Source organism: Euprymna scolopes, chromosome 25 (genome assembly GCF_053919585.1).
Source record: "Euprymna scolopes isolate OS-2025 chromosome 25, ASM5391958v1, whole genome shotgun sequence".
NCBI classification, from domain to species: Eukaryota; Metazoa; Mollusca; class Cephalopoda; order Sepiida; family Sepiolidae; genus Euprymna; species Euprymna scolopes.
This window is the reverse complement of record NC_136506.1, coordinates 69,234,966-69,374,848: the sequence shown is the minus strand read 5'-3', so window position 1 is coordinate 69,374,848 and position 139,883 is coordinate 69,234,966. Positions and strand designations below refer to the sequence as shown.

The 139,883-nt window shown below is 35.4% G+C and overlaps 1 long non-coding RNA gene, 1 other non-coding gene and 1 pseudogene across 3 annotated transcripts; 2 read left to right on the top strand and 1 right to left on the bottom strand.

Moving 5' to 3' along the window:
- The first annotated feature begins 25,857 nt into the window (after window positions 1–25,857).
- On the top strand, window positions 25,858–25,974 carry LOC145247737 (5S ribosomal RNA; annotated as a pseudogene).
- Window positions 25,975–32,424: 6,450 nt separating this feature from the next.
- On the bottom strand, window positions 32,425–103,769 carry LOC145247261 (uncharacterized). Of its 2 annotated transcripts, none has more exons than XR_013863226.1 (4): window positions 103,666–103,769; window positions 47,804–47,893; window positions 41,804–41,918; window positions 32,425–32,533 (listed from the first exon to the last, which is right to left on the bottom strand). It is a non-coding gene; the product is annotated as an uncharacterized LOC145247261 (long non-coding RNA). The 2 variants fall into 2 exon arrangements; XR_013863225.1 differs by lacking the exon at window positions 103,666–103,769 and adding an exon at window positions 71,313–71,557.
- Window positions 103,770–111,489: 7,720 nt separating this feature from the next.
- Trnar-acg (transfer RNA arginine (anticodon ACG)) lies at window positions 111,490–111,562 on the top strand. The gene has a single exon. It is a non-coding gene; the product is annotated as a tRNA-Arg (tRNA).
- Window positions 111,563–139,883: the final 28,321 nt, after the last annotated feature.

The following is a 139,883-nucleotide window of genomic DNA, read 5'->3' as shown; positions in this document are numbered from 1 at the left end:
AACACAATAACATTCTAAGATCAAGTGGGGGTGTTGAAAGTCGAATAACTCATGTTTATTATCTCCCTTTATAAATATCCCACAGTCCTTTGCTTGTGTTCAATAAAATTTCTTCTCTCTATCCGTGCACATGTGTTGTAAATTTGCTCCCTGGAGTTTCTGTTTATATCTTAATCCCTTCCACTCACAATGCGACTTGCAAGAAGTTTACCTTTTAAGTGTCTGTATTTACTGGAGATAGAGTAGCAGACTTTAAGTAATTTCAGTATGGTGCCTACGCGTTTTCTAGCACGGGTGTTGTTGATGTCGAGAGTCGAGGCAGGCATGTTGTGTCACAGGTGTTTCTGGAAGTACTCTGAATTTCTGTTCATCAATTTTTTGAAGTGATGAAGAGAGCAAATCTAAGCGAAAACAAAGAAAGAAAAAGAGATAGCAATTAAAGCCACTTGCCTTTTAGCATTCGTTCAAATCACATCGATGTAAAAATTCGAAGATGAAAAAAGTCAAAAGGAAAGAAGAAAGAGTAAGCTGAACGAATAAGGAAAGAAAAGAAGTAGATCCTTCATCTTGCATATCGATTTATAATCTACCATAGCTAGCTGCACTCAGAATATCTCGGCGACAGGAAGTGTGTGTGTTCATATCATAAGAACAGTAGTTTGAACTAAAATTGTTTAAAGGAAATTTTAAGTCTTCATTCAATGTGATAAGTTTTCACAACGATAATAAAGTTTATGTCTGTCACATACAAAATCATGACAGGTGTTTGTACATCTCCTGGGAAAGAGTTTACTCGAACACGTGTTGAAACTTTAGAAATTGAAGGTTAAACAGATTTGATTTTTGGAGGGCAAATCTTTATATACAAGCCTTCTCGAACGTTCCAGCCTGTTTACTGTATTTATATGCGAGGGAGCATAACATAGTTCCTTTTCTTTTATGTGTGCGGTGGTCGCATCACAGTGTTGTGTTCCTATGCATTCTTCATATGCATAAGTGTATCAAAGTGGTGATTATTGTGAAATCAGGCACTTGTTCCGGCTGGGCATAGCAGTTGCTGCATCATCTTAATCAATTGTTTTAAAAGTTGGAAACATGTATAACTGTTGTAGACCCGTGCTAGGGTCACAAATGAAAGAAACCACAAGTTGTGTAAAGTGTATAAAATATAATATGTATTTATCATAAAGAATACATGAGCCACTAAAGTGGTATGAGAGGAAAGTGTTCATAGCATGCAGTTAAACATGGTATGAATGGTCCTCTTTAGTCTCTGAAACCAGTGGTATTCATAGGACTCGTTGATTTCACTTAGTACTCAAATAGGGGTGATTTGTACTCCCCTCCCGAGATTTTCATTCCCCTGGGATCATCGTATAGCTCTTTTTCCTGGGGTTGATCTCTATCGCGTCGGTCATTTTCCTTTTCCTGGAGAACCAGCATTGTCTGGCTGCTTGTGGTGTTACACATTTTATACAAGGGGTCCTAGGATTTTGTCTATCCTGATAATTTTGTGAAGGGTTCTTGGTTGGTAATTGCTGGCGGGTGGGTCCTTTATTTTTAAAGCGTATTTTTTTTAATGTGCACGATACCTGCTTTCCCTATGTTTCGGGAATCTTGCTTTATTGCAACGAACCGCTAACAATCTTCAGCCAGTTTCTGAAGTGTCAAATCAGATTCTAATTCCAATTTATTTAAAACACGACGTCTTATATCGGCGTCTTTTGTGCTATCAAACCTTGTGTGAATATTAAGCACTTGAAATTGTCCGCCGTTAATGACGACAATTTGAAATCGTTACAGTGCTTATTAACTGTAGACGCAAATGTCGTATAGTCCTGACTCTCCTTACGTGTAAGATTCATGCATTTCCATCTTTTATGAAAAAGGCTTTTTTGGACAGTATAACTCCATTAATAGTTTGACTGTCTCGTCAAACGACAATTCGTTGATTTTTCTTGGTAAAATATAGTCCACGAATTTGTTATGTTCGAATGTACTTTACTTCCGTAGCAATAAACGAACCTTCTTTTGATCTGTCCATGCACTATAATCAATTTTAAAAAGGTCTTAAAATCTTCTGAAATATGCTTCAAACGTTAGGTCTTCCACAGGAGCATAGTGAAATGTATTAATAGCTGACCAGATCGCATTTTGGGAAAAAGCCGTGCTGGTTTCTTCTCCGTTGTCCTTATTCAATAAAACTTGTGTTATCACATCCATTTTTTATCTGACTGCTTTTATTGCTCTAAGTATAATTTTTTCAATTCCAATATTTATTCAATTCATTTCCTTCCTATCTCTTTCCTGTTTTTCCTCCAAGAATTCCATTAAATCTAACTGCTTTTTCCAATATTTGTTCGTTCATTTTGTGAAAAAAAGGATTAATGATTGCTCGAGAAGAGAAGGATCGGCGTGCACTTACCTTGAATACTAACCAAGAAGAATTGTTGTTGTTATTCACCCTTTTAAAGTTTTATTTTGTGCTCCGGATCACGTGATAGTTAATCATCTGATCCTTCCATTATATAAGAGGGGAGATTCCCTTGTCTTGTCTCTCTTTTTTTTCTTCACCACAAACTGATTCAGTTGCCGGCGATTGAAAGTAAATCTTTTCCACTTTCGTCTGGCGAAGATACTACAAGACGATTATGTCGCGGAAGGGGGCAATTCTTTCGCAATCTAAGGTAAGTGCATTGCTCCCTTCTTGATCTGAGCGGTCATTTGATTCTTTGCTGGAAATTAATTTTTTCACAATTTCTTTCTTTTCTCTTCCTCGTTTTTCATCGAGATATTTTATTAAATTTAACTGTTTCTATTCGTTTTGTTTCTGTATTGCCAATTGCTCTTCTCTGAACCTTTTTTCAAGTTCTAATTGTTGACTTTATTGGAATTTCGCCATTTCCAAAATTTGTTTTGCAAACTCGTCAATTTTGATTTTTTTTGGGACAATATGGAATTACTTAATATGACAAAACAACCCAATTCGTTGATTTACTTTTCCTATAGTACCAACTCTATATTAAAAAAAAACTTTACAAAATTCGTACCTGGGTATTCAACGAATATTTCTTTCATATATTTATTTCCTCGTATGGCAATTTTTCTGAGAAAATAATTCAGCGTTTGCATTCGTATAGAAAGCAGTAGATTTCGTTTATTAGTTTTCAATTTTCGTAACGTGTAAGTACTGGGTTCAATTCCTTGTTCATCCTACACCTTTTCTTTTCCTCTTTTTTCCTTAAAAAGAAAAGTTACTTATCTGTGAAACAGAGTTTATAACATTTATTTAATATTGGCTACTCTTTTCGATTTCTGTGCGAAAAAGAATGTCTTTTTCTCGTTAACACTGTTTATCGTGCTTTGTGAAATCGTTTGTTTTCTTCTTCGACATGCAGTCCCATCGACCAGTGAAAAGTTTATTTTAATCGCATTAAAATCCGACGTCTTTTTTAATTTGTGCAAATACTCGCTTTAGTCAATAAAATAAACATTATCATTTACTTTTGCAGGAGTTTTTTTTTTAATGCCTTTTAACCATAAGACGTATTAGCAAGACATGCTTTTTAGAACGACAATGTTTGTAAAATCCTTTTTTTTTTCAGCAAGAATTGGTGTTCTTTTTTCAAAGTATTCTTTGGTTGTGGATTTTTACGCTCGACTGTTGATTTTGTTTTTCCCAATGTAGACAAGTAGTTTTTCCCGTTCTTCACCGAACTTTTGAAAAATAAATACGTTTCGAATTTCCCCCGAGTGTAAAAAAAAATTATTTCGAATATCCGCGTGTGTTCTTTTTTCTTGAATCCTTTTGGTTGTCAAATGCTGTCTTCCAATGCTTGTTTTCTTTTTTTAGATTGAATTCGTTGCCCGAATATTCGTCATTCGGTTGTTGTTAGTAATTATTATAGATTGATCCGGGAAGTTCTTGAATCGTCCTCGTCAGCCAGTTGTTGTAGACCCGTTCTAGGGTCACAAATGAAAGAAACCACAAGTGGTGTAAAGTGTATAAAATATAATATATATTTATCATAAAGAATTCAGGAGCCACTAAAGTGGTATGAGAGGAACGTGTTCGTAGCATGCGGTTAAACATGGTATGAATGTCTCCATTTAGTCTCTGAAACCAGTGGTATTCATAGGACTGGTTGATTCCACTTAGTTCTCAAATAGGAGTGATTTGTACTCCACAACAATAAGTAGTCCCACGGAAGTGTACCCCACGATAATTGTTTTGATTGGATGACAGGTCAATCAATCACTCTACGTAGAAAAATTTGCTTAAAAAGCAAACAGTCCATCAAAGTACAACTGTTCAACACCAATGATGAGAATTGTAATACAAATAATAACAAAGTATTCGATCCGTATTATTTAGATTCTTCGAACTACTGTTCTCATCTTGAGTGTTATTTTCATAGCATAAGAACCCGCGGAGTAACGGATAAAATACCTAGTAAAATCCAGTTGTAAGTGACACTCTTCTAGGGATTGAAGGTTCAATCTTTAGTGCGAGCGATACATTTCTAGTTGCTGAAGACTTTTACTCAGTCATAAATGACGGAATAATATTACTTCCGTAGATTAAATAAGGAGTTCTAGTCGAAATTCCGTGAAGATTAATGAATTCAACAGAAATATTCCCGAATTCGACAAGATAAACGTGTAGAATGTTGGAGGTTACATCGGCCAAAATATCATGAGAATAACACTCAAGATGAAAACAATAGCCGAACAATCTAAATAATACAAAGTATCAATCATCATCTAAAAAATTCAAAATCATTATATCAAATTGGTACGGATAAAAACAATGAAAATAACTTGTATCATTAAAAAAAAATCATCTCGCAATTTGAACTCTTTGAAATCTAACGTTGAAAAAAAAACAAACAAACAAAAAATAAAAAAACAAAACATTTTTTCACGATTCACTAGTAACAACCATTTTGAAAATACATTTGAAAAAGGTCGGAGGTTACATCGGCTAAAACGAGAACAGTACGCCGAACAATCCAAATGATACAAACTTTACAAGAAATTTAGAGTTATCTCTCTTGTATCAATAAACCTTTTATGATGTGTTATCATGATTTCCTTATCCATAGGAGGAGATAACTCTAAAATAGTTGTAAAGTTGTTTCCCTTTAACTTATTCCTGATTGTTTCCAGCGTGTTCGAAATGGAAGTAAGACTTACAAAAAAAAAAAAAAAAAAAAAAAAAAAGAAAGAAAGAAAAAAAAGTTTGATATGATTACTTCTAAGGCACTTATGTACATGGATCATTAAATCTAAGGGAGATAACCAGCATAGACATAGCAAAAATAAGCATATTTTGCAAGATATAATTTTGGACGCTGATATCAGTAGAACAGTAGAACAGTAACACTAGAACAATGAAAAAAATGTTAAATAAAAAAAAAAGAGAAAAATATATGATTACACTAATACTATGCCTGCAAGCGCCGAGTGAAGTTGAAGTTAGTCGTGAAAATTTCAACAAAAAGAAAATAAGTGAAACAACATGTTACAACGAAACGATGTTAATTAATCAACAACAAAAATTAAATAAACTTGTTAATTAATGGAAATGAAAAATCGGGTTTGTATTACTGTACACGTAGATTCGAAAAAGTTGTCAAAAAACAAATATATAACAAATAAATGTTATCAAAAGCAAGATAAGTTACTTTTCTACCAAACTGGATATATTTTTCGTGTTTTTATTCAATGTAACATGTTTATTCAGCTCGAAAAACATACAGTGTTTACACCGATGTATTGGAAAATTCAAGATGGCGTCTGATTCTCTCTTTAACACGGTAAGTGTGGGAAAAAGATGTTATAAATAAAAAACTGGATAAAATACTGTTAAAAACTCGCTCAATATATGTTACCGTGACATAGGTTGACATATATTCGGCGGGTTTTTAATAGTATTTTGCATAGTTTTTTTTATTTATAACACCTTTTTCCATACTTACGGTGTTAAAGAGGGTGTGAGACGCCATCTTGAATTTTCGAATACACCGGTAAACACTGTATGTTTTTCGAGCTGAATAAATATGTTACATTGAATAAAAACACAAAAAAATATCCAGTTTGGTAGAAAAGTAATTTATCTTGCCTTTGATAACATTTATTTGTTATATATTTGTTTTTTGACAACTTTTTCGAATCTATGTGTACAGTAATACAAACCCGAAAAATCATATCACGTATTGCTCCCTGATGACAATAATTATATGGGGGAATACTTCTTTCTTACCATCGTTTCAAACAAGTTTATTTAATTCTTGTTGTAGATTAATTAACATTGTTCCTTTCCAACAGTTTACTTTTGTTTTGTGTTAATTAATAAGTTTATTTTGTTGCTTAACATTGTTAAAGTTTGTTTATTAACTTCGCTAACTTGTTTCCTTTTCGTAAACTGCTTCAACAATTTCCGGAACTCGGCTACAGTAATCCTGTAATCATTTTTTTTTTCATTTAACATTCTTTCATTGTTCTACTGATTGTTTCAACGTCCTAAATTATATCTCGTAAAATATGCTTTTTTTTTTTTTTTGCTATGTCTTATGCTGGTTATCTCCCTTAGATTTAATGATCCGTTGACATAAGTGGCACTTCTAAGAAAACGCATATCAAACTTCTTCTTTTTTGTTGTTGTAAATATAAACATCCCATTAAAAAACTGGGCGCTGTTTTACAATCGGTCACTATACAGAGGGAGACAACTCTCGTTTACTAAGAAATTCGTTTATTTTTTTTTCATCTCATAATTTAGGACGTTCAATGCAAGGATATTTTTGTTTTTTAAATCAAAACATTTAAAAAAAAAAAAAAACTGTAACGAATTTGATAACGTTAATGATACAAAATATAGTCTGTAAGGGACTATTAAGTGAAAACCAACAAACCCACGATATTTTCATTAGACGAAAGCATTTCAAAAAGAAATCGGCAACTTTTTTTACTTAATTAAAAAATAAATGTTATTGTACCTATTTACAATGCCTCACCACGGGACAGAGTTAGACACCAGGGTCGTTTTTTAACGTGGAGAAAAGGTGCAAAAATAAAAATTGTCTCAGTCGTGAAGGACTGTTCCTCTACCGAAAGAGAACAAGAAATGGAAGTGCAGCATGCAGCAATGCAGCAATGCAGCGATCGTCTGAAGAACATATACTAAGTATATAAATGTTATAGTAAGGTTATTAAGAAATTAGTCTAAAAAAAAAAAAAAAATACCAAGAATGAAATTCTTTAATAAAACGAGGATGAAACTTTTAAAGTTGCGGCGACTTTTTTTCTACTGTAACAAAGTTTATAGTATTAATAACAACAAAATTTAGTTTTTAACAAAAAAACAAAACAAAAATGAAATGTCACGATAGTTGTAAGCTGCAACAACTTTGTTTTCTACATTTTTTACGACTTAATAAGAGATTAAATGCGACGATAGGAAATTATATATTTTTTCAAGCAAAACATTTTAATAAAACAAAGATGAAAATACGGACCCCCCCCCCAAAAAAAACAACAAAAACAGCTGCAGGTTTTTTTTTTTTTTTTTTTTTTTTTTTAAACTGAACAAAACTTATAATATCAATAACACCAACATCTAGTTTTCAACATAAATAATAAATAGCAGTTTTCGTTTAATAAAAATTACAGTTCCTCTACAACTATCGTGATATTTTCAGTTTTTGAAATGTTAAAAGCTATTGTTGGTGTTATTGATATTATAAATTTTGTTACAGTAAAAAAAAAAAAAAAAAAAAAAAAGTCGCCGCAGCTTTAAAAGATTCATTCTTTTATTATAAAAGATTTTCATTCTTTGTATTTTTTAAAGGTTAAAGATTAATTGTTTTTAAAAAACCTTACCATAACATTTACTTTTTTATTAGAAGAGAAGAAAAAAAGTTGCCGATCTTCTTTTTTTTAAAAAAATGTTTCCATCTAATGAAAATATCGTGGGTTCGTTGGTTTTCCCTTAATAGTTGTGTAAAAACTGCATTTTGTATTATTAATGTTATCAATTTTGTTGCATTAAAAAAAAATCGTCGCAGCTTTTTTTTTTATGTTTTGATTAAATAAAAATATCGCGTCCTAAATTATGAGATGAAAAAATTGAACAAATCTCTTAGTAAACAAGAGTTGTCTCCCCCTGCACAGTGACAAAGTGTAAAACAGTTTCAATGATTGTTGTGTATATTTAATATATTACTTAAAAAAGACTTCATTTATAGAAATGTAAAAAATACAAATTTTCATTATTGTTATTTTTATTATTTTCTTTTTATTGTTTCGTGTGCGAAGTGCGTAACCATGTAGGCACCGCCAAAACTGGGGGTGGGTGGGTGGGTCAGTACTTTTTGACGGACCGTCTTTTTAAAAATCTACCAAAAATCAGGTAATTATCCGATCAATACGAAATTTTCAGCGATTATTAGGAGAAGAATGAACTTTATAACTGTACTTATTTTTCATAAACGATATTTATATATATATATTTTTTTGCTTACAAAACCCCCCCTTGTTTTGAAGTGGGAACAAATATGCTTAAAATAATCATCTGAAACTGAAATCAACATATTGTGTTGTTGTAAGGGACAGAATTATAGATTAAAAAAAAAAAATGTTTGCATACCTTATTTTGACGTCTGAATATCAGAACTTCGATTGTGTTTAATTATCCCGCTTTTGAGTTTTGAAGTGTGAAATTCGGTGAATATGTTAAGTAAAATAATTAATTTAAGTTAAGCAAAACAAAAAATTTTTTTTTTTAATATTTATACGAAAAAAGCTATTTTAAATGTTTTGATAAATAAATTAACAATTTTTTTTTTAGCGAGCCGAATAATGCATGACCATTATTAAACAGGGCATGCTTTGAATAATCGATACCAAAAAAAAAAAAAAAAATTCGATAAATATTGTGCCCTTTGTGTTAAAAATAGCATCATTTTTTTCGATCCCGCTTGAAAACGTTTGCCGCCTTTCGACTACGGTGGACCAAACGCGTTGAAATAATTTTTTTTTATTCTGCTTTAAATTGCCCCCCCCCATTTTGGGGAGCTTGGCCCCCACACACATACACATTAAAAACCAAACGCATACAAATGGTCACCCATCTGGTACTGGCCAGCCTCAGCTTAATAATACATTGAAATTTTCGTCACTGAAAAATAAGTTTTTTTGGCCTGTTTGGTCTTCCATAGTTTGCTTTTTATCAAACGAAAACGTAAACAGAGTCGATCTGAACTCTACGTCAACGCGAAATATCTGGTTACCTATATGAATAAGTGGAATTATTTGAAATTCAGGTACTTATATTATAATATTTTTGCATATTCTCTTAGAAAATCATCCTAAATCTTAGTTAGACAATAAATAAATTAATTAATTATTTCAAAAACCCTTTTTTTTTTTTAAAATATTTAAGTACGTTTTTTGTGCAAGACAAAAAATGTCAATTGTTAACTTTTTGGGAAAATTTAACATTTAAAATTTAATTAAAAATAGTAGAAAAAGTTTTACATTATTCTGTTTTCTATATGATAAAATTCAGGGTTTTATCTTTCTGGAAAAAAAAGTTACTCAGAAATAATGGATTTTAATAAATGTAATTTCGTTTTAAAAAACAACAACAACTTGATTTTGCGGTCATTTTTGGCGGTGCCTATAGACGTGTTTTGTTTAGAAATTATTTTGTTTTGACACTTTTCGTGTCATGAAGCAATTAAAAAAATGGTGATTATTAAGATAGAGTCGACACATCGATTTTTTTAAAATATGTCGTTTTAAGCAAAAACATTACTACTGTTTTTTTTTTAGTTTTAACAATAAAAAATAATAGACTTTTACTTTTTTTATATTTCTTTAAATAAAGTTTTTTTTAAAACACTTTATATTCTATATTTCTTTAAATAATGTTTTTTAAAATTTTAACAATAAAAATAATGAACTTTTTAAATATTTCTTTAAATAAAGTTGCTTTAGTTTTAACAATAAAATATAATAAACTTTTATCCTTATATATATATTACATTTATATTCATATTTATATTTATTATTTATTTATTATCTCTATATAGATAAAATGAACTCATTTTTCCCCTCCGAGTTTGACCTTAATAGGATTGAAAATTTAGACATTTTATGCAGATGTGCATCACGATATCTGAGGTGTGTTATAGGCATATTACCTATCCACTACCTCGCTGATCGGAGCTTCCTATATTTTATCTGGTGAGAGTCCACTGCCAAAACCGGTTACGATCAATGGAAGTAGTAAAGTCTTCTCTCTCTAATAAATTCATACATCCACCGACACCCATTTACACCGTCCGTGACCATTCACAGGAGACAATTACGAACGAATATCGGTTAAAGTTTTTATAAAAACTGGACTGTAATTTAGGTGAAATGCACCACACTTACTTTTACGTTGGTTAAAAATAACACCAAAAACAAACCAAAAAAGTTTACATTTTCTTTCATTAAAATAAAAATTCAATTCTGTTTCATTTTGTGTCCTTTGGCAATTTTAACATCGTTTCTTTAGATTTTTTCATTATATTTTTTCGGGGTTTTATATGTAACTTTTCTCTGTTTTTCATTTTCCCCACCTTTCCATTATTCAAATTTATTTCTTCTCTCTTTCCGTTTTTCATCTTCTTTCGCCAACTTTAAGATAGTTTCTTTTTAATTTTTATTTATTTTTTTTTCTTTCCTCTGTTTCTGTTTACACGATCTTTCCATTTTTTGATTTATTTCTTCTCTCTTTCCGACTTTCCTCTTCCTTCGGCAAGTTTAACATCGTTTCGTCCTTTGTAAAACAGCCTGATTTAAACATATCATCAATCATTTCCGTTACATTTCGCTTTGTTTCATGCCTTTCTCTCTATTTTCATCGTTTATTTATTTAGTTATTTATTTTCCTTTTTTCAGGATTTTCCTTAGAGGCGGCACTAGGAACCCATTTCTTTTTTCCAGTCTTCATTTTTCTAGTTCGTTTATTTTGGTTGGAAACGGCCGTCTCACGTTCGTATAAAACAACATATTTTCTTGATAGATTTCAGGGTGCTACAACCGTGGTGATGGGGAGTCTTCCATTACACCAAACCGAGCCACAGCAACACGTGCCAGGTACAGCTAGTTAGATAATAAAAACGTTGCAGTTTTTCTCCTCATACTGTAGGCTTACAACAACAGATGGCACACACATTAACTCATTATAATAAAACCCTAGATTTATACCATCATAATCGCATACATCTACAGAGGAAGTAGTTTCCAATTTTCCCCTGTTCACTGAGTCCTCCCACCGTTCCTTCCCCACACTAAGTAATTTTGCACACAGAATACTTATATTATTACCCTTTGTAACTGATCTGTAAACTCATAGATATTCCTTTAAACAAAAAATACTAACGTCTTCCCAGACATGTTCTTTCCTTTCTGATTGGCCGATTCGGAACATTCTCCTATTGTTGCAGGTGGTAGGATCTATTTTCTGCCACTTTTCATGAAGTTTAACCTCTAATTCATTTTTTTATGAACATTTGTGCATTCTTACTCTTGTCACTAGATGGGACCACAAAGTTTCAATGGGATTAAGGTCTGGGGATTGAGGGGGCTACTTGATCACTATAATCTCTTTTTTCTTAAACCAAGCCATTGAGACTTTTGACGTATGGCATGAGACATTGTCTTGTTAGAAGATTACATCACTTGGAATGTTATTATTAAGTATTTTAGTCAAAGAGGTTTGGTAAACCTGCTCCAGCATGTTAACACTGCCCTCACATGTGTACAACAGTCCAGTGATGTAGTCCCAAACCATTACACTTCCTCCTCAAAATTTAACAGTTGGAATAACACAAGATGAAATGCCTCTCCTTCCCTACAGCAAACATAAACCATTCCAGAGGTGCCAAAAATCTGATGAAAAAAATTGAGAATTTTTTTTACAATTTTTTAATAGATATTATCGATGTATATTCACAAAAAAAATTTCAAGTGTTCATTTAAAAGTTTAGGAAATAGAAGCTGTTAACTTACCTCCAAATTATTTTCGTCAAACCAAACAATTTTGGCCCAATCATCAAGTGTTTAATTTTCATGTTTTTTCTTTTTCAAATTCCAGTTATTTTTCTTGTTGGCCTGAGACAAATATGCCATCTTCCTTGCTTTGCATCCTTTTAATCCCACTTCTAATAACCTTCTTATCACTGTTCGAGCAGATATGTTTTTGTTTGCATCCTCTCTAAGTTCAGCAACACGTTCTGAATAACGTTTTTTCCTATTTGCAAGGGACTCTTTTTCAAAGATCTCTCTTCCCTAGCAGATGCAGATTTTTTTTCGGCCTTACCCTTTTCTGTTTTTGAAAGACTTTATTTTCTTGTGCCTTTTAATCGTTGTTTGAACTCCTTTCATTGAATATTCCATCTTTCTGGCAATTTCTACCTGAGAATATCCTTCACCAGATAAAACAACAATTTGTGCCCTTTTAATTTCTGAAAGCTTCTTCCTTGAAGACATTTTCAATAAAATATACTATTATAACACTAGTAGGAATTAAACATTACCTGAAAAATAAGAAACAACTTTTAGTATGGCAATGAATCATTTTGAATATTGGAATGAATTTAGTATGAAACTCAGCTAAAACTCTTAAAAAAAAGCTTTAAATCTACTGTTAAATATTTTACATTTGCTCTCAACTGTTCACTGTACAATTCTTAATTTTTAAAGGCGTTGGATTAAACTGTTATCTAAGTTTTTTTTTATAGGTGTTCCATAATTTTGACCTGTATGGCTGTATATACGAATATGTTTCATTACTTGTATATTTGATTTCTCTAGTATCCACGTAATGTGCAAGAAATTCTCACTTTAATTATTTTGTGTGAGTATATATATATATATATATATATATATATATATATATATATATATATATATATATAATAAACTCCGCGGATTAAGGACTATCCATTTATTTAGTGTTTCCTTTTTAAAATTAAATATGTTTTTAACTCTTTTTCAAAGTGTTTTTTAACATGTTTCATTAACTACTTGTTCTTATATATATATATATATATATATATATATATATATATATATATATATATATATATATATAAATTCTGGTTCGTTGACTGTCACGGCTCTTGTGGGCTGCGACGTTGTTTGGCTGTGGAATTTATTATATATAATCTCTCACATTCTGAAAATCCTATCATTAATTGCTCGATAGGTTAGCATTGCTGGATGGCATCGTCCTTTAGAATTGAAACTCCTACTTGTGAGACATCATGCTTGAGGTTATTAGCTGGTTCAATGACTGCGTCCCTTGTCGAGACGAAGTAGATCCATTTCACAGTCGGATTTCAGTGCGTTTTGCTTGATCTGTGTTAGTTAATAGAATTTCTTGTGTGCGGGGCGTTTGCTCAGTTGGCAGAGTGCTTGCCTCACATGCAAGAAACTTGAGTTTCGAATCCTGAGTTCAGATGTGTCTAACTGACGAGCCTAATGAGGGTGAAACTCGAGTCCTGGACTTCAGGTTCATTGACTGTCATGGCTCTTGTGGGCTGCGATGTTGTTTGGCTGTGGAATTTATTATATATATATATATATATATATATATATATATATATATATATATATATATATATATATATATATATATAACGGTTAAATACAAACCAAAAAGCATAATTAATTTAAAAAAATGAAAAATGAAAATAAAGGTTAGCTAACCAGGTTTCGTTCCTCATTTATCAAAGCTAAATCGAGGAAAATACGATTAAAACAAAACAAAAAAAAAGTCATGAATATGGTGGGGGTAGGAAAAAACCCCAGAAATAAACGGGGGAAAAATTACATAGAGACTAAATTAAGTCCTAGAAGATTTTCTCTTTGCTTGCAAAGAGAAGGTCTCAAAGACTTAATAAAAAGAGTCTATAAAAATTTCAAATGATAGAAAAAGTGCGACTTACTAAGGATCGTAAATATGTCAGCACTGAAATTCGTGGCACACGCATGGTTATTTATAAGATGGTTGCAAATCGCAGAACCATACGTATTACTCATAAATAAATAATAGAATTATTATGGTGGGGGGGGGGAGGAAGAACATCCTTGCGAATAGACGGCAACGTAGGCCTAGTTGAAAAAACAACACGAGGATTCGATGCAAAATAACACCGTTGTACAGACAAAGAAATTTGCTCAGCAAATCGGTCACTGATGTTACCTAGCCAAGATAGACGGAGGTACACAGGACATCTATTAGCTATAATTTTTTGGGTTTATGAAAATTGGAAACTTTCTTATTGATAGCAGTTTCAACAATATCCAAGGGGTAACCATTATTAGAAAGGGTTTTAGTGGTAAATCTGAGTTTGTCATCCAAATTAACTTCAGAACAAATCATCAAGGCCCTATGTGCTAAAGTTTTGATTAAATTATATTTTTGATTTATAGGGCAAAAAGAGTCCCAACGCGTATAGAGACCCGTAAAAGTTGGTTTACGATAAATAGATGTAAGAAAACATGAGGATGTCTTGGACACAAAGACATCCAAAGACGGAAGAGTAGAATTCGTTTCCTTGTCTACCGTAAACTTAAGGGCTGGATGAACGTTATTAAGGGACACAAAAAAAGCATCCGCATTCGTCTCGTTGTCAAATAAGCAGAAAGTGTCATCAACATAACGAAAATAAATGTCTGCTTTGCATAAACCAGACAATATACCCTCTTCATGAAAACCCACAAAGATATTAGCCAACGCTGATCCTGATGGGGAACCCATGGCCACACCATCCATCTCTCTGTACATAATATCGTTGAAACTGAATTCTACCGACATGGTGGCGAATTTCATCAATTCTACAAAAACATTTTCTGGTATTGGGGGAGTCGGAAGTTTACTCCGATATAAAGCGTCAGCACAAATATTAATAGTCTATAACAATGGGATACAAGTAAAAAGACTGGAAATATCGAAGGAAGACATAAATTTGTCTGAATGAGTATAATTTTGTATAAAGTTAGCAAAGTTAAAAGAATCTTTAATACAATATGAACTATAAAGTTCCAAAACAGGTTCTAAAATAATTGTCAACTATTTTGCTAGCTTATGTTGACAAGACCCTATCATAAATCATAAATAATATGGGTCTCAACGGTACCCCCTCTTTATGGGTCTTAGGCAAACCATACAAACGAGGGTGAATAGAACCAGTAGGACGAATTAAATCAGAAATGAAAGTGGGAATAACACCACTTTTGACCCATTTGACAGGTTGTTTTTGGAACTTGGTCTCGATAGAAACAGTAGAATCATGAGTATCTACCGAACCCAATTAAACAAATTTAGAGGTGTTCCCCAAAATAGTCAACATTTTATTGACATAATCCTGATGATCCCTAATGACAACGCCAGAACCTTTATCGGGTTTTGTGATGACTAAAGATTTATTTTGATTATACGATGATGTTCACTTCGCCATTTTGCTTCACAAAACGAAATGGATGTGGCTGCATAAGAATGTGCGACGTCATTAAGTTTCGCCTTAATATCACTGACCATAGAGTCGGAAACAGAAGAAAGTCTTTTTAATTGAGACAAAAAAAAATCCCTTCAAATTCAGCATATATCTCTTCACGCTTTGGGGGTATGGGAGGAATGCAGACGTCCAAGCCATGCGAAAGAATATTAAGTTCAAGCTCAGACAACTGCGCAGAAGAGATATTTAAGACATTATGAGTAACAATAGGGTTCGTCGAGCAACCATATTTTTTGAAGATCAAATGTTGCAAATTCTTTTGATTTTTTAACAATAACCTAGAAAGGCTACGTTCTTGAATTATTGCAACATATCGAGAAAATCTAATTTTGTCAAAAAACGACAAACTGCCAATCGAATCTTTCCAAATTTCATGATATTTCTTGTTTAAACGTGCCAGATTATAAGAAAGCTTAGACAAAAAATTAGGGATAAAATCACTTTCAATTTTTTGTCCATGATGTAACTTAGCTCGCTCTATTTTAAATGAAATAAAAGCGGGACAAACTTTGTTGCTCAAGCACGAATTTAAGGTCTGATTTGCCTGGGAAGTCCTGATTTTATTTTTAATTTTTATTAATGCATTTTATCTATTGATTAAATCAGGTGCGTACCTGGTCTTAAATTATTTGAAAATTTTCCGGGGGAGGGGGTACAGAATTTTATAACGGCTAAATACAGACCAAAAAGAATAATGAATTTAAAAAATAAAAAATGAAAATAAAGGTTAGCTAACCAGGTTTTGTTCCTCACTTATCAAAGCTAAATCGAGGAAAATACGATTAAAAAAAAAAAAAAGTCATGAATATGGCGAGGGTAGGACCCCCACCAGAAATAAACGGGAGAAAAATTACATAGAGACTAAATTAAGTCCTAGAAGATTTTCTCTTTGCTTGCAAAGAGAAGGTCTCAATGACTTAATAAAAAGAGTCTGTAAAATTTTCAAATGATAGAAAAAGTGCGACTTACTAAGGATCGTAAACATGTCAGCACGGAAATTCGTGTCACACGCATGGTTATTTATAAGATGGTCGCAAATCGCAGAACCATACGTATTACTCAGAACATCCAAGGATGAAAAATTTGCATAACGAATCTTTGATGGTACATGCTGTTTCAAACGAAAATCTAATCTTCGCGATGTTCACCCAACATAGTGCGTACTGCAACTACATTTAAATAAATAAATAAAAGAATTATTATGGTGGGGGGAAGAACATCTTTGCGAATAGACGACAACATAGGCCTAGTTGAAAAAATAACACGCGGGTTCGATGCAAAATAACACCGTTGCACAGACAAAGAAATTTGGGTTTATGAAAATTGGAAACTTTCTTATTGATAGTAGTCTCAACAATATCCAAGGGGTAACCATTATTACAAATTATATAAGATGTTTTAAAGATTTGACACTGCATGAAGCTATGAACTGTGGCAAGATATATGAAGCTTCCATAGACCACATGAAACAACTAACTGAACTAGACAAAGGGAAAAGACAAGAAATAGATACAGTTAGATACAAGCATCAGTATCCAATTTCTGAAAGGTTATGCTAACACAGGAGCAGAAGCAATGCAATTCTCTTACCAAATGTTTTAACAGCATATAAGGGTTCTATGCAACACGAATCAATCAAAATACAGTGTTCACACAAAGGAGAATGGAAGACACTTAAGTTCTTTGTTGTAACAACAGAAGGACATTGTATCATAGGACTACATTTGATCAAATACCTAAAACTAGTAATCGTACAATCCAGGAAACCCCAGTCTCAATCAGCACAGGATCTCTTAAATATGTACCCAGATCGTTTTGACAGTATATGTAATTTTGAGGGTGAATATTATATCGTCATGAAACCAGACAACAACCCTGTTATACATGCACCTAGAAAATGTTTTATACATATAAGGGATGAAATCCAGACTGTATTGGACAGTATGGTGAAACAAGGCATTATACGCGGAGTAACCGAGCCTACAAAATGAGTCAGCAGCTTAGTTTATATGTGTAAAAACAAAAGAAAACTCCGCCTGTTTTTAGATCGAAAATATTTAAATTAGGTCATTATGTGATGCTATTACAAAACCCCCACAATGAAAGAACTTGTACATAAGCTCTCTGGTACCAAATATTTCTCAAAATTGGATTCCAAAACTGGTTACTTATCCATCAAACTCGATGCAGGCTCACAACAGTTGACTACATTCAACTCTCCTTTTGGGAGATTCTGCTTCTGGTGTATGCCTTTTGGTCTGGTGATGTCTAAGAATGTACTTATTCAGAAAGTAGACATGATCCCGGAGAAGTGCCCTGGCAATCTAAGGCTGATTAATGATGTCATCGTTTTGGGAAAAACCTAAGGAGAGCATAATAAGCACCTGCATAATTTAATGAAGATTGCACAGGAAAAAAAATCAATCAATGAGAATGAGAAGCGGATTCAATTTTATGGTGCAATCTACAATCAAAATGGTATGCACCCTGATCCCAGTAAAGTGAAAAAAATAAAAATATTACTCAGTCGATTGAACACGACTGATCTGCGGAGAATGCTGGGAATCATTACATATATGGCACCCTTCGCATGCACCTGTCAGATCTCACGGTAGCATTGAGAGATCTTTAAAAATAAAAAATGGAGTACCAGTGGACAGAAAATCACCAAAGAATCCTCTAGGAAATCAAGGATTTGATTTGCAAGGAAATATTACTGTTATACCTTGAACCTCAAAATAAACTATCATCCAAGTCAATGCATCAATAGAGGATTTGGCACAGCTCTCCTCTAAGAAGGAAAACACATCGAAATTTTTAACAGAAACTGAACAACATTATGCCAACATTATGCTAACATAGAACGAAAACTCTTTGCAATTGATTTTGAGTGTGAACACTTTCGAACACACACACACACACACACACACACACACACACACACACACACACACACACATATATATATAGAAGTGCATTCCAGGTGGAAAGTGATTATAGCCTCTGGAAATGATCAACTTAAAAAATCTAGTTGCAGCTCTGCCTCTCCTCCAACGCATGCTGTTATGCTTGCAAAGGGTATGATATGACGATGGTATATCACCCTGGAAAAGATATGGCATTAATGGATAGATTCTCAAGACTACCCAATACGAAAGCTAAAAAACTTGGACCTGAGAATGAATTTTGTTCAGTTTTCAATCCAAAACTAGCTCAGTTATGCCAAGCATTTTTGGTTAATGAAATCAATATAACTCGAAGAAAAATTTATTTCCTAAGCTAACAATATTATCATTGAATTAAGAATATTTTTCACAATAAATAAATAAATAATATTATTGCAAAAAATATTTCATGTTATTTTAATAACTTGTGCGCATGAAAATTTAAAACATGAACGTGTAGACATCAGCAAAATAATTTTTCCATAATCTTGAAAAAAAAAAAATGAAGTCCTTGGACTCTACAAAAAATAATTGGTAAATTTTTACCTGGTTTCCACCTTAAAATGACGACTGTTGAAAGTTTTGAAAACGAATATTGCATTTAAATTTCCACAAATAAGTAGTTTTCCGGATATTAAGCAATATCTTTTGTGCGTAGTTTCTCGGGGTTGCATTTGTGAGAAAATAAAAATAAAAATAAAAAAAGAAGATTGCTTACTTGGTGGCGCCGGCCTCGAGGGCGGAATTCTAATCTGAGTGGTTGAGAGGACGAGTCTTTTATAGACTTGAAGGAGTAGGGGGAGGCACAATTCTTCTGTTATAAAAGAATTGTGTCTCTGACTAGTACCAGTTCTGTTAATGACTTACTGGTGAACGGTTGGCACAACTTAGTTACTCGCTGCTCGCCGTACTACAATACTTGTTACTCGACCCAGTAGGGGGGGGGTCGCATAGGGCATCCTTTGCAACCCCTCGGAGCTTACGCTATCACCGGGTAATCTACTTTACCCTCTAAATAGATTTTTTTCCCACATCTTGCAAAGGCTTTGCTGCTTACTCTTTCGTCGGTTAACTACTGTCATGAACGTCACGAAAGAGCAGCTCCTACGCAGAAGGGACTCATTGACTCAGAAGATTCAGGGACGACTGAAGATGTGTCGTGATGGAGTTAGGCCATCGGCGTACTCATTCTTAAGGACGGAGATTCGACAATTCATTGTCGAGTTAGAGACTTGTATCACACAGCTGGAGTTAGGCTCCTTTGATGAGAGTACACCTGCCGAGATTGAGGGTGCTTGGCTGCCTCAACTGAAGGATTATTATGAAGACTTGGGCGATTTGGATCAAGCATACCGACAGCCAGAGCCCAGCCCTTACTCGGAATCTGCCTTTGAGTTCTCAAGGGCTTCTGCAACTACCGGGAGAGGTTCTTCCTTCACGTATACAGATCACAGGGCCTACATTTAGCGGACATGAAATGGAGTCCGACCGCATGAGTTTCAGAAACTTCTTGACTAGGTTTGAGAACTGCATGATCGGCATGGCCAATGATGCCGAGAAGTTGAACTTCTTGAAGTGTTCACTCTCAGACAGAGCCTTGAGGCTGGTAAATCACCTGAGTTGCACTGACACCAATTACCAGCAAGCCATGGCTATACTGAAGAGGGAGTATCTGGACCTGGATGAAATCATTGACCAAATATTCCAGGATATTTTGGACTATGTACCAAAGAAAGGTGGAGCCCTTTTTGAGCTGGGGGACTTCGTTTCCAGGACGGCATTGCTGTTGGAAGAGCTGGGGAATTCCTTTTCATGTGACTTTTCTGTGGACGATTCTGGCGGAGCCAGACTGATGGCTAAGATTCTATTTAGGAAATTTCCTCTCGAACTGAAAGGGGAGATAATAGCGCTAGCAAATAGACGGGTGCCGCCTTTGTCCTCCATATTGAGACTAACTGGAGAAGCAATAGAGAGATTGCAGATTAAGGGCGGTGTCTCCACTGCAGTTACATCGACAGTAAGACAGAATACGTCTCAAAAGTTTGGTAGGGGGAACGCTATTACTCCTTCTTTTCATGTGGATGTGAACAATGCAACTTCAACCGGGTATTCCCACACGTTGCCACCCATTCTCTCAGTTACATTCTCTTGTGGACCAAAGACAGTGTCAGTGAATTGCCTACTGGACACGGGTAGCGGGCGGACATATCTGGCGGCAGATGTACTGAGAACTTTGTGCCCAATCGAAACCCTTGGTGTCAATTGTCAGCTGAGATTGTCTACCTTTCTAGGTGAGTGTCTGCGTGGGTTCACAGAGGTAGTCCTGGGAGTTGACTTGGGTTCTGGAAGGACTGTGACATCTCCTGTCTTGGTAGCCGATGATATGGACTTGTCGGTTCGAGTGGCCAACCTGGAATCTCTATTGCGTGTCTTTCAGGATGCGAAATATGCTTTGGCCGGCCAGTTTGAGACCGGAAGGGATTTAATACCGATCAAGGGAATAATTGGGTTAGACCTGATTGAACACCTGGACTCATTGAAGCTGATCCCGTGTTTGAGTGGATGGGCCTTTGCAACTCCGCCTGGATTGGTCCCGTTCGGAGCAGTGGACTCTTTTTTCGTGGAAGATAAGCCCCTCTCTGAGGTTACTCACCTCTCGTTTAATTCGGTGATGGAACATACCCCCCAGGTCGATGCATCACATTTATGTTTTGTCCTTGAAACACAATCAACATACCTGGATCCCATGGCGGAGTGCTTTCCTGATAGTATGGTACAAAGAGGACGAACAAATGTTTACGTTGGAATCTCTGGGGCTTCCCAGTCAGGAGGACTTTTCTGATTACGATAAAGTGCAGATAAAGCGATTTGAGGAAACGGTAGAGCTTCGGGATGGAAGCTATTATGTGGAGCTCCCCTGGCATCACGATAGATTAGCCAGAGTCCCCTCTAATCATGCAACTTCCTTGCATGTTTTAGACCGGGTGGCAGCAAACTTGACTAAAAGAAAAATATATGATGAATATTTGGAGGTGTTTCGTCAGCAACAGGAGGACGGTATAATTGAAGAGATTTTTGTCTCCCCTCAGGAGTTCGACAAATATGTGTGGATACCACATAGACCAGTTTTCAAGTCGGACCCTACGGCAACTACCAGGATCAGACCAGTGTTCAACTGTAGTTTGAAGACAGGAGATGGATTATCGCTGAACGAAGCAGCATATTCTGGCGTTAACTTAACAGGGGACATCTTAAAGTTGTTGCTGGCCTTTAGAGCCAACAATTATGTGCTACTAGCAGACATTCGCCGAGCCTTCCTAATGATTCGGCTTAAGCTGGAGGCGGATAGGAACCGGTTTTGCTTTTTTCTTAAACAAGGAGATTGTTTGCGCTGCTTCCGCTATACCACCTTGATATTCGGATTTACCTCAAGCCCATTTGTGTTGGGGTGCATCTTAAAATTGCATGCGGCAAAATACCCTCAGGATGCTTGCCGCAGAATGATGGAGGACCGGTTTTATGTGGATAACCTTGTGGCATCCGTGGCAGACGCGAGTGAGCTTACTACATTGTATTCCCTTGTTAGAGAGCATTTGCTGGAAGGGGGCTTTATTATCCAGTCATGCAACTCAAACAGTCAGGCGCTCCGCACTAGGATGAAGGAGGATGGTACTCTAAGTATCCATGAAGAGGAGTGGGAGAGAGTACTGGGCTACCGATACTCCCCACATTCGGAGGAGTTGTATGTCGCTCCGGTAAAGTGCAATCCTGACGTGACAACTAAGAGAGGTGTTCTTTCAGAGTCAGCTAAGGTCTTCGATCCGTTGTCCCTATGTCTCCCGGTTACTATCCACAGTAGAGTGCTAATCAGGTCCATGTGGAAGAATGGTGCAGATTGGGATGATCCACTCCAGCCAGCAATCGAGCGATTGGAGAGAACTAGCCAGGGACCTTTCAGGGTTGAGTGATTTCCGTTTTTTGCGCAAGGCGCTTATGGCAGGGCTGCCTGGAGATATGTACGTGTTTTGCGATGCGTCCAAGGAAGCATATGGGTTTGCCGTGTATATCGTGCAAAATGGTCGGTCATCCTTATTATTTGCGAAAGCTAAGGTGGCACCTATGAAGGACAAGACTTTGCCTGTGTTGGAACTAATGGCCGTCTTCCTCGCCTTCAAGTGTCTCCCCACAATCCTGGACAATTGTGAAGGATTTGTTCCCGAGAATTTGTGTATAGCCACGGATGCACTGGTGGTCTTGTCCTGGATTTTATCTCAAAACATGGCTAGCAAAAATGTTTTTGCAAAAAATAGACTTAAAGACATTCTGCAGATGAAAGTGAAGTTGGAGTCTCGCTATGGCTTGAAGACTCTCTTCAGATACGTTGATAGTACACACAACCCGGCGGATTTGTTAACAAGAGGATTAACATTGAGAAAGTTCCAATCTAAGATGGAATTTTGGTGTTCAGGCCCTTCCTGGCTAGGCGAAGGAATATCTCAATGGCCAGGACAGGATATGCCCTATTTGAGTGAGATATGCCAGCAAATGACCCGCAGTTCAGCGAATTGTTCTTTGATCCATGATCAAGAGTACACTTCCGCCATAACTTTTCAGAGGTTTTCCTCATTCTCTGGTTTACTGACTGTTACGGCTTTGGTGTTTAAGTTCCTAGCCATCCGATTTAATCGACAATGGGACTACAACTCTAAGGCAGCGATGTACCTTATGAAGACAGTGCAACGGCAAGAATTTCCCATGGAAGTGGAGTACCTAAAGGAGCCGAGTGGAAAACCCATGCCAGTTAGGGTTCGTGCTCTGGATCTTTTTCTGGACCCTGACAGTTTGATTCGATCTCGGGGAAGAATCAACCAATCTTCCCACTTTGGTTATGAAGTTAAAAACCCCATTCTGATAGGGAAACATCATCCTGTTACCAGACTCATCATTTTAGATTGTCATGAAAGGTGTTGCCACCTTGGAACTGGGTCAACTCTAGCGGAGTTGAGGCGAAGCGGTTATTGGGTCCCGCAGGGTCGACAAGCTGTGAATAAGGTACTGGCTGTTTGTGCCAGATGTAAACGTTATAATTCAACGCCAGTGACGCCGAATGCTGCTGCTGCCCTGCCGTCGCACCGTACCGATTTCAGAGTCCCCTATCAACACACTGGGATTGATTTTACTGGCCATCTTTGGGTGAGTGACGGGAAACGAGATACGAAAATGTACTTGCTCCTGTTCACTTGCTTGAATATCAGAGCAATGCGCATTGAAGTAGTTCCCGACATGAGCGTACCTTCTTTCTTCCAGGCACTGGTTCGATTTACTAACCGATATGGCGTTCCCGAAACCCTTCATAGTGACAACGCGAAAACGTTTATCGGAAGTGGAAAGATTTTCGACCGTCTCTCTCTTTTTACGGATTATCAAAGAAAATATGGTCCTTGTAAGTTAAAACTTAAAACCATTCCCTTGTTCTCTCCTTGGTATGGAGGAACATGGGAGCGATGTATCAAGACCATGAAAAACTGCCTATTTAAGATTCTTGGCAGGGGTAGATTGGATTACTTTACCCTTCTGACAGTGTTATCGGATATTCAGAGGTCTGTTAATAACCGGCCTCTTATTTACCAGGTGTCAGCCGACAGAAGTGCTACTCCAATTACCCCTAATATGTTCGTTAAGACCAATCAGAGTCCCGGGCTATTGATACGACTTGATAGAGAGGATAGAACAATCTTGTTGCCTCCCAGCAGGGAGAGGCTAATTCAAACCTTGGAACTTAGGGACCAATGTCTGACAGATTTCCACAAACTATGGTATGAGGAGTACCTGCTAGAGCTGGGAAGGAAGATTCCTGGTCGATCCCGACTCAGTACAAGAACCCGCCTCCAGAAGGATGATGATGTGCTGATTAAGAGTCCTTTGAAACCCAGACCGTTTTGGGTCTTAGGAACTATTACTGAACTGATTCCAGGCCATGATGGTGTCGTTAGAGCAGCACGTGTTCAAAAAGGGGAGGGCTTGGAGGAAGTACATTCCCTGAAACATCTGTACCCCTTAGAGCTTTCTAGGACTCCTGAAGGACCTCCTGTTGCGGAGGGAGGGGAGACGTTGGGTTCACCCCTAGTGTTGAGGAGCAGGTCTGGTTGTGCCCCCTGTGCAGCTCTCCGCAGCAGAATCAGAATATGATCGGGTGTGACTCGTGCGACGATTGGTACCATTTCCGATGTGTCGGTATCGACTAAGAACCTCCCAACAGGCAAAAGTGGTATTGCCCAGAATGCACGCCCCTGAAAAAACGACGGGGTAGACCTAGCCTGCTGCCTGCTTGATTGATATCTGGACTGATCGACTACTGCTATATTGTACTAACAGTTGTTTTTTGATTAAGTATTTTGGTGGTCTGTCATTTTGATGTAACTTTTTTCTTTTTCTTTTCTCTCTTCTACCTTTCGTTTTTTTTTTTCTTGTTTTTGTCGGGAGTGTGTGAGAAAATAAAAATAAAAATAAAAATAAAAAAAGAAGATTGCTTACTTGGTGGCGCCGGCCTCGAGGGCGGAATTCTAATCTGAGTGGTTGAGAGGACGAGTCTTTTATAGACTTGAAGGAGTAGGGGGAGGCACAATTCTTCTGTTATAAAAGAATTGTGTCTCTGACTAGTACCAGTTCTGTTAATGACTTACTGGTGAACGGTTGGCACAACTTAGTTACTCGCTGCTCGCCGTACTACAATACTTGTTACTCGACCCAGTAGGGGGGGGGGTCGCATAGGGCATCCTTTGCAACCCCTCAGAGCTTACGCTATCACCGGGTAATCTACTTTACCCTCTAAATAGTTTTTTTTCCCACACATTTGCACGCTTGCACATACCAAGATGGCCACCAGCAATATCATAAGAAATGACATTTCTTAATATCTGGAAAACTACTTATTTGTGGAAATTTAAATGCGATATTCGTTTTCACCACATCCGAAAACTTATAAAGGCTGTGAAATATTATTCTCACACGTTTTAACTCCAAGACAGTGGCAAAAAATAAGACCAAGTACAACAACGGTCTACTTTAAAATTCAATACAAATTTTATTTGTTCCTCGTTGCAAAAAAGAATGCCCGTTTTGCCTCTGAAATAAAGTTGGTACCAACCTCGAAAGACTATTGTCTTTTATCTTCAACATGAACTGGATACAGGTTCATCTATCTTCGAAGATCGGTGATTACAATCGTTTGAAGAGGTTGGTAATATGCCTTCTTTTCGACCACAATCATCATCAAGAAGTTCATGGAATAAAGTTCGTAAATTGAATTATTAACAGGTCTTTAGTTCTGACCTATATACGGCATAATCACGTTGACACACCGGTTCTCGTCAGATCACCTAAGTTAAGCAACGTTGAGCCGAGTTATTACCAGATGGGTGACCATCTGGGGATTCTAGGTGCTGTATCTGCTCTCTGTTTATCTCGGTAATTTGTTTCCAGTTGTCCTGTACATACACTTCACTTGCCACTGGTATTTAACAATGTCGACCCAGGAGAGGTATGGTTGGGGATTGCGCACCTCTTGCCACAAAAATTTCATGTGTAGGCACTCCTTCGTGGGTCTGTCAAAGACTGAAGGAGCCTGTTTTTTAGTTCTGACCTTAAAAGAAAGTCTCTGCTTGAAATATAATAACTTAGCCAAAGCGTTGGCTAAATATAATTTTCAAGGAAACCAGAATAAAAGGCAGCACTTCTACATGTTAATGACATCAGGCGTCCGAGATGAGTTATCGACCCCTGTTCTTTGAATGCCCTCTATCGGCCATTCTGTGAACTTCAAGTATAAACAAGTGTCCCCGACAACGCAAAAATATATAATAACGAAATAAAGAACAAGAAAATATATCAAAACCAAAACATTTATTGTATAAAAAATGTATCAAAATATAATTTTAAAGTTTTAATAGTATTTCTTTTCATGAGTGATTTATAACTAAAAATAAAAAAATATGTGAAAAAATATGAAATATTTATAGATCGTTTTTAAGATTTTTTTTTACAGTATAAAAATATATCAAAATATAATTTTAGTTTGTTAATGTAGCTAAATATAATTTAAAAAACATGGAACATTTATAGAACGAAGCGAGCATTTCTTGCTTTTGGAGGCGAATTAAGCTATTTTTTGTACAAACTAGGGTTTAAAAATTTTTTTTTTTATTTCAATTTAATATCTTAGGACTTTACTTGACTAATTATCTTTGAAATCGACCCAGAAAACTAATATTTATCTTTTAAAGGATTTTTACAATGAATTTATTTAATTTCAAAATTTAGCTAAATTTTTCGGAAACCAACAAAAAAATTTATGATAAATCAGCTTTCAAAACCATGCCCCACCCCCTATATATATATACCGCCATTTTTGCCCATACCTAATAAAAATAAAAGTATGAGTTATTGACCCTGTTCTAGGCTTACAAGCGCCCTCTATCGGCCGTTCTTGAAACTAAAATACACATACTCGCCTCATGTCATTGATATGCAGAAGTGCCTAAAAGGCGCCAACTGCCTTATATGCGGTAAGTGAATTCCATAGATATTTTCACCATGGCTGCTTTCTGGAACTGAAATGGAATGCATGCAAAAAAAAACAAAAACAAAAACAAAAAAAAAACCCGCCAAAGTGAATCGCTCCGCAGTAAAATAATCGACCAATTTGATTGGTCTAAAACAAAGACAGTGGGAGGCATTCTGTAATTGTAGAGGTCGTCATTTTAAAGGAAAAAGTATAAGGTGAAAACCAGATAAAAATTTACCAGATAAGCAAAAGAGAATGATTGACGATTAAATTGGAGAAGTACAAATTGACAACATTGTAAAAAAAAAAAAAAAAATAATCATCTCATCTGACGTTACCTAAATTTTATTTTTTTTTTTTTAGATAATTAACAACCTCGTTAGTTTCACAATTCACTGTCAATCATGTAGGTGTATTAAAAAAATCTACTATTTTAAGACTTTACTAATTATGTTTGAATTAGTTCCAGAAATTTAATATTTACCTTTCAGGGGATTTTTACAATTAATCTATTTAAATTTCAAATTTGTCTGATTGTTTTTTTAGCTGTTGTGATAACATTTTTCATTATAACTTTATTTTCCGCTTGTAAAAAAAAGAAAAAAAATTATCTAGAGATTAACTTTAGGCATTTATCTTTCAAACACAATCATAATGTAATCGAAAACTTATAAAATTATAAGTGGGTTTTTATAACCATAGTCCATTTAATCTAACACCATTTTTGCACGTATCTAGTTAGTATATTCCACTGATTGAAAGTTATTGGAAAAAAAAACAAAAACAAAAATAAAAAAACTGTGGTGATTGCTGAATATCGGAGCAAACTACTTTACTGTGAAATTAGAACATAGGAAAGTGTTATATTGTCATCTATACATTTTATAGACACTCTTTTATGAAATACGTGCCATCGTATATAAACTTTGATGACCGTGGTTTTTTGTAATCAAACAACAACTTGTTAAATCAACAAAGTTTTATTTATTTTACAGATGATAATCTGACAGGTGAGAGTTCGGGTCAGTATGAGGTGGAGGTGTGTGGCTGGTTGGTCAGAACGGCAGAAGTGTGTCATTGGCTTCTCTCCCTTCTCTCTGTCTGATTGTCTTTATTTTGACTTATTTTTATATTTAAAATTTTGTTGGTTGGAATTACTGTTCAGTTATTTTTTACATTCATCTTCTATTGCGTTATGCTTTGTACTCTTAGATTTTAATTCTTTGATCAGAATGTAAGGTTGCCAGCAATCTGATTTACATATGGTTTTGCCCGGCTCCAATATTTTCCAGTATTGTCTGTCACCTATGCAATAAAAGGACGTATATGACTCATAAATCCCAATCGATTACCTAGTTTTGAAGAAACTCACCAAATCTAAGCTGGATTATAACTCGTATGAAAGCACCCAACTCCTAATACAACTTTCACCATATATGAGTCAAACACATGTTAATATGGAGTACTGCTACCACATCTGGAGAAATTCCCCTCAGAAAACCCTTTGTCATCTTGGCAGAGTTCAAAATTGACTTTGCAATTTTCTTGAGTAAAATCTCTTCTCTGCAGATCCTTTCTTTCTTCTTTCTTTTTTACAAAGGAGTCACCACTTAGCAAAGTCCGGAGGCCACTCGAGGATAAGGGTTTATGAGCGTACAGTAGTCAATTGGACAATATTGTAGTAATCGTTAGTAGTGGATATTTCATACATTGGATTAGTTAAGGGGATGGCTCATCAAGAACTTGTTTATGTTGGACTTGAAGGCGACCATATTGTAGTCAATTGGAAAGCAGGAAAACAAAAGAGTTCCACAGGCGTGCGGTTCTAAGAAAGAAGCCTTGTTCATGGAATCTACATTTAGATTTAGGCACAAATAGAGAGTGGGGGAAATTATTGATAGTGGTTTTAGCTAGATGAATGTTTTTTGTGAAAGTCAGGCAAGAGAGAAACCGTAGATTGGAACTCAGGCAAGAACTTGCCGTGAAAATAACGATAAAACAGAGACAGGCTCGCAATGTTTCTTCAGAGTTGCAGGGCAGAGAAAAGGACATCCCTCACTAGGCTACAAAGTCTATTTTGAATTCTGTCAAGGCAGAATAAGCTGCTTCTAGCAGCTCCAGTCCAGATATAGCAGTAGTACTCTATCCTTGGACGTGCTTGGCTCTTATACAGGTAGAGAATTACATCAGCAGTGAAATATCTATTGAAGCAGTAGAATGATCCCCCCATTTTCCCAGCAGCCTTGGCAACGGATTTGATGTATGTGTTCCATTTCAGATCAGGATTAAAAGCCAGATCCAGAAGCTTATCAAAACATGGAGCCTCCTAAAGACAAGAGCCATTCATTTCAAGGGATGCCAGACTGGGATCAGAGCGTTTATGATGTAAAGATAGAAGCTTGGTTTTAGATGTATTAAAATTAACCAGCCATCTTTTTTCCCGGTTGCACCACGTGATCAAGATCATAGGAGAGAGAATTAGAGAGAACTTGGTCGTTTATGGTCTTTAAAGTGTTGCCATAGATGGTAGTGTTCTCAGCATAAATGTCTACTAATTATCTTAGGATGTGATTTGGGAGATCATTGATGTAGATCAGGAAGAGAGTTGGGTCCACTATTTCTGATTTCTGCTCATCAACCACTACTCTTATGAACCTATCAGAGAGAAATGATTTAATAATTGAAAAAACATTTCCAGCTATACCATAGCGGGAGATCTTGTGAAGTAGACCTTTATGCCATCCCTTATCAAAGGCCTTTGATACGTCAAGAGCAATTGCCCTAGAAAGGAAGCCTCCATCGAGAGATTCACTAATCCTATGAGATATAACTGTTAGCATATCTATCTACTGTAGATCTAGCAGAACGGAAACCATGTTGCATGTCATTGAGGAGGCTATTTTTGCTGAGGTGGTCGATCACTTCTTTATTTAACATTCGAACAACTTACTCATGATGCACAGGGAACTGATTGGTCTATACTGAGAGGGAGATGACTGATCACCTGAAATTTTAAATACAGGACATAATAATGGGACATACTGATGCGGTTTTGCAGGATCTTGAGAAGTTGTGAAGCATATCTTCTTAAAACAATGCTTAAACAGCTTTGTAAGTATGGGCGCTAGTTCTGGTTGAAGAATTTTTAGTACTATAATTGGAATGCCCCACAGACGTGAATGTTAGCCGAAGGATGAGCAGACAGGATGCGGTCAATTTCCTCAGATATGCTCTTAAAGGTAGTAAATCCACTATTGTGGGGGCGATAGAGGGCAAGTATAAATGCAGTGGTGTGAGCAAGTGCAAACCAGAAACCCATATAGGGCAATTTAGGGTCTTCTCTGGAGATATCCCTATCACATGGAAAGTCATCTTTAATGTAGGCACATATTCCATGCCCATGGCGATCTTGGGGGTCAAATTTGGATGTTAATTTAGAATATCCTTTAATCATGAACTCATCTAGAGATATAGTCGTTCCAGTGCCAGTTTTGCTTAGAAATAATAGGTCAGGTGTAGTATCCTGTAATTCGGTTTCAACCTCTGGAAGATTAGATGTTGGGGAAGGAGAAATGGTAGTAGGGTTCTACATTGGAACTTGTATTCTTTCTGGAGACTTTTTATGATATAGCTTTGGGATTTATGGAATAGGTCGACAGACTTGGTTAGAGCAGAGCAGAGAGGGAAAGTAAGACAGAAAAAGAAGTGAAGAAATATTTCTTTTAATATATGATAAGGTAAAACCATAATAATTATCCACTAATATGGCATCGAGAAACCCCACCAGAAGCTACTGCATGATCCAGCATCCATTCACCAAATGGCAATACAGAAGCCCCAGTAATTGCACCTGCTGATAGGACAGCCTCCTTAATGGTTAAAGCAATGTTATCAGCAGATAACATCAGCTCAGTAAAACGTTTACCTTCAGCACCCTTATTAGTAACATGGCTACAAGGATAGAAACTGAAACAGAAAATTTTTCACATCTCAGGCGACCGCTTACACAAAAATACTGTCGAACTAAAATACACATTTTTCTTTTCCCTTTATCAGAAAAATCACTCATTCTAAACAGGAATTGAGGGACAAATTAGGAGAAACGAGAGTCACGGGAGCTGCCGACAACGCATCCACAGTGCATTGTCTACTATCCATATTTCTTATAGAAAAGATGTTACTAGTCTTTATTACTATTTCAATGTTAAGTTATCGACTGAGCTTAAATCTCTGCTTCCTCCTTGTAAGATATTCACAACAGGAATTTGGGTAATTATGCGGAATACAGACTGTAGGCGGAAATAATAACGTTTTTATTGAGAAACCCATTTTTAACATGAGGAGCGCAAGGTGTTTTATAACTATCTGTACTTTTGCATAACAATTCAATAAACAAAAAATACCGTAAAAATTGAATTTAACTTTTTTTTTTTTACATGGGGATCACCACTTATCAAGGCTCGTAAGCCACTCGGGTATAAGGGCTATTTTGTGTACAATAATCGATGGGATAATATTGTAGTAATAGTTGGTATTGGAGATTTGATAAAGTGTCTTACTTAAGAGGGCGGTTTATCAGAAATTTGTTCATGTTGGACTTGAAGACGTCCAAGTTGTAGTCAGGTGGGAAAAGAGAATTCCACAGGCGTGCACTTCTCAGAAAAAAGCTATGTTCATGGAATCTATGTTTGGATTTAGGCACAGATAAAGAGTGGGGGAAATTACTGATAGTGGTTTTAGCTAGACGGGTGTTTATCATGAAGGATTGGCGAGGGGGGACCAGAGATTAGAGCTCAGACGAGCACTTGCCATGGAAATAACGATAAAACAAAGACAGACTCGCAACGTCTCTTCTGTGGAAGAGAGGTTGCAGGGAAGAGAAGAGAGCATCCCCCACTAAGCCACGAAGTCTATTTTGTACTTTGTCAAGGCAGGATAGACTGTTTTTTGAAAATCCTATGTAAAAAACAGCACGATCCATGAATTGCATAAGTACCAGAACTCGTCTTCCTACCACAGCTGAAAGCATCTGGCGGAATTTTTATGAACAGAGTTTCTTGCCAAGAACTAAACATCTATGGAACACATTACCACAGACTGCTTTTCTACAGACTTCAACGTGGTCATTTTCAAATAAAATGCTAAGCAATACTTAATATGAAGCATCTTCATAAGTTATCAAACTTTGTTTAATCATTCTCAATCCTCTCAAAATATTCTTCATCATCAAACTAACAATCCATCAAACTGTATTAAGCGTTATCCTCGAGTGGCTTTTTGGTGTTTTATAAGTAAGAATAAGTTTTAAGACGTGAAATACAACAAAGTGCAGCGCGAATGGATGAAAGACATGTTTATTTACTGAAAAAAGACGCAAAACAAAAGATGGACATGAAATAAAGACGGGCACATCCATTCATGACGGGTTGATTTTGTTCCGCATAAACCTGTTGAAAAGAAAAAGAAAATAGCATTAATGAGAAATCCCATATACGAGGGGGCGTTCAACAAGTAATGCTCCTCAATTTCCTCAAAAGTGAAGCATAATAGGCTCCTGTAATTATGGTACTCTTTGCCAGGAAATCTGTCATCACTACTCTGCCTTATTCAAATGCCAATTGTCATGAATCAGTTTCCACAGACCCTGCACTAAACGATATATGAGAGTGCGCTCAAAAAGTAATCTTCGTGACCCACTTCTCAATACAGTAAAGCAACGAAACTTGGCACAGTTATTAGTCTTTCTCTACAGAGAAACCATCCAAATTTATATATTTCTCCCATCGTTTAATGCAGCTATGGAAGCCATTTCTATAGAACATCCCATATTTGTCTTCTAACTATGATGTATTTCTGGAAACCACGGCTGCATCATCTGGGGAACGTTTTTGTTTCAAAAACAACTTCATGAATGGGAAGAGGTTAAAGTCAGAAGGTGAAAGGTCAAAAGAGTAGTGGGTGTGGGGGAAGATTTCATAGCCACACACACGTGTTTTTGATCTGGCAACATGCTTATGGTGGACTAAAGTGTTGTCTTGCAGGAGGAGGATAGCTTTGCTGATCTTGCTCCATCTTCTGATTTTTGATGATTTCTCTTAATTACCTCAAAAGTAAAGCATAATATTCACCTGTAATTGTGGCACCCTTTGCGGAAAATCTGTCATCACTAGGGCTAGGACAACAGCATATTCTCTTCATTGTTTGGACTCTCGAGCGTGTATCCGTTGATATCTTATATGCTTTTATATAGAGTGATGTGGTTCTCGGTTGATTAACTGTGTCTAACTGAGTCGGATATATACTAGAGAGTCAAAACAATGATAAGAATATGCGGTTTCATAGCCTTAGTCATCACTACTTCGTCCTGGTCCCAGAAGACAGTGAGCATCATCTCACCAGCAGAGGGCTGCACCCTTATTTGTTGGTGGTGTGTCCAAGTGCTTCCACTGTATTAACTGGGCTTTGGTTTCTGGATCATAGTGATGGAACCAGGTTTCATTCTGTCTGAATAGTCATTTGAAAAACGTTGACTCATCTTTTTGGCACATCAAATTCATTCTCGAGCATTCGATGTACTCTCACTTCTAGAAAGGTGCTAGCAACCTGGAAATCTATCTGGTAGACACCTTATATAAATGGCAATGAGTGATAGCTTTCACAAATGCTGTACTGATCTTGACTTCTAGAGTTATTTGCCGTTAAGTCACGCTTCCTTCTTCCAAAATGACAGCCTCAACTTAACTTCTACATGTCAGTACAGTCAGGAGGGAATTCCAAAGTTTAGCAGTCCTAGAGAAGAAACTATTAGAGTAGAAGACTTTCTTACATCGAGGGATTTCTACTGTGTAGGGGTGCGATTTTGCTGCTTGTCGGGTTTTTCGGACGTATTAACGTCGGGGGGGGGCACAAGGGCTTGTACTTCATCGGAGCAGCCACCATTAAAATACTTGTAAAACAGGCAGAGGGATGCAACATTTCGGCAATGGGACAGCGGTTGAAGCCTAGCTGATAGTACAGAACCTATTAGGTCGGCGACTCTCTTTTGTTAGCCAGTTATAAGTTATAAGTTATAAGTTACTAGAGACCTCTTTAGGTAATAAGCACTATCACCTAAAAAGGTTTCTAGTTAGTTTTAACTGGCTTATTGAAGCATGGTCATGAATGTATAGTGATATATAAATGCTTATGTAGAACAACTAAAAAGTATCAAATTATTAACGAGTTTACATTTTTTAAAAATATTTAAGGAACGAATGAATAAAAATCCATGAAACTTTGAGAAAATGCTTACAATACTATTCAGCTACTTCACTCCGAAAATAAAAGTATTTAAAGCAGTATTAGCGAAACTATGGCAGAAGACAGGAATATCTGTTGATTTCAGTATGTCAAGTTATTAACGAGGTTAAGAAAAAACACAATATACCCATAACTTGTTTATTGAAATAATTTTAAAACATTAAATGAACTAAGAAAAATGCTTAGAACACAATAACTGCATAGCAATTTCTACGTTGACATAATTAGTAGGGCATATGCGATCCTTTTTTTATGAATGACTTGTAAAAGCTGTTGGTCCACAGAATTAGTCAAATTTGTGATTTCGTCAACAGTTATTCCTCGCGATACCTCATGGAGAGCATCCCACAACTCATCTTTGCTCTTAAATTGGCGTCTACTTGCATAGAGGCGTCGCTTCATGATACTCCAAAGGTTCTCAATTGGGTTCAAATTTGGTGAATTCGCTGGCCACTCCATCTTCCGTAGCCCAAAGAACCCCAGTTGTTGCAAATACTCTTTGCTTTTGTTTGCCGCATGCGAGGGAGCATTATTCTGCATAAAAATAATGGTTCTTCTGAACGTCAACCTTTGCTTCTTCAGCCATGCTTCAAAGTGCTTCTTTTCAGAAAAGCTATGTAAGCATTTGACACAATTTTTACGCCTTCTGGGACTCTCTATGGGCCAACTAAAGTACTTCCGATAATCCCAGCTCAGATCATTATCCAACCACCACCTTGTTGGCGCCTTAAATGCTGATGAGGATGTCATCCATCTAGGACCCATCCCTTGTTCCAGCCATCTAGGCCATCAAGAGAGACATGCATTTCATCCATGAACAAAACTTTGGAAACATCCGTTTGCATGTTGTCCTCTTCCCATTTCAATCGGTTTTGTTTGTGATGTTGCTTTAATGGCGGTTTTGTCACAGGCTTAATAGACTTTGCTATTTCTTTCAGAAGGCGACATCGAGTACTTTTTGAGACATTCTTTAATCCGGTTTGGTTAAAGATTTCTTGACTTGTCTGCCCAGGGTTCTTAACAACTTCACGTTTAATTTGGAGTAGAGAACGGCGTGAAACAACTCTAGATTTACCTTTATCAGCTCTCTTACGTACCTTTGTAGGGTCCTTGACAAAGTTATTCACAGTTTGATGGTACCTTCCTATCATTTTCGATATTTCTAGGGTAGTTTTACATTTTGCTAGCTGTTCTGTAATAGTACTCTTTTCAGAACTACTCAAGCCATCTTTATGACCCATTTTATTGACGAAACAAACTGCCTTGTTAATAATTTGCCACACCTCAAATACTGTGGATTCAGCAATTATGATGGCAATTTGTTTACATTGCGTGGAACAGTACAAAAGTTTTCACAGTATGCGCAGCTCAGCATTGCCAACGTTTCCAAAGCTTTTGATACAAAACTACCCGTAACTTTCTGAAACTGGTAAAAAAATGTTATCTTGTTAATAATTTGACACGCAGTGTATATATATATATATATATATATATATATATATATATATATATATATATATATATATATAAGGTGGAATGATAAATTGTCGCCCTAGAAAAGACAATATAATTCCATTTCTGTTTGACAAAAACCGGTTTGGTCAGTTGTGTACAAACCCCAAGAGTGATAAGAACCTTCTATCATGTCTGAACATGACACACTGTTCAATGAGGGAGATCAGAGATGCACTGCTGTACAACTCCTGGTCTCTACCGATCCAACAGGACCATTGCCAGCACCCTAAAAATGCATCACTGGAATAACAGGGACGTGCTCAGGATTATGAAAGCAAAATTTCCGGCTACAGTTATGGTCTTTGGTGAGGTTTCAAATGAAGGCCATATCATGCCACCTCACATCTTCGAAGTCGGCTTGAAAATCAACACCAAAGTGTATCTAGATATGTTAAAGTGTATGGTGATAGCCTGGTATAATCAAGTAGCTGCTTGCAGACCCTGGGTGTGGCAGCAGGACTCAGCACCGACCCACAAGTCCAAAGAGACTCAGTCTTGGCTTCAAAAGGTGTACTACGACTTTGTACCCTTCTCCCACTGGCCCCTCTGCTCCCCTGATCTAAACAAGCTGGACTGCTTAATTTGGTCATATGTCGAGAACATCACCAACATGACTTCCCGCAACACCAAAGCCAGCCTGATTGCTGCCATTCACTGGTGCTAGTGGAAAAGACATGTTCCCAGTTCTGGACCTGTATCAAGGTGGTTATTGAAACTGAAGCTAGCTACATTTAATAGATTTCAGCGCTACTACATAATCAAGTTACCTAAATTGATTTTTTCAATAAAAGTTTTAAAATAAAGCTGTAGTGTTGTTTTCTTTAGGGCGACGATTTAATCGTTCACCCGGTATTAGTCAGAGACTTTGCTACTTTAACTGTTCTACAGCTACTAAGCAACGAACACTTATCCATTCCTTGAACACGACTAAACCAACGAGGTTTTCTGTTCTGCACACAATCTTCTGAACTTGTCTTTGATACACATTACACATCCATCGTATCATTCGCATATCATTTTTCTTCATGCAACATTTTTTCTGCAGAGCATAGCTGACCACTATTCCCAAACTCGGCACTTAATGAATTAAACAAAATTGACTTTTACATTTTCGAATGAAATGTTGGAATTAATATCCGGAGTTAGCGAACAGACACAGAATTGTTCTTTTCAGTTAAATCCATTATGATAAACACTACTACGAGAGAATTGAAAAGGTTGAATAAAATGGACAAATTTTGATTATTTAAGAAAACGACTCAACAAGTATTTGTTGACATTGAACTTGAAGATGACCATATTGAAGTCTGCGGGGAAGCAATCCTGATGTAATGTGTTCCACGAATAGGAACTTATAGGTCGACTGAAAAAAAAAAAATGAGAATCATGGACGTTGGCAAGGGTACGCGTTCTACCAAATGCCATTGCTGTTTTTGGATTAAATAAAATGTAAAATTGTGGCAGTGGTTTCTTACTATTTGATTTGGCTATGATTTCTTTTGATGTTCAGTCGCCATTGTTTTTTCGAATTGCATAACAGCTGCCAACCGTTCAGCGCCAAGTAAACAATATTGATTTTTGCATTTTGAAATGCAATATTAAGATTAAAGACTGCATTTATTATTCATTTCAATTAGTTCAATCGATCATTTTAGACGGCTCCCATCTACTAGACATAACATCAGACAGCAAATACAAAATATTTATAGTTTTTTGTGGACGTTGTCTAATCTTGTCACAAGGGGTGTTATCGCTCTACAATAGTTACCCACTGTCTACATGCTTTTTTTTTTTTACATAGGCGTCACTACTTATCGAGGTCCGGAGGCCACTCGAGGATAAGGGCTATAGAGTATACAGTAGTCAATGGGATAATATTGTAGTAATCGTTAGTAATGGGAATTTGGTAACTTGGATTACTTAAGGGGGCGGTTCATCAAGAATTTGTTTATGTTGGACTTGAAGACAACAAAGTTGTAGTCAGATTGGGAAGCAGGCAAATGGAAGAGAGTTCCACAGGCGTGTAGTTCTAAGAAAGAAGCTTTATTCATGGAATCTACGTTTTGATTTAGGCACAGATAATGAGTGGGGAAAATTATTGACAGTGGTTTCAGCTAGTCGGGTGTTTTTCGTGAAAGATTGGTTGTGGGGGGGACAGAAGAATAACCCACATATTAAACATGACCCATTACCATACTTATTAAATAAGAAAATTGTATTATACATGAAAGTGTCTGTATTGATTGGTTTCATGCCTGCAAGGTTACTCTTGTATTGTATGCTAACAGTTAATACAAATAATACGTTCGAGATTAAGAAATGAATTCTTTTCAAATGCTCTCTCTCTCTCTCTCTCTCTCTCTCTTTCTCACATTACATAACATCCAACATCCAACATCCAATATATTTATAGTCCTTTGCGGACGGAGTCGATTATTGTCATGAGGATGGTTATCATTCTACAACAGTTACACCACCTTCTACATGCTCCATCACAAAGAATGACCTACATATTAACTATGACCTTTTGACCCACGTATTAAATAAGGAAGTTTTATCATACAGAAACAGTTAATAGAATAAATACACCAACATAAGGTTAAGAAATAAACTATGAATTACAAAAAAATTGCTCTTATTATTCAAGATAGCGTGCTATGCTGGTAAGAGTTACATCTGGTTCCAGACAATCTGAGGCGAATAGTATCTGTAATACTATAACAGTCACACCTTTGTGAACCACCGTATATATGCTTGACAAACGAACATAATTTGTTAAAAAGGATGAAGCTGCTCAAATTTTGATTATCTACTTCTGACTCTACTACTTCAACTGTTCTATATCTACGAACCAAGAACTTTCAACTATTCTTTCAGTGTGACCAAACCAATGAGGTCTTCTGTTCTGCACACATTATACAACATAGCATTCAATATACAAATACAAAATATGTGTACCTAATTACAATGCCTCCCCACGGGACAGAGTTAGACACCAGGGAAAAAAGGTACAAAAATAAAAATTGTCTCAGTCGTGAAGGATTTCTTCTACACTGAAAGAAAACGAGAAATGGAAGTGCCGCATCTGAAGAACAGATACTACACTTTGATCTTGGCTAAATCTGTAGTCCTTTGCGGACGTAGTTTATTATTGTCATGAGTTTTGTTATCACTCACCCACCTTCCACATGCTTCATCACAAAAAATGATCCACACATTAAACATGACCTTTTGACATACGTTTTAAGTAAGGAAGTTGTATTATACACAAAAGGTTAATATAATAAATACACAAGCACAATATTAATAAACAATTATTTTTTTTAATTCTTGTTCTCACATTACACATAACATCAACAAATGCAACATACGATGGGTGTGCAATAAGTAATGCCTTGACCCACTTCCAGTTGTCTGATCTAGCTGAAATTTTGCATGTGCCATGATTTATATCGCTACGTTTATGTGGCAAATTAGAGCTCCGAACTAATGGTGGTTTCTGTTTTACAGGTGTTTGAACTGAGTCAGGTGTGAAATGGAGCCTGTTGAATGTCGAGCAGTGACCAGTTTTTGTATTTGAAAGGACGCACACCACAGGAGACTTTCGATGAAATGAAAGAAACTTATGGTGATAATGCCCCATCATATGACCTTGTAAAACGCTGGCATCGTGAATTCAAACATGGCCGGAAGTCTGTAGAAACAGTTCCCAGACCTGGTCGCCCCCCTTCTGCCATTGATGAGGCATCTGTCCGTTAAGTTGAGGTTGCCATTTTGGAAGATCGGGGCATTCCTATTCGCCAAATAGCTCAAGATGTCAAGATTAGTACAGGGTCTGTGGAAACTATCATTCATGACCATTTGCATATGGATAAGGTGTCTGCCAGATGGATTCCCAAGTTACTCACACCATTCCAGAAGCGAGAACGCGTTGACTGCTCAAGGATGAATTTGGAGATGTGCCAAGAAGATGAGACAAAGTTTTTCAAAAGACTGATTACACAGGATGAAACTTGGATCCCTCACTATGATCCAGAGACCAAAGCCAAGCCAATGCAGTGGAAGCACTTGGAATCACCACCTCCAAAGAAGGCAAGGGTGCAGCTCTCTGATGGCAAGGTCATGCTCACAGTCTTCTAGGACCAGGACGGAGTAGTGATGACAGATTTCCTGGCAAAGGGTACCACAATTACAGGAGCCTATTATGCTTCACTTTTAAGGAAATTAAGGGAAGCTATCAAAATCAAGAGGCGGGACCAGATCAGCAAAGGTACCCTCCTCCTGCAGGACAACGCTACAATTGCAAAGTTAAATACAAGATAAGTTTTCAATGTAAGGAACAAACCACATTTAAACAAAATACATTTAAACAAAATATATTTAAACAAAACACATTTAAACAAAACACATTTAAACAAAATACATTTAAACAAAACACATTTAAATAAAACACATTAAAACAAAATACATTTAAACAAAATACATTTAAACAAAACACATTTAAACAAAATACATTTAAACAAAACACATTTAAACAAAACACATCTAAACAAAACACATTTAAACAAAATACATTTAACCAAAACACATTTAAACAAAATACATTTAAATAAAACACATTTAAACAAAACACATCTAAACAAAACACATTTAAACAAAATACATTTAAACAAAATACATTAAACAAAATACATTTAAACAAAACACATTTAAACAAAACACATTTAAACAAAATACATTTAAACAAAATACATTTAAGCAAAATACATTTAAACAAAACACATTTAAATAAAATACATTTAAACAAAACACATTTAAATAAAATACATTTAAACAAAATACATTTAAACAAAACACATTTAAATAAAATACATTTAAACAAAACACATTTAAATAAAATACATTTAAACAAAACACATTTTAATAAAATACATTTAACCAAAACACATTTAAACAAAATACATTTAACCAACACACATTTAAACAAAATACATTTAAACAAAACACATTTAAATAAAATACATCTAATCAAAATACATTTGAACAAAATACATTTAAACAAGACACATTTAAACTAAATACATTTAAATAAAATACATTTAACCAAAACACATTTAAACAAAATACATTTAAACAAAATACATTTAAACAAAACACATTTAAATAAAATACATTTTAACAAAGCACATTTAAATAAAATACATTTAAACAAAACACATTTAAATAAAATACATTTAACTAAAACACATTTAAACAAAATACATTTAAACAAAACACATTTAAACAAAATACATTTAAACAAAACACATTTAAACAAAACACATTTAAATAAAATACATTTGAACAAAATACATTTAAACAAGACACATTTAAACTAAATACATTTAAATAATTAAATGTATTTTGTTTGAATGTATTTTGTTTAAATGTGTTTTGTGTAAATGTATTTTGTTTAAATATATTTTATTTAAATATGTTTTGTTTAAATGTATTTTGTTTGAACGTAAAATTACACTTGTGGAGACGATCTATATATTTTAAATTTACTGGTATTTTAAAATCAATAAATATTTATTATCTTTTAATTATTACCAGCAATCGAAGGTTTTGCTTTAAACAAAATCAAATAAAAAAGACAATTAAAAGAATCGTTTCGGCATCGGAAAATAGGCACCAATTTTTCCGATACCCCAAAATTTGTCGATTTTTCCGATTCCAGATTCTGATTCCGATTAATTGTCCCAACACTAACACAAACGCAATATTAAGCAATAAACTATTTCCTTTTAATTCTTACTTTCACATTACACATAACATCGACAAACGCAACATATTCGTAGTCCTTTGCGGTCGTAATCTATTATCGTCATGAAGGATGTTACTACTTCCCAAAAGTTACCCACCTTCTACATGCTTCATCACAAAGAATGACCCATATATTAACCATGACCTTTTGGCATACATCCACGCAGTTGCCATTTATGTAGTATCTTTTTAATTCTTCAATCACCTGGTTCACTGAAACGAGAAACAAAAGAAAACCGTCTTAAAATGCGTCCATTTGATTGAACATGCTTCACATCATTTAATGCATAAAGTTATATTGTAGGATATTCAAAGATTGCGATCGATATTAATGGATCTCTGAAATCAATATTTGATTCTGAATAGCTATTGCGTTTTAACCTTGTGTCGCATGTGGAAGTTCATAATCTTGTGCTGCTTGTCCATGTACCAACCCTTTTTAGTGAACTTACTAGACTGAGAAAATGCCGCATGCAGTTTTTTTTTACAAAGAAGTCACTACTTATCAAGGCCCGCAGACCACTCGAGGATAAGGGTTAATGGATATATATGAGTAGTGGAAATTTTATAAATTGGATTACTTAGGGGGATGGTCAATCAAGAACTTGTTTACATTGGACTTGAAGACAATCAGATTGTAGTCAGCTGGAAAGCAGGCAAACGGAAGAGAGTTCCACAGGCGTGCAGTTCTAAGAAAGAAGCTTTGTTCATGGAATCTACGTTTAGGTTTAGTCACAGAGAAAGAGTATGGGAAATTATTTATAGTGATTTTGGCTAGACGAGTATTTTTCATGAAAGTTTGAGGAGTGGGACCATAGATTGGAGCTCAGACGGGCACTTGTCATGAAAATACTGATAAATCAGGGACAGGCACGCAACATCTCTTTTGTGGGAAAGAGGTTGCAGGGAAGAGAAAATGGCATCCCCCACTAAGTTACAAAGTCTATTTTGAACTCTGTCATGCATCGAAAATTAAAAATCAAAACAAAACTTGTTAGAAAATAGAGGAGGTTTATTCTGTTGGATCTTTGTTCAGTTTGATGACGGCGAGGAGGGATAGAGAAAGATCAGTAATCGCTATTTCCCTATATCTCAGTACATTTTCAAATGATATGTTTACACGTGTGTGCTTCCAATTGAACTGCCAACTTCTCTCTCCCTTTGAGCCATGTGACGTCACATCCATTTCTATCAATTCCAAAATCCAAATTTAGCTGACCACGATCTCACCAAGTTGACTCCTACGGAATTTTTAGTTCCTGTCAGTAGAATGAAAGTCATTAGAATAAAATAGTTCCATTTTCTTAAAAGTTCCGGTTTGAATAAAGTATTATTAGAAAGAAACTCAAGCGAAAAACATTTGTGTAAAATAAGTAAATATGAACCAACAGAAAAAGAAAAGAAAAGTGTCTGTTATACTCAACTAACCAAATCATATACTGGCAGATCTACTCGCCCAAGATTTAACATAGCCACTTTTTCTTTCTGTTGGTTCATGTTTAATTATTTTTCACAACTATTTTTCGCTAGAGTTTCTTTCTAATAATACTTTATCAGACTCGGAACTTTTAAGAACATTGAACTATTTAATTCTAATAACTTTCAGAGCTGTAACTTACTAATAGATCAAAGAGATTTTACTTTTCTTTCGTAAGTTTTCAGCATCCAAAATAACATTTTCGTCTATAAAAGACCGATTTTGAGACTCTGACACGAAATGACAATATGGATGTTCGCTTTTAAATTTTAATTAAAAAGAAAATTAATATCCATTTCATTTAACGATTAACACTTTTAATTTCAATGCTAATGAACCGACAGCGGAAAGCAACACACTCCTATAGACATAATATATCTTTGCATATTAAGGTAAACATTTCGTTAGCATTAAAAATATGTTTAGAAAACTAATGCTGAGGTAAAAGCATTGTATTGTTATCTAAAAGTTACCAGTATCTCTACTAAAGGACAATCTATTATGTTTCTGGATGATTTGAGTTAAGGATGCATAATTCAAATTATTTTGACTATTCAAATTATTTGGATAATTCACATTATTTGGATAATTCACATTATTTGGATAATTCAAATTATTCGGATTATTCAAATTATTTGGATTATTCAAATTATTTGGATAATTCACATTATTTTGACTATTCAAATTATTTGGATAATTCACATTATTTGGATAATTCAAATTATTTGGATGATTAAAATTTTTTGATTATTCAAATTATTTGGATTATTCAAATTATTTGGATTATTCAAATTATTCAGTTAATTCAAATAACTTGGATAATTCAAATTATTTGGATAATTCAAATTATTTGGATTATTACAATTTTTGATAATTCAAATTCTTTGGATTATTAAAATTATTTGGAATATTCAAATTATTTGGACTATTCAAATTATTTAGGTAACTCAAATTATTTTGATGATTAAATTTATTTGGATGATTAAAATTATTTGGATGATTAAAATCATTTGGATTATTCAAATTATTTGGATAATTCAAATTATTTGGATTATTCAAATTATATGGATAATTCAAATTATTTGGATTATTCAAATTATATGGATAATTCAAATTATTTGGATGATTAAAATTATTTGGATTGTTCAATTTATTTGGATTATTCAAATTATTTGGATTATTCAAATTATTCTGTTAATTAAAATTATTTGGATACTCCAAATTATTTGGTAGTTCAAATTATTTGGACTATTCTAGTTATTTGGATAATTATAATTATTTGAATTATTCAAATTATTTGTGCTATCAAAATTATTTGGACTATTCCAATTATTTGGAAGATTCAAATTATTTGTATGATTCAAATTATTTGGATGATTAAAATAATTTCGATAATTCAAATTATTTGCACCATTAAAATTATTTGGGTAAGTCAAATTATTTGGATGATAAACATTTTTTGGATGATTAAAATAATTGGGATGATTCAAATTATTTGGATTATTCAAATTATTTGGATTATTCAAATTATTTGGATAATTCAAATTATTTGGATGATTCAAATTATGTGGATAATTAAAATTATTTGAACTATTCAAATTATGTGGATAATTAAAATTATTTCGATTATTCAAATTATTTGAACTGTTCAAATTATTTGGATGATTAAAATTATTTTGATTATTCAAATTATTTTGATAATTCAAATTTTTGGGATCATTAAAATTATTTGGATAATATAAATTATTCGGATGATTAAAATCATGTGGATTATTCAATTTATGTGGATAATTTAAATTATTTGATGATAAAATAATTTGGATCATTCAAAATTTTTTGATAAATCAAATTATTGTGAAAATTCAAATTATTTATATGATTAAAAATATTTTGATAATTCAAATTATTTGGATCATTCAAATTATTTAAATAATTAAAATTATTTGGATTTTTCAACTTATTTGGACTATTCAAATTATTTAAATAATTAAAATTATTTGGATGATTAAAATTATTTGGATGATTAAAATTATTTTGATTATTCAAATTATTTTATAATTCAGATTATTCGGTTGATTCAAATTATTTGGACTATTCAAATTATTTGGATAATTCAAATTATTTGTATGATTAAAATTATTTGAATTATTCAAATTATTTGGATAAGTCAAATTATGTGTATAATTAAAATTATTTGGACTATTCAAATTATGTGGATAATTAAAATTATTTCGATTATTCAAATTATTTGCACTGTTCAAATTATTTGGATGATTAACGTTATTTGGATTATTCAAATTAGTTGGATAATTAAAATTATTTGGATGATTAAAATTATTTAGATAATTCAAACTAGTTGGATGATTAAAATTATTTGGATTATTCAAATTATTTGGATAATTCAAATACTTCGGTTTATTCAAATTATTTGGACTATTCAAAATATTTGGATTATTCACATTATTTGGATAATTCAAATTATTTGAATTATTCAAATTATTTTGATAATTCAAATAATTTGGAATATTCAAATTATTTGGATTATTCAAATTACTGTTCTAATCTTGAGTGTTATTCGCATAACATTCTTCAGCTAATCTTTTTGTTAAACTCAAGCATCTCTCACTCATGTGATTCGCTATTTCGTCACTTTATTAACACAGTCTTCATTTACTGTTCTCCTGGATTTTATAATAATAATAATAATAATAATAATAATAATAATAATAATAATAATAATAATAATAATAATAACAACCCATAAAATAAATTCCTATAATTAAAAACATAATAAGACTGCATTTTCTTTAACAAGTAGATTACTTAGTTGGCCCCTTTGGAATAAATTTTTTTGGCCAGACTTCGTGAAAGTTTATAATAGCAGCACTATAATTATTTTGATTGATATAATAATCCATATCATAGATGATTAGATTATATAAGTATTATTTTCATAAGTCTTCGTTTCCCCTAATGACATCCAAGTAAAAATATGTTCTTATATCTTGAGCAATAACGTTATAGTAAGATCCGATGTGAATGCGTGAAAATAGTGTGTAAACAGAATTGATCACATGAAGTTGGATAAAGGCCAAAATTGAAATTAGATTAGAAGTTAAAAATATATTAGATCAACGTGTTCAAGATCTTTTATTACAGACAGGAAGTCGCCAACGAGACACAGCGGATAAGTCGATAAAATTTTGTCTTGTTTGGGACAATGCTCTCTTCCCTTATAAAGAATGAGTTAGAGGAAGAGTCACGAGGGATTCTGTTATATTAATGTATAAATATATACTGTAAAGAAAACTAAATACTAAAAGGAATTCTTTAATCATAAATAATTTTGTGCCGTCATTAATAATAACGTCTACAACCACTGCTTTTACAAAGAATCTCATCTCTGTCGTCTTTCAGGACGCTTCACCACCATGACTACATGACTTCTCCAGTTCTCTTGATCTCGCATAACATTTTGCAGGTCCAGAACACTTTCCTGTAGCAGGTTGTCAATGTAGGTCATTCTTCTTCTAGCCCCGTTTGGGTGTCAATCTGTTGGTATCCAGAGAACTAGCTTGCTGGTTTCCTCTTTGCTATGTCTGATGCAGTGACCGGCTACTCTCATCCTTCTCTGCTGTACTTTCAGTGATATTGGTGGTAGGTCACCATAAAGCTGTTGGTTTGTTGCGTGGCTCCTCAATTATGCATTAAGGGCCATCCTGAGCATCCGTGAGTAACAGCCATCCAGTCTCTTCTTCAGTGCATTTGTGAGAGTGCATGCCTCAGCACCACAGAGAAGGACTGTTTCTACTGTGGCATGAAAGAGGTACTTTCAACTTTTGAGAGTGTGGATGACCATATATTCCCCAACTTGTGACATGCACTCCATGCCAGTGCTTTTCTCATTTCAAAATCTGTTTTAGTGCTCTCTGACCATGCTCCAAGGTATTTGAAGTTTTCGAAAACCTTGAGGAGAATCCCATCAAGTGCTTTCACTGCAATTGGGTCAACATGATTGAAGGCTTGTATCTCCGTTTTCTTGGCATTGCAGTAAAAACCCACCAATAGCGTTTCCTCTTCCAGTTGGCTTAGGACTTCATGGGTTTGACAAATTTCCTCATTTAGTAATGCTAGGTCATCAGCAAAATCGAGATCAGTAATAACAATTGGTTGAACACGCTTGCTCGTTCATCTGCGCAGACGAAAACCAAGCTCCTCTCCTCTTCCACTGAGTGTCTTTCTTAGAACATAGTCAAGTACTATGGCAAAGAGGTAAAGTGCTAATGTATCTCCTTGTAAGACTCCATTGGGCCGATTTAATAGCAAAGTGCGTGGGGGTGTTCAGGGTGGAATGGAATTGAAGGGATGAGATGAGGAAGAGGATTGTGAGAGAAATTAGCGGAGAAGAGAGTGAGAGTGAGATAGAGATAGATAGATAGATAGATAGAGATAGATAGATAGATAGATAGAGAGAGAGAGAGAGAGAGAGAGAGAGAGAGAGAGAGAGAGAGAGAGAGAATCGGTGTTGGGCAAGTGTTTGAAATAAGAGTGTTATAGGTGGATGGCGTTCGGTATGGAAGGAGACTACGAAAATGAGGGTTTGTATTGGCGTCAAACTCACCTGAATATCGTTTATTGATTGGGCTGCATGTGGTCAGATCAAACATCAAAATCGATACGAACAACAATGACAAAATTGTGTTTTTCATTTCTACAAAATAAAATAAAATAAAACAAAATAAACAAATGAAAAGGGAGATTCGTCTGAATGTACGTAATCTCGATTATTTTTAGATTAAACAGAGTTAAATAACATTCAAATAAAATATAACGAAATATGATGAAATGTTTAGAAGACAATATCATCAGACAAGCCATGAACCGCGTACAAAAAACTCGTCTTTCAAATTTCAATATTTTAGAAGTCACCTTTATTTATAAAAAATCTCTCTCTGTCTGCTCATGCTATCAGATTAGGCTGTCTGAAGATGCTGGCTTCCTGACTTAAAATGCACTAAACATGAATGTAATAGTTTTTTTATCATTTCCTTTGAACAACTCAATCCTGTTCTATAAAACAGAAAACAAGGCAACAATTTTTCTCAATAAACCAACCAAATCAAACACTACCAATAAATATTTGAATAAAAAAAAAAAAACTAGAAGCATAAAGAACTTTATCGAAATGTCTGGATTCGGCATTAAACAACTAAAACAAAAACGTTGACATGTTATAAAACAAAGCAAACATCATGAATAAATATTAAAAGATATAAAGTAGGTGAAGCATAAAGAACTTTACCAAAATTACTTGATTTGGCAGTACATAACCAGAAAATGGTTGATATGACGTAAAACGAAACAATTAAACTCTCTATTTAGCAAATTATATATTTACTAATTTCCTTCTTGACTCTGTACCTTCAAATAATGTCCTATTTATTGTTTATAGCTGTACTAGGAGTATATTATTATTATTATTATTATTATTATTATTATTATTATTATTATTATTATTATTATTATCATTATTATTATTATTATTACAATTACTACTATTATTTAGATAATTCAAATTATTTGGATTATTCTAATTATTTGGACTATTCAAATTATTTGGATTATTCAAATTATTTGGATTATTCAAATTATTGGATTATTCAAATTATTTGGATTATTCAAATTATTTGGACTATTCAAATTATCTAGATAATTCAAATTATTTGGATGATTAAAATAATTTAGATAATTCAAATTATTTGGATTATTCAAATTATTAGGACTATTCAAATTATTTGGATTATTCAAATTATTTGGATTATTCAAATTATTTGGACTATTCAAATTATTTGGATTATTCAAATTATTTGGACTATTCAAATTATTTGGACTATTCAAATTATTTGGATTATTCAAATTATTTGGATTATTCAAATTATTTGAATTATTCAAATTATTTGGATTATTCAAATTATTTGGACTATTCAAATTATCTAGATATTTCAAATTATTTGGATAATTAAAATTATTTGGATGAATCAAATTATTATTATTATTATTATTATTATTATTATTATTATTATTATTATTATTGTTTCTATTATTTCTATTATTACTATTACCATCACCATTATTATTATTATTATTATTATTGTTATTACTACTATTATTATTACTATTATTATTATTATTACTATTATTATTATTGTTATTATTATTATTACTATTATTTTTATTATTATTATTATTATTATTACTATTACTATTATTGTTACTATTACTATTACTATTATTATTACTATTATTATTATTACTTTTATTATTATTATTATTATTATTACTTTTATTATTACTATTATTATTATTGCTATTATTTTTATTATTATTATTATTACTATTACTATTATTATTACTATTACTATTACTATTATTATTACTATTATTATTATTATTACTTTTATTATTACTATTATTATTATTACTATTATTTTTATTATTATTATTATTACTATTACTATTATTATTACTATTACTATTACTATTATTATTACTATTATTATTATTATTATTACTATTATTATTACTATTATTATTATTATTATTACTTTTATTATTACTATTATTATTATTACTATTATAATGTTACTATTATTATTATTACTATTACTATTATTATTATTATTATATTTATTGCAGCAGGGTGTAGTGGACTAGCCCAGAGAGAGTACTGCAAAAGACACAATCGCATGGGACTCCGGATATATTGGGACGTTTGTAAGACGGTTGGGGTGAAGTGTGCTGGAAAATGGTTTGAGGAGGTGCCTGATGAAGTGAGAACAAGTGAGGATGGCAAGGTAGAGGTATAGTGGGACAAAAGTGTCATAACGATCAAGCAATTGGAACATAATCGTCCGGATTTGGTCATCATTGACAAAGTCTAAAAAAACCGGCAGATTGTTGACTTTTCAGTACCCTTGGACAGGAATATGAGAGGGAAGGAGAATAAGAAATGGAGCAATTATACACGGGGTTAAAACACAAATAATCCCGGTTTTAGCTGTTGGTAAACTAGGAGTAGTATCAAGTCGCCTGGTGGGAGAATTGAAAAAACTACAAATCCTCAATGTTTTAGGAAGCCTTCAGACTTCTGCAATTGTAGGTACCACCAACATCCTTAGGAAAAACCCTTGATCTTTGAAGGTTCTGGTTTGAAGCTGGGATTGAGGGAAATCCTCTGGAAATGAATCCCATCCCTTTCCAGAGAGACGTTGATAAACGAAATCAGAATAATAATAATAATAATAATAATAATAATAATAATAATAATAATAATAATAATAATAATTATTATTATTATTATCATTATTATTATTATTATATTCGGTAGAAATGAAAAGGAAATGGAGAGACTGGTAGAACTTGTGGGGACATACTCAAAAGACACTGGGATAGAGTTTGGGATTAGTAAATGCGCGGTGCTGGTGATGAAAAGTGGAGTAAAAGTTCATTCGACTGGAATAGTACTCCCAAATGGAGAAATCCTGAAAGAAATAGAAGATACAGGATATAAGTATTTGGGAGTGTTGGAGGGTGTAGGCATCATGAACAGAGAAATGAAGGAGAAAGTCAGGAAGGAGTATCTTAGAAGAGTGAAACTAATTGCAAAGTCGAAACTGTATGGAGGAAACCTAATGAAAGCAGTGAATGCATGGGCAGTCAGTGTTTTGAGATACAGTGCGGGAATTTTAGAATCGTCTGACAAGGATTTGCATGCCATGGATATCAAAACAAGAAAAGTTTTAGCAATGTTTGGTATATTTCACATTCGAAGTATAACCCTAACCCCCTCTGTTGTCCGAGGTCGCATCCGTCGCTGCATACTTGTGATGTACTTTTGGCCGTGTTCATCGCTCCTGGCTCGAAGGACCATAGATGCAACCCAGCAGGGCTACATTCTTACTTGTCTAGTGGTGGACCCCTCAAGGGTGACCAGACTCTCACCAGTCACTGGAAAATATCTCTCTACTGCTCAGGGTACGTGAAATGTGCATGACCCTAAGTCTGTGTGGCAACATCGTCCACTTCAGCCATCACTCTGGCTTCGTGCTGGATCAAATCTGTCTCCTTCATCATCTGGCATCAGGGCATACCTGAAATAAACTGTATCCTAATTCAGGGGCCCTGTCAGTGGGGCATTAGAATACGTCGACTGCCCCCCTGCAGAGGGTAAAAGTCCCTCAATGGGGGTCCTGGATATGACCTTAAACTATATCCAGTGGTGAGGCCCCAGCTTGTAGGCTTTGGGGAGTGTGGAGCCACCCTTTAGTTACCATTGCTCCCAGGTCCACTCTGACCCGGAGTGGTAGTACCTGTTAGGGTCCCAACTATGAGTTAAATAGAAACCGACGTGAAAACAACAAATATATTCTATTAAAAAATTTTTTTCTTCAAAATCTTTGGATTCGGCATTAAATAACCCGAAAAGGGTTTATATGCCGTAAAACAAAAACAACCAACCAACCTAATTCAGGCCGGCAATCGAGAAACAAAGAAAAAACTCGGGGTCATTTTTATATAAACCAAACAAAATAATTATTTATAAATCCTTTTAGGTATTTAGAGTACACTTGTTTTAAAATCGAATTCTTTGATCTGAGCTTCGTGATGCAGGTTGTATAATTTAAGAAAATGGTTTGAGGAGGTGCCTGATGAAGTGAGAACAAGTGAGGATGGCAAGGTAGAGGTATGGTGGGACAAAAGTGTCATAACGATCAAGCAATTGGAACATAATCGTCCAGATTTGGTCGTTATTGACAAGGTCTCAAAAAACTGGCAGATTGTAGACTTTTCAGCACCCTGGGACAGGAATATGAGAGAGAAGGAGAATGAGAAGTGGAGCAATTATGCTCCATTGGCCTTGGAGATAAGGCGTATACACGGGGTTAAAACACAAATAGTTGGTACACTAGGAGTAGTATCAAATCGACTGGAAGGATAATTAAAAGAACTACAAATCCCCGATGTTTTAGGCGGCCTTCAGACTTCTGCAATTATAGGTACCACCAACATCCTTAGGAAAACCCTTGATTTTTGAAGGTTCTGGTTTGAAGCCGGGATTAAGGGAAATCCTCTGAAATGAATCCCATCCCTTTCCAGAAGGACGTTGATAAACAAAATAATAATAATAATAATAATAATAATAATAATAATAATAATAATTATTATCATTATTATTATTATTATTATGATGATAATGATGATGATGATGATAAGTTATATATATATATATATATATATATATATATATATATATATATATATATATATATATATATATACGAGTGTTTTTCTAAAAGGAATACATCCTATTTTTTAACAAAACAAAAAAAACGAAAAAGCTTTTATATTCGAATGTCTTTGATAAGTATCGATAATCGATAATCGCAAAAAATCGATGAAAAAGAGAATAGACGATTTTGACCAAACTTAACAATTTATACAGCCTAACATCACAAGTGCATTTTAAAAGTTTTATTACCACACAAGCAGAAAGGTTCAGCGTATAAAATGAACAGTAGGTTCTTTGATATAACTGGTGCCCGTTAGAAATGAATTTTACTGTTTAAAGCACAATTGAACCATGATACAAGACATGACTTTTTGATTTAAACTTTAATTCATTATCAGAGCATCAGTAGAAAGGCCTGGAACATGAAATGAACAGTAGGCTCTTGGATATAACAGGGACGCGTTCGAAAAGAATGTGTCTGTTTAGAGCACAATTGAAGCATGATACTTGACTTACATTTTTAAGCCATTATATCTATATCTATACTATTAATAAAATTATAAATGTTTATTTATTTATGTGTGTGGGTGTGCCTATATACCAATAAAACTTTTGAACGGATGCACCGAATTGGAAAATTCTTTTTTTCTCTAAAATGTGTGAATCCCTAGATTCTCCTTATCTATATATGTTTCGTAACGAACAACGCCGAGTCACACACACACACACAAAAAACCGAATTAAGGGTTTTGGGACCGTTGCGTGCAATTGTCGAAAAAGTTACCTGCTCATGTCAACGGAATTTAGCACTGTCTGTATACAGTCGTGGTAACATCTTCCGGCATACGGACAGGACTTGTGGCGCAATGTATAACGCATCTGACTACGGTCCGAATCCTGGCAACTTCGTAATAATTTTAACCATCATTTTATCCAATGTTTATTCATTATCCTTACCCTTAAGGTATTTTTGTTTTTTCAGTGATTTTTTTTTTATGCATATGGGAATTTCCCATACTCCGAGTTCACAAGGTAAGCGTTGATGGTAAGACGATGTTGAGTGTACTTGGCGTTGAGTGTACTCGATTTTGTATTTGACTTGGCGTTGTTTGTGCTGACACGATGCAGCCACTAGTTATGAATAAATATCGAGTTCATATTTTGTTGGAGGAGCCAGTTTATAATCATTTCTTTATCTTGCCACGTCGACTACTTTTTAAGTTTTGAAATATTAAAAAAAAAATTATTCGGGTTAATGAAAGATAATAATTAGAAGCGCCACAAAATTCATGCGTATCATTTTCCCTATTAATATTTAAAGCCAGAAAAGAAAGAAAGAAAAAACTGTAAATTGATTTATGTATAAAGGAGAAAGTTATTGGATGAGATATCGAATGTTAAGTACTTATTTTACATCAGTGATTGGTAACGGGAAAAACCAAATGGTCTGAGTAAATCCACAAAAAAATACATCCAGGGCAGAATCAATATCATTTTTATATGCCAATCAATATAATCAAGTCCTTCCTAATACCCACTACTATTGGGCATTAGCGAATATATATATATATATATATATATATATATATATATATATATATATATATATAAATATTTTATAACATGAATAGATTAGCTAAATTAATCAAGAATAAGAAACTAAATCTAATATTTGCAACATGTCTTCTTAAGATTAAGGGAGGTGGTGTTTGCTCAACACTGCTGGGGAGCTATGATGTAATATACTGTTTTGTTTTTAAATCCCCGAAACAGTGTTTCATGGTAAACAACTGATGATCCCTTAAATTAGATTGGTACTATAGTTAATTCGAGAGAGCAAGTTGATGCAGTGATTGGAGGTTATTAAATGACTTACTGACTAAATAGTTTTCTAACGAATGATAAAAAATCATTTTTTTTTGTATAGTTTTAAAGGTTAAAAACGTCCAAGACTATATATATATATATATATATATATATATATATATATATATATATATATATATATATATATATATACACACACAGGGTGACCCCAAAAAACGGGCCCCAACTCTAATTAGACCCCGTTTCTTAGAGTTTTGTCCGAATGAAATGAAACTTTGGTCATAACTAGTTTATTACATTCAAAATATCACATCAAAACACAAGGGTCTTTGGCCTTTTATCTCCGTTCTACAGCATATGTTCTAGATGGCCTCCATTTAGCTTTTGGTTTTTTTTTTTGGCTCACCCTGTATATATATATATATATATATATATATATATATATATATATATATATAATTGCTATCCTTCTGCCATTTCTTTTGGTTGATGTCAGGCGTCTATATGCACGTTGACGGCTCTTCCATCCAGCTACACTCTTGCATAATCGTTCTGTGAATGGACCAGCAGGAAAAACTTGCTGGTTCTTGTAGAAGGAAAATATTATGCACTTTGAGTGCCGTGTATAACTGCTTGCAGAATCACACACCAGTCCACAGATAGTACAACTATACTATATCATATTTTGGTCTGGGTGTAGCACATGCTCGTATAAAATAATTTTATAAAATTACCAATATATTCTCTACAGTGCAATTGTGAACTAAGTCACCGCAGGAAGGCATGTGAAGTTTCCTCCTGATTCACTAGTTGGGGATGGGTCCCCAACTAGAACAGGAAATCTATCGATTTAATTGAATAATGAACGATTTCACAGATTTCGATGAAAATAAAGATATAGGAGTGTGAAACACCTGGTATCCTTGCTAGTTATCATTAGAAAATATAATTATATTTTCAAGGGTATTCTGGTGGGTTGTTTCCGGGGATCTCATAGAAATTCCTCATGCGATAATCTCAATGCACTTTTGCCAGGCATTCAATGACCCACCTCTCATTTTGAGACACGCCCATGGCAGGGGTTGCTTTCTTAGAGTCTGACACCTCAATATCTGCAACAGAAAGATGAAACTTTCAGGTCATAAATCTGTAAGTTCAGTAATAAAACCAGGAAACTCATGACCATGCATAATGCACTACACCCAAAGGACGATACTGACAGACTCTACGTGAAAAGAAAAGATGGCGGCAGAGGACTGATCTGTATAGAAGACTGTGTGAAAGACACAAAAAAAAGAACTAGAAAAATACATAATGTAAAACACTGAAAGGATAATTATGGCAGCGAGAGACACTGAAAAAAAACAACAACAACAACAAAACAGAGAGACAAACGACAAAAGGAGAAAAGAGAAATGGGAAGAGAAACAACTCCACGGAAGATTCATAAGAATGACAAAAGATGAGAATAACGAAAACACCTGGACATGGATGCGAAAAGGACATATAAACCGAGAAACAGAATCTCTAATAACTGCAGCACAAGATAACTCGATAAGAACCAACCATATCAAAGCAAGGATCGATAAAACACAAGAAAACAGCAAATGCAGACTATGTGGACAGAGAGACGAAACGATAAACCATATAGTAAGTGAATGCAGCAACCTGCCCCAAAAGGAATAAAAAAACAGGCATGACCAAGTGGGGAGGGTAGTGCACTGGGAATTATGCAAACGACTGCATTTTGAATGTACAGACAAATGATACAAGCATAAACCCGCAACAGCACTCAAAACCGAGAACCACAAAATCCTATGGGACATGGACATACAGGCAACAAACCCATCCAAGCAAGAAGGCCAGATGTCGTAATAATGTACAAGAAAGAAAAATCCTGTCAAATCGTAGACTTTGCTGTCCCAGCTGACCACAGGGTGAGTATGAAAGAAAAGGAGAAACGAAGCAAATACACAGAGCTAGCCAGAGAGTTAAAAGGGATTTGGATGATGAAGAAAATCAAAATAATATCTATAATAGTAGGAGCACTAGGAACAATTCCGAAAAACTTCGAAAAAAGAATGGGAGAAATTGGAATCAGAGGAATAACTGCAAAAATACAATTCCTAACGATAATGAAAACGGCTGAAATATTAAGGAAAACCCTTGAATGTGGAGAATAACACTAGACAATATAACAAAGAAGTGTTACAGGGAATGAAGAACGCCGAAGCTGCATATCTACAAGTTCTACACCACCATAATGCATCCCCCCATTGTCTCATCACCATTCCTCCCCAATAGAAAAGTGATACCAAAGAGCCGAGAAGGGCCAAGGAGGATGGAAAGAGCGAGGAGAGAGCGCTGGCCAGACCTCCGCTGGACAAGTGTGAAGAGAACTGGGATCGTGGGGAGGCGTAGTGCCACTCAAATTCCAGTATAAACCAATGGCTACTGCCGGCGAGAAATCAATGGTAAGAGGCTGTTGCGATGACACAAATTTATATGCAAATGTTATCGAAGGAGGTGGAGTGAGCTGGATGTCTGGGGAGACTTGTTGTCACTCAGCTTCCAGAGAACACCACAGGTCTCCAAACCGATCGTTTGTTGACTTGTCTGAAAGCTCCATTTGAGCCAATAATAATAATATGAGCGGGCCAGACAAACTGCTACAGAGACAAAACATGAAGAAGCGTTACATGGAGCCAAGAACATTAAAGCTGCATATCTATAAGTTCACTATCTCCTTCCTATCCCCTCCTATTGCCTTGTCACCGCCCCCCCCCAAAAAAAACAGTGTGATACCAAATAGCTGAGAAGCGTCAAGGAGAGTACTGACTGGGCAAGCGCGAAGAAAACTGGGACCTTGGGGAGGCTTATTGCCACTCAAATTCGAGTGGAGACCAATGGCTGCTACCAGTGAGAAATCAATGATAAGCGGCTGCTGCGATAACGCAAATTCATTTGCAAATTTTATCGAAAGAGGTGGAGAGTATTGGAAACCTGGGGAGGCTTGTTGTCACTCATCTTCCAGGGAACACCACAGGTTGTCAAAGAGAGATCTTTGATGACCTGTGTGAAAGCTACTTGTGATTCAATAATAATACAATTTGCCATCCTCTCTGATACATTCGGATTGAGTAAAAAATAGGAGGCATTACTTTTGGAACGCCCTTGTATATGCCACTAAGTTTACAATTTTGGAAACTCTACTGGAGGCAATCTTTTCAGTCAGTCAACAAAAAAAACTTTTAGCTGGTTAAACTTCATTTTCATTGTTTCGAGACAATTCTGAAAATGAGTTTTAATCCACCAAACTGTATTATATCATAAACTAGCAAGGAGACCCGACATTGCCCGGGATTGAATGATGATCAACAAATGTTTCATACTCCCATATTTTTTTTTTAATTGTCATCAAAATTGGTGAAATCGCTCATTTTCCAATCAAATCGATTGATTTCCTGCTCTAGTTGTGGACCTAATGCGGTGCACCACGAGGAAGCTTCATAAGCCTCTTGCAGTGAATTAGTTCACAATATTATTGTAGTTTACGTTGCACTGTAGAGAACCTACTGTTGATTTTATAAAATTATTTTTCTATATAATGGCTTGAATTAAAGTTTAAAATACGAAAGTCAAATATCATGTTTCAATTGCGCTCTAAATAGAAACATTCATTTCGAACGCACCCCTGTAATATCAAAGACCCTACTATTAATTTTATATGCCTGACCTTACTGCTTGTGTGGTGATAACAGCTTGAATTTGTTTAAAATGAAAAAGTCAATTGTGCTTTAAACAAAAACATTCACTTCGAACGCGCCCCTTTCATATAAAAGAACCTACTGTTGCTTTTATATATGGACTTTTCAGCTTGAGTGGTAATAAAACTTCTCAAATGCACTTGTGATGTTAGGCTGTGTAAGGTGTTAACTGTTGTCCAAATCGCCTGTTTTTTCTTTCATTGGGTCATTTCGAATATCGATTATCGATACTTATTGAAGACATTCCGATACAAAATCCAATAACACAGCCAGGCACATAGAGTACCTTCCTATGAAATTTCATATAAATCAGCCGTTTTCGAGTCTATAGGGAACGAACTCACACACTCATACACACACAAAGTTCTTTTATATAACAGAAGTACATTTCGATTATACATTTGTGAGTATACTGCAAAAGTGAAAATAAAATTTTATTGAAAACTGTTTTTTTTTTCACAATTATTAATTAAAACAGATTAAAACAATAGTTTATGCTGTTTTAACTTCTTAAGCTAATTTTGTTAGTTAACTTTATAGATTTTAAAAAAGGTCTCATGTAATAATCTTTTATAAAGTTTCCTTTTCACAGTGATAGCATTGTTTCTACCCACTAGCAATAGTTAAGCGAACAAAAACGAATTGCTATTATCATCAACAAAAAAGGTAAACCAACACACACATACATACACAATGCCAAGATGTCAAATGCTCACATGCGAATACTGCTTATAGACGCATATGTCCACACATATGAAGATTTTGACTTGTGACTACTAACAAAGTTTCTTTCGTCAAACACTTGTTTGCAGAAATGAACATTTTAATGATTGAAAGTAACTTTTATATTCTTATCTTTTGTATAAAAATGTTTTGTCATATTATTTTGTTTTTCTCCATTTTTCATTTACATAATTCTGTTTTAGGTAACACTACCTGGTGACCCGTTTAGTCTCTTTACTGTTTAATTTATTTTTTAATTTTTAATATATATGCATGCCCATATGTATCCGCCCACGTTCTAACTTCACTAAAACTCGACTATTATACTTCAATTCATATTAAATGTCGGCGTGGTTCTTGGCCACACACAAAGACGCTACCATCGTCCAAAAATGCCTTCTACCAAGGCGAGGGTCCACAATAAATAAATAACTTCAGAGGACGCTGACGAAAAACTTAGAATGAATGAAACCTGAAAAAAAAGAACAACAGAAAACAAACAACAAAAGACATACAAAAAACAAGCAAACAAAAACAAACAATATAAGCTTATCAAAGTACAAAAAAAAGCAAGCATTAATCAGAAGCCATGAGAGATTTGTTAGAAATATATAATTCATACACAATTCCCCCCCCCACCCTATCCGACGTAGACTGGGAGTAACTTAATATTGCACAATGACGTTGACACACCGGTTCTCGCCAGATCACCGAAGTTAAGCAACGTCGAGCCTGGCTAGTACCAGATGGGTGACCATTTGGGAAACGAGGTGCTGTATGTATCGCGAGGTAAAAGACCAGGTTGGGAAACTGGAGCGGTCTATCCTTCTCTCGAAGGTAGAGGGGCCTCTCCTTAGCCCTGGTAGGTAGTGATGGCGTCACGATAAAAAATGCCCTTGATAGACCTTGCGAATCATCAAGTATGCAGCTACGGACAAGATTTGAATTACACTACAAACTCGTGTAGTGAGTCCAATCTTGGCTACGGCAGCATGTTACGTTTTTTGTTTTTTTTAATGTTGTTATAATAATACATAAGAAATAGAACATAAATATAAAGCCATAAAAATAGAAGTTCACACGATATTCCATTAAAATATCTAACTTGTTTTCTAAGAAACAGAAACACATTCTAAATATAGGCTCAAATGCTACATTACGAAAATAACGAAAAAAAAAAAACAAAAAACAAAAACAAAAACAAAAAAACCCTCAAATGGCACCGAAAACTTTGATTATAAGATATCCAACATGGCTTTCATTGAAAAAAAAAATCAAAAAAACAAATACAACATTCATTACGAAAACAGTATAAACTGGTTGGACAGTCAACCCACGCGCGAATGACCACTGAACGATACAATTAAAAATGGCCACAGCTCTACAAAAGATACTTAAAAACATGTTTTTTTTTCTAAAATTATCTTAAACATCAGTGAAACAATGTATCATCTAGATAATTCGAACTAGTGTACTAATCTTTTATGTTATTTTCACAACGAGTTGTGTTTTGGAGAACAAAATTTTGCTTTAACTGCCTGATTAGCCGTAATTTATAATTCATTGAAAAAGTTACACCCCCATCTCTCTCACATACTCTCTATCACACACACTCTCTATCACACACATTCTCTATCTCCTACCTTCCCTCTCAGCTATCTATGCATTTATCTCGGTTTCTCTCACTCAGTTAATATAAAAAAAACCCCTCTCTTTGAATTTGACCCTTTATTTAATCAACGCGGGTAAACCATTCTTGTTCCGTCAGCCATGACTGAGTAGATTCACTAGTTCGATGCAAAGATTCTTGAGTTCGGAGAAAGTAGGAGGTATGAAGTTACATCGGCCGAATAACATCCCTGGGTAGAATGATAGTTTGAATAATTCAAACAATTAATTTTTAAACCCCGTTTTCACTCAAAACAAATACATTTTTAAACCCCGTTTTCACTCAAAACAAATACATTTTTAAACCCCGTTTTCACTCAAAACAAATACATTTTTAAACCCCGTTTTCACTCAAAACAAATACATTTTTAAACCCCGTTTTCACTCAAAACAAATACATTTTTAAACTCCGTTTTCACTCAAAACACCACTTGGAACGTATTTGGGACCGTGTCTATCAGGGGAATGTGAGAAGTTGAGCAACGAAATATCTGTTTACATAACATTTACACTTAAGTAGGTTAGTGCAGCTAGGGAAGTAGGAAACATGGAGGGAATTCCGAAGCCTAGCAGTTCGAGGGAAAACACTGATAGATTAGAAGGCTTTCCAGTATCTAGGGATCTCAACAGTGGAGGGATGGGACTTGAGACTGTCCTTTTGAACTCTAAGTGTGAAAGACTATATGTCTGGTTTGGTTTGGTCTACAAATACCCCATGCTTGGGCAAATTGTGGTTTTGTACAAATATAAAATGCTCTCTGGTGTGAGTACTTTTCTAGTAACAGTAGAGAGAATCCACTTTCTTTGCAGGAACCTTGACAATACCTCAATGTATTTGTTCCAATTCATGTTGCTTGTAAATGTTAGGCTAAAAAGTTTAAAAGATGTGCTCTCAGGTAGATTGCTACTTGTCACGGCACTCACTGGTTGAGAAGGGTTTTTATTTAAGTTGTTAAAGGAAAGAAGCTTAGTCTTAGTCGTAGTGAATGTTACCAACTAATTGCGGCTCCATTCCATTATGATCCTGGATATGACCCTAAACTATATCCAGTGGTGAGGGCCCCAGCTTGTGGGCTTTGGGGAGTGTGGAGCCATCCTTTAATTACCATTGCTCCCAGGTCCACTCCGACCCGGAGTGGTAGTACTTGTTAGGGTTCCAACTATGGGTTAAATAGAAACCGACTTGAAAACAACAAATATATTCTATTAAAAATTTTTTCTTCAAAATCTTTGGATTCGGCATTAAATAACCCGAAACGGGTTGATATGCCGTAAAACAAAAACAACCAACCAACCATTCCATTACACACTGAAGGTCATTTTCTAGACTTCCTGTCATTGGCTTAGATACGTGTACATTCCTTTCCCCCTATGTCTATTATAGAGCGTGGTAAATTATTAATGTTCATCCAAAAAATTGCTAAGCATCAATGAGACTAAACGCTTACGATCATACAAATATTCCAATCAGAAAATACAAGGAATACTACATAGTAACGAGGTAAAAATATCCCCAGAATTTCTAATAAAAAACACGAATTCGAGTTCAGTTTTTGGCGCTAAAACATGATAAAATGAACAATCGGTAAAAAGGCAATTTATAAAGATGGCGGTCATAGAAAAAAAACCTGTTTCGGCATTAAAAGTAGTTTCTTTTTATATTATTAAATGAGGAATCATTTCCATTAAAACTCCATTTAGTATTATGCATCTAAAATTGAGAAAACAAGCTTCAATGTGTTTCCCTTATGTGAAATTCAGAACCCCCCCCAAAAAATGGCCACAAAATTTAACCTGATGCCATGTTTATCTAGCAATGAAACTTGAATTTGAACTCTAATATATAAAAGGCAAAAATCTGTGTGTATGTATGTATGTATGTATGTTTGTTTGTAACGCTAAAACTTTTGACAGACACAACAAAAGTTGACAAATTAGGTATCATATTGCACCTTGATCACCCGCATGACAAATATCGAAATTTCACGTCAAACGGACAATTAGAAGGGGGTGAACTGATCATTTTTCTCCCAGGGGGGCCCCCAAAAAACCTGTCATTTTAACGTTATTCATTACGTGTCACGTGACGTGACGTCAGCTCAGTAAAATGTCGGCTGCGGCTGAGGTACGTTAAACCTGCCTTCGGAGGAGAAATTGATACTATAACACAGTTAAATATTAGTTTTCGACTCGAACCGTTATTACCAACGGAATTATCGCACTCCAAAAATCAAAATCCCAAAATTACACGAAAATTGACGTAGGGAAAATGTTTTTATTTTTGCTTGAAGTTTTTTGCCGGCGAAGATGACTTTGCTCTTTGTAAAACATGCAAACAAAGACTTAGCCATTTTGTTTATACATTCTAACTCTGTTAACTTGAAGGGGGAGGGGTGGGTATCAGTATCAGGCCGCTTATGTAAACGAAAATTAGGTCGCGTGCACATTTTCCAAAGAACACTTTCCCTCTCTCTCTCTCGCCGTCTTTCTCTCTCCCTCTCTCTCTCTCTCGCCGTCTTTCTCTCTCTCTCTCTCTCTCGCCGTCTTTCTCTCTCTCTCGCCGTCTTTCTCTCTCTCTCTCTCACTCTCTTCTATCTCTACACCTTTCCTAACTCTCTCTATCACCATATTTCTCTCTCTCTCACTCTCTTCTCTCTCTCTAGACCCCTTTCTCTTCTCTTTCTCTCTCTCACCCTCTTTATCTACTCTCTCTCTCACCCTCTTTCCCTTCTATCTATATTAGCACTTATCAAGGCCAATAGGCAACTCGAGATTGAGAGTTCAAACGTGCACAGTAGTGAAATTTGGGAAAGAGGATGGAACAACTTTCTCTTCTGCCTCTCTCTCACACTATTTATCTTCTCTCTCTCTTTCGCGCTCTCTCTCTCTCTCACCCTGTTTCTCTTCTCTCTATATTAACACTTATCAAGGCCAATAGGCAAATCGAGGATAGACTCGACGATGAGAGTTCAAACGTGCACAGTATTACAATTTGGAAAAGAGGATGGAACAACTTTCTCTTCTGCCTCTCTCTAACACTCTTTATCTTCTCTCTCTCACCCTGTTTCTCTTCTCTCTATATTAGCACTTATCAAGGCAAATAGGCAACTCGAAGATCAACTCGACTCACCATATTTCTCTCTCTCTCTCACTCTCTTCTCTCTCTCTCTCTAGACCTCTTTCTCTTCTCTTTCTCTCTCTCACCCTCTTTATCTACTCTCTCTCTCACCCTATTTCCCTTCTATCTATATTAGCACTTATCAAGGCCAATAGGCAACTCGAGATTGAGAGTTCAAACGTGCACAGTAGTGAAATTTGGGAAAGAGGATGGAACAACTTTCTCTTCTGCCTCTCTCTCACACTATTTATCTTCTCTCTCTCTCGCTCTCTCTCTCTCACCCTGTTTCTCTTCTCTCTATATTAGCACTTATCAAGGCCAATAGGAAAATCGAGGATAGACTCGACGATGAGAGTTCAAACGTGCACAGTATTACAATTTGGAAAAGAGGATGGAACAACTTTCTCTTCTGCCTCTCTCTAACACTCTTTATCTTCTCTCTCTCTCTCCCCCTGTTTCTCTTCTCTCTATATTAGAACTTATCAAGGCAAATAGGCAACTCGAAGATCAACTCGACTCACCATATTTCTCTCTCTCTCTCACTCTCTTCTCTCTCCCTCTCTCTCTCTCTAGACCTCTTTCTCTTCTCTTTCTCTCTCTCACCCTCTTTATCTACGCTCTCTCTCTCACCCTATTTCCCTTCTATCTATATTAGCACTTATCAAGGCCAATAGGCAACTCGAGATTGAGAGTTCAAACGTGCACAGTAGTGAAATTTGGGAAAGAGGATGGAACAACTTTCTCTTCTGCCTCTCTCTCACACTATTTATCTTCTCTCTCTCTCTCTCGCTCTCTCTCTCTCTCACCCTGTTTCTCTTCTCTCTATATTAGCACTTATCAAGGCCAATAGGAAAATCGAGGATAGACTCGACGATGAGAGTTCAAACGTGCACAGTATTACAATTTGGAAAAGAGGATGGAACAACTTTCTCTTCTGCCTCTCTCTAACACTCTTTATCTTCTCTCTCTCTCTCACCCTGTTTCTCTTCTCTCTATATTAGCACTTATCAAGGCAAATAGGCAACTCGAGGATCAACTCGACTCACCATATTTCTCTCTCTCTCTCTCTCACTCTCTTCTCTCTCTCTCTCTAGACCTCTTTCTCTTCTCTTTCTCTCTCTCACCCTCTTTATCTACTCTCTCTCTCACCCTCTTTCCCTTCTATCTATATTAGCACTTATCAAGGCCAATAGGCAACTCGAGATTGAGAATTCAAACGTGCACAGTAGTGAAATTTGGGAAAGAGGATGGAACAACTTTCTCTTCTGCCCCTCTCTCACACTATTTATCTTCTCTCTCTCTCGCTCTCTCTCTCTCTCACCCTGTTTCTCTTCTCTCTATATTAGCACTTATCAAGGCCAATAGGAAAATCGAGGATATACTCGACGATGAGAGTTCAAACGTGCACAGTATTACAATTTGGAAAAGAGGATGGAACAACTTTCTCTTCTGCCTCTCTCTAACACTCTTTATCTTCTCTCTCTCTCACCCTGTTTCTCTTCTCTCTATATTAGCACTTATCAAGGCAAATAGGCAACTCGAGGATCAACTCGACTCACCATATTTCTCTCTCTCTCACTCTCTTCTCTCTCTCTCTCTCTCTCTAGACCTCTTTCTCTTCTCTTTCTCTCTCTCACCCTCTTTATCTACTCTCTCTCTCACCCTCTTTCCCTTCTATCTATATTAGCACTTATCAAGGCCAAAAGGCAACGAGGATGAGCGTTCAAACGTGCACAGTAGTGAAATTTGGGAAAGAGGATGGAACAACTTTCTCTTCTGCCTCTCTCTCACGAAAGAGGATGGAACAACTTTCTCTTTTGCCTCTCTCTCACACTATTTATCTTCTCTCTCTCTCTACCCCTGTTTCTCTTCTCTCTATATTAGCACTTATCAAGGCCAATAGGCAACTCGATGATAAACTCGACGATGAGAGTTCAAACGTGCACAGTATTCAAATTTGGGAAAGAGGATGGAACAACTTTCTCTTCTGCCTCTCTCTCAAACTCTTTATATTCTCTCTCTCTCACCCTGTTTCTCTTTTCTCTATATTAGCACTTATCAAGGCCAATAGGAAAATCGAGGATAGACTCGACGATGAGAGTTCAAACGTGCACAGTATTACAATTTGGAAAAGAGGATGGAACAACTTTCTCTTCTGCCTCTCTCTAACACTCTTTATCTTCTCTCTCTCTCTCGCCCTGTTTCTCTTCTCTCTATATTAGCACTTATCAAGGCAAATAGGCAACTCGAGGATCAACTCGACTCACCATATTTCTCTCTCTCTCTCACTCTCTTCTCTCTCTCTCTCTCTAGACCTCTTTCTCTTCTCTTTCTCTCTCTCACCCTCTTTATCTACTCTCTCTCTCACCCTCTTTCCCTTCTATCTATATTAGCACTTATCAAGGCCAATAGGCAACTCGAGATTGAGAGCTCAAACGTGCACAGTAGTGAAATTTGGGAAAGAGGATGGAACAACTTTCTCTTCTGCCTCTCTCTCACACTATTTATCTTCTCTCTCTCTCTCGCTCTCTCTCTCTCTCACCCTGTTTCTCTTCTCTCTATATTAGCACTTATCAAGGCCAATAGGAAAATCGAGGATAGACTCGACGATGAGAGTTCAAACGTGCACAGTATTACAATTTGGAAAAGAGGATGGAACAACTTTCTCTTCTGCCTCTCTCTAACACTCTTTATCTTCTCTCTCTCTCTCACCCTGTTTCTCTTCTCTCTATATTAGCACTTATCAAGGCAAATAGGCAACTCGAGGATCAACTCGACTCACCATATTTCTTTCTCTCTCACTCTCTTCTCTCTCTCTCTCTCTCTCTAGACCTCTTTCTCTTCTCTTTCTCTCTCTCACCCTCTTTATCTACTCTCTCTCTCACCCTCTTTCCCTTCTATCTATATTAGCACTTATCAAGGCCAAAAGGCAACGAGGATTAGCGTTCAAACGTGCACAGTAGTGAAATTTGGGAAAGAGGATGGAACAACTTTCTCTTCTGCCTCTCTCTCACGAAAGAGGATGGAACAACTTTCTCTTCTGCCTCTCTCTCACACTCTTTATCTTCTCTCTCTCTCTCTACCCCTGTTTCTCTTCTCTCTATATTAGCACTTATCAAGGCCAATAGGCAACTCGATGATAAACTCGACGATGAGAGTTCAAACGTGCACAGTATTCAAATTTGGGAAAGAGGATGGAACAACTTTCTCTACTGCCTCTCTCTCACACTCTTTATCTTCTCTCTCTCTCGCCCTGTTTCTCTTCTCTCTATATTGGGACTTATCAAGGCCAATAGGCAACTCGAGGATCAACTCGACCATGAGAGTTCAAACGTGCACAGTATTCAAATTTGGGAAAGAGGATGGAACAACTTTCTCTTCGGCCTCTCTCTCACACTCTTTATCTTCTCTCTCTCTCACCCTGTTTCTCTTCTCTCTATATTAGCACTTTTCAAGGCCAATAGGCAACTCGAGGATCAACTCGACGATGAGAGTTCAAACGTGCACAGTATTCAAATTTGGGAAAGAGGATGGAACAACTTTCTCTTCTGCCTCTCTCTCACACTCTTTATCTTCTCTCTCTCATCCTGTTTCTCTTCTCTCTATATTAGCACTTATCAAGGCCAATAGGCAACTCGAGGATCAACTCGACGATGAGAGTTCAAACGTGCACAGTATTCAAATTTGGGAAAGAGGATGGAACAACTTTCTCTACTGCCTCTCTCTCACACTCTTTATCTTCTCTCTCTCCACCCCTGTTTCTCTTCTCTCTATATTAGCACTTATCAAGGCAAATAGGCAACTCGAGGATCAACTCGACGATGAGAGTTCAAACGTGAACAGTAGTCAAATTTGGGAAAGAGGATGGAACAACTTTCTCTTCTGCCTCTCTCTCACACTCTTTATCTTCTCTCTCTCTCTCACCCTGAAAGATTCCTCTCCCCTAAGAATAAAACATATGTTCAATATCTGCTTTTGTTTTTACATTGTTGTTACGGTCCCGGGCAACGCCGGGTAGCCCTGCTAGTTTAATAATATATGCCAATAATAATATGAATTAAGAAGCTGTATATACTCAGCATGGCCGGTCGAAACATATTGCCGGATGGAGGGTTTAGTCACATAATATATAAGATACACCGAATATCCTAAGTTGTTAGGAAAATTGACCACATATTGGATTTAGGAAAGCATACATCTTAGTATACGAAATTCAAACGCGAAGTAACTGTTATAGCTTCAATAAATCGGCTTACTTTCGACTTTAAAAGCAACTGTTGTCAGCTATTTATAAATGAAATGAAATGAAATATATATTAAACTAGCATTTCAGCCCAGCGTTGCCCGGGTGTTTGGATGTGTATGGTGAGCAAAAAAAAAAAAAAAAAAAGTGGTATTAGGAAGGCAGGTTCGAACCCGTACCGCAAAGGAGGAAAAGAACGAGGTAAAACCTAAAGTTTATGCTGTTACGACCACCACCAAACCGGAAGCGACATTTTTTAAAATTAAGGCTAGACAATTTTAAGGAGAGGATAACTTTAAAAAATATCGGCGAAAAAAGTGACCCCCCCTGTAGAAAAGTGCCTAGTTGAAGGGGAAGATATTAATGTTTTTAGCCAATTTTTCGATATTTGTCGTATGAAAGGTCAAACTTTAAATGATATTAATCTTAGTAAAATCTGTCGCCTCTATTGAAAGTTTAAGGCAGACATTCAACAGACATACATACATTGCCCTATCTCGGAATACCCTTTACGTAAAATTTCAAATATTTAGACCAGAAATTGTCTGAGTAATTTGGAAGAGGCCGCAGAGGTCAATTTTAAAAAAAAATTTGACCCCTATTTTGACCCCTTGAAATTTATTGTTTTGGGCTCAAATCAAGTTATTAAGTTAGATCCATGTCCAATGAACCTCTATCTAAAATTTCAAGTGTTTATACCCAAAATTGTCGGAGGAGTTTGGTAGAGTTCTCAAAAGTAAAATCGTTGAACTTTGACCCCTTAATCGCCAAATTTCTGTCCGAAAACCGATCACATCGATTTTCCCAAATCTCAGTACCCTGTATATCAAATTTCGAGTCTGTAGACTAAAAATTGACAGAGTTATTGCGTAGGGAAATGTACACATACACACACACAGACATCCACACACAGACACGTTCACTTTTATACATATATATATATATATATATATATATATATATATATATATATATATATAGATAGATTTAAAATAAATTAAATAAATTGACTTTAAATAATATTTCTCAATGGAACAATTAAAACGATTCTACTACAACAAGCAATTAATAATATCGAACTAGTTATGAAAATAGATTTCAGTTGATGTAATATGCAAATGAGGTTACTCATTTATTGAAGATTTCTTTTGAATAGATAGAATATATAAAAATCATGCTGGAATAAATATTTATAAAGGTCCATTTTAAGTTTGAAAATTAATATATGTAAACGGTATACTTTTGCACATATTAATTAAATTGTGAACAAACAAACAAACAAACAGGAATCCGGCTTTATTATAATAGATAATATTTAGCAAAAACAATAGCATCATTAAAATGACTAAACATATTTTTTCGCATACTTGTCATTGCCACAGTCTTTATAAATAGCCGACAAAAAAAAAAAAAAATGAAAAAATCAGGATGTCTGAGAAAAAGACTGTATATAAGAAACAGAGACATGATCGTTTACAAACAACGTAATACACAAAATCATCTTTTACATAAAATGCAGTTTTCTGTGTATTTGTATGACCAGCTAAAAGTAAATGACCCCCCCCAAAAAAAACAACACAACAGACTACAAAACAAACATCCAAAAGGTTAGTATATTCTTGATCGACGTTACCCTAAATAATTAATATTTAAAATTTAAAAGTAATTATTCATTCTGAACCAGGTTTCGTCAGGCTAATTTCCAGCTATTTCCAATGTTATCTTATATAAACAAGAATTGAATGCCTTACATTATTATTATTTTCAATCTATTAAAACAAGGGAGAGGAATGGGCTGACCAGAAGTGAAAAAGAGATGAGTGAGACGGATATATAAAAACAAGGAAGGGGAGAAGAGAAAGTACAAATTGAAAGATAGAAGTTTTAATCTACACATGTTACATACACTTTTTAACCTGTTCTATTTTGTTTTTGTGGCCCAAGCAACGCCGGGTAGCCCTGTTAGTTTACTATAAATTCGAAACTAAAACGAGAAGACTATTTTAAAATAGTTCATACCAAAATTATACTGGGCGAGTATACGTCATTTTTTAAGGATGGGTTAGTTTCTGTTACGTGTACGAGCAATACCCCCCGTCCCTTACCTACTACGCCCCTTGTTTATTTAACTCTCATCATAGGAAGAAACCCATTTTTTTATATGACGAGTTAATAAAGATAGTCAATTGCTTCCTAGAGTACGCATCGTTTTCATTCCAGAGTATGCAGTCCTATGCAGGTACAAGAGGTTCATGTTTCCAAGTACTTTTTCGCACTTTGAGAATGAGTTAGTTTATTATTAATCGCCTGAGGCTCTTCTACGAGGAAGTGCCGACAGGGCTGTCAAGGAAAATTTTCTCGTCCAGAGTGCTCTTTCTCTAGGGCGCTGGCTTTTGGAATTCCACTTTTCTCTGATTCTGGGTCTAATCTTCCCGCTGTTGGATGACGATTAACGTGATTATATACTAGATTTATAGGAGACATTTTAAGTAGGGAGCTGTGCAGAAATATGCTTGTTCACATTACATTTACATTTATGCATTAGTTCAAACCTTCTGTTCTTCCTCTTTTTTGAATGGGATGTCGTCCAGGCAACAAGTAAGGAAACTTCGCCCTCCTTAATTTGAATGGGACTACCTAACATTGAACATTCTAAGGGCCGTCTATTTTCTTGTTTTATTATAGTTGGACTTCTAAAGCCGCAAACACGATTACTTCTGCAAGAATTTTTCTTTATTATTTAATTCAATAATACAATACATATATCACCATTACCCGAATCTTGTGTGTCTTCTGTACTCGCTTTCTTTCAGTATTATCTAACAACTCGACTAGGGACTTTGTAATCAATAGAGATTAGAGCATTCTTGCAATGATCCGGTCCTTGTTGATTTTGCGGTTGGTGTTTAATTCTATGCAGTTCGAGGGGGTCAACCCTCCCAGGCTAAGGAGATAGTTTATTGCTAATCGCCTGAGCGCCCTAACCGGGGAATGTTGATGGGGCTGCCCAGGCTTGTTTTTTGCAGATCAGAGTGCCCCTCCTCGGGAGCGCTGATTTCTGAATCACACTTTCCGACCACACTGTCTAAGTTCTTGCAGTGAGAAAGAACTAAACAAAATTATCAAACTTCATCAAATGAGAACTGAATAACTTTTTTGCCAAATCATGTTGCTATCAGCCAAGGGGATTTGTCTCTTAGCACCAAAGCCAACAAGGTCAAGTTGAGATGACTTGTTCCTGTTGATTGAGAGGTAATTCTGGACCCGTACAATTCTATGAAATCTACCTTTTCACGTTTTGACATCTCTATTTGAGAAGGGGTTAGTTTATTGCTAATCGTCGGGTAATGCCGACGGTACTGCCGAGACATTTTTTGCAGACCAGAATGATCTTCCCCTAGGGCACTGACTTTTCAAATCCCACTTTCCGACCCTTGTGTCACATCATGCCGTCATGAGAGGGAGATAAATGACTTGAACGAATGTTTTACTTACTTTGTTCCTGTTATAAGCTTGCTAATAATAAATCCGCGTTCGTCTGTTCCTCTACCGATCAAATTGTTTCAAACTCCTAACAGATTTTTTTTTCTTTACTGGAGACGATTTGGTCGTTTGTTTTGTTTCAACAGTAAATCAGGAATACACGAAAACAACTGATAAGAAATCTCCATTTATCTTCATTTATCGTGTTTTTTTTTTGTGGGGGCGAAAGATAACAATAATATTTATGTTCACCACCTCCCAGTTTTTGTTTTTTCGTGACAAATAAGCAAACAATGTCCGAAAAAACAAAACGAAAAACAAAACAACATAAAAAAATATCATAAACAAACAACAAAAAAAAAAAAACAACAAAAAAAAACGACCTCGTAAAATACTTTAAGTGACCCTGATGTATTGATTTGAGATATTTTAACATTGCAAATAAATGTTCTAAAAATAACATTTTCTTACAGAATAAACTGTAAAATAGTCGAGGCGGGTTAGGGTTAGGCTTTTGCGAGAAAAGAGTTCTTTAGTATATATCTATACTCTGGCATTGGCTTGAAAAAAACAATAAAAAAAAACAAAAACAAAACAATTTTCTTCATCTACAATTTTAATAACGTTTAGGTGAAACTACACTATATTAGCGAAATTCGAAAAGCGAAAAAATAAACTAAAATAATGGTATTTACTGACTTTTTGTATCAATTTCAACTAAAGGCAGTGAAATTAATGTTTAAAAGAATATGCAAATTAGCTAGATCTTTTGCTTGTAAATGCAATTCCACGACCCATATATAACAAAGTTGTATTTTCTTTTTAAATAAATAGAAAAAAGGGGTTTAACATGAATATCAATACACACCAAACACAAAATTTATACGAGTATATATATATATATATATATATATATATATATATATATATATATATATATATATATATAAATGAAAATTAATGAAACTTCGGGAGTATAGAAGGGTTATCATTTAGCAAGTACTAACTAAAATCATGAACAGACTTTCTAATTAACTAGCTGTTCAGTCCGGTTTTGTTCGGGCCCTATGTACTGTTCATAAATTCATGTGCATATGTATATATTAAAAAGTTATATTCATGTCTAGGTAACCTACATCCGAAATTTCACGTATAGACACAAAATTGGCTGAATAGTTTGCTAGAAACCTCTTGGCAGCCAAATTTTCAGCCGTAAATCAATTAAAAAGCTTGTCCTATGTTTGAATATACTTTATGTAAACTTTCAAAAGTTTAGAAAACAAAATTGGCCGAGTAATTTGGTAGAGACCGCAGAGGTCAATTAAAAAAACTTTGACCCCTTAACATTTATTGTTTTGGGTTCAAATCAAATTAAAAAGTTTGATCCATGTTTAAGTAACCTACATTTAAAATTTCAAGTATTTAGACCCAAAATTGGCGGAGGAGTTTGGTAGAGTTCTCAAAGGTCAAATCGTTGAACTTTGACCCCTTCACAGCAAAATTTCTGGTGGAAAACTGATTAAAAAGATTTTCACAAATCTCAATACTCCTTATGTTAAATCTCGAATCTGTAGACTGAAAATTGACAGACTAATTTGGCAGGGAAAAGTACGCACACAGACACGCACAGACACAGACAAGTTCACTTGTAAGTATAATCGTATTTATTAAACACCACTACAATAGATACAACATTTTTATAGAGTATTGTACAATTTGAAATAAAAAGAATACATTTCTTCTGTTTGTTTGAATTATATTAGCCAATTTAATATATGGATAATTTATTTGAAAAGTATTATTGCAAGTAAAATGATTCATTGAATTATTAGAGTTTGTCCTTATCCATAAACATGTACGTATACATTTAATACACTGCGATGTAGTTGTGTTTGCAAACGTTAATTTTTAACCATGTCTAGACGATAGTAGAGTGTATGTTCGCCTAGTACAGAAACCAAAATTAATTAGTGCAGGCCAATTTTGTGTTATATATATACATATCCCACCAGCATATTTGTTCCTTAAAGAACTCACTACCAAGCATTGCTTTTATCAACTAAGAGCTAGATCAGGCTGTCTGAAGATATTAGCTTCGTGAGACGAAATACACCTAACATTAATGCTTTTTGTTTTTATACTTTGTTTTGCAAAACTTAATTATGTTCTGCGAAACCAAAAAAAAAAAACCCACCTTTCCCCCTTTACCTTCTCATTTCCCCTTTCTCTTTCTATTTCCCCATTTCCTGACTAGTTTCCTAACTAAAAATGTACCAAACATTGATACTATAACTCTTTTCCCTCTCCCATTGCAAAACTCAGTCATGTTCGCAGGGTAGGGAACAAAAACGATAAAATCAACTATAAAACAAACAAATCAAACACTACAAACTAACAATTAAATATACAAAGAACTTGAAGAATAAAAACATTCTACAAAATAACTGGATGCAACATGAATACTATTTCCAAAATAACTGGATTCGGCATTAAATAATCCGAAAAGGATTGATATGATGTAAAATAAAACAACCAAACTAAACAATCAAATCAACGAACAGAGAGAAATTTGTAATTTCAAGGAAAATAAGAAAGTAACGGGTTTTTGCAAGGAAACTCCAAATACTCACAAATACTACGAGAATCAACAACTAAAATGTCCGTGAAAATTGTGAGCACAACTAAACTTATGAACTTGGATAAATTTTAGCTGGTTGAGTTCCTCGTATATACATATTATTAAAAACCCGTTGAAGTCTACAACTTCAGAGAAATATAAAACGTTTTTAATTAGGAACTACTACAAAAGTTTTCTCCATTGAATACTTTCTGAAATTACTATATTCGTAAATAAAGTGTATGTTTATTTCTGTCACCCCTGATTAAAAATTTAAGACCACTTGCAAATCTTTTTTTAATGATAGATTTTAAACTTCTCCCATTTAAGGTTACTAAAACTACAACCTAAAATGTATGGAAAAACAAGCTACACTCCAAACGTTTAATTCAGCAACAATACACGACGTAATATCCGCGTTAGTATCCTTGTCTCAGTCAGAAACATAGGAAATCTCAGAATTGCTGAAGCACTCCTTATCTCCCAACACAAACCTTCCTGTAATAACGAATTTGAACTGAGCTCTCCCTTCATCCTTTGACCCCTAATAGCAAGAGAACTCATAACAGCGATAGACAAATTATAAAAAAACAAAAATAAAATGTAATACAAAAAAAAAGAAAGACAATAGGCATACACAGTAATATAGGCATAGACTATGAAGTATATAGAAGATGAAAATATCCACTTGAAACATAGAGGTGAGTTAAGGGATGGAATTATGATATGAACATATAACTAGATACAGACCAAAGAGCAAATGAGATGAGATAGAAGGTAGATAGTAAGATACATATAACGAATATACACACATAGAAAAATATATGCGTGCATTTAGGTTTACATATTTGTAGATACCGGAATATATTACTCTTTATGCATTAATAGTCCCAAACACAATTTCACTAAAAGTTTTAACTTAATTTTTAATTAATAAAGTTACGAGATTATGCCAATGAAAGTCAGTGATTTTGGGTGGGATGGAGTTAGAGATGATGAAGATTGTGTAGGTTTTGGGTGGGATGGGAATAAAATAGAGGGGAAATAAAGTAAATAAAAAGAATATTTATATTTAAGAATTAGATTAAAGATCACATATAAAAACAAATAAGTAAAACTAAATAAAATAAATAAGAGAAGAAAACGGTAAAAAAGATATGAGAGTGAATGAGAGATGATAGACATAAGATGAGATAAAGAGAAAAAGAGGATGAAGTGAGTAAGTAGCAAATACGATGAAACAAACGTAAAAAAATATTAATATATAAAAACAAAGTCAGAATATTAGAGCCACAAAATATAAATAAAATACAAGAAATTAAGCCCAGTTAGCTTCCTTATACCCTAATATAAAGGAATAAAATATAAATAATAAAATATATTGTAACACTAAAAAAGAAATATAAATAATAACAAAGTTAAGTACAGTTACCTCACTTACACCATAAATTACCCAAATTTTACTGCGGTACTATGAACAATAATAATAAAGACAATATTGGCTGCGTCGCTACAAATTCAAAAGTATGTATCAGTCAACTAGTTATAAGTCTGTAGTTATTTATAACTAGTTAACTGAAACATACCACTGTATATGTAGCGATACCTAAATGTTTATGTAAAAATAAAAAAAATGTATTCCTTGCTCTACATTGGTATTGAGCACGTTTGTATGAACCTCGTTAAACTCATTGTATGTTTGCACCTTTGAACAATATTAAAATGGAATAATTATCTCTCTCTATCTCTCTCTCTCTCTCTCTCTATATATATATATATATATATATATATGTATATATATATATATATATTTTTTTTTTTTTTTAAATGTTATAAAAAAATAATAATATATATACCGCTCCCCATGTGGGGGTACCAAATTGGTTAAAGGGAAAATTATTCCCAACTCGCATTTAAGTAAAAACGCACTTTCATAAATAATTGAATTCATTCAAAAGATATCGCTAAAACCAAAACAAACAACATCTCTCTCTCTCTCTCTCTTTCTCTCTCTCTCTCTTTCTCTCTCTCTCTCTCTCTCTCTCTCTCTATATATATATATATATATATATATATATATATATATATATGTATGTGTGTGTGATTGTATAAATGTGGAAGTTAAAGGAAGATAATAAAATCAATTCTTTAAGGGGAGACTTATGGGGTGCACATTTATTTAGGGTGCTGAGTAAGTGGGACTCTTTGCTGGAGCTACAAGTGGTTTCTGTGATATAGGAAACACCAAACAACCTTAATAATCTATTTCGCTTCCAATGATAATATCGCTATTTGGGAATTTAACAAGCTATATCAATACGACGGATACACTCTTTCATGGGGCATCCATTGTTTCTGTTGACTGACTAGTGGCCAAATACAAAGCAAAGATCGTTTCTCTTGTCTGGAGATTTGTCTGCAAAGTAGGAAAGACATGTCGAAACATGTCGCGCAAACATGCAAGCAAGTTTCAATAAATTGAAGTGTCTTCTATAGAATGTGTTTATATTGCATAGTTTTCTCGAGGCGTTCTCTTTTCGTAGACATGATGTGACAAGTTTTGTTGGATGAGATTGATAAGATCAGAACATTTTTGTGCCAAAGAACAAAATGTTTCCCATACAAAACGGCCAACAAAAGATTGAGTAGAATTGACACAAAAGAATTTCTTAAAAAATACAGAAGAGCGTACTTGTTTTTTAAAACATATTTTTCTATTTTACTTCCTATAATTAAGAGAGATTTGCATCGAAATTCATTATCACCTGAAAAAATTTGAGAAAGTGACGATGGCTAAGTGATTAACGACATGGACTGACAATCTGAACGTGCCAAGTTCGAATCCAGTTTGTTCCACAGGAACACTTTCACTAAGGATATTAGCAGCCTTCACATCGCAACTCTTGTAAGTACCTAATGTCATTCTGAAAAAGATTCCAAGTAGAAAGACACCACGGAAACCAATGCCATCATCTGATCCATACGAAATTAATGAACACCATAAAAATGCATGAGTTGTGAGAAAGAGGAAATAAAAGTCTGTGTTATTCATTTGTAATTTTGGGATGGTGGTTAAGTAGTTAACGACTGTTCCACGGAAATACTTTCATTTAGGATGTTGCCAACCTCCGCGTGGTCATCCGGTAAGTACCCAATGTCTTTGGTTATCCGGCATATTTCTCGAGGCATTTAATTGATGCATTACTTCCGGCGTTTTCTAGACGGTGATAACTGATTTGTTCCAATAGATATTTTAACGGAAGGAATTTATCACATGTTTAACTACGGAAACATTCTTAGATGAATTATTATTATTATTATTATTATTATTATTATTATTATTATTATTATTATTAGCAGTTCAGGCCGGCTTTGCTTTACTTGGGCCCTATGTACTGTTCATAACTTGCCCTACGTGTGAATACACTTTATGTAAGATTTCAAATGTTTAGACAAAAATTTGTCTGAGTAATTTCGTATAGATCACAGAGGTCAATTTTTAAAAACTTTGACCCCAATTTGACCCCTTAACATTTATTTTTTTGGGCTCAAATCAAAATAAAATGTTTTACCCATGTCCAAGTTACCTACATCTAAAATTTCAAGTGTTTAGGCCCATAATTGGCGGAGGATTTGGTAGAATCTGCAAAGGTCAACTCTTTCAACTTTGACCTTTTGGCAGCCGAATTTTCGCTCCAAAACTGATTAAAATACTTGTCGCGTGTCTGAATACCCGTTATGTATAAATTTCAAATGTTTAGACCGAAAATTGGCGGAGTAGTTTGCTAGACACCGCAAAGGTCAAATCTTTTGAACTTTGACCACTTGGCAGCACAAATTTTCGACCGAAACCGATTAAAAAGCTTGCCCTATCTCTGAATACCGTTTATGTAAAATTTCAAATGTTTAGACCAAAATTGGCTAAGTAATTTGCTAGAAACCGCAGAGGTTATTTTTTTTTAATTTTTGGCTCTAATTATGACTCCTTAACATTTATTTTTTTTGGCTCTAATTAAATTAAAAAGTTTGATCCATGTCCAAGTAACCTACATTTAAAATTTCAAGTGTTTAGACCCAAAATTGACGGATGAGGTTGGTAGAGTTCTATAAGGTCAAGTCGTTGAAATTTGACCCTTTGACAGCCAAATTTCTGGCCGAAAACCGATTAAAAAGAGTTCCCCAAATCTCAATATTCCTTATGCCGAATCTCGAGTCTCTAGACCGAAAATTGAGTTATTAGATAGGGAAATGCACACACACACACACACACACACACACACACACACACACACACACACACACACACACACAGACACAGACACAGACACAGACATTTTCACATTTATAGATATAATACTATGGGTGTCCGGCGTTACCCGGGTGTTTGGAGGTGTGTGTTGAGCAAAAAAAAAAAAAACAAAAACAAAAAAAAAGTGGTAGTAGGAAGACAGGCTCAAACTCGTACCGCGAAGGAGGAAAAGAACGGGGAAAAACCTGACGTCTTTGCTGTTACGACCACCGAAAATCGGAAGTGATGTAGGTTTAAATTAAGGCTAGACAATCGAAAGGAGAGGATGACTTTCGAAAATATCGGCGAAAAAAGCGACCCCTCCCTGTTGAAAAGTGCCCAGTTGAAGGGGAAGATATTAATGTTTTAAGCCAATTTTTCGGTATTTGTCATCTGAAGGGTCATACTTCAAAACGATACTGATTTTGTGAAAATCCGTCGCCTCTGTCGAAAGTTTTAGGCAGACATGCAAACATACATACATAGATTTATATATTTGTAGCTCAAATTTTCGACCCAAACCGATTAAAAAGCTTGTCCTATCTCTGAATACCCTTTATGTAAAGTTTCAAATGCTTACACCAGAAATTGTTTTAGTAATTTGGTAGAGACCGCAGAGGTCAATTTTTTAAAAAAACTTTGACCCCTATTATTACCTCTTAACATTTATTTTTTGGGCTCAAATCAAGTTATTAAGTTAGATCCATGTCCAAGGAACCTATATCTAAAATTTCAAGTGTTTATACCCAAAATTGTCGAAGGAGTTTGGTAGAATTCTCAAAGGTCAAATCGTTGACCTTTGACATCTTAACAGCCAAATTTACTGTTCGAAAACCGATTAACTCGATTTTCCCAAATTTTACTACACTGTATATCAAATTTCGAGTCTGTAGACTGAAAGTTGACGGTGTTATTGTGTAGGGAAATGTACACAGACACACTGACAGACAGACACTTTCACTTTTATATATATATATATATATATATATATATATATATAGATAGATAGATAGATTATTATATCATTATTATTATTATTATTATTATTATTATTATTATTATTATTATTATTATTATTATTATAAGTAGTTTTCTGTAAAAAATATGTTCATCTATTTTTAAGTATGTTACACATAAAAAAGAAAGTTAACTTAATAGTTGCAAAAAATAAATATTTTATATTTATTAAATAAAATAAGAAGTGTTCACATTGTTCCACTTATTTTTATATAAAATGCTTTTCTTTATGAAATACATGAGAACAAAAAAAATAACACCTTATGTATCATAATACACTAGCAGGAGCCGTTGACCGGCGTTGCCCAGTGTAAGCATACCAACACCGCTTGGGAAAAGTTGAAGAAACCGAACAGTGGAAAAAAGCAAAAGAAACAGCCAGCCATTGTTCTCTCCAGAATGTGCTTCTGCCATGGCACACAAAAATCATTTTTTTCCATTGCTTCTAACGTAATAGATGTATTGAGACTAAAGCCGCTTACAGGACTGCCAGCAACCATTGTAAGAAAGTAATAAAGAATGTAAGAGAGTTGTATGCTCAGTCCGTCAAATCCAAAGTAGCTGAGCAGCGGCTTGGTTCCCACCAGCTTTAGCAAATAGCGAACAGAATCCTGAACAAAAGCGTGTGCTCTATCCCAACTATCATCAATGGACCTGAGGTAATCTCGTCAGCATTAGACAAAGCCAAACTTTTTGCTAAGAACTTTGCAACTAATTCTACCCTTTGCGACCAAAGCCGCCAACTCCCAATATTTCCTGGTGTATCAGAAAACACGCTATGTAACATACAAATATTTGTTCGTGATTTTGCCAAGCTAATCAAAAACCTTGATTCCAGTAAAGCAACCGGCCCTGACGGTATTCCAATTATAGTACTAAAAAAACTTCAACCAGAACTAGCGCCCATACTTACAAAACTATTTAAACGTTGTCTTAAGGAGAATTGCTTCCCATCACCCTGAAAAATATCATCAGTATGCCCTGTATTTAAGAATTCAGGTGATCACTCATTTCCCTCTCAGTACAGGCCAGTAAGTCTCCTGTGCGTCATGAGTAAGTTGCTGGAATCTGTGTTAAATAGAGAAGTAATCAGCCATCTCAGCAAAAAATTACCTTCTTAGTGACACACAATACGGTTTCCGTCCTGCTAGATCTACAGCAGATGTGCTTACAGTTATATCTCATAAAATTAGCGAATCGCTCGACGGAGGCAACATTTCTAGGGCAATTGCTCTTGATATATCAAAGGCCTTTGATAGGGTATGGCATAAAGGTTTACTTCACAAGATCTCCAGCTATGATATAGCTAGAAATGTCTTCTCAGCAATTAAATCATTTCTCTCTGATAGGTTCATAAGAGTAGTAGTTGATGGGCAGAAATCAGAAGCTCACAGTATTAATGCTGGAGTCCCCCAACTCTCTTTCTGATTGACATTAATGATCTTCCAAATCACATCCTTACATCATTCGTAGACATTTATGCTGATGAAACTACCATCTATTGTAGCACATCCAAGACTGTAAACGGCCAAGTTCTCTCCGATTCTCTCTCCTCTGATCTTGAGCACGTGGTACAATGGGGAAAAGAGTGGCCGGTTACTTTTAATGCATCTAAAACCAAGCTTCTATCTTTACATACTCAATGTTCTGATCCACATCTGGCATCAATTGAAATGAATGGCTCTCGTCTTGAGGATTCCTCATGTTTTGACAAGCTTCTGGGCTTGACCTTTACTCCTGATCTGAAATAGAACACGTATATTAAATCTGTTGCCAAGGCTGCTGGAAAAATGGTGGGATCCGTCTTTCTATCCAGTAGATATCTCATTGCTAATGCAATTCTCTATCTATATAAGAGCCAGGTACGTCCAAGAATGGAGTACTCTGGCCACATCTGGGCAGGAGCTGCTAGAAAGGACTTATTCTGCATTGATAGAGTTCAAAATAGACTTCGTAGTTTCATAGATGTCTTTTTATCTTCTTTGCAACCTCTGTCTCACAGAAGAGATGTTGCGAGTTTGTTCCTGCTTTATCGTTATTTCGATGGCAAGTGCTTCAATATATGGTCCCCTATCGCCAAACTTTCACAAAACACTTGTCTAGCTGAAAACACTATTAATAATTCCCCCCACTCTTTATCTGTGCCTAAACCTAAACGTAGATTCCAGGAAAAAAGCTTGTTTCTTAGAACTGCACGCCTGTGGAACTGTCTGCCGTTTTCCTGCTTTCCAGCTGACTGCAATCTGATTGTCTTCAAGTCCAACGTAAACAAGTTCTTGATGAGCTGTTCCACTTAAATTAACAAATTTACCGAAATTCCATTACTAACAATTACTAGATTATTCAATTGACTAAAGTACACTCTTAACCCTTATCCTCGAGTGGTCTTTGGGCCTTGATAAGTGGTGATGCCTATGTAAAAACATAGCCCCCCCACTCTCCCGAAAAATAGTTTCCCGTAGACTTAACTATCCTAGCATTAACATATGCACGGACTTGGAGTTTACATTCGTAATACCCTTCGTTTGACTAGAGAAACAAACCTAGAATCGGACGATCAAGCCTTTATGTGCTTTAGACTTAACATGCAACGCAACATTAGCTACTTTTATTTTCTCTACCGCTCTCCCTCGACCCAGGACTGCACCATAATAAACAAAGTCTCTGACAGCATAGACACAGCACTCTCTCTCGACACTAGCGCACAAGTACATGTATTTGGCGACTTTAATATCCACCACAAAAACTGGCTTGGATTCTCTACTTACACAGATGCAGCGGCCAGCACAACACATAGTTTCTCTATATCTCACTCCCTATCACAAATGGTTACGTTTCTAACCTGTTTCCCTGACCAGCAAAAACAATACACATCACTTCTAGATCTGTTTTTGACCACAGTTCCCGATGATTGTATAACGAATGTCGACAGCCCACGTGGAAATGCTGATCATGCAGTATTAATGGTTAAAATAGCCCTAAACTCTAGAGCCAAAATTGAAGAGCCAGTGCTCAAAACAATGAGATATTATAAAAAGGCTGACTGGGAAGCCATCAGAGATCTAATCCGAGATGCCCCATGGGAAAATATTTTTCTCTTCCTGCTGAACATGCGCAAATGAGATCACTGAATGGTTCAAAACTGCAATTGAAGCACATGTCCCCATGCGGAAATTTCATAGCAAGCCCCACTCTCCCCAATGGTTTACTTCAATTTGCTCAACTGCGATTGCTCAAAGACAGCATGCATACCGCAGATTTAACTGACATAAGTCCAGTTCAAACAGACAGAAGTATATAAAAGCTAGAAGTAACGTTAAGAAAGAAATAGCGACAGCTAAGAGAGAATTTACTGAAACCACTAAAAAACGCATTGAAGTACAAAAATTACGAACTTGTGACTTCTAGAAAATCTACAACAGTGTAGTAAATAATGGGCAATCAGCAATTCCCCCACTAACCAACAATCACGAGGTTCTTTGCTCAGCAACCGAGAAGGCTAACATGCTTGCCAGTCGGTTTGCCTCAAACTCCACACTGGACTCTCTCAACCACTCCCTACCTAACTTTCCTATGCGGACAGACGTCACGCTAGACGATCTGAAAATCACCCCTGCTCAGGAGCATGCTATCATAAAAAATATTGACACTTCAAAAGCATGTGGACCCGAGCTCATCCCAGCTGTACTATTAAAAAAGTGCCCAGCCGAAGTAGCTCCAGTTCTTTCCAAACTCTACAACAAATGCCTCAATTAATCTTGCTTTCCGGACTGTTGCTTCTGTGGTACCAGTATTCGAGAATTCTGTCGAAAGAACGGATCCAGTAAATTATCGCCCCATTAGCCTCCTCCCACTTTTTTCCAAAATATGTGAGACCTTAATTAACCATGCTTTAATCCATCACCTTACAGATGCTAAACTTCTGACTGACCAACAATATGGATTTAGACAAGCCCGTTCCACAGCAGAAATCCTAACTTTAATCTTTGAACGTATATACCACTCACTGGACATAGCTGGGGAGGGCAGAGCGGTAGCTCTAGATATATCTAAGGCTTTTGACAGGGTATGGCATGAGGGTCTCCTCAGGAAAATTAAATCATACGGTATCACTAGTAGAATACTAAACATAATTAAATCCTTCTTAGATAAGAGAAAAATCCAGTTTGTCCTCGACGGTCGTACATCTAAACAATATGACATAAATGCGGGAGTGGCCCAAGGGTCTATCCTTGGACCTCTGTTGTTCCTAATATTCATAAATGACCTACCGAAAAAATTGCCTGTGAGAAGGGTATATATGCTGATGACACCATACTCTATAACAGGCACGACAGGAAAACAAATGAACACATATCTAAAGAAATGGCAGAAACACTAGAAGATGACCTACAATCTGTAGTGGAATGGGGGACAAACATGGATGGTCACGTTCAATGCCGCCAAGACTAAACTAGTTTCCTTCAATAGTTACAAGAAACCTTCTCTACCACCAATAGCAATGGCCAACGACTCTTTATCTGAGAGTACATCTTTAAAACTCCTTGGAAACACGAGTCAGAACAATTACATTGAAAGCATTGCCAGGACCGCTGCAAAGAAGGTAGACTCTCTTTACTGTGCTAGAAAACTACTAACACCCGAAAGTATCCTGTACCTCTATAAGGCCACCATTCGCCCATGTATGGAGTATTGCTGTCATATTTGGGCTGGTGCATCTGCTACTAGTCTCTCACTCCTAAACAAGGTTCAAAAGAGAGTCGCCAATCTGATAGGCCCTGAACTGGCATCTAAGCTTCAGCCTCTGCCCCATCGACGAAATATTGCATCCCTCTGCCTGTTCTACAAGTATTTTAATGGAGAATGCTCTGACGAACAACAAGCACTTGTGCCCCCCCCCCGACGTAAAGACCCCCGACAAACCCGACAGGCAGCTAAATCCCACCCACACACAGTAGAGATCCCTAGATGTAAAATATATTTCTACTCCAGTAGTTTCTTCCCCAGAACCACTAGACTTTGGAATTCCATTCCAGGTCGCTGCTTCCCCAACTCTACTGACGTGCAGAAGTTCAAGTGTAACGTGAACAGACATCTTGCTGCCCAAATCCCAACAAAACAAAACAACCCCCTCCAATCAAGGAACCCTGGATGGACGGTATTGAAATTGTTCCCCCCCCCAAGTGCATAAGGTTAAAATGTGGTTCTTCTTTCACGATCTTCCTTGGTAGTTGTCAATGTTTGTTACTTTCAAAGTATATAAGAAAACATACTTAACCATTACGCACCCCCCACACACGTATATATATATATATATATATATATATATATATATATATATATATATATATATATATATATATATAGAGAGAGAGAGAGAGAGAGAGAGAGAGAGAGAGAGCAGTACGTTTTGTTTGTTTTGTGTTATAGCAGCTAGCGAAACTCAATCGAGCCACCCTCTTAAATAAAAAATAACAAAAAGAAAACGGTTATGGTTTAATCTGAGAACGAATGAATGTGGAAAACAATTTCTGTTTGGATTTAGGTTAAAATAACCGTAAGTTAAAAAAAATAAGTGCGCTGAAAGGAATAATGCGTAAAGATATTTTTTAGACAGCGACATATATATATATATATATATATATATATATATATATATATATATATATATAGAGAGAGAGAGAGAGAGAGAGAGCGTATATAAACTAAATGCAAAGTAAACGGTAGCCATTCAGTGAAATGTTTTGTTGGCTTTGTCATGCAGACGCTATGTTGTGTATAATCCATGAGCGTCCAATTTGATTTGAAGCTTTAAAATCTGGAATAAGAGAATGACAGGCATCCAATGAAAAAAGTGGAAATTGCGAAGAAGAAATCATTTTCTGAATCTGCGAAGTCTGGAAGTGAACATTATTTCTATGAGTTTATGATTCAGTTAATAAGGGTGACGAGGCAATACAAGTATAATGTGTGTAATGTTACACGGCGTAGAGTGGAGGTGGTGAGCGCAGTTATGAATTGGAGGTAAAAATAGGTATAAACTTCCTCTAATGATATTGGCGATAGTGATGATTTCTTTCCTAGGATGAACTGTAGGATTTTATTATAAGGCTTAAATCTGTCTATAATTAAGTTGTAAAGTTACATAATGTAGTCGATAACAGTCTAGACACAATACATTTGTCTGTGGCATCTGTTGTTGCAAAACTACGGTAATTTGGTCCAGAGGGGAATTTCTACAATCAAAATAATCTATACAGGATAATAAGTAGGAATTCAGTCCATCATATTGTTGAAGAATTTTAAATGATACTAACCATAAATTCATTCAAGTAAAATGTGTTTTGGAACGTCTTTTTTATGTGACACATTCTTAAAAGTAATTAAACAGTTTTTTATTAAAACATGTATAATTCTTACACTACTACTACTACTACTACTACTACTACTACTACTACTACTACTACTACTAATAATAATAATTCGTCTAAGAATGTCTCCGTAATTAAATATGTAATACATTCTTTCAGTTAAAATATCTGTTGGAACAGTTTTCGTCGGGGACGCCAAATCAGCTAGCACAGCCTAGAAAATGCCGGAAGTAAGGCAACAATTAAATGCCTCTAGAAATATGCCGGATAACCATGTCTTTCTAGAAAAAAGATCTAGCAAGAAATATATCTGGAAACATAAACGCCACCAACGGAATCATTTGATCTCTACAAAATAAATAAACAACATAAAAATGCACCAATTGTTAAAAAAATGAAACAAATGTGTGTGAATTAAAAAAGAAATAATTTTACACCAGACAAAACATATCGCCATTGAAATGTAAGGAGATACAACGCAAGAAGATATAAAATGACTTACATTGTTTTAATCGTGACTAGGAGGAAATATGAAACAAAGTTTGCTTGATAAATATGGAGGAGTATAAGAAGGCTATAGCAATGCAGGGAACAGGCTGTTGGAGTGACGTGACGTATGAACAAAAATTAATAAACGAAAAGTCTTGTAGAGTTGTAGAGTTTTTTTTATCTTCGTATATTAGATCAGTTAAAATACGGTTTGGCGCTGAACAAATTCCAAGAGAGCGTTTTATGATGTTTCATTCTTATTATATGTGGGGAACAACATACTAAGCGTTTACTAAAATCTGATTACCACAAAGGTCCTAAGTATGACGTCATAAAACGATGACAGCCAGCGCACTAAAAATAATCAATATTTCCATATTTCAAAACGGTATTTGTTGGTTACAGAAGAGTTTGCATTTTTTATATTATATATTTATATATAAAAATTTCGGGCCAAGATCACAGTGTAGTACCTGTTCTGATGATACACTTCATTTTTTCTGTTCTCGGTCGGTGGAGGAGAAATTCTTAATGACTAAGATATTTTTTTATTTTTGTTCCTATCCAAACTGCCCATATTTGGGGAGCTGGATTTTCCCCACATTAAAAATCGATCTGGTGTCCAACTCTTACCTCGTGGGGAAGCAAATAAATAGGAACGATTTTTATACAAAGTTTTATAGTAACTACGTGGACATGCGAAGTGAGGTCATGACGTCTTCAATGACGTCATGACATACATGTACATTTCTGAAGATTATAGAATACACAGTGCATTTTAAGACATATCTCATTACTGGATAACCGTGTCAGTTCAATAGTCACTCTTTTCATCACAAGACACTGCTACCTCATTTATATTGTCACAATGCCCTTGACATGCTTCGCATACTCGTGAACAGATAAGTCCGAATCGTTTGCAAGTGCACCGAGATGTACTACAACCGTCAGAATAGTTGCAATTAATTATTTTCAGAAGTGTTTCTGGCACAGAGGAAATATCCATCATCACTGAAACTAGACAGCTGTTCTGCAATTTCCATCCTCATTCAGTAGTGTCTATAGCCTCACCATTGTTCATCCAAAGCATCACTTAGAGGTAACTCCAAAGGGCATGATACTTCGTTACGGAGGAGGTCGGTGGCAGTCGTTCCGGTGTAACAAAGCTTTTGACTGAACGAACTTTTTGGCAGAGAGTAGACTAACCCCATTGCAGACAGATTGTCTTCAGGTTTGCCTTTGAATAATGTCGCCATTGCTTTACACCCAGCATCTTCAATCTCAGCGTTGGAAAACATCTTGGCACAGCTCTTTAAGACAGAGTCTCACTTCAAACCTTGTATAGAGCGATTTTTTCCGATTCCAAAAATCGCGCAAGTTGTATCTGATCTCGTGAATGCATGCAGGAACAGAAGACTGCGGCAGACGTCATATCCAAGCAACTTCTTCATAACCTTAATGGCGTATACTGTTGCAGAACTCTCTTTATCCGAGCAGAAATAAGTTTGTTTTCATCACCGTTTGACGAGTGATGAATTAACATCAATAGATCCGTATCTTCGCTAATGACACTAGTACTGTTGTTGGGTGATATTGATACTGCTGCATTAACAATCTCCATATCTGCAACATTTGTGGTAATATTACATTGGTTAACTTTTAGTATATTTTCCCGACATGTAATATTACAAAAAAAAAAAAAAAAAAAAATAACAAAAAACAAAAAGCAAAACAAAACAAAACAAAAAAAAACAACAACAAACAAAAAGAATAAACCGCTTTCTTAGAATTTGTTCAAGGTAAAGTTCTTTTTCGTATTTTTAATGGTCTATATCTATTTCTTTTCCCAAAACAATCACAAATACACATCAGTAAATATGGACTTACTGTTTGAGATGACCGTGTTGGTAGAAGTCTTTAATATTTCGAGAATATTATCCCTTTTTCAGAAAGAAATGTACTAAGAATGCCGTTAAAATATTTACCAGCAATGCTTCAAGCAAACTACCTTTCCCTTTTAAAGTTTGTTTTTTTACCATAGTCTCCGAGTCAGTTGACTCCATCAGAAAGCTAACCTTACAGTCGTGGGCTTAAATAAGATATAGTGAGAGAGAGAGAGAGAGAGAGAGAGAGAGAGAGAGAGAGAAAGAGAGGGGGGAGAGAGGAAGAGAGAGAGATAAACAGAAACTCAGCAAGAGATGGGTAACTTTGTGAGTTTATTGCAAATAAAGGTTTATTAGAACAATTACTCAGCCCATTTGACATAAAGGTCAGAGTGTTTGCTAATGGACAGGGAGACCGTATCCAATCTTTGGTTGAATCATACTAAATACCAAAAAATGATATTTGTTGACACTTTGCTAAAAACTCAACATTGTAACGTTGTTCGGAAACCAACACGTTGAAGCCTCAGTCGCAAAGTGAAAAAGAATAGAATTAACTTCAGCTGGCTTTTTTGTTGTACAACGACATTTATTTCATCATTTCTCGTTACCGCTGTGACGTTCCTAACTTGATCGTCTTCTTGTGCGTTAGTTACGAACGTGATCTCGAACGTTATTCCTGTCTCTGACGTGATCTCCCTTTAAAAGTCTTTATTTTCCCCCACTAGTCTTGCATGTATTTGTATTCGCATGTCCGCGCTAAGTTACAACATTATAAGGTAAGGATCAAGAGTAAGTGGAGCAACCCTGGAATAGAAGTGGCACTCTCCTACACCTTGGTGTAGTAGGCAATGAAAATCTTCCTCTTCGCATTCGATTATCGTCGATCACATTACTATTTTTTTTACAACAATTACAATGGAATTTTTAAAACATAGCTCAATCCTAAAACCGAGGAATATTTTAGCATACACTTTGTATGATAAAAGTGCAAAGGAAAAGTCTTACTGAAATCAACGTTGATGAACTCAGATTTAATCTAAATTTAAATTTAATCTTATTTAATCTAATAGAAAGATATGAAAAACGCAATTAGAATTATAAATCCGTGTGAATATTTCGTTAAAGTATCAGGTCATCCCATAAGTTCTGTCCGAATTCATGAATAAAGAAAAGAAGTAACGAACTGTTACATTTTATTAAAGATTCAATCATCAATATATTTTCCCTGATTATCTATGCCTTCCTTCCATCTATTAACAATCTTATTTATTCCATCACTGTAAAATCCTTTTGGCTTTGATTCAAAGAACTCACAAATGTTAGCTTTAACATCTTTCTGCGTTACAAAAGCTGTTCATTCCAAATGATTTTGGAAGCTACGAAATAAATGGTAATCTGAAGAGGTAAGGTCAGGAGAATAGGGTGGGTGAGGAATTTTCTCCCACCCAAGTTCTTCGTAACGTGATTCTTGCTGCTTGGGGTCGTGCATTGTCCTGATGAAACATCACTCCTTTTCGATTCACTAGAGCAGATCTTTTTTCCCTCCACACCTAGTTCAAACGCTCTGATTGCTGACAGCAGATTTGAGCATTAATTGTTGCATTAGGTGATAACAATTCAAAGTAGAATATTTCTAGCCGGTTCGGCTGCTAAGTTTCCTTTCTTGAACTCATAAAACACTATATGCCTCAAACGATTCTTAAGCATTTCCATGTTAGTAGGATTGTAGTGAAGCAAATTTAAATTTTATCGTTCTGTAAAAAAAAATGTAATCAGTTAAAATACATCTAAACATAAAAATGTAAAAAAAAATACACACTATTTTTTAAGTTTCATTCAATTTAAAAACAAAGGTAAAAATTAGGACAGAACTTATGGGATGACCTGATAATATATGTGAAGAAGCTGTAGGACTGACCTGAGTCACCCCTAAAACCAAGAAGTAGGACGAAAATAATTACATTCCCCCAAATAATAGTTTCTTAGCCCCTCTCTTTCTCCTTCTCATAAACCAAACACAAACCAAACTGCTATCCAGAGTCCTTCATCATCTCCCTCTCCCCCTCTCTCTCTTTCTCCTTTTGTCTTAACAAAGCCCTAGCCAGCATGACTAGCCCCGAAACCAAGGAGACGTATGTTGCCGGTGAACATTATTAACAAGAGGTGTACTCTCTCCAAAATGTAAAAAGGTAAATAAAGTTCTTTCCTTTTAAAGGTTAACATTTGTATTACTTTTGCGCGAGCCTTTTCTAGTCTCACACAAAAACACGCGTTCACATTTCAAGCTATATTACTTGTCATATATATGATGATTGCAACGTCTTGTCAGACGAGTGCCAGTCCCTCAGACACTTAAAGTCCATGAGCCCAAATGCCTGAGGGAGTATCTATACAAAGATGATGTTACAGAGTCTTAGCTTTGTATGACAGTTAAGTCTCTCTCTCGGTTCAAAATGTTGAAATCCAGCAACAAGCAAGAGCAAGATAGCCAGCAACAAATTAAACTGCAAACCAGCTTAATGCGGGTACTGGTCTTTCGCTTTATGGTTTTTCAAATCAGAGATTTGCTTCTCCTAGAAAGGTTGCCTTCACCACGGCTTACGGGAGCCCTCTCTACCCCAATACACGTATACACACATACAAATATACACGGTGCTAGTTGGCCGTTGACCCAGATAAAGAGTTCATTCGCCCTTTGGAAGGTCTTGTTTTTAATCCTTCAGGGAGACTAGCCGCCCTCCTCACCAAACAAGTCTGGTGGGGGAACCAGTTTAGTCGCCGGTGACATATATATATGCGCACACAAACATACGTGCCCACGTCCACACACGTACATATATTCACGTTCGCGTACATACACTCACATTCGCGTGTATATACACACACGCTAACGTACACACATGTACTCACATACACGCACGCATGGACAACGTCACTTCCTCTTTCAAAGGAAATCCACACATGCGCAAAAGACCGCCGGAAACAAGTATAAAAGAAAGAGCAATAAGCGGTTTCTTCCTTTCTTAGGACCAGCTTTCGAGCTGTCCGGTCTACGGACCGACAGCGTGCCTTTTCGGCACGCGCGCGCATGCGCGTATCTCACGCCATTTACTACTATGTGGGACAAAAGGTCAACAGACAGTACGTACACTCTTTCTCTCTCTATCTACTACTTGTGCCAGAGAACACCACTGCGTAGCTGACGGCTAACATGGCGCACAGTTTAACTGATGTCAACCCTCTATCCTTTGTCTTTGTCTACACGCTGGACTATCATTCTCATTTCTACTATATTACTCACTTCTTTTCCCACGTGCGAACAAACGATAGTAACCCGAACGTGAGATGAAAACACATTTCCTTTTTCCTTCTATAATACCAATCCCGCAACAAATGATGGTTACACCCGCGCGGACATGACCACATGTTATATCTAAAACATTCATTCTTTCAACAGTAAATAAACGACACGTTTATCTTATCCAGCAATTGAGTTTTTGTTTCCTTCAATTCCATTCGTTTCATTATTTTCTTTTGTAACAGGATTAGGATTTATATATCCTAGTCCTCTACACTTTTATTTTTCCAACAACAACTAATAAAGACAAGTGCCAGCCAATGTTACTTTATAATTTATTTTTTATCTGCTGTAAATAAATTTATTTGGTGGTGTTTATAATACCGGTATATTTTGTATCTTCATTCCATAGCAAGGAGACCATGCGACTTCATCCTTCAATCTTCTACTTAACAACTGAGGATGAGATCGTCAACTACACATCAATATGAACTCTCATCCTTGACGTTATTCTCGCGTTGCCTACGCACAGTTCAAACATTTCAAAATACAACCGCTAGATACAACGCGCGCTCTTTACAAACAGACTTCTTTCTCTAACGTTACAACATGGCAAAGAAGAAGAAAAGGAGAAAAGAAAGAAACAAAACAACACACTGAAGATTGAGTATACCTCTGAAATATATTTGTGATAAATTTCAAACAAGTGCAATATTTGTTTATTTTCCTAATATTACGTTGTGGTTTGGCTTTCAAACGCACTAGATGCGTATTTTATTATATATATATATATATATATATATATATATATATATATATATATATATATATATACATATATATATATGTGTGTGTGTGTGTGTGTGTATTTAAATTTTTAAACAATAATACGGTTACTAAGCGCCCTTATATATTTATTTATTATTTTATTTATAAAACAGCAATCTACGGAAATGCATTGCTCCATATCCTAACTCTCATTATCGTAAGTTGACTGTTTCTAGAAATCGAACCTGAGACTATGTATATTATGGTCTAGTTACCCGTTGCGCCACGAAATCCTAGATCACTTTACGTGTTATTTTCATCGCTTTTAAACTTATGTAGGACATCGAAACATAGATTATTGCTTCATAAGTAAAATAAAATAATAAATAAATAAATAAATAATATTTGTTTACGTCCAAAAATATGGGTGATTTTCTAAGGAAAAAGGTTTTCAAGGTTGAAGACACTTATCAACGGCATTATTGTTTTAAAAAAATACATAAGTTTAAAACCGATAAAAAATAACGCGTAAATGAGCTAGGATACGTAGCGTAACGGTTAACGCACTATACCATAATACACATGGTCTTAGGTTCGATTCTTACAAACAGTCGGACTACACTGACAAGAGGTAGGACCTCGCAACATGCATGTCCGTAGATTACTGTTTTATAAGTAGTATATATATATATATATATATATATATATATATATATATATATATATATATGTGTGTGTGTGTGTGTGTGTTAGTAATGTTTAACGAGCACATAAAGTTGAAATATTTGCAAGAATATTTCCTAAAATATGTCTCGAACCAATCGGAGACCCACTGCCATAAAAAGTCAGTTTTTGTCATCATGATAGCAATTTTGGACGTGAGTGTGTAAATCTAATTTTAAAATTTGGAATGTCCACTTAATGTCAGATTAAGTAGACAATCAGAATATTCCATTAGAAGTTTATAACGATAAAAGAAACAATTAAACACATTTTTTTTGCCGACCCCTCCCCCCCAAAAAAAACAAACAATTTTTTCATATAAATAAACGTACGATAACAGCTTTAATTTTTTTTTTTTACCTTAAATGTTGTTTCATCATTCTTTTCTGTTGTAACGGCGCCTCGTTTTAATTTTGATGCCGGTTTTTTTTTTCATTCTGCCTTTTCTGGCTGTTTACGTAATTCTGCGCGGACAAAAGTTAGTTTTGTCTGGTTCAAAAACTGTACTAGTATCCAAAATTAAACTGTCTTCATAATTCTTCTTTCTTAAGGTAGATATTGTCAGCTCTAAAAAAATCTGTAACCACGGAAAAAGTTTGCAACAACTGCCCGACATGCGAAACATCCCACATCTTTCGAGGCTTTTAAGTCTTCACACTTTTTCAATAGCTACCAACGTAATAAATGCACTGAGATTAAAGCTGCTTTCAGGAATGCCAGCAACCACTGTAAAAGAGTAATAAAAAATGCAAGAGAGCTATATGCCCAGTCTGTTAAATCCAAGGTAGCTGATCAGCGGCTTGGTTCCCATCAGTTTTGGCAAATAACAAATAGGATCCTGAACAGAAGTGTGCGTTCTATCCCAACCATTATCAATGGACCAGAGGTCATCTCGTCAGCAGCAGACAAGGCCAAACTATTTGCAAAGAACTTTGCAACTAATTCTACCCTATGCGACGAAGGCCATCAACTCCCCATATTTCCTCCTATAACACAGAACACGCTAGGTAACATACAAATATCCGTGCATGAGGTCGCCAAGCTAATCAAGAACCTTGATTCCAGTAAAGCAACTGGCCCTGACAGCATCCCAATTATAGTGTTAAAAAAGCTTCAACCAGAACTTGCTCCCATACTTACGAAACTATTTAAGCGCTGCCTTAAGGAGAAGTGCTTTCCGACTCCCTGGAAGACCTCATCAGTTTGCCCTGTATTTAAGAATTCAGGTGATAAGTCATCTCCCTCTCAGTACAGACCAATAAGTCTCCTGTGTGTTATGAGTAAGTTGCTGGAATCCATATTAAATAGAGAAATAGTCAACCACCTACGCAGAAACAACCTTCTTAGTGACACACAATATGGTTTCCGCTCTGCAAGATCTACCGCAGATGTGCTGACGGTTATATCTCACAGGATTAGTGAATCTCTTGACAAAGGCTTCCTTTCTAGGGCAATTGCTCTTGACATATCAAAAGCCTTCGACAAGGTATGGCATAAAGGTCTACTTCACAAGATTTCCAGCTACGGTATAACTGGAAATGTTTTCTCAATCATTAAATCATTTCTCTCCGATAGGCTCATAAGACTAGTGGTCGATGGACAAAAATCAGAGGCCTACAGTATTAATGCTGGAGTCCCTCAGGGAGTCAATCCTGGGCCCAACTCTCTTCCTGATCTACATCAATGACCTCCCTCAACACATACTTAAATCATTCGTTGACATGTATGCTGATGACACGACCATCTACGGCAACACATCAAAGGCTGTAAATGACAAAGTTCTCTCGGATTCTCTCTCCTCTGATCTCGAGCGCGTGGTTCAGTGGGGGAAGACGTGGCTGGTTACCTTTAATGCATCTAAAACCAAACTCCTATCCTTACATCATCAACGCTCTGATCCCCATCTGGCATCAATTGGGATTGATGGCTCTCGTCTGGGAGAGGCCCCGTGTTTGGACAAGCTTCTGGGTTTTACCTTTACTCCTGATCTGAAATGGAACACGTACATCAAGTCTGTTGCCAAGGTCGCTGGAAAGATGGTGGGATCCTTCTACCGCTCCAGAAGATATCTCACTACTGATGCGATTCTCTATCTATATAAAAGCCAAGTACGTCCAAGGATGGAATATTGCTGCCATATCTGGGCAGGAGTTGCTAAAAACAGCCTATCCTGCCTTGACAGAGTACAAAATAGACTTCGTGGCTTAGTGGGGGATGCCCTTTTCTCTACCCTGCAACCTCTCTCCCACAGAAGATACGTTGCGAGCCTATCCTTGTTTTATCGTTATTTCCATGGCAGGTGCTCGTCTGAACTCCAATCTCTGGTCCCCCCTCGCCAATCTTTCACAAAAAACACCCGTCTAGCCGAATCCACGGTGAAAAATTCCCCCTACTCTTTATCTGTGCCTAAATCAAAACGTGGATTCCATGAACAAAGCTTCTTTCTTAGAACTGCACGCCTGTGGAACTCTGTTCCGTCTGCCTGCTTCCCACCGGACTACAAATTGGATGTGTTCAAGTCCAACGTTAACAAATTCCTAACGAACCGCCCCTTTAAGTAAACACTTCATCAAATCTCCACACTAACGTAATGTACTTGCAATAACCCTTATCCCTGAGTGGCTTACGGGCTTTGATAAGTGGTGACCACTGTGTAAAAAAAAAAAAAATATTTACCCGCATTTTTATACTACAGTGAGAGATGACTTTTTATTTTAAATTTTCGCACTACAAAAAAAAACATTGATTAAAATTAAAGCTACGTGCCAGGACGTGACGTCATGTGCAGAAACTTCGAAGCTACACGAAGCGTAAAAGATCTTATTTACAATGCCTCCCCACGGGACAGAGTTAGACACCAGAGTCGTTTTTTAACGTGGAGAAAAGGAACAAAAATAAAAATTGTCTCAGTCGTGAAGGATTTCTCCTTCACTGACAGAGAACAAGAAATTGAAGTGCAACATCTGAAGAAAAGATACTACACGAAGCGTATAAGATAGCAACATTCTTTTTCTTTCTGAGTAGCAAGTTGATTGGACTCAGACGTCGTTATTTAAACATCCATATCTGTCCCCCCTCATTGCGGGAGAAAACTGTGTAACATGTTACTTTTTTATTTTTTATTTCCATTTTCACCCCAAACAAGGCACCGTGCCACTTTAATGTAGGGGACTACTATCGGGGAAGTAGTTGCAAGGATACTATGTAGGGAGTCGAGCAACAAGATGTCTATTCACATCACATTTGAACTTCTGCATATCAGTACAGTTGGGCAAACATGAACCCGGAACGGAGTTCCAGAATCTAGCAGTTCTGGCAAAGAAACTATTAGAGTAGAAGGCCTTCTTACATCTAGGGATCTCTACTTTGTAGGGTTGGGACTTGGCTACTTGTCGAGTTTGTCAGGGGTATGCCGAGTGAGTACAAGGGCTTGTAGTTCGTCAGAGCATCCACCATTAAAATACTTGTAAAACACGCAGAGGGATGCAACATTTCGTCAATGAGACAGTGGTTGAGACTTGGATGACAGTTCAGGACCTATCAGGTTGGCGACTCTCTTTTGAACCCTTTCCAGGAGCGAGAGACTAGTAGCAGGTGCACCAGCCCAAGTATGACAACAATACTCCATACATGGACGAATGGTGGCCTTGTTGAGGTACAGGATACTTTCAGGCGTTAGTAACTTTCTAGCACGGTAAAGAGAGCCTACCTTCCTCGCCGCGGCCCGTACAATGCTCTCAACTCCTGTTCCCCGTGAACATTAAGCCGGGGAGTTTGAAAGAAGTATTTTGCAGCGCTCTAAAAGATTAATACAATGAAGGAACACGGCGCATATTTTTCAGTTCCAATTCATGAATATTTTATACTAGCGGATGCTTCTGGATTCTTCTGTTACGTAGCCAGACGTGTTATCCATTTTGCCACAAGTCCTATCTGTATGCCAAGCGATGTTACCACGACTGCATACAGATTCTGTTGACATGGGCAGGTAACTTTTTCGACATTGCACGAAACGGCCCCAAAACCCTTATTTCGGTCTTTTTGTGTGACTCGGCGTTGTTCGTTACGATCAATATATAGATAAGGAGAATCTAGGGACTCACACCTTTTAGGGAAAAAAAGAATTTTTCAATTCGGTGCATCCGTTCGAAAGTTTTATTGGTACCCCCCCCCCCACACACAACCCCCCCACACACGCCCACACACGCATGCACACACACATACACACATACACCCCCACACACATAAATAAATAAACATTTAGAATTTTATTAATAGTGTATAGACAGATGAGAATAGGCCAAACATTTCTTAGAAGCATTTTTAAAGAAAATTGCATTTTTTTTTTGTGTATTCATCCTTTTTTGTGGACTCTTATCCTCATCTTCATAGTTGTTGTTTCAGTATGTTCCGGGTTATTCATCCTTTGGTCTTCTTTCGGTAATTCGGGGGTTCATGGCGCAGTGGATAGAAGAGGTGAGTCTCTACAGTTGCAGGTGAGCATTGTCTGAAGATGGTGGCCTCAATCCTACCCAAGCAGGCCAGAGTATTAGTTGGCGACAACAACTATGAAAGGTAGCGATTACTGGAGGCAAGTTACAAGATTCCACATTCCTATCCCACCGCGGTTTATCACCAGAAGAAGGTCAGAGAACGAGTTGGCCGGAACCTGGTGAAACAACAACAACTATGAAGATGAGGATAACAGTCCGCAAAAAGAACAAATAGATTATGCAGCCTTATCTCAAAGGATTCCAGATTTTCAATAAACGCACACAATCTCTTTGAAATCATTTTAACTTAAAAAAAAAGTATATTTGCCTTTTAACGTGGTTTCAAAGACAGGATTCAATTCCATGCATCATGCACAAAATAATACAATTTGAAACTAAAGATTTTGACATGCACAGTTTTCAAATTTTCTTAAAGATAATTCTAGAAGTTTTTTTTTTGCTGAATCTCATCACACCGTTGCGACCACAAGCTTAAAAATGTTCATAGTAAAGAGATGTTTTATTCATAGCACATCGCGCAATATCGTCTGCACAGAGCATCAATAATAACACGAGCCAACGGCATTTTACTTACGAAAATAAATAAACAAACAAGCAAACAAACAAACAAACAAACACACTCTTTCCTTCTTTATATGTTTAAAAATCCAATGATTTTAAATATATAACTAGCCGTATATACGCGACGTTGCCCGGACGAAATATGACACGTGGAGGCATTAGTCACGTACTATTTAAGATACATCGACTATCCTAACTTGTTACGACAAGTGACCACATGGTGGTTTTAGGGAAGCATAAAGTACACCCATATTGATCTATGGAAATCAAACCTGAAGTAACTCTCATAACTTAAAGGGACAATAACTAACATAGCTTAAATAAATAATCTTACTTCCGGTTTTAAAGACAACAGTTATGAACTATTAATAAAGGAAAATGACTTAAAAATAAATTAAATAAATCAACTTTAAATAAAAAATATTTCTAAATCGATCAATTAAAAGGGTTTTATTGTAGCAAAAAATAAAATCGAGTTAATCATCAAAATCGTTTTTCTTTAATGTAATGTGCAAATGAGGTTACTCATCGAATGTAGATTTCTTTTGAATAAATAGTTTATATAGAAATCGTGCTGGAATAAATATGTATGTAATCCGTTTTCTAATTATTGATCAAATTGTGAACAAACAAACAAACAAACAAACAAACAGAAGCAAGCAAGCAAAGAAACCCAGACGGCCCAGAGAGTTTTATAAGTATATAGATATTTACATATTAACGTGGTTTCAAATACATTTTTGTTTGTTTATTCAGGAGTATGTATATCAAATTCGAGAATTTTGAACCAATAGCATGGATAGATTGTTTTCGTTCCTTCGAGTAGAAATGTTAAGTAATTCTTTTTGGTCCCCAGACAAAAGGAGGGTAGACCTGTAAATTTACTTTCGTTCGTTCGTCTGTACGCACTTTTCTCAATAACTACGCCTTGGAATTTGTTGAAATTTTGCACAAACATTAAACATGATATGAGTAAAAAGACGTAATAGAACGGATTTTCCGAGAAAACTCCGGCTGCCCCCCCCCGGGTGCCTTTCGGGTTAAAATGGCTAAAAATGACACCTTTGTGCTAATTTAAAAAAAAAAAAAAAAAAAAAAATTGAAAAGTTGTAACTAACTGATTTCTACATAATTTTGTTTGTCTATACCGTGTGATAACTCTTAAGTGTACCCCAGCGGTTTTTTTAGGCTAATAAAAACACTCCATTTTTGGACTATTTTACCATAGTTGTCCAAAATTTTTAGTGTATGTCTATTTAGCAGTTTTGTATGGTGTTGAACTAAAATTTAAGCCTTGGGGACTTTTGGGGCTAAATGGGGGGGGGGGAGCAAATGATCTTTTTTTGAATGTCGGAGAACTCAAATTGACATATGGTAAGGCCTAAAACTGAACAGTTTGTTCATTTTTCACAAGGATTTGACGTCCCCTGGGGACTTTTGCGGCTAAATAGGAGGGGAGGGGCAAATACGACACTTAGTCATTTTTTTTATGTCTCGTTCATTGTGCACTCACGGGGGACCATACATGCTTCACTTGTTATTCTTAATTTTATCGGTATCCTTTATGGCAATCTATACGAAATTTTGAACTAAACGATTTATTTTAACCACATAGGTAGATTGCTTTCTTTCTTTCGACCATCACCAAGTAGAAGTGTTAAATAATCAATATTTTACACTCGGTTAAGATTAAAAACAATAAGTATGGAACCATTCAAGACTGTCATTTAGAACTAATTTGTTATTTAACGTCTTTATCGGGTTCGGAGTGGTGCACTTGACCGAGCAAAACGTTGCGAGAACATCAACCAATGTGATAAAAGAATTTCGAATAATCCAACTAATGCAACTGATCAATTCTCATTTAACAAATCCGAAATATAAATTCTATTTACCTGTACTAGTGGGATCTGTGGAAATTCTTCATCCTTCATCTGTGTATTGCTACTGTGCATTTCATGGACATCCGGTGCAAATGCAGATCCCACGATATCATAGGAGCGCCTTCGTTCCTAAATGAAACATCTAAGTACTATAGTTAATGCAGTTTCACGATATATCTGGTCATGGGGGTCTATCTCCCAAATCCTTTTAAAAGTTTATAAAGTATTTCCATTGTATAGAGGCCAGGCGCCAACGTAAATCTCATATTACTTCTTTCTGTCTTTGCCTCCGTTCCGTTTCGAAAGACAAAGGATACCCCCTGTAGGGGAAGCTTGCGCGTGTAATTGTGTGGAAAAGGTTGCGCAATCTCAAACCGCACCTCTCATGAATCGGCACTGCTTGAGTTCAGTGGCAAGGAGAAGTCCAGGACGACTGGAAACAATGCCGAGATAAGCGGAGAGCACATACAGCACCTGGAAATCTTAAGTGATCACCCATCTGGTACTGGCTAGGCTCATCGTTGCTTACCTTCGGTGACTTGACGGGAACCGGTGTGTCAAAGGTTATTATGCCGTATCTCATATTATCGTCCGACTTTTAGACAGAACAAACTACATTTTGGTCCTCGACCAAATGACCTATAATATGTGTTTTTACATGTGTTATCGTTTGTGTTCAACGTTCAACATAATAGCTGCATCAGATGAAATCTTAAAAAAAAAAAAATACATTATTTTGCGTTGCATTTTGCGCAATCGAGCGATCCCACCTTAAAAAGAGGTGAAAGGTGATAACGTACGCACATGAAATTGCCTAAGCATATTATTATATAGATGGATTTGAATTTTTGTTATGTAAAATTTTGATTTTAAAGTGTTCAGGATTTCATCGCTTTTCGTGAAAGGCTATTAAAATGGAAGAAAATATCTATGATCAGATAACGTCATGGACGATATTGATTTGCGAATACAATAGACATTCGATATTTCATAGCCTGCAAATTTCTAACAGAATGTTGACCTTCTGCGCTTCTTTGTCTAATAATAACCAAATTTAATGTAGCTTGAATCGCCAGCGTTTCCAACATAAACAATGCAATAATACCAGTAAATTTATTCATTCAAATTTGAATGGCAAAAATATTCCAATTATGAGTCAAACAAATACAATAATTTTTAAATTTAGAAATCGTTTAAGAAACTTTGCCCGGACAATGACCCTATAATTTATAATTTTATTTTATAAACAACTCTATCTATATATCTATAAAAGTGAAAATCCGTGTGTATGTGTATGTGTGTGTGTGTGTGCACTTCTCAACCTACATACTCAACGAGCTTTTGATCTACAGGCTTGGAATTTGGTATATACGGTATTCAGACATTTGGAAAACTTTTCATACGTTTTCATCCGGCAAAAAGGGCTGCTAAGGAGTCAAAACAACAAAAAAATTGGTACGTGGGAGGCCACCGGATTTTTATCGATTTTCAACTGTCTCACGACTGCACATGCGCGGTCGTGAAATTTGACCGCTTCCTTATATTCAGTATGAGTTATTTTGAAAACACTTTTGAAGTAATGTCAAGCTGCTGTAATGGTTATTGTACTAGACTCGCTGTCATTAGGTTTTATCCTCGATTTCAGCTCGTTTTTTTTTTTTACTTACAAGAAATGAATTGTTTAAAAAAAGACAATACTTACATGCACACGTCTCAGTTTCTTTACGTATCTTTTTTTTACTTCATCTTTTTTAAAGAAATTTAACGTTACGTTTAATATCTACGGTATTTCTGTATATTATAAATAAGAATTCTGCATCTGTAACAATATAATATTTATGCGTATTTTAAGACCTGGCAACGGCGGGCGGCCTGCTAGTCTATATATATATATATATATATATATATATATATATATATATATATATATATATATATATATATATATATATAAAAGTGAAAATGTATTTGTGTGTTCGTGAGGTCACTTTTCAACCTATATACTCAACGAATTTTTATATTCTACAGACTTGAAATTTGGTATATAGAATATTCAGACATGTGGAAAACGGCTGCTAAGAGCTCAAAATTGAAAAAAAAAATGGTACTTGGGAGTCATTGTTTTTTTCCTGGTTGTCAACAGTTTCACAAATGCACATGCGCAGCCGTAAAACATAACAGCTTCTTTATGTTATAAATAAGTAGTTTTTAAAACTTAAAAAAAAAAATGTCAAGCTTGCCTTACGGTTATCGTACTGAAATCATTGTCGTTAGGTTTTGGTTTCGATCTCAGCTCCAGTATTTGTTTTACTTAAAAGACATGAACGGTTTAGAAAAAAAAAACATAATACTCGCATGCACATATCTCAATTTCTTTCTGTTTTCTTTTTTACTTCATTTTTTAAAAGAATTTAACATTATGTTCAATACCGGGCAACGTCGGGTACATCTTCTAGTATATCTATAAAAGTGAGAATGTGTGTATATGTGTAAGGACACTTCTCAACCTATACACTCAACGAATTTTTGATTTACAGGTTTGGAATTTGGTATATACGATATTCAGACATGTTGAAACTTTTTAATCGGTTTTCATCCGGAAAAAGGGCTGCTAAGGGGTAAAAATTGAAAAATTGGTACTTGGGGTGATCGGATTTTATCTGTTTTTTTTTTTTTAGAAATTTCACGAGGTTTAAAAATACTTTATAAACACTATGGCAAGCTGGGTTAATGGTTATCGTACTTTACTCACTGTCTAGGTTTTGGTTTGGATCTCAGCTCGAGTATTTTCTTTTACTTACAAGAAGTGAACCGTTTAGGAAAAAAAAACCATAATTCTCGCATGCACATGTCTCAGTTTCTTTCCGTTTTATTTTCAGTTTAATTTTGTAAAAGAAATTTAACGCTACGTTTAGTACCGAGCAACGCTGAACACATCTAGTATATTATAATTCTAATTTATTAATAATCGTTTTAAAATATTTCAATCATGAGCCAAACAAATACAAGGATTTCTTAATATAGAAACAGTTTAATAAAACTATACATTTTATAATTTTATTTTATTAACTAGCGGGGGTACCCGGCGTTGCCCGGTTGTTTGGAGATATGTGTGTAAGGGGAGGGGGTAAAGTAATTAATAAGCGAAGTAAAAACCCTGTTTAAATAAAAAAAACGATGTTAAAATTCTTTAAAAAAAATCGGCGCAACCAAAACAAAAAAGAAAAGCAGCGAACAAACGTAAAACTTCTTTAAAAAAGAAATCGGAAAACAAAAAATAAAAGTCAGGGGGAAAATGATGAACGTGTTCGGAAAAACAAAAACAAACAAACAAACACAGTGAAAGAAAAAAAAAATGGCATAAATAACCCTTCGATTCGGTTAAGTCCATAGTGCGTTTCACCCAGTAGAAAACATAGAATGAAAAGGAACGTTAAAATTCCATTCCAGTTTTTTTAAGCAACTACGAAGTAAAGAAAACCCAAACCGGTGTTCCTTTGTAACTGTCCCTTCTGAAAGATCCCGCGACGGTGTATGTGGTGGCGGGGTAAGGAGGAATTTATTAGAGAGAAAAGAATTTACTACTTCCATTGATTTTTACCGATTTTGGCAGTGAACTCTCAGCAGAAAAAATATAGGAATCTACGATTTTTGAGGAAGTGGAGAGGTAATAGGCCTATAACACACACAGATTGTGCTGCAGTTTGTTCATATTACATTTGCATGAAATGCCTTGATTTTTTAATCCTATTAAGGTCAAAATCAGAGGGAAAAATGAGTTCATTATATATATATATATATATATATATATATATAATAAAGGGATAACCCTATATTTTATAATTCCAGTTTATTAATAATCATGTTATTAGTAATCATTTGTTTTATCGAAAAGTTAATACATTATTGACAGACTTTTCGGAATCTTTAGATGAGGATTAGTAACTTACATCATTCTCGCCAATTCAAACATTTCAGCCGGTTTAACCTCCGACCTTCTTCAGGTGCGTCTTATTGAACTCAGGAATCCTTGTGTCGAACTCTGGAATCTGACGTTTCTGTAAAAAAAGAATAGATTTAAGACCTCTAAAAGTCATGCTAGAATTGTCCGCAATGACCTGTTGCGCAAGGGATAAAGGTGCTAAGTGATAGTGTTCAGTGATAATCTTCTGGTAGTTGAAGGTTAAATGCTTAATACAAGCGACACTAAGAATACAATGACGAATTACTTAAGACTTCTGCATCATCATAGCTTACGGAATGACAGTAAGCTGCTCCCGTGGATTATATAAAGATTTTTGTTCGAATTTCCGAAAAGATTCCTAAGTCCGAAATGAGACTTCGCGAATTCGATACGATACACCTGAAGAAGGTCGAAACGTTATGAAAATGATATCCAACTAGTGGAAACTGTGGAAATTTCATAGGGAACTCATTCATATATAATATATTGATGTTGGCATTCTGTAGATGGTCAGTGTAAATGGAGACACTCTGATATTATTGTAGCTCTTTTGTTAAAACTGCAAAAGTAATTATCTAAGTTATCAGGGACGCTTGGCGTAGCCCGGTCGTAAAGTACGCTTAAATATGATATTTTAATTCTTGCAGATTTCGTATATATTATTATAGAGTTAATGTTCTATCGATGTTTATATATTAAGTTGCAATTTCAAAAATAAAAATATATCTATATGACTTGTGTTCATCAGCTTGAATCGTAAGCGAATCCCAAACTTATGAATATATATATATATATATATATATATATATATATATATATATATATATATATATATATATATATATATATATATATATATATATATGAGGAACTAAAGTTATAACATATATAGGAACTAAAGTTATAATATATATATATATAGGAACTAAAGTTATAATATATATATATATATATATATATATATATATATATAGGAACTAAAGTTATTATATATATATATATATATATATATATATATATATATATATATATATATATATATATATAACTTCCACTATAATCGAACCCGAAACCGAAGCTTATGAAAAGTTTTGATGAAATTATTTATAAAAAAAGTGAATTACTAAGGTGCCATCAGCTAAAATCGAAACCGTAACCAATACTTATGAAGAATTCTTGATAAAATTATTAAAAAAAAAGATTATTGGAGTGTCATTAGCTATAATCGAAACCGAAACCAAAACTGATGTGGAATTCTTGGTAAAATTATTTATAAAAAAAAATAGAGGCCTTAAGTGCCATCAGCTAAAAATCGAAACCAAAATTTATGAAAAATTCTTGGTAAAATAATTTATTACAAGAAATGGAAGTACATAACAATTAAACGACCCGGATATAAACGTGACACAGAAAATAACATAACATGCTATCGTATTAATATATTGATATGAGAACAGCAGTTCGAATAATTTGGATAATACAAAGCAAAGAAAATCAAACCTGTTTTTGATTTAAAAACATTTCAGTTTGAGGATAATTATTCATGCTACAACAGTTTATAACCGTTGCATCTGTTATTAGTGTTGAGACTCAAAATCTGAACTATTTAGGGTATCGGAATCGAAAAAAAACAAACTGTGCCTATTTTCCGATGCCAAAAACTATTTCTTTAATTATCATAAAAAATAAATTATCATGTCTAAAGCAACATCCTCTGCTGCTGATAGTAAGAATAAAATAATAAATATTTATTGATTTTAAACTAATAATAAAACTAAAATCTATAGACCCCCCTCTCAGAAGTGAGTTTTTACATTTGAGAAAATATATGTACATTTAACATGTGTTTTTATAGTAATCGGGGGGGGGTGGATTGTATCGGAATCGGAAAAAATATTGGAATCGTCCCATCACTATCTGTCATTCTTTCTTCGTTGTTGATAGGAGTAGTTTCGCATTTGAATACATGTATTGTTGGATAAGTGCTTACAGTTTCTTTGTTGAAATAAAATACAGCAGCGTAATTATCTTATCAAGCCGGGCATTTCCCATTGATGGCATGAGAAACGCGCACATGTGCAACCAGCTTAGCTCGACGCGGAAGCGATCTCATAAGATCCACCGACCTTAAAAACAATCACACCATCATTGGGCACGAAGACGTAAGCATGCCACTTACAGCGAACTCTTCACCCTGAAGAGGCGCGACTGCTATTCATTGCGCTTTCTTGTAAAAGCTGGATCAAATATGTAACTAATTCAACATCATCAGAGAACATCACACTCGAACTGCGCACTTATGTGTGCGTGACTGTTTAAGCGTGGTTGTTATTTTCTATTTATAAACGCGAGACACTATTGAATGCCGGCGCGTGATTGCGCTGCTCGGTGGAAGTACGAGTTAATATGTGTTAGGTTTAGTTTTTGTACTTTTTTCGAAAAAAAAAAGTTTGGTTATCTTCGAAAAACGAAGATAACCAACCAATCTAATGAAAACAAGTTCTTGTTGAGCCGTCCCCCATAAATAATCAAATTCTACCCAATTTACACCATTAGCGATTGCTACACTGTCACCTTACATTCATTAACCCTTATCCTCGAGTGGCCTTTGAGCTTTGATAAGTGGTGACTCCCAAGTAAAAATAAAAATGTCAAAGGCTGCGCGTTCAAGGTTCACCAACATGCAAAATAAGTTGTTTTTTTTACAAAGGAATCACAATTAATCAAGGCTCACAGGCCACTCGAGGATAAGGGTTAAAGAGTGTACAGTAATCGAAAGGACAATATTATAATAATTGTTAAAAGTGTAAATTTTGTAAAATTGGATTACTTAAGGGGAACAACTCATCAAGAACTTGTTCACATTGGACTTGAAGACGGCCATATTGTAATAAGCTGGAAATCAGGCAAACGGAAGAGAGTTCCACAGGTGTGCAGTTCTAAGAAAGATGCTTTTTTCATGGAATCTACGTTTAGGTTTAGGCACAGATAAAGAGTTGGGGAAATTATTGATAGTGTTTTCAGCTAAACGAGTGTTTCTCGTGAATGTTTGGCAAGGGGAGACTATAGATTGGAGCTCAGACGAGCATTTGCCATGAAAATAACGATGAAACAAATAGACTAGCGTTAATTTAAGATTGTATGTTCGTATCACATTGGAGGTCACCAAACTGTGGAATAGGTGGACAAAGTCTCATTGTAATATTTTAAACAACTTTCTTGATATTCGTCGTTAGTAAGAGGGGAGTGAAAAGAAGAGGGTTACTGATAGAATTAGTTCATGAATATGGATGGAAAAAAAGCGTAGCAAGTTTTGCTCGATTAGAAATGTTCATGCATGTGTACCGTATTGAAGCCAGGGTCCGGTAGTAGCCATTTTTGATTATCTCCTCATCAAAGTCGAATTCAGGACTAAAAACCCGATTCGGTTCTATTGCATTCCAAGAAAGAAGTTGGGGGGGGGTGTCCCAGCCACATGAAATGTGTTGGAGTAACACAGGAAATTGCCGTGCGTTTAACCTTTATATTAACTAGCGATCGGGCAATTCCAATATTTTCCCCGATTTCAATACAATTGCCGATTCCGTACTAAATTCTCGATTCCGATACAATTACCGATTTCGATTCCGATTCTTTATAAATCTCTAACTATTTAACTATAAGATTGTTATTTTCCCCGATTTTCGTAAAAACACATGTTAAATATGCAGATATTTTCCTAAACATCAAAATACACTTCGTGGAGGATGATCTATCGATTTTAGCTTTACTAGTATTTTAAAATTAATAAACATTTATTATTTTATCATTATTAACAGCAATGGAAGATTTTGCTTTAAACAAAATCATTTGTTTAAAAGACAATTAAAAGAATCGTTTCGGAATCGGGAAATAGGCATCAAATTTTCCGATTCCGATACCGATTCCGATACCCCCCAAATCTTCCGATTTTTCCGATTTCCGATTCCGATTCTGATTAATCGTCCCAACACTAATATTAACTGTGCCATGTGCTCAGTTCGTCTGAACAATAGCTTCTGATTGGGTAAGACAGAAGGAAAGTTAAATGCTTTCACCAATCAGCACTGAGCTTATAAACTAAACAGATTCAAATTAGCACACTACGAAGTGTCGCTGCTGCTGCACATTTCATAAATTCAAACAATGCAAAGAATAGTGTATATAAAAATTTATTTAAACCTAGGTTTTTCAAAAAATAAAATCCTATCATAGAAGAAAAAAAAATAATTAACAAGCTTTGTTTACCATTACTAATTTGAAAAAAAAAACAAACTTTTTTTAAAAAGATTCTCAATCGTTAACTCTGAATCAATAAGAAGTGTATATGTAATGTTAATTATATCTTTTTAAAAGTTTTCAATATTAATTTGAAAACGTTTTAAAAATTCATCAATATGCTGCGTACACTCCTTATTGATTCAGATCTGATAAACAGTTTATGATATTTAAAAAGGTTTTTTAAATTAATAATAAAAACCGAAGCTTGTTAAATAATTGATTTTTATTTTCTTCACGTGAGAGAACATTTTTATTTGGAAAACCTACGTTTAAAGAACTTTTCTACAAACTATTCTTTGTTGAACTGTTTGAATTTATCACATTTATCAAGCGTGTAATTGTTTTATTACTATTTCCTATTCTCTTCTGTCTTTCTTTGTCTATCTCTCTGTGTGTCTGTGTCTCTCTCCCTCTTTCTCTCTGTCTGTCTGTCTCTCTATGTATATATATATATATATATATATATATATATATATATATATATATATATATATATAAACAGACATTGTTAAAGACAACAGAAATTTCTGCTTTGTAATACCTTTTTTATTTTTTCAATTTTTCATATTATCTTTTGTGTATATACGTCGAAGGTATGGATGTATAGTCCAAGCATGTTTTTTTCTTCAAGTGTCCACGGTTTTTAAAACTTTTAAAAACTTTTAACTTTGCGTGCACTCATTTACACATCTTCAGGAATTTGTGTAAGAGGCTCGGAGGGAATTATGGGTAGATTTATTTAAGTAGTAGTTGGGTTGCGAGCGAAGATGCGAGTGAGAGTCAGTGGGTCCGCTGGTGGCGGTGGAGGGTTAGTATCACAGGGAGCGGGAGAGCGTACAAGTTCTAGGGTTAGTGGCAGGCACGGGTTGGGTATGAAGATGGGTTATCCAAGGCATTTAAGTGTGTTGGTACTATTTCGGAATGCGTAGTAACACTTCAAAACGTGTGTGGAGGCCCCCCGCTTTTTTTTTTTTTTTTTTTTTAAGATTTGCTTTGAAAAGGGTCTCACCGTAAAATATTACTAAAGTAATTATTATTTCCCGATATTTGAAGGCGGTTAACACACATGCTAACAAGAAAAAAGTAAACCAATTCACACACGTACACAATGCCACGCTGCTAAATAATCACATAATGAACATTTACTAATTGAACGAAATTTTTATATTCTATCTCTTGTATAAAGATGCTTTATTATAAAATTTCGTTTTCTCTATTTAGAATTTAAAAAAACTCAGTTCATGTTTTAGGTAGTACTTGCTATATGGTAACTCTTCTATTCTATCAATTGTTCATTTATTTCCATGTTAAAATGCATATCTGTATATATCCTTTTTTTTTCCAATATTATAACAATTTTTATACTCAATTTATATTAAACTATTGCGGGTGCCTGGCCTTGCCGGGTCGTAAAATACACTTAAATATATTTTCATTCTGGCAGATTTCGTATTTATTATTATAGAGCCAATTCTCTATTGAATATTATATTGCACCTAATATATAATGGTGATTTCAAAAGTTTAAAAAAATGACTTGGGTTAAATCAGCTAGAATCGTAACCAAAACATTTAGCGCTGCAGCCGTGTTCCCGACCTATGTAGCTATCGGGATAAAAGATTTAATATGAGGTGACTTGAAAAAATGAATTGAATTTGAGCATGCGCAGAGAGAAATAGAAATATTTCGGCAGGTTGAAACGAACATTTTGTATTTAAACTTGCCGATGTATGTCTGTACACGTTAATTATCCAAACAAATAATTTACTCGTTATAAACCATCTTTGGTGCATGATTACTGTTTCCTGTTAATTTCAGTGTTATGTGACCAGTAGTTTAAGAGTTTATCGGTTAAATATTTACACACAGAATGACGTACACACCCAGACAGCTATTGTTGTATTTATATAGACATTGGTGTGATTCTTGGCAAAAACGGCATTACGAAATGTGAATTTTATTACTAAAAAAATTGCATCATTTAAGCTCGAGTGTTCAAAAAACAATTCGTTTGCATATCAAAACCGGTTCAATTGTTTAGTGATTTAAAATTGAACACAATATTCAGTAAGAAAGACCGAGATGAAACAAACAAAAAATGGATAACTCATACATATATAGAAATCGGTACCGAATTCAGTAAAGTTTTCAAATAACGTTTTAAAGTTTTGAATATTGAGCTTAATTATTTTTTTGCTCTGAAATCTAATTCCCATAAAAATCGATCTGAACTATATAAATTCATTTCTTTACTATATTATCACACGTGCCCCCCCCCCCACGCGCAAACATATAAAGTTAAAATTGGAATTTGTTTCCGACAGCATATTATGCATCATGCTGCTTTTTGTTGACATTCGTGTATGCTTAGAAAGTACCATTAAATAAACGGCAAATTTAATCCACGAAGATGGAAAAAAAATCAAAGTAACCACCACATGAAAAATGAGACTCAGACAAGATTCGATTTAGAAATAAAGCTCAGAAATTATTTTGCAAAGAGTTTCTCATTAAAAAGTCGTGGTTACAATTCCTCACAAGCATTCTTGTGAAGCACATTCGCCATAAAGTAGGGACCAATAATGTTAACCTTTGATATTAATCTGTTCAAAGTCATGATCGACAAATAATCGACTTTAAGTATTTTGAATCTTCCTTATCCAATTCACAAGTAGCCAGGTCCTTTAACGGTGGTTTCAATTTGATCTCTTCTTAGAGGCTGCGTAATGTGTGAGTTGAGAATAAAAATGACCATCAAAGGAATAGTTGGGGAAGTTCTATTGGTTAAAATGTTTAGTCTGTTAGACTTCTGTGAAGCGTCTGTTAATGTATGTTTTGAAATCACAGCTGCAAATGAACTCTTAAATCATCCATGCTCAGCGTTGTTCATCATCTTATCTAGAAATTATATACATATTCTCCCTTTTTCTCCGTATATTGCTCAATACTTTTGGAATGAAAGGTTTAAAACTTATTCCCGGAGTAACTTGGCAATATAGACTAAGTAATGCAGAATATCAGAATTAGGCTACATAGCAACACATTCATCTGTTATATTGTTGGTCTCCCAGAAAACGCCGGGTACCTAATCATGGGCAATTATGAATGTTTCTGAATAGAAAAATGTTTGGATGCAAAAAGAAAGTTACCGAAACGAATTACGTATTTTAGATAGATAAAATATGTATGTTAAAATATCTATAATAACTTTGGAATCTATACTATTAATAAAATTCTAAATGTTTATTTATGTGTGTGTGTGTGTGTGTATACCAATAAAACTTTCGAACAGATGCAAGGAATTGAAAAATTCTTTTTTTCCTGAAAGGTGTGAGTCCCTAGATTATCCTTATTTATATATGGTTCGTAACGAACAACGCCAAGTCACACAAAAACCCCGAAATAAAGGTTTTGGGGCCATTTCGTGCAATGTCGAAATAGTTACCTGTCGATGTCAACGGAATTTAGCACTGTCTATACAGTCGCGGTAACATCTTTCGGCATACGAACAGGACTTGTGGCGCAATGGATAACGCGTTTGACTACGGATCAGAAGATTCCAGGTTCGAATCCTGGCAAGTTCGTAATATTTTAACCATCATTTTATCAAAGGTTTACTCATTATCCTTGCCTTAGGATATTTTTGTTTTTTCAGTGATTTTGTTTTGTGCATATAGAAATTTCCCATACTCCGAGTTCAAAGTGTAAGCGTTGATGGTAAGACGATGTTGAGTGTACTTGATATTGAGTGTACTCGATTTTGTGTTTGACTTGGTCTTATGTGTGCCGACGCGGCGCAGCCGCTAGATGAAATGAAAAGTAAAGATCAAAACCGAAACAAAGATACGTTTATATAGTGCTAATAACATTATACAACAATAACAAATGTCATTTGGCTTGTTAGAATTAAAGATTGATATGTCAGATTAAATGCTATTTTGTTCTTTGTCTTGGTTTTTGTTTTTATTACATAGTTTAATTGTTTTTTTTTCATTAATAATTGACAAATAAAATTTATCAAAAGACGGAAATATTCCACTGAGTTTTGCATTTATATTTTATTCGGCTCAACATCTGTTTAACAAACTGATATGTGTTGAACGGCTTTTAAAAATTGTCTTCCAATTTAACCTATCTCTGGCCAGGTCTTTTATTCATCTTTCTCTCACATCCATCATTATCACTTCACGTTGTTTTTTTTATTGGCCTCACTTTCCAACTGAACCTTCTACCTAAACTGTACTAAATATCTTCAGCACTCGCTGTCTACTATAAAAAATAGGAGATTTTGGGTCATTTAAGTCCAAACGATGTTTGGGCTCGTTGTGTTTATTTGTTTTCTGATATGTTAATTATATAGACAGAGCATGAAATGAAATCTCTAAGAATTATTCTCGTTTTTGCAAGATAGATATTAAGATATCAAAAGGAGATTTAATACAGGGTGACCCCCCCCAAAAAAAAAACAAAAGTTAAATGGAGGCCATCTAGAACATATGCTGTAGAACGGAGAAAAAAAAAGGCCAAAGACACTAGTGTTTTGATGTGATCTTTTGAATATAATAAACTAGTTATAACCAAAGTTTAATTTCATTCGGAAAAAAACCCACTAAGAAACGGGGTCTAATTAGAGTTAGGGCCCGTTTTTTGGTCACCGTGTATTAACAGACCCATAAAAACGTTATTTAAAAAAAGATATTAACGTGGTTTAGATATGTTTCCCGCCTCCAACTATGTAAATAAAACATGTGGAAAAGATTTCATTAAAAAATATGAAGACAACCACGATAACCAAAGATTTTTTTTATCATTGTCTTTTCCTCTTCGTTTTAACCTTATGTGTAGTCAAGAAAACAACATATAACATGGCAGCGTTCATGTCGAGGAAGAAACTTCAGCCCGTCTGCCACTACATATGTTGTATTGCGGCTGCCTGAATAATAAAAACCGTGTATGTATTCTGTATACTGGTTTATATAACGAACACCTTGTATGTTGTGTATATACATCGGATGTTTTTTAAGGAAAACAAAACTCTGCGAATATCTCAACAAAAATTTTGTAATGTACATAAAAACATTTACTAAACTATGCAAGGAGTGTTCTAAAAACATCCGTTTCCCGGGACTCGTCCTGTATATACGTGTGATGGTCTAGCTGTGTTGTGTCGTTTGATCTATTTACAGTTCATTGTGAGCATGTGTAAGTGTTCAAATATGCGCATCAGGACCATAACAAATGAGACAGTTCTTTCACAAGATGACATTACCGGTGAGGACAGCAGCAAAAGATACATACCTTCTCTCTTTTTGACCAGTTGCTACAGCTCCTCACGTTTCCACGCTGTCACAATTCCTTCTCCGAAAGAAAATACCAAGACACGAATTATAGTTTCTTATACATACGTCTTTTATTTCGTTTGGATCTCCTTCGAAGTTGGGCAGGCTTATAATTACCTACATTTCGCTAAACTTTACCCTCGATCGCTTCCGCGGACGTCCAGACACCATCATCCGCTCGATTTCTAACCAAGTCTAGCTAACTGCTCTCTCAGTCTCCTGACCAACTAACTAACGTGTCTATATTATAATCATTCCTTTGTTAGTTCTTGACGTCATCACTAAGTCATCTTTATTGCTTATGTTCCGATAAGTATTATCTTAACGTTTAATTATGCCAGCATTCCAAAGTTATAGTAAAATATTTAGCATAACTATTTTATTATTCTAAAATACATAATCCGGTTTGATAACATTATTCTTGCTATCCAAACATTTTCTCTTCACAAACATTCATCTTTGTTATCTAAATATTTCTATTAGCCGACTATCGCCCACGATCAGGCTACGCGGTGTTTTCCAAGACCAACAATACAGCACATAAACAATGAAACAGAATATCAAATATTCGAATTCTATAGTAAAATTATGTTCTGAATTTTTGAAATGAGGATTGATAATTTGAATTATTAGAACGAGCCGAGGGCAGGAAAGATGATGTGCAGTATCCGAACAGAGACTACACTTTGTTCCTTTTAAATGGAATGTTTAAGGACTTAACTCGGAGTAATTTGTCAGTAAAATAAAAAAATGTAACTATCAGAAAAAGGCTTATTATTACCATATCTACCAAATAACATTGTTTGAACAAATGAGATTAATGTTGTTGGAGTATCTTTCCCCGCTACTCCAGCTATGTAAAGAAAAATTATATCGAGAAGATTTAACTCAATAAAGCTCAAGAGAACCATCACACTAGAAAAAATGTTAAGGCTTGTATGTTTCTCTAGAAAGTTGAAAAACTGGTCCAAGACAGTGTCGAAATTTTATTTTCAAGCGTGTTACGAGCTTTATGGAGTTAAAATTTTTCATTTAAATATTTGATTCACCCCAGACAAGGCATGTAAAGGACTACTTTGGTTAAGGGCATCTAAATGGGGGAGTTGTGCAGCTAGCTGCTTATTCATATTACATTTACATTTCTGGATATTAGTCCAGTCGGCGAAACAGGAAACTGAGGGATTCCCAAAGTAAGCGATCAGGAGAAAAGAAACTATTAAAGTAGACATATTTCCGATATCTTGGGGCTCCTACAGTGAAGGGGTGGGGTTTTACTGTTTATTTCGTGGGTCAGAAGTATTTACTTTGAAGAGCCACAAGTGCAATGTCTGTCAGAGAACAAGCGTGGAAGTACTTGTAAAACTTTGACAGAATATGGCAGCTGTATGCGAAGTGACGTCACCACAAGGAAAAAGAAAAATACTATGAAAAGAATGTGTGCACAGATTGACGATGACGTTCAAGAGGACAAAGGTTAGAGAGAAGAAGCAGGATTGTTTTATTTGGGAAAGTACCCGGAAATAAATGTTACAAAAAAGGAGTTGAAGATCTTTCCTCTTTCCTATTCTTTATCTCCTTTGCGGTCGAGTCTACAACGTGTTGGGTCTACGTGTGTAAACGTGTACTTCTTTACAAAACAAGCAAATGGATACGACATCGCAGTGGTAGGTTGAAGCTTGTTATACAGTGTAAGGTTACAGACATTTCTGCACCAACCCGGATGTTTTGAAATCTCAAGTGCAATCAAACACTTAAACGTTCTGTGCTGAGTGTTATGTACCATTTATAAGGCAATATTATTGCAGACTGTATGCATCTAAATAAAATCATTATACAGAAAATAGCTCAAAGGTTATTGATTTAATAAAGATAGTATTACCCGTGCCATTTATTTAATGTTTCCATATTGACTTGGACCAGAGTTTCCCAAAATGGGCTTCATGGAACTCTGGGGCTCCTTGAGTAAGGCTGAAGGACTCAGTAAGCCCTTTCTGAAAGAGGAACCAATGCGTTAGATAAAAAAAATCAAATGGCTACAGACATTTAATTAATAATTTTTTTTTTTTTTTACAGTAAAGAGATATTTGACATAACTACAGGTGCACAGAGTTCCAGGATGGTTCATGAAAAAGTAAATAAAAATAAACTAACAAAAAACGCAACAATTTTTGATTAATCAAAACAAAAAATGGCTGTAAACAGGAAAATATAGTAAAAACACGAACAGGAACAACTAATGAACAACTAATGAACAACTAATGAACAAGTATAAGTCAAAATTTGAAATGAATGCTTTTCTTATTAATTTTAGAAATTATCTTGTTAGTGCTCCGTGAAAAACTTTAGCCCTGCTCAAGAGGTCCATGATATCCTAAAGTTTTTGAAACCTTGGATTTGATTATTTAATACCAGTGGTTTCATATCTCAGCACTTATCAATGTCGTTCATCTTTAACTGCGAATCGTATTTCTTTCCTAACTATGTTATAGTGTATCTTTCATATGGTTTTGGGTCTTACAATATTCAAGGATAGGATTTCATCTAGTCTGATGGAATGTCAAGCTTCATGTTGTCACTAGAGCCAACATTATTTTGAGCAGACGTATCATTTCTTGTATAAGCCAGTGTGTAGCCATACCAAGGGGATCCCATTAAGGCTTCGAATGTCATGTTATCTATACTATTAATAAAATTCTAAATGTTTATTTATGTGCATGTGTATACCAATAAAACTGCACTGAATTGAAAAATTATTTTTTTTTTTCCTGAAAGGTGTGAGTCCCTAGATGGTCCTTATCTATATATGGTTCGTAACGAACAACGCCGAGTCACACAAAAAGCCCGAAACAAGGGTTTTGGGGCCGTTTCGTGCAATGTCGAAAAAGTTACCTTCCCATGTCGACGGAATTTAGTACTGTCTGTGTCGGAGTAACATCTTTCGGCATACGAACAGGACTTGTGGCGCAATGGATAACACAGCTGACTAAGGATCAAGAGATTCCAGGTTCAAATCCTGGCAAGTTCGTAATAATTTTAATCATTATTTTATCACAGGTTTACTCATTACCCTTACCCTTAGGGTATTTTTGTTTTTTTTTCAGTGCTTTTGTTTAGTGCATATAGGAATTTCCCATACTCCAAGTTCACCGGGTAAGCGTTGATGGTAAGACGATGTTGAGTGTACTCGATTTGTGCTTAACACGGCGTTGTGTGTGCCAACGTGGCGGAGCCGCTAGTTTTGAATATTTTGTTAGAAGTTTACTTGTAGGGAAAAATATCCTCGTGCCAGGTTTTCCTGTAAAGAAAAACGTTAGACGCTCGGGAATAGTCTCTAGTAGGTATTTGACATCTCCCTTTATTTTTTGTTATCGTTTTACTTCGATAAGTTCTCAGAAATCAAGGGTCCCCTATCCGCCTGATCTTTTTATTCGATACATAGATATTTTAGTGCTTATCTCTCAAACGTTGGTTTAGTAAAGAAACGACGGCCACTAATTTTTGTAAATTCATCCTTGTCCGTTCGTCTATCTGCACTTTTCTCAATAACTACACCTTGAAATTTTTTGAAATTTTGCACAAACATTAAACATGATATGAGTAAAAAGTAACAGAACGGATTTTCCGGGAAAACTGCGGTTGCCCTCCCCTCCGAGGGTGCCTTTCGGGTTAAAATGGCTAAATTGACACTTTTGAGCTTATTAAAAAAATTGATGCCTTGGATTTTTATAAAACTTTCTGAAAAGTTGTAACTAACTGATTTCTATGTAATTTTGTTTGTCTATACTTCACAATAACTCTTGGATGTGCACCAGGGGCTCTTTTAGGGATAATAAAAACACTCAATTTTGGGGACTATTTTACCATATTTGTCCAAAAATTTTCGGCGTGTGTCTATTTAGCAGTTTTGCATGGTGCTAAACTCAAATTTAAATATGTTAAGACCTTGGGGACATTTGGGGCTTAATGGGGGGGGCAGGGTGGACTTAGTCATTTCCTTTTTTTGCATGGTGCAGAACTCAAATTTACATATGTTAAAGCCTAAACCTGCACCGTTTGTTCATTTTCACCAGGATTTGACGTCCCCTGGGGACTTTTAGGGCTAAATGGGAGGGGAGGGGCAAATGCTGAACGTAGTCATTTTTTAATGCCTCGTTCATCGGGGGAGGGCATGCATACCTCACTTATTCTCCCAACAATCGACTAGTTAACAATATTATAGTATATCTTTTTTTTTTGTCTTTTGGTCTTACTAGATTCGAGGAAAGAATTCACTTAGTTTGGTGGAGTATCCAGTGAAGTGTTCTTACTTGGGGCAACATACCTTGGAGAAGGTGCACAGTTGGTTCACCAGGTATATTCGCCAGGCATATTCGCGAAATATGTTCGCCAGATACTTTTTGAAATTTTTTTTCAAGAGTTAAATTGCTCTTATAATCAGTAGAATATTGAAGATCTTCCTAAGATTCCAGTTTCTTTTTATGTTGTACAAAAGATTTTGGTACTTCGTTTTCTTCTCCGACTCAGCTAGATTTAAGCCAGCATGATTAGGGAAACTGACTTCAACTAGGGTTGCTACTTTCGCTCTTTTTCTCCTATATCAGTATGTAAGGTTTAATAACTCCACCTTCTATGTATATAGATGTAGGAATTACATAGTCATATTGAATGGTGTATGACTTATATCCAACTGTTCTTTCTGGTAAACATGTTCACATGGCTTTCTGCTACTCTGTATATGTAACCTTTTTCTAGATGGCACAGTGGAGATATTAACATGCTCAATTATATCGCATTGTACAGTAGCCTCACTGTAGCAGAACTTTATAACTAGATGTCAGGTGGCTCAGATTCTCTACAGGATGGAACAATAAAATTGTCGCCTTAGAAAAGATGACATAATTCCATTTCCGTTTTATGAAAACCGTTTTTTTTTGTTGCAGACCATCTACTAGTTCGCCACTTGTGTATAAATGACAAGACCGATAGGAGCCTTCTATCATGTCGGAAAGTGACACAATGTTCAACGAGCGAGATCAGCGATGCGCCGCTGTATAATCCATGCTCGCTACCAATCTAAGTTATGACAATAAGACCATTGCTAGCACCCTCAAATTGCATCGCTGGATTGCCACGAATAACATGGATGTGCTCATGGTTATGAAAACAAAGTTTCCGGCCACGGTTATGGTCTTTGGTGTGGTTTCAAGTGAGGACCACATCATGCCACCTCACATCTTCGAAGTCGGCTTGAAAGTTAACACCAAAGTGTACCTAGATGTGTTGAAGATTATGGTGATCCCCAAGGGCAGACTCTGAATATGGCAACAAGACTCGGCGCCGGACCACAAGTCCAAAGAGGCTTGGTGTCAGAAGGACTGCTACGACTTTGTACTCTTCTCTTACTGGCTCCCTTCTTCCTCGACCTGAACCCGCTGGACTACTTTGTTTGTTCATACGCCGAGAACATCACCAATATGACCTCTCACAACAGCCTGATCTACGCCATCTGCCGAGTATTCGCCGAGCTCCCATCGAGCTCTCGCCGGCGCTGGTGAAAAAGGCATGCTCCCAGTTCTGGACCTGGGTCGAGTCGATTACACTGATTAGATATCAGCTCTACTACATAATCAAGTTACCTGAATTGATTTTTTCAATAAAAATGTTAAGATAAAGCTTTAATGTTGTTTTCTTTAGAGCGACAAATTTATCGTTCCACCTTGTATTTCTGTGTAGGTAAATCTGCATTTACTGATGGGAACACTAATCTTCTTAAAATCATTGGTTATGAAGCCATTGGATTTGCGTGCGTATAGATAAAAAAATTAACGTTTTTTTTGTTATTGTTTCATGGTGTGTGTATACCATTGAGAATTTGTGAATTAACACATAACAAAGGATACATCGAATAAAATAAATAGTCATGACTCGAAATATCATTTTAGATGAAGTTTTGAAAAGTTGATGACGTCGTATTTCCTGTTATTTCTCGAAGTCTCCCGTGGATTTTCTTTTCTTCTCTTCCGCCGCTCATTCTTGCCACGCCATAAAAGATGACAATTCAATCGGTTTCCAGCCGATAAGCTCACACCGATTCAATTCCCTATCAACTGCATAGAAATTCTTATCAAACGAATTACAATAAACGTTGGCGACAATAGAAAAGAGAAATACGAATTTCATTCCAATGAGAGCAAATGATCTTTATAGCTCTCTAAAAAGTAACCTTTCTATCTCTCACCCCCTTCTTTCTCGCTATAATCGTCTCTCTCTCTCTCTTTGTCCCTCTCTTTCTTATTATATACATATTCTCTCTCTTTCTCCGTATCTCAATCGTTATAACCACAGGATGTCCCAATAAAATGTATACACTCTTTAAATGACCATAAAAACAACATTTATTATAAGAAAGAAAAATTTCATACATCAAAATACTGTGAACAAATATAGAAACCAGCTAATAATCGAAAGTGTTCAAATTTTTGGCCATCGTGGTCCATGAACAGCTGACAACTCTCACCAATTGAATCGAAAACGTTCCTAATCAGTTCAATTGGTATGTTAACACATCTTCTTTCAATGGTTGCTTTCAACTCATTCATTGTAACTCGTTTTGTGGTGTAAACCCTGTGTTAAACATGCACCCACTCACCCAACTCCCTCCCTCGATAAAAATCCATGGGGGGGGGGGGGTCAAGTCCGGTGAGCGTGGACAATACTCGATACTTCCTCTACATCCTAACTATCTGTTTAGCAGGTGACTATCAAGATATGCTCTTACGTCATGATGATAGTGGGGAAGTGCTCCATCCTGCTGGAAGTGCCATACTTTATTCCTAAACGTATCTTGGGAACGTGATATAGCGTATTCATGTAGCAAGTTGAGATAATTTAAAGAATGTATAAATTTTTTGGGACACCCTATACACACACACATAAATATATATGTATATATGTATGTATATCAACATATATCACCATATATCAACATATATCAACATCTATTAAATTGTAGGAGAGAAATAGCGAACAACCGTGCTCACAGGATAAAATTTACTCTAGCAGAGATAAAAAAATAATTTTAAAAATAACAATAACGATAGAAAATAAACAAATAAAATAAATAAATAAACGTGCATATACATAAACTATCACACGCACACACACGCACGCACACACACACACGCATATATATATATATATATATATATATATATAAACTAACATATTAAAAAAAATTAACCTAGATTTAAAACAGGTCAAGACACTAAATATCTACGCTAAATAGAAAACACAAAGGGAACGAGTCAACCGGAGGTCAAATGGCCTTTGTCTTGCAAGTGCCTGCTCATTGGCTAATTAGGAAGGGTACGGTGGATACTAGAAAACTGATTGGCTAACAAAAAAATCAATAGAAGGTGCGTATGTAAAAACGCGAGACTGCCACAAAATTCTTGCATAAGCCTGAAGAATCCCAGAGTGGATGAAACGCGGAATATTCAGTGTAGCTTAATCGCCATATATATTTCATAGCTTACTATATATATATATAAGCATATTGGGGAGTAATAAACAAACTGCTATAAGCGTATTACGCGATGCTCTTTGTGTAAAAAAATGGAGCTTAGGTGTTTGGACAATGTTTAAAGATTATTGATATTGAGGTAGTTCCTCATCTAGTCACATTGGTAAGCTGTAATAAAGCAAAACGGTACTGTATGTGCATTATTCTCTCTCTTTCTCCCCCATCCCCCCTGTCTCTCTCTCTCTCTCTATATATATATATATATACATATATATATATATATATATATATATATATATATATATATATATATATATATATATATATATATTCTTTCCTCCCTATCTCTCTCGTTATATATTTCAATCCTCTGTCCTCTTTCTTAAGAGTTGCAGATACCAGATGTGACTTAACCATAATTCAATCGATGCTATGGACACCGACACTTTATGTATTATATCTATACGCCCATTGACACACAAGAACGGTCAATATATATATATATATATATATATATATATATATATATATATATATATATATATATATATATATATATATAAGCGAGGTGGTGTTCGATCCAAACTGCTGGCGAGCCATGATTTAATATACTGTTTGGTTTTTAAATCCCCATGTTTCAGGATAAGCAACTGATGATTCCTTAAATTAACATTATATATATATATATATATATATATATATATATATATATATATATATATATATATATATATATATATATATATAAATTTTAAATGTAAGTTTAGTAAGTCAATTAAAGGTAGATATCTTAAAAATAAGTAAACATTTATTTGTTCATAAATCAAAATTTTCGACGTGATCGCATCTTCTTCAGGATAAAAACTGTTTTTTTCTCTTTTTTTCTCTCTCGTGACATGATGTAGCTATGAAAAGAAATATCCGTGCGGTTTTTTTTTCCAATTTGTTTATTTTAAAAATATATCTGCGTTGAATTGACTTACTAAACTTATATTTTGAATTTAAACTTAACGCTTTTATCACGAAAAAAAAAAAAACCTTCATATTATATGTCATATGCAATCTCACGCATCTCTTGGCTTGGGCATTTAAAAATGACTGTTGAAAAGGACCGCACGAATCTTATTTTTCTTAGTGACATCATGCCATAAGGGGGAAACTCTTTCTATACTGAAGAAGGCGAGATCACGTCGAAACGTTTGTTTTATAAAAAAATAAATGTCCGTTTATTAAATAATATTTGCATTGAATTGGCTTACTAAACTTACATTTTGAATTTAAACTTCAATAACGCTTTTATTACGGAGAAAAAAAAAACTTAAAATGAGTTTTAAAACTACCTTTTCTTCACATGTGTAATAAACAATGTGAACTAATCATGCATGCGCATTCGTGAAACAGTTGGCAAACATAAAAATCCGATGCCTGCCACGTACTATTTTTTTATTTGGACCCTTTAGCATCCATTTTTTTCGGATGAAAATCGATTAAAAAGTTTTCCATATACCTATATATTTATATTTCCTTATATACCAAATTTCAAACCTGTAGATAAAAAATTCGTTGAGTATATAGGTTGAGAAGTGTCCCCACACACCAATTCTAACTTTTATAGGTATATAAATTTGTTAGACAATAACTTTAGACAATAATCTTCTTTATAAGGAATAATCTTTATGTCTTTTCCCTCCCTTGAGAAGAACATTATCTCACCGAATAAAACCTTTTAAATCGCCAGAAAGCCTCTTGCGTTTTCATACGTGGATATTATTCGTCTGAAGCCACTAGACGATCAACGATACAAGACAGCAACATGGGAAGCGACTTTTGAAAAATTAAGATAAAAACGTATGAATGTGAATGTTGCATATTCACTGCGGACTTGTTTGAAATGTGTAGTTCATTCTCATATAAACTTTATCGGGAAAGATAATGGAAGTATTCCCGAATCTCTAAGTGTTCTTCCACCTGGCTTTGCTCGGGCCCTATGTACTGTTTATAACTTAGTGCATATGCATAGATTAAAATGTGTGAATATGTACGGTAATGCCTTTCTATCTAATAGGCTTTTAACTACCATAGAGAAAAGTTGTTAGGGACCGCAGAAATCAATTTTTTAAAAACTTTGACCCCAATTTTGACTCCTTAATATTTATTGTTTTGGCTCAAATTAAATAAAAATTTTTTACCCATGTCCAAGTAACATACATCTAAAATTTCCTCCAAAATTCGCGGAGGAGTTTGATAGAATCTGCAAAGGCCAACTCTGTAAACTTTGACCTCTTTTCAGCCAAATTTTCGCCCCAAAACTGATTAAAATCTTGCTGCATGTCTGAATACCCTTTATGGAAAATTTCAAATCTTTAGACCCAAAATTGGCTTAATAGTTTGCTAGAGACCGCAAAGGTCAGATCTTGGTCAGATCTTTTGGACTTTGACCCATTGGAAGCCAAATTTCCAGCAAAAAAACAAAACAAAAAACGATTAAAAACTTGCCCTATGTTTCAATACACTTGTAAAATTTCAAATGTTTAGACCAAAAATTGGCTTAGTAATTTAGTAGAGACCGCAGAGGTCATTCTTTTAAACTTTGACCCCAATTATGACCTCTTAACATTTATTGTTTTCGGCTTAAATCAAATTATAAAGTTAGCTCTATGTCCAAGTAACCTATATCTAAAATTGCAAGTGTTTAGATCCAAAATTGGAGGAGGAGATTGGCAGAGTCTCAAAGGTCAAATCGTTGAATTTTGCTCCCTAGCCGAAAACCGATTAAAAAGATTTTTTCCAAATCTCAATACCCCTGATGTCAAATCTCGAATCTGTAGCCTGAAAATTGACAGAGTTATTTGGTAGGGAAGTGTACACACACACACACACACACACACACACACACACACACACACACACACACACACACACACACACACACACACACACACAGACATTTTCACTTTGAATGCTTCCAGTAGCATTCTAAACAGGAGGCATAAGCGTAAGATTACATTTGGTAAGTACAGACTATGGCTCCTTCAGCCTTTGACAGACTATGAACACCCACGAAGGGGTGCCTGCACGTGAAATTTTTGTGGCAGGAGGTGCGCAATCCCCAACCACACTTCTCCCGAGTCGACATTGTTAAATGCCAGTGAAAAGTGAAGTGTGTGTACAGGGCGACTGGAAACAAATGCTGAGATAAGTGGAGAGCACATACAGCGCCTAAATGGTCACCCATCTGGTACTAACCAGACATTTCTTGGCCTTCGGGCCAAGATCAAAGTGTAGCATCTGTTCCGGCAGATACTGCAAGCTATGACTAGCTATGACTAGCTATGACTAGCAAAGACCAGATGTGGGGGCAACCCCACATGCCTGACCTTTAACCAGCTCCCATTTCCCACCTCTCGGGAGCTGGTCCCCATTTCCCTTCCCCCTCCCTTCACTCCTCACATTAAAAATTGGCCTTCTGCCTAATTTGCTCGGTGGGGGAGCAAATAAATACCATCTGGTACTAACCAGACTCAATGTTGCTTAACTTCGTTGATCTAACGAGAACCGGTGTGTCAATGCGATTATGCCGTATATAATTGGTAAGTAGTGTATAGTAATTTAAAAGTGCTCAATATAACTTAGATCACAGCGTTCCTCGGGAGAAGAAAACTTTTCCGTCTGTTCTTAATACGGTATTTGCCGGGAGCCATACTAGTAATAATACAGCATTATATTTGGTAAGTGGTATAAGGTAATCCAAATTACTCAGTATTCATAAGTAAAGCAGGTGTGTCTACTCAGCGTTGTTCGGGAGTCATCAATATTTAAGATGGAGCTATCCTACACAGAAAAAGTGTTTTAAACGCCACATTCTCCGGGAGAAAAGTTCTCCTTATTTTCCCATAGTATTTTATAGTAGTAAATGTGCTCAGCGTCGACAGGAGTTAGTGCTCAATATTCTAGATAGAACAGGTTTGTTCAATAATACAGTACTGCATTTCCCATGTGGTATATTTTTGATGGAGAAGATAAGGCGAGAAACTCTGCGCTGTTTCGGAATAGACTAAAATAAAGAAAAGTTTCATTTATGTTATTGAGGGGAAGGTACGAAATGCGGCGTTACCCGGGAGTAAATTAAAGCAAATATAGATGCCATTATGATTTTGGAGAAGAAGAGTCGATATTGGTTGAGGACAATCACTTTAAAACTGAAAGCACAGGTGAAATACTTATTATTTCACACAAGTCAACAACCGATCTGATTGGAAACCTGTGGTGTTCTCTGGAAGCTGAGTAACAACAAGTCACCCCAGACGTCCAGATCTCTCCACCTCCTTCGATAGCATTAGCAAATAAATTTGCCTCATCGCAACAGCCATTTACCATTGATTTCTCGCTGGCAGTGGCCATTGGTTTATACTGGAATTTGAGCGGCACTAAGCCTCCCCAAGTTCTCAGTTCTCTTCGCGCTTGTCCAGCCGGAGGTCTGGTCAGCGCTCTCTCCTCGGTGTTTCCATCCTCCTTGACCCTTCTCAGCTCTTTGGTATCACTTTTCTCTTGGGGGAACGGTGATGAGACAATGGAAGGGGATGCATGATAAGGGTGTAGAACTTGTAGATATGCAGCTTCAGTGTTCTTCATTCCCTGTAGCGTTTCTTCGTTATATTGTCTTCTTGTATTATTCTCCGTATTCAAGGGGTTTCCTTAATATTTCAGCCATTTTCATTATTGTTAGTCGTATTTTTGCATCTATTCCACTGATTCCAATTTCTGCCATTCTTTTTTCAAAATTTTTCGGAATTGTTCCTAGTGCTCCTACTATTGTAGGTATTATTTTGATTTTCTTCATTATCCAAATCCCTTTTAACTCTCTGGCTAGCTCCGTGTATTTGTTTCGTTTCTCCTTTTCTTTCATGTTCACCCTGTGGTCAGCTGGGACAGAAAAGTCTACGATTTGATATGAGTTTTCTTTCTTGTTAATTATTACGACATCTGGTCTTCTTGCTTGGATGGAATTGTCAGCCTGTATGTCCATGTCCCATAGGATCTTGTGGTTGTCGTTTTCTAGTACTGTAGCGGGTATACGTTTTATTATTATTATTATTATTATTATTATTATTATTATTATTATTATTATTATTTATACATTAACAAGGTAAAAGAAAGGAATGGGTTAGGGTTAGGGTTAGGGTTAGGGTTAAGCCGGCGGAGGTTAGAGTGATGCGCAAAACATGGAAGAATAAAAAAGAATAACAGACAGAAACTGATGTAAAAAGACAAAAAGGACGGTGTTTTAATAGAAACATGTTGCATACCTTTTACTTTTGCCATTTTATTTTTATGTTCCGGACAACGCCGGGTTCCCTACTAATTACTACATATTAACGCTTATATAAACACACACACACACACACACACACACACACACACACACACACACATATATATATATATATATATATATATATATATATATATATATATACTAGCACATACTCGACGTTGTCCGGGATTGAATGATGATCAACGAATATTTCACACTTCTATATTTTCATTGTCATCGAAATCCGTGAAATCTCTCTGGAGGAAACTTCACATGCCTCCATGCAGTAACTTAATCCAAAATATACGTTATTCTAGATTGCATTCTAAAAACGCCATGCAAAAAACAAACAAAAACAAACAAACAAAAAAAAAACTATTTTAAATTAAATAAAATCGTTTACTTTGATTATTTTTTATAAAATATTTGTATATTTATTTGAATATTTGCCAACGTTACAATGATTGATATTTTCGTATTTTTTTTTACTTTTCAGGGAAGAATAAACGTAAAAGTGTAGTATCTATTCCATCCTTGAGTATTTAAAGAGAAAACTGTCTAGAATGCTGCAATTTATATTGTTGCCCCAACCCGAAGTGCCTTTGTTTGAAGAGATTGATTTTCCAGGCAGTAAAAGTCTTATAATTGTATGCATGTGCTATCGATTTCAATATTTGCCGATCAAGCAATATATTTCTTTTCACTTTATTTGTAGTTCTAGTTAATAGGTACGCTATTAAATATATTGTGTTTAGTTCTAGTTAATAGGTCTGCTATTAAATATATTGTGCGTAGTTCAAGTTAATATGTCTGCTATTAAATATATTGTGCGTAGTTCAAGTTAATATGTCTGCTATTAAATATATTGTGCGTAGTTCAAGTTAATATGTATGCTATTCAATATATTGTGCGTAGTTCAAGTTAATATGTCTGCTATTAAATATATTGTGCGTAGTTCAAGTTAATATGTCTGCTATTAAATATATTGTGCGTAGTTCAAGTTAATATGTATGCTATTCAATATATTGTGCGTAGTTCAAGTTAATATGTCTGCTATTCAATATATTGTGCGTAGTTCAAGTTAATATGTCTGCTATTAAATATATTGTGCGTAGTTCAAGTTAATATGTATGCTATTCAATATATTGTGCGTAGTTCAAGTTAATATGTCTGCTATTAAATATATTGTGCGTAGTTCAAGTTAATATGTCTGCTATTAAATATATTGTGCGTAGTTCAAGTTAATATGTATGCTATTCAATATATTGTGCGTAGTTCAAGTTAATATGTCTGCTATTAAATATATTGTGCGTAGTTCAAGTTAATATGTCTGCTATTAAATATATTGTGCGTAGTTCAAGTTAATATGTATGCTATTCAATATATTGTGCGTAGTTCAAGTTAATATGTCTGCTATTAAATATATTGTGCGTAGTTCAAGTTAATATGTCTGCTATTAAATATATTGTGCGTAGTTCAAGTTAATATGTCTGCTATTAAATATATTGTGCGTAGTTCAAGTTAATATGTATGCTATTCAATATATTGTGCGTAGTTCAAGTTAATATGTCTGCTATTAAATATATTGTGCGTAGTTCAAGTTAATATGTCTGCTATTAAATATATTGTGCGTAGTTCAAGTTAATATGTATGCTATTCAATATATTGTGCGTAGTTCAAGTTAATATGTCTGCTATTAAATATATTGTGCGTAGTTCAAGTTAATATGTCTGCTATTAAATATATTGTGCGTAGTTCAAGTTAATATGTCTGCTATTAAATATATTGTGCGTAGTTCAAATTAATATGTCTGCTATTAAATATATTGTGCGTAGTTCAAGTTAATATGTATGCTATTCAATATATTGTGCGTAATGTTAGTCAATATGAATGCTATTAAATAGATTGTGTTTCACTGACCAAGAACACAATAATGTGGACATATTAAAATCAATAGTAGAGTTAAGAGTCAGTGAGTGGCGAATATGAAATGTGCTGCATGTTAAAATAAATTTACTTTTATTACGAAATCTAAAAAAAAGACCAATTGTTAAATAAATATGCAAGTTTTATGTTTCTGACTTTTTCAGATGAGGATTGATTATTCGTATTATTTGAATTCTTCGGACTACTGTTCTCATCTTGAGAGTCATTTTTCACAAGATTTCAGTCGATGTAATCCTCGGCCTTCTTCAGGTGTAGCATGCCGAACTTGAGAATCTTTCTGTTGAAATCGGTAATCTAAACGGAATTTGGAACAGAACACTTTATTTAATCCACGGGGTGACATACTTTCATACCTCCAGTCATTACTGCGTAGAAGTGATAAGTAATTCGCAATTGCAGTTTGAGTATCGTCCATAGTGAGGATTGAACCTTCAACCCCCAGAAGAGTATAACTTATAACTGAATTTTACAAAGTACATTATCCTCTACGCCACGGGTCCTTGCGGATAATTGTTAGTTACTTAGGACTTCCGCCCAGTTGTAGTTGATGGAATGAGGACATGCTTATCCCGTAGTTTAAGTAAAAGGGTTTCGTTCGAAATACCATTCAGATTCCCGATAAATACACTTCAGAAAGTTTTCTGTGCGTGGCCAGCTACTCTAGTACAGCGAGGGAGCCGTTATTTCCGAAAATCTACAGAAGAGAACATGTTGAAATGTTTATGATTACTTATGAGGGTATAACTCCAATGATTTCGACGGCCGTTTTAAAAAACTATGGTTATGAGAATCAACCAATCAGAAGCTTCAAATGTTATTATAAAAAATATCGAATTTTGGATTCAATTCAGTTCGCCGCCAACCTCTGTCTCGAAACGACTGAATCGTATCTACTTTAAGACATCCACAGCAAGAACTCATCTTATTACCACGACTGCAAATAACTTTTCTTGCATTCTTCATGTGCCAAAATAAAACAAAATTTTCATGAACAAAATTTCTCCCGAAAAACTTGCCATTTGTGGAACATGTAGAATACTTTCCTGTGAACTACAACATGTTCGTCTTTAAATCGAATGGCAACAAATACTTGTCATAAACCGACTCCGTAAAAACCGTCAAATTTTGCTTATTTCATTCATTTTCAACCTTCTCATAATATTCTTCAACATTCAACTGGAAATATTTAATAATCATTATAAAAAAAGTTTATTGTTGTTTTTAATAATTTTCTGCTCATTTTTCTGCTACATTTATACAGTCTGGTGTGTATACACGTGGTCGAGCTCCTTTAAGGACCATTACCTTGTGCATCTACCTTAGTAGTTCTTAACACTGCATGTGTGTGTGTATGTGTGTGTGTGCGCGCATATATACGCGATAAGATATCACCATACCTTTTTTGTTATCTTGTGTCTTGTTAGATACGGCTCTTCCCGTTTCTAGTGGATAAGTTGTAAAGAATATCTAAGAAAAAAACACGACGCCGATTTTCTGGCAAGGATCTCTTTATTTCATCTACGAGTGAACCGGTGAATTCCTCGCATTGTTGACTCAAGCTTTTTTGCGTTTCTGTCGACTCATCTTTCCTTGTTTACCAACTCCAATCAACTGTCTCTTCTTTCTGACTCCCTAAATCCCCATGTGCATTTCTATTCATATCAGAGTGTTTGTTAACCACCCTGCACCTAAAACGCACTGACTAACATTTTAGCACGCAGGTGCAAGTTCTGTCAACGGAAGTCACTGAGTCTGATATGTCACCGGTAACCAATTGACCTTTTTGCACCTTCTCGGCACAAGTAAGTCAGATTCAACTCAGTACCGCGTTAACTGCATTACTAACACAACCCTCCTTCCCTCTTTTTTTATAAAAAAAGTATGATACATTTTCGGTTACTCCAGATCTTATGACATTTATTAGGAAGGTCTTTAGGTCTCCACACCCCACCAAGCAAAGCAAAGATCTGAAAATCATCATCATCGCTTCTATATGTTTTCCAAATAATTTCTCTTAGTCAGACATCTCTACTGATCACTCCTAGCATAATCCTCGTAACCGCCCGCTCCGTACCTTGGCGGGAAACCGTCTGATGTTTTCGCCACGTGGAGCGTACCGTCGCTTCCCACCGGTGACCGGGGCTACTTGCATTGTCCCATAGCCTCGCAGAAAACAGATTTTCATGCAGGAAGATCCTACCTTCCTGTCAGCTTTATTCAACGCCGGAGAAAAAAAATCTCCAAAACGTAAACACAAAGCCTTTTGGCTTCTTGACCTTAGGACGACTCCTTCGTCCACCGGATTTCTTTGACCCTCCTCTCCCCCGGGTGTTTAGGCTAAGTCCTCATATCTCTGTTACATACAAATCAAACATACTATACTTCAGGGGAGCAAAACAGGAAAACCCCTACCCACAAAATCTGCAAAGATCACTACTCTAATACAAAGATATCTTCTTATGTACTGATTCACCCGGATTACCAAGCTACGAAGCCACAGCACTCGGCACAGATCTGGAAAAAACTATCACACCCTTAACTAAACTTGACCCTCTCAGGCGCCTGGTGGATTGGCGCCCATTAAAATCCCTAACTATCATTCGTGGAGCGTGTGCGAATCTCCCCACATCCCCATCGAGACGCTACAGAATCAGGATAGAGCAATCCTCCATATATACTTACCCCCCCCCAAACTAAACAGATATCTTGTTATACGATCACTTCCGCTCGTGAGCCATCTAATACGTTATATATTTCGGCCTTTCACCTTTTGCCCTTTTGTGATCGCGTTTTGTGGCTTTATTTTCCATACTGATGTCCGCTAACCGTATTTGGAGGCTTTTTTTGCCCTCCAAAAATTGCGCCATTTTGCAACTTGCTGCAGTGCACCCGAGCGACTCCGCTCTCGTATTTCGCTATGCAGGACGATGGTATCCCAAGACAAGCTTCTTCACTAAACATAAAAATATAGAACACGTTTTTATAATGGTCGGTAAATAAAAAATCATAATTTTTTGAAGTGAAATTTGTTTTATGACGAAACATCACATGACTGTTCGACCCGTTACGCATCTTGTATCACCTTGAACCCGACGTTGATTTGATAAATTATTCTAAGGCTTGATTTCTTACTTTTTGGAAAGAAGAAAATGTCATTATTATATATTTATGAGTCGCCGCTTACCAAGGGTAGAACTCGATGATAAGAGTTAATGATACTGTCTTTTGACGATGAATAACACCTTGACAGAATGTAAAAGGATGGGTTAAATTTTGATGGGCAGCTCGACAAGAATTTGTTCACATCTTGTATGCAGCTTTGAATACGAGTTCTTGTTTTGAATATCTTAAAATGGGTACCCAAAAAAGTATCATTTAATGCTCATATTCTGTATATAATCGTATCTTCAATGTACCCTTATCAGCTGGGTACATATATTTCCAAGAAAGTCTAAAAAACCCACAAAAAACACAAAAAAATCTGGAAAACAAGTTTTTATAATGATTATGAAAGAAAAAAATCTAAATTTTTAGTCTTGAATGTGTCATCACTTATCAAGGTCAAAATGTTATTTAAGGATAATGGTTAAAGGGATTGTCAATTGGTGATGGATTAAATGGTCAAAATGTTATTTAAGTGGGCGAAATATTTCAATTAAATACTTAAGATCTATCGCAGATTTCCTTTTGAGATTTCAAAATCGGATTATTTTAAGACTACACCAATTTCGATGACTATTTTCATTGGAATTCTACACGATGGCCCACTTAAAAGTAGTCTATACAATGTAGTAGAAAAGAGGAACATTCTTTTATTGTTTAAATTATATGTAGTGTTATAAAAGATGCTGGAAGTGCTCCCTGTTGACATCCATGCATTTCTGGGCATGTTTAACAACGTTTGCAGAGACTGCCTGTAGATCTTCTCTGGTGATTCTCCTTATAGCGTTGGTAATGTTCTCCTTTAGTTGGTCTAGATTGTGAAGATTATTTGCCTAAACTTTTTGTTTTAAAGTCCTCCAAAGGCAAAAATCGCATGATTAACAGGTCCGGTTATTGTTCTCTCTTCCGTATACATGTCATCAACTCGTGTCAGTGATCTGTGAGACATATGGCATGTAGCGCTATCTTATTGGAAAAAAAAACAACTTGCATTTTGTCTTGTGGTGTCAGTTGGTCGTTAAGAGAAAGATTAGATCGGACTACTTTTAAGTGAGTCACTTAATACGAAAAAAAAAATAGATTAGAGAATGATTATATATATCGGGCTACTTTTATTTCCACAAACGACAAATTATCTTGCTTGTTTCTATTTTTGTGTTCTTATGTGATAATTTTTCTTTTTTCGATATTTTCACTTTTGAGAATTTCTGAAAATACATCATTACTGTTCAGTTTCGAATGAGGAATCAAAACCTCCAACCTCCTTCGAGTATACCTTTTCGAAATTTGAGAACATTCATGCCAAACTAAGAAACCTATACAGAATTTCAAACTAAATGCTTGTATTTAATCCACGAATTAGATTGTTTTTGTTCTGTCAGCCATGAGGAGATAGAATGGTTTATTATTACACTATTTGTAGTTATGTAGTAAACACCGAACCTTATATATCCAGAATACTGTCATTTATAACTGACTAGCAGGGAAAACCGACGTTTCCCGGAATTGAATGATGATCAACGAATGTTCAACACTTTACATCCTTTTATTGTCATCCGAATCGATTGATTGCCTACTCTAGTCGGGGACCCGTCGCAGTACACTGGGAAGAAACTTCACATATCTCCTTACAGTGACTTAATCCACAATACAGTGTAGTCTACACTGCACTGTAGAGAATATACTGCTGATTTTATAAAAAAAATTATATAATGGCTTCAATTAAAGATTAGAATACAAAAGTCAAGTATCATGATTCAACTGTGCTCTAAACAGAAACATTCATTTTACATGCATCCCTGTCCTATCAAAGAACCTACTGTCCATTTTATACGCCTGGTCCTTCTGCTTGTACGGTGATAAAACTTCTCAGATGTACTTATCGGAGGGATTCCGATACAAAAAACTTCATAAAGACATAAGGTAAATGTGTGTGAAATTAAAAAATTATCGGCGCAGTATTTTCAGAGCCTGCAGGAAACGAACTCACACACACCCACACACCCACAAAGTGTTTTTTATATATAAGTCGAGATTATTAATCAACGCCTTTATTTGTTGCGACAGGGATCCATATCAAAGAAGATCGGGGGTTACATCTGCCGAAACGTTGTAAAAAAATAACGACGAAGTTGGAAATAGTATGACAAACAATGCAAGTAATGTAAATTAAAAATGCTCATCTAAAAAGTCTACAATAATAATCTATTTATTTAGAAGTCAATAAATCTTAAACAATGAATTAACGTTGTTTTATAGTTTTTCTTTTGTCTGGCAACATTTCCACTTCCGGTCATGTGATCGTCGTGGTTTCTTCGGCAGGAAACCTAGCGGCCAGTGTTCATCGTTTTTTTTTTTTTTTTTTTTTTGCCAAACCTTGTGAAAATCAATACCATTGAATTGTGTCCTACGTTTGTGTAAATAAAATTTTGTGACCACTTCTCGTTCGCCTGTATTTCTCGCGTCAGCATAATCTTACATGTACATATATATCAATACGTAGTTGCGTGTTATGCTACCAGTAACACGCACATAAGTGTTACAATAAGTTACAACTTTTACAATCGGTATCATAGTTATAACACATGTATATAACATATATTCGTTGAATCTTTTCTTATATATATATATATATATATATATATATATATATATATATATATATATATATATATATATGTGTGTGTGTGTGTGTGTGTGTGTGCGTTTGTATTTGTGCGTATGCATGTGTGTGTACAACACAGAGATGACAAAAAAGAACAGACACTAAAATAAATATTTTCCTAAGATTAATATATGCTTATTTATATTTACAGATAAGAATAGCACTGAAATAACGGGTTTGTATTACTGTACACATAGATTCGAAAAGATTGTCAAAAAACAAATATATAACAAATAAATGCTATCAAAGGCAAGATAAGTTACTTTTCTACCAAACTGGATATATTTTTTGTGTTTTTATTCAATGTAACATATTTATTCAGCTCGAAAAACATACAGTATTTACCGGTGTATTCGAAAATTCAAGATGGCGTCTCACACCCTCTTTAACACCGTAAGTATGAAAAAAGATGTTATAAATAAAAAACTATACAAAATACTATTAAAAACCCGCTGAATATATGTCAACCTATGTCACGGTAACATATATTGAGCGAGTTTTTAACAGTATTTTATCCGGTTTTTTATTTATAACATCTTTTCCCACACTTACCATGTTAAAGAGAGAATAAGACGCCATCTTGAATGTTCCAATACATCGGTAAACGCTGTATGGTTTTCGAGCTGAATAAACATGTTACATTGAATAAAAACACGAAAAATATATCCAGTTTGGTAGAAAAGTAACTTATCTTGCCTTTGATAACATTTATTTGTTATATATTTGTTTTTTGACAACTTTTTCGAATCTATGTGTACAGTAATACAAACCCGAAATAACTTAGAACATCTTATTAAAATTACAACTAACAACGTTGAAGCATGCCACGAAGCAAAGAAGTATCAGGTCTATCAGAATTCTGCAAGGATGAATCGTGGGTTTACATGAAGGTGGTTTTAGTCAATGCAAAATAGCAGGAAATCTTTCAATACTCCTTTCGACAGTTAATAGAGAGATTCACAAGAGAGGACAAAGGGTGCACAAAACCTCACCCAGGTCACCCCGGGCCCTATGAAAGAACCTGGCGTTTTGTGAAAAGAAATGCTGAAGACGATCCTCACTGCAAAGCATCTGAGATTTCAACACAAGCTGGTGTCAGTCCCAGAACAGCTGTAAGGTATCTTCACAAGCTGGGCTACTCTGCTAGAGCTGCGAGAAGGAAAACTCTTCTTCGTTATGCCAATATCATGCGCAAAAAATATTGGGCTCATGAGATGGTGGAGAGGCCTATAACCATTAGGACCAATGTCATTTTCTCTGATGGGTCAGAATCTGCATTATTTCCCAACAGATGAAAGGTATGGCATGGAAGCTCCCTCAGCAAAAGTTTGACTTAAAAAGACTGCAGCCAACACGGAAACATAGAGGTTTCTCCGTTATGGTATTGGGTGCGATTTGGGATGATGATCACTCAGACCTGGTAGAGTGCGAAGGAAATATCAATTCTGCTAAATATGCTTCAATATTACATGAAGGACTCCTACCAATAATCTCAACTGATAAAATGAACTAAGTTAACTCCTTATTTATGTCAGATGGGCCACTCTGCTAGACACAACAAAATGGGATAAATAAACTTCTATGGCCAAGTCAATCCCCGGATATGAACTTAATTGAAAACCTTTTGGGCATATTAAATCGGAACCTTCGCAAAAACAAAAGAAAGCCATCTCCTATCACTAAACTTTTAGAATTATTGCGTTAGACATGGCAAGAACTTCCTCAAGTTGATATTCAACTGATCAATGCCATGCCAAGAAGGGGTTTAGCATTAAAACAACAAAGGGAATGTATACCAAAAATTAGTTATTAAATTTGTGATCATTTATTTTTTATTTTGTTTTTTAAATTATATGCTTATTGAAATAAACTGTTTCTATGGGTGTCTTTTCTGTCATGTCAGTGCATGTACGGTAATAGTTTGTTTTTACATAAATATAAACAGTTAATTTTAAACCTACAACGCATATTTTTAACTCACGTTATTTTCAGTGTTGATGATAATTACTGCAAATCGGGAGATTCGAATGCCGTAACTTCGTAGGCTGATATTCTACTTCCAAACTATCGGCAGTCAGGGAGTGGAGGAAATTAACTTTCTATAAATGCTAAATAAGCAATAAAGAGTCAAAGAGTATTCAACGACTGAGGTCGGAATATTGCATTGTGTTAGTTGACCGCTTATTCTCATATATATATATATATATATATATATATATATATATATATATATATATATATATATATATATATATATATATATATATATTCAAGCACGTCTGATTGAACACGACAGGGTTATTCATTTTTTCCGATTTTTCTGGATATCTTTTAGATTCGCCAAGCGGTTTTTTTTTCCAGTCGGCATGTTATATAAAATGGAACCCAAAAGTTGTTCATCCATATTCTATCCAAGCGCTTTCTATCGGTGCGTCCGATTACTGTCAAGAGCGATTGTTGTTGTTGTCGAAAAAAAACAAAAACAAAACAAACGACAACAACAAAAAAACACAACAACAATCGCTCTTGACGATAATCGGACGCACTGATAGAAAGCGCTTGGATAGAATATGGATGAACAACTTTTGGGCGCCATTTTTTACAACATGCCGGCTGAAATAAAAAAAGACCACTCGGCGAATCGAAAAGATATCCAGAAAAATCGGAAAAAAAGAATAACCAATATATATATATATATATATATATATATATATATATATATATATATATATATATATATATATATATGTATATATATATATATGACATTAGTACATAAAATATAATAAAAATAGTATTAATAAAAAGTACTTTAATCAAGTTCATGCAAAGAAAATACAAATAAACAAAGCAGAACAGTGGCCAAACAATTGTTTGAGTAAAGACCGGCTGTTGGGTAATGAAAACTCGCGGGCTAGAATAAAATCGAATCTGATTGGTTAGCTGGCTGAACTAAAACTACGTAGATATATAAAAGCACCAGACAACACGAATTCTAATACATAACATAAATTTTATGCATGCGTCTCTTCCTTGTGGAATAATCAGTCTGGGGATTATTTTTCTGCTGGTCGCACAATTCGAACCAACTGAAAAGTCAAGTGTTCAACAAATCACGGGGACAGAAATTAACATTTTATCTTTGATTCGACAAGACTTATTTATTGTTCTCTGAAAATACTTAGCCGTAAATGTTCGGTAATGAGACCAGTGAGTGCCGAATTTTGTGAAATCAGGCAATGCAGGCTTTTCGGGGAATATAAAAAACTGCTTTTTAGGTAAGCCCAATTAATTTTGTCACAGCACCAAATTGACAGCTGTTATATATCATGAGGGAGCGTACATATGTATAGCCGATGTTCAATAACTACGAAAGATTTCCGTGTTGATATAAAAACAAACTTCACTTTATTTTGACAATTCGAGCTTGCGATGAGTTAAAGCTGGGATGGAGGTGTGCGACGATTGGCTGATTGGCGAAAATACGTTTACAACCGCTGTTGACAGGCGGATTTTCTCTCTGTTCTGTTTTTTTTTTTTTTTTTTTTACTCAAAACGAAACCTTTTTTATTATCATTGCACAAATTAGAATTATCTTTGTTCTGTTCGATTTACGTCATCCTACGTCAGCGGTTAAAAAATCGAACGCGTTTACTTCAAAAACCATTGTTTGTATTTTCCGAAAACCTGGCGTTACCCGACCCTATTAGCCAACATCAAGAGAGCTATAAGTAAAATACGCTTAAATATGATTAAATTTGATTAATGCAGATTTCGTATTTTTTATTATACTAGCAGGGCATCCGGCGTTGGTCAGGGCCGTATAAAGCAACGAGAAAAATGAAGTTGATTTTGAACATGTTATTCTTAGGATAGAGGCATGTATCATTTGCTATCTCGAGCAAAAATATATTTTACCTACCCTAGGACAGGTATTACACAGCACATGAAATAATATATATATATATATATATATATATATATATATATATATATATATAAGGTTGGTGCAAAAATAATGTCGTTTCTTGACGGTGAACTGCAAATAATCATAATTCCTTTCATGATAAGCTTTATTAATCGAAATAAGAACCATTAGAATCGATACATGTTAGCATAGAAATCGGGAGTTCTGGAAGCGATTAAGTCATTGAGGGCCGATTCGGCATCACCTCGGTATTTGAAGCATTTTTCGCGCAGGAAGTTATCGAGATGCTTGAAAAAGTGATAATCGGTGGTCGAGAGGTCTGGTGAATATGGCGGATGAGTCAGAGTCTCTCGTAATTCGTTCAGGGTTAGGTGTTCAACATGCGGGCGATCGTTGTCACGGAGGAGAATTGGTCTCTTCAGATTGACCAATCTCGGGTACATATGTTGGGGCTGCTAGTGCATTTCGTCAATTTGTTTGCAGTACTTTTCCGCCATAATCGTTTCACCTGGATTCAAGAAGCTGTTATGGATGAAACCGCAGACGATAAAACAGTCGCCATAACCTTTTCTTGATGCAATTTTGTGATCGGGAAGTGTCGTGAATCCTTTCCGGCATCCAACCACTGTACCGAACGTCGCTGGTTGTCGTAGAGGCCCCACTTCTCATTACACGTCACAATCCACGCGAGAATGGGTCGTTCTCGTTGCGTATAAGACACCTCAAAAAGACGATTTTTTAAAATTATCGTTCAGTTCATGCGGCACCCATTTATCCAACATTTTTGACTTCCCTAATGGTGAACGACCTCGAGTTAAACAGCAACTTCTCGTGTAGTTTTGCGAGGATCAGCTTCAATTAAGGCTTTCAAATGTTCTTTATCAACCGAAGTCGGCTGACCGCGACCGTTTTCATCTTCGAGTCTGTCGTCACCATTGCGAAATTTCTTAAACCATCATTAAACAACACGGTCGTTAGTGGTTTCTGGGCTAAACACATCATTAATATCACGAGCTGTCTTGGCAGCGTTCGGCCTAGTTTGAACTGGAACAAAAAAAATCGTGTGAATTTGAATTTTGTCCATGCTGTCGAAAAGCCTATAAAAAATGAATGACTAGATTGAGAACGGTAACGAATAACACGATTCGATAGAACGAAAAAAAAAAAAACGCGCTTCAAAATAATATATAACATGGCTATATATATATCAATGAATTAATTCAGAAATCATATATAAAAGTAACATATGTGAGAAAACGATGTGGCACAACAGTACTTCATCCTTGGACGTACTTGGCTTTTATACAGGTAGAGGATTGCATCAACAGTGGGATATCTACTGGAGCGGTAGAACGATCCCATTTAACAGCAACCTCGGCAATGGATTTAATGTACCTGTTCCATCTCAGATCAGGAGTAAAGGTCAGACCTTGGAGCTTGTCAAAACATGGAACCCCCATAAGACGAGAGCCGTTCATTTCAATTGATGCCAGACGGGGATAAGAGCGTTGATGATGGAAAAATAGAAGCTTTGTTTTAGATACATTAAAATTAACCAGCCACCTCTTTTCCTATTATACCACGTAATTAAGATCAGAGGAGAGAGAATCAGACAGAACTTGGTCGATTACGACCTTTGAAGTGTTGCCGTTGATGGTAGTGCTGTCAGCATAAATTTCTACGAATGATCTTAGGATGTGATTTGGGAGATCAGTGATGTCGATCAGGATGGACCCCTGGGGGGCTCCAGCATTAATACTGTGAGATTCTGATTTCTGCCCATCAACGACTACTCCTATGAACCTATCAGAGAGAAATGATTTAATTATTGAAAAGACATTTCCAGCTATACGATAGCTGGGGATTTTGTGGAATAGACCTTTATGCCATACCCTATACGGCTGGCTGTTAGGTTTTTGCTGGAAGTTTTGGAGGGTATATCTACATTTAACCATTTCGTCAGGTCTGATACTATATAGAACACGTCTTTATTTAAACATAGAACGCAGAAGTAAATCTGATATAAAT